Raw genomic sequence first — 125,000 nt, forward strand, 5'->3', positions numbered from 1 at the left:
TACGTTTTTTTTTTTTATGACCAAAAATAAAAATTTCTTCAAATTTCTCCAAACTCGGATATATCATCTGGGGGTCCGAGGGGAGTCCAACGCAGAAGGTTTGGTTGAAATCGGGCCGGTGGTTTTGGAGAAAATGACCAAAAACCAAACAGGCGATTTTAAAAAGACGACAGGCGCGCGGCTTACGTTTTTTTTTTTTTGACCAAAAATTTAAATTTCTCTTAACTCGGATATATCATCTGGGGGTCCGAGGGGAGTCCAACGCAGAAGGTTTGGTTGAAATCGGGCCGGTGGTTTTGGAGAAAATGACCAAAAACCAAACAGGCGATTTTAAAAAGACGACAGGCGCGCGGCTTACGTTTTTTTTTTTTTTGACCAAAAATTAAAATTTCTCCAAACTCGGATATATCATCTGGGGGTCCGGGGGAGTCCAACGCAGAAGGTTTGGTTGAAATCGGGCCGGTGGTTTTGGAGAAAATGACCAAAAACCAAACAGGCGATTTTAAAAAGACGACAGGCGCGCGGCTTACGTTTTTTTTTTTTTGACCAAAAATTAAAATTTCTTCAAATTTCTCCAAACTCGGATATATCATCTGGGGGTCCGAGGGGAGTCCAACGCAGAAGGTTTGGTTGAAATCGGGCCGGTGGTTTTGGAGAAAATGACCAAAAACCAAACAGGCGATTTTAAAAAGACGACAGGCGCGCGGCTTACGTTTTTTTTTTTGACCAAAAATTAAAATTTCTTCAAATTTCTCCAAACTCGGATATATCATCTGGGGGTCCGAGGGGAGTCCAACGCAGAAGGTTTGGTTGAAATCGGGCCGGTGGTTTTGGAGAAAATTACCAAAAACCAAACAGGCGATTTTAAAAAGACGACAGGCCGCGGCTTACGTTTTTTTTTTTTTTGACCAAAAATTAAAATTTCTTCAAATTTCTCCAAACTCGGAGGGTCCGAGTTGGAGTCCAACGCAGAAGGTTTGGTTGAAATCGGGCCGGTGGTTTTGGAGAAAATGACCAAAAACCAAACAGGCGATTTTAAAAAGACGACAGGCGCGCGGCTTACGTTTTTTTTTTTTTGACCAAAAATTAAAATTTCTTCAAATTTCTCCAAACTCGGATATATCATCTGGGGGTCCGAGGGGAGTCCAACGCAGAAGGTTTGGTTGAAATCGGGCCGGTGGTTTTGGAGAAAATGACCAAAAACCAAACAGGCGATTTTAAAAAGACGACAGGCGCGCGGCTTACGTTTTTTTTTTTTTGACCAAAAATTAAAATTTCTCCAAACTCGGATATATCATCTGGGGGTCCGAGGGGAGTCCAACGCAGAAGGTTTGGTTGAAATCGGGCCGGTGGTTTTGGAGAAAATGACCAAAAACCAAACAGGCGATTTTAAAAAGACGACAGGCGCGCGGCTTACGTTTTTTTTTTTTTTTGACCAAAAATTAAAATTTCTCCAAACTCGGATATATCATCTGGGGGTCCGAGGGGAGTCCAACGCAGAAGGTTTGGTTGAAATCGGGCCGGTGGTTTTGGAGAAAATGACCAAAATCAAACAGGCGATTTTAAAAAGACGACAGGCGCGCGGCTTACGTTTTTTTTTTTTGACCAAAAATTAAAATTTCTTCAAATTTCTCCAAACTCGGATATATCATCTGGGGGTCCAAGGGGAGTCCAACACAGAAGGTTTGGTTGAAATCGGGCCGGTGGTTTTGGAGAAAATGACCAAAAACCAAACAGGCGATTTTAAAAAGAGGATAGGCGCGCGGCTTACGTTTTTTTTTTTTTGACCAAAAATTAAAATTTCTCCAAACTCGGATATATCATCTGGGGGTGCGAGGGGAGTCCAACGCAGAAGGTTTGGTTGAAATCGGGCCGGTGGTTAGGGTTAGTTAGAACACGGCTCTCTTGAATACTCGATTCTGATTGGGCAATCACCAATATTCTGCGGTGTTTATTTCTCGATAGACCACCGCTGAGCGGACCGTTGCTAAGGACTCCTTAGCAACGGCCGACTCTGCATGTCCAGTCACGGCCGCTGTTTTGCTGAGCCTCCTCCCGTTCGTGCATTTGAAGCCTTTGATAATCAATCAGTGGATCGATGGATTACCATACACGTTACGATGTATTTTGTGTAGTCCTATCTGTCATAAACAAGAGATTATGGGGTGCGTTTGTGTCGCGGAGCTACAGAGAGGAGAGGAGCTGTGACACGGTCAGAGGTTCTGATGCAAGTTTACTTTTCAGCCACGATGTGGAAATAACTTAGGAGCCTCCACTCTCCCTGTAACAGGTTACAAGTCGTTTATCTAACATCACTAATAGTCCGAAGCTATTTAATGACGGTAAAAATGAAACATAAAGTAAATATCCTGCATACTTTCTCTTTTCTGTGCTGCGCTGGTCAGAGCGGCGTCCCGAGCAACGGTCTAATTTTACATGAATAAAATCTCTTTTTATCATTATTTTGTGTTACATTATTGAATGATTTAGTTGTAGGCCGTGTTCTAAGCGGGATAATGTATAGTTGGTCGGTTGTTATGGAGAAATAAACCCCTTCATGTTGTTTCATACAACATGAAGGGGTTTATTTCTCCATAACAACCTCCGAACTATACATTATCCCTTACTTAGACTGTTATTACGTCTTCAATGTTTTCATGTTTATTTAACTCAAGTTTTTTTCATTTTTAAATGTCTATTATGATAAAAAAAAAAAAGCCCTTTGTGTTGGTTTTATAAGTGCTGGACAGATTCAGTTTATATAATTACTACATACATGTGTTTATATGTAACTAACTGGTGATAGCAGTAGTACAAGTACAAACTGATAACACTGTGTGGCCGATGTGTGTGTGTTTTATCTGATAAAACCAAAGAATGTGATGCATCTGGTGTCACCTGCTGCCGCCACAGAAAAATGCTAGAAATGTTGGACGGGAGGGGAAAGCAAACGAGCAAAAACGTCACAGCAACTTCTAGATTTTATTTTTTTGCTCAAAAAAAAAGAAAAAAAAGAAAAGAAAAAACAAAACAAAACCAAAACAAAACAAAAAAGAAAAATAAATCACCTGCAATCACCTTCACATTCGTTTCCTGCAACACCATGAGACCCGTTATTCATTTATTTATTCATTCATCTATTTCTAACATCTGTTTTGCAAATAGAACCAGAACCAAAGACTCACATAAGAAGAAGAACCACCTGAAGTCACCGGGCCCTGCTCCGTCACTGACCTGGGATCAGCACTGAGACGTGTGCGGCTCAGATTTCATGTTTGTTTGTTTGTTAATAAAACTGCAGGTAAAGGGATAGTTCACCCAAAATTCAAATTTCACTCATTATCTACTCACCCTCATGTCGGAGGACACTGAAACTTCTCCCAGCCCTTAGTCGACATGAGGGTGAGTAGATAATGAGTGAAATTTGAATTTTGGGTGAACTATCCCTTTAAACAGCCTGAAATTAGAGAAGTTATGTCATTACATGGAACAGACTTTATACAGCGAGGAGCCGGACACAGTGCTGCTGCTGCGTGCATGTAAACTCATCCATCTGTTATTCCTGTGAGTGCATCTACTGTATTTTTTCCTCTTTATTATTATTATTATTAATATTATTATTGTTGTTAAGACTTCCTGTGAGATTCCCTCCAACACAAGTTGCTAAAAATATTCACAACAGCTTCTGAATTTCACTTGGTTTTTCAGGAATCTGAGGCGGTCGTCTTGAGCTGCTGATCAACAACCTTCATCGTCATCATCATCGTCTCTGCAGCGGTTCAACCTCGTCAGAAACCACTCGTTTATTTATTTCTCCTCTCTTTTATTAACGTCAGTCCGTTTGTTTCCTCCTGCTGCGACTTCTGTCAGTGGCGTGAACTGAGGGGAAGGAGGTGGACGACGAGCGTTAAAACAGACGAGGAGACGATGCATCTTGTTGACGGAGAGACAGAGAAAAAAAAAAGAAAAAAAAAAAAAGAGAGACACAGGGTCAAGCAAGAGAGACGTTCACAGAAGCCCTTTTCTGGTGTCCACTTTTGGTATTTATTACCTCATCTTTTTGAGCCTTTTTCCTCTTTAAAATATTTTTGATCATTTTCTTTTATCTCTAAAACTTAAGGATGACAGATTTATTTGAATTTGCAAAAAGCATTTTCCAACATTTAGGAATAAAATAAAACCGTAGGTTCTAGTCTGAGTGTGTCTGGTTGTGAGTGTGTGTGTGTGTTAGGGCATCATCATCTGCAGTTATGTTTGATATTATTTACAGGTATCGTACGGTTGGTTGGTTGGTTGGTATGACAACAGTGAGTGTTTGGTATAAAGTAATCTGTGCAAACTGTTCTTGTGTGTATGCGTGTTTGGTACAATCAAGACAGCTCAGATGGAATACAGTTGTTTCGCGATGGTAACTACAATGGCTTAAGGTCCATGTGATCGAGGGAGGAGGAGGAGGAGGAGGAGGAGGAGGACGGAGAGCCGGAGACCCCCCCTCCTCGCCCCCCCCGCCCCGCTGCCTCCCTGCCTGGCAGCGGTAGTGCAGGTCAAAGTTCAAAAGGTCAAAAAAGTAAAAATGGGCGGTGGGTTGTTGTTGTTGTTTTTGTTTTTTGTTTTTTCTCCTTTCCTGAAGCAGGAAGTCACATCAGTCCGTCCGTCAGGTGGTCGGTCGGTCGGTCGGTCGGTCGCTGCCGTGCTGCGGCGGCGGCGGCGTTCCCCCAGCCTGTGGGCGACTCCCTGTGGCGTAAAGTGACATCACTGCAGCACCAGCCCGACCTGAGGAGGAGGAGGAGGAGGAGGAGGAGGAGACGTGAGGAAGAGCTCAGGGTCAAACTGGAGAATCATTACTGAGATTCTTGCCTATCCACAAGTTTCCGAACGTCATCTATGGTCAAACCCGGAAGCCGGTTTTGCATTTCCGGTGGAATTGTACGTTTACGTTTCCAAGGTTTTCAGTCGTTGTCATAGTTGCGGTAAACGCATGGATCTATTAACGCTGGCTTTTAACACCGATGTCAATTTGTGTGATATCCACTGTTAAAAGCTGGTGTGATGATTCATGCGTTTTACAGATTTTCATTGGGGAAAAAAAAAAAAAAAAATCCATGCATTTACCGCGACTACCAAAACCATGGAGACGTAAACATAAAATTCCACCGGATGAGCAAAACCGGCTTACGTTTTTAACGTTCGGAAAAAGGTGGATAAAACTCGCCTGGTCACTAGAGGGGGCGGGGCTTTCGCTTCCCGGGCCCCTCGGCTGTGGAACGCCTGGAGATCTCAGGCAGGCAAACTCTGTGTCCTGTTTTAAATCACTTCTTAAAACTCATTTTTATCGTCTGGCCTTCTTAAACTGATTCTTTTTAGTTTTTTTATTCTGTATTCAGTATTTTAAATGTTATACTGTCATGGGTTTTATATTGCACAAACCATTTTATTGTTAAGCACCTTGTAACTTTGTTTTGAAAGGTGCTCTATAAATAATAATTATTATATTTTAAATTTATTTCATGGGAAAAGTGGAATGGAGACAAAGTGGCCCTGAAATATAAACCTTTTTTTTAGAGATAGATCAATTATTTAATCTTTTTACTTGTCTCAAGTTAAAATCAACATTTAACTTACAGGCCAGACCTATGATCTGTATGCTTGTGCAATTTAACTACCGTAGTACTAGCACTTTGTGAATTGCACACTATATATTGCAGGTTGCTCACTTTCAAAGAACTTTAAAACCAAATGAAATTGGGCAGAATGCAATAACACCAAGCACTGAGCACTTCAACCAGCACTAGTAGCACTTTAACATTTTACCAACTCAACATGGAAGACATCTAGCCTGTTTTCAATAATTTTTATTCCCTGTGTGTTTTTTATCTCCTTATTTAAAGGGAAACTATGCAAGTCTGGTCGCGTTTCCTCTGTGTTGCTAACCCTCCTCCTGGCCATGTGCATTTGTTTACAACGAAGCCGGCAATGGATAACGTTCTGTAATATACGATGTTCATATGTTATACAATTACTACAGAGCTTTTTAATTAAGGTAAAAACAAATGTAATGTAGCCACGAAAAAAATCTTGCTTAGTTCCTCTTTCATAACATTTATCTTATTGTTGCTTTTTCTCCATTAACAATGTTTAATAATATGCATGTCCCTTTTCTAAAATAAATATATTACATTTACATTCGTCTGTTTAAACCTGTAATTAAATCCTGGGTATTAATTCCCCCGTCAGAAGGAGAACTCACCTTTTCCGACCCCATGCTGGGACACTTCCAATTGTACAGGTAATACTGTAGATTCCCGTCACCGATGCCGAACTTGAGCTTCTCCAGGAAATTCTTGTTTTCCATTAGATCCAGTGCATTGAAGACGTCGAACCCTTTCTGCACGGAGAGACAAAACTTTATTAGTTCCGTGTGGACGAACATTAAACAGAATCCTACTGAATTATTTCAGGTTTTATTCACTTTAGATTATTTGATTCTAGCTTTGATCTAAGTTTATTTAGTAGCAGTATCATTCGGTGTTGTATCATCTATATATTTATTGAGTCTTATTAATTTACAAATCGATTTGTACATGAACAGACAGACTTATTACACATACATGCACGCATCTGAACCCTCAGAGCGTAGATCAGAAGTCCACTAGAACTTCCCCCTTTTGTTGTTAATGTGTCTAGTTGTTTAATCTTTCTGACACATTTGATATAGTATGTTCTCTTGTATTTTCTATGCTTCTTCTATTAAGAATATGATTGAAGGATGTGCGTAACAGAGCCACTCCCCATTTTTAAAGACCTTATCCTCTCTATCTATTTTTAAATTCTAGAAGTATTAGTCAACGTATCCATTTATATTTATCTCTCTGACACATTTGATATGTTAATTATGTATTTTCAATAGGATATGTGTTATTTTGTATAATGATTTTGATTGGAAGTTGGTGCGGCATGCAGCCACTCCCTATTTAGAGATGGCTTCTTGCCTGAAGAAGGTCTGTTGACCGAAACGTCGCAAATATTCTTGAGCAAGTTACACAGTGTGTGGGATTCCTCTTCTCTTCATGTTACCTACTTAAGTCAATTTTATTTGCTTTTACTGTTTTAATATCCTGTGTTTCCTCAGTACTTTATTTGTCTGTGTGTGTTTTTGTTCTTTTTTTTTTCCATCTTTGATTGTAAAGCAATTTTTCTGCAACAGGTTTCTGTATAAAAACTGCAACACAAATAAACAGGGTTCCCACTCTTTGCTTGAAATCATTTTCCAAGACTTTTCTGGGACATTTTCAGCTGCTACAGTCTGACAGACTTGTTACTAGGCCTTGCACATCACCCCGTCCCATTCATGCTTTGGAGAAGTTGTAATTCAACAGTTGTACTTTATTTTGTACATTCAACCAGTGTGTTTCTATATTTATTATTTTCTTTCACCCCAAGAAATTTGATTTAAAGATGTGCAATCTATGGCTCTAACTTATCTATGAAATAATCTCTTATATGCTTAAAAATTAAGACAAATTTATCATAGAACAACGCAAAAACATGTTGTTTTTGTTTTTAAACTGCACCAAAAACAGCTCTTTTCTCGCTGGGCACATCTTTGGAAAAGAAATCCTAGGTGGGGTCTGATAAAGTTTGATTCAATTTAAAGACGAGTGTGTGTGTGTGTGCAGACTGAAGTGGGACGCACCGATTTGGCCAGGATGAGGGCGTCGGACATGAGGTCGAGCAGCGGGGTGGTGGTGTGCACGTTGTAGAAGGAGTACGCCGCCTTCAGGCTGCGGTGCACCGGGTGGTTCATGATGGTGGACGGCAGCGTGTAGAAGCTCAGGAAGTCCGTCACTTTGCCGTCGTTCTGTCAGACACACACAGATAAACACACACACACACGTCTCAATGCTGCTTATTACTATTATCTGTGATCTGTGGTATGTCTGTCTGTTTTTTAATGTGAGGACAACGCTGCCCTGCTAAGCCAGACCGCAGTAACTACGTGAAAATTCCAAATTGAGTTTTTTGTGAAATTGAACTTGTCAATAAATGTTTTATCTTGTGTAAAATTTTCAGCGGTCAATTTTGCTCAGTTTTAGAGATATGAGGTATGAAAAATTGCAGTAACTACAAAATTACTCTTGAAACTGAGCCAAACCGCAGTAACTACAGTTACTGCACTCTGTATCTGTTTCCCTGTACAAAATCACACTCAAAACTGAGCCAAACCGCAGTAACTGTGCAGTTACTGCACTCTGCCTCTTTTTCCCTGTACTTCAGCTGCAGTTACTGCGCTCTATTACACACTGCTAGCCAGTTACGGTAGCTAGCTAACATTAGCTTCGGCAGGTTAGCACAAGCACATAAAACTTTAGCTAAACACTGGACATTAAATGTTAGCTCACTAAAGTTTGTACTGTCAAATTATTAATCATTTTTGAGGTGGCCAAAGTTAGTAATTAAGTAATGAAAGCTGGAAGAAAACAACAACATTGTAGTCAGCATTACTATCTGTTTAAGGAAACCTGGCACCAGAGCGCAGTATCTGCTTTTTAGGGGTAAAATGTAAAATCTGTGGTCATATATTTAATTGCATGAATATTACTTCATAAAAACCTGTCAAATCTGTGTATTTTCACTAATCTACCTACAACAAATTTGGAAGGCAAATCAAAAAACTTTAAAGCCATTTTTCGCAGTTTCACTGTTGGCGTAGTTACTGCGGTCTGGCTTAGTAGGGCAGTATAACGGACGGAAACTAGCTCCGGCGCACTTACAAGACGCCACGACAAAACCAATGTGCACTGTCCTCGACAAATAAACAATAAATGAAATGAAACAACAGAAAGACACGGGATGGTCTGGTTGCCGTGGTGACGGTGGGCTCCTCCTACCTCCACCAGGAAGGTGTCGATGATGTTCTCCCGCGGCAGCAGCCAATGAGAAACCTCCTCCTGGTTCATGGCCGGAACCAGATTGAACTGGCTCAGGTACTCGCGCAGCAGACGGTGAACGACCGGAACGTCCTTCTTCGTCATCGGCCGCAGACCGGACGTCTTGGGAGCCTAAAGGGAGGAAGAGGAGGAGGATGAAACTCTGGAGGAAGAGGAGGAGGAAACTCTGGAGGAGGAGGAGGATGAAACTCTGAGGGAGAGGGAGGAGGAGGAGGAGGAGGAAGAAACTCTGAGGGAGGAGGAGGAGGAGGAGGAGGAGGAGGAAGAAACTCTGGAGGAAGAGGAGGAAGAAAGAGGAGGATGAAACTCTGGAGGAGGAGGAGGAGGAGGAGGAGGAGGAGGAGGAGGAAACTCTGGAGGAGGAGGAAGAAAGAGGAGGATGAAACTCTGGAGGAGGAGGAAGAAAGAGGAGGAGGAAACTCTGGAGGAGGAGGAAGAAAGAGGAGGATGAAGAAAGACTGGAGGATGAAGAAAGACTGGAGGAGGAGGAGGAGGAAGAAAGAGGAGGATGAAGAAAGACTGGAGGAGGAGGAGGAGGAAACTCTGGAGGAGGAGGAGGAGGAGGATGAAACTCTGAGGGAGGAAGAGGATGAAACTCTGGAGGAAGAGGAGGAGGAAGAAAGAGGAGGAGGAAGAAAGAGGAGGAGGAAGAATCTCTGAAGGAGGAGGAGGAAGAAAGACTGGAAGAGGAGGAGGAGGAGGAAGAAAGAATAGGAGGAGGAAGAAGAAAGAGGAGGATGAAGAAAGAAGATGAAGAAAGACTGGAGGAGGAGGAAGAAAGAGGGGGATGAAGAAAGACTGGAGGAGGAGGAGGATGAAACTCTGGAGGAGGAGGAGGAAGAAAGAGGAGGATGAAGAGAGACTGAAGGAGGAGGAGTGTGTATGTGCTCTGACCTCGGGCAGGCGGTACAGCTTCATGGTTCGCTGCATCGTCATGTTCCTGCTCAGGTGGGAAAACTTCACCTCGATCAGTTTGCGTGGGTTCAGGGAGCGATGCCAGTACCTGCACACAGACAGACCATCCATCAATCAGTCAGTCAGTCAGTCAGTCAGTCAGTCAGTCAATCATCAAACACCAGGGTGCCTTCAGACCGACACAGTTCTGGTTCTGGTTCCGTTCTGGAGTCTCTGACCCTTGGTACCACCACTAGGACTCTGAATCTGGGAGTTAAGGTGGAAATCCTGCAGAGTTCCTCTTTAAGTGGAACCAAAGTGGGAGGTCGTTACTCTACATTACGGACGCCCATTGGACAACATTTTAAAAGCAAACACCAGAAATACACAAATATTTGTTCTGAGACTGAAGAACGTTACTTTTTTTAGTGAATGTACATTCAAATTAGGGCCAATGGTGCGAACTTTTGGAAATATTGTAGAGAAATTTCTGTGAAAACATAAACTTTTAAACATTTCTAGAAAAAAAAATGGCAAAAATTCTAGAAAAAAGTGGTAAGATTATTTTCTTCAAAAAAAAAAAAAAAAAAATTACAATTTTTCTACAAAAAAAAAAGTGGTAAAATTTCTCAAAAAATGTTTTTTAAAAAAAATTCTAGAACAAATTTCTAGAACAATTTTTTTTTTTTAATTTTCTAGAATAAATTTTCTAGAAAAAAAGGTAAAATTTCTTTATAAAAAAAATTTTCTAGAAGAAAAAAGTGGAAAATTTTCTAAAATTAAAAACAAAACAAAAAAACTAGAAAAAAAAGTGGTAAAATTTATTTATTTAAAACAAACAAAAAAAAAAGTTAAAATTTTTCTACAAAAAAGTGTTAAATTTCTAGAAAAAAAAAGGGGTAAAATTTATTTATTTAAAACAAAAAAAAAAGTTAAAATTTTTCTACAAAAAAGTGTTAAATTTCTAGAAAAAAAAGGGGTAAAATTTCAAGAAAAAGTTGGGGACCCCCTTGAATAAGACACGCCCACTGATCATGTCACGGTTCGCAGGGAAGAGCCAAGTATTTTTTGGTTCCCTTGAAAACCGACTCTTCGGGTTTTGAACCTGTTGTTTCTTTGGTTTTGTGAACCAGAACCAGCGCAGAGCCCTGCTGTGTGAACGCCCTGAGCGAGGCCGTGGCGGTGACCCACCTGCACGTGCCGACGGGTTTGGGCAGCACCACGCCGGCCGTGTACACGGCCTGGAAGATGCCCTGCAGGTTGACCCGTCTGGTGATCTCTCTGATCAGGACCGGGGCCACGCGCTTGGCCCGCAGCTTCTTGTGGACGCACAGGAAGTTTATCTCCACCATCTTCTTTTCTCTAAAACACAAAACAAACATGGAAGATGAACAACCAGCCGTTTAAACCTACAACAGACTCAGAGCGATGTCACTGGATAATAAATACTGCACTGCACTGAATACAGCTGATTTATTAATGATCACACTTTATAATTAACTCCACATTTTTGGCTTCTCTCCTGAATGAAGATATAGACTCACATATAGAATATTAAAAGATAAATAAAAACACTATACAGTAGAATAAAAAGGATAAAAGTTTTTATACAGAAAATGCTTCACAATGTTTCAAGTGCAGTGTGACCATGTGTCTTTGACCCTAACTTATTCATATGCATCACAGTGTTCAGGTTTTAATGTTGAGTATATTAACATGCCTACGTTTGATGAGGAACATTTGAATTGATTTACTTCATGGATGATGTCTTTAAGTATATTTCATTTAGTACTATAATACTAATTGTACTTTTATTTGCATGTATCAGGGATCAATCAAGAACCATGGCACTCGGTGGCATCTCCTCATAGCATAGCAACAAAATAAACAATCGCTAATTAATTGCAACAACTACCGGAGCTGGAATCTTAAGTGTAGTAATTAAGATTCTTTATTTTCAGAGAGTGAAATTAAATAAAAAGAGACAGAAATCATGTAGAAAACTATGAACTGGTGTCGCTGCATGAGACGGAGCTGCTTCACTCGGCGTCACTCACACTTCGTAGATGCGGATCGTAGCAGGAATGGCGCTGATGAAGCCGACCAGCTTCTGGTTGGAGTTCACCCTGACGCCACAGTGCCACTGGGGGAGCCAGCCGGGGGGGCGCAGGGCCCTGCACACACACACAGTCAGACTCAACACCTCAAATATACTGTATATATACACACACACCTTCTCATTCAATGAGATTTTGGCAACAAGAGAGCAACATCTTGATGCAAATAAACAATCTTTGGCCGCTCATGTGACCGCTCACAGCTTTCCCATTGGATTTTAGCCTGTCATGTGACTTGACTGCTCGGCTTCTGGTTCAGCTACAAACACACCGATGGGATCAATGTAAAGGCTGAAGTGTCCCGCTGTCATTAAAAAAAGAATTACTACGCTCTCATTTTCCGTTCCGGAAATAGACGTGAAAGAGTACGGCTATACACTGGTATAGCAGGCGATGACGGCATGAATATGAGTATGAATCTACAATGTAGAAAGTGATAAAAGTAAAGAAAGACCACTGAGTGGGAAGGTGTCTCCAGACTTTTGACTGGTTGTGTGATATGTACAAATAATGTTTTAAAAAAAGTTGTGTGAGGCGTGAACGTTACCAGAGCAGGAACTCGGGGGAGTAGTCGAATCTGAACATGTTGTCGTCGTCTTCCACGTAGTTCTCGTTGAGCAGAGTGTATAGCTCCTTCAGCTGGAGACAGAGATGAAACATCAGAGAACTGGGATGGTTATATATTATTTAATTATTGACCATAAACAGAAAGAATAAGAAGGTTCAGTTCTTTAAACGATGCCAGAAGTGAAGGAAGAAACTGACTTGATTCAAACTTTCCTGCATCAGCTCTGAAAGACATTTATTCCAAAGTTACAGGAATTCAAACTTTAAAAATGTTTAAATGTTGACGTCTCTGATCGTTGTGTTCATCTTCACATCAACGACATCGCTATGACATCACTGTGACCAGAGCTGCAGCCGACTGTGATAACACAGGCAGATAAATGTGTGGGGCCATGTTTTATAATCCTTTACATTTTCATTTTAAAGAAAACAAAACCGACGTCGAGAATGTGATTGGTTGTCCAGGGCGTCTCCATAGCAACACAACCCTTTTTATTTCTTTCTTTGCAGCTGCAGCACTCGACCATTTTAGATTTTCATTACACTGTGATTAACGGTCCAGCTCTGGACGCCACAGAGAGAAACGTCCAGGAAATATTTACATCCTATAGAAGGTTAATTCCCGTCAAGTGTGTTCATGTGTGTGTTCATGTGTGTGTGTGTGTGTGTGTGCAGCCTGCCGTACCACGCCGGGGTCGCCCAGGTCCAGCGTGTCCCAGCTGAAGCCCTGAGGGAGGCTGTACGGCTCCTCTCTGATCTGGTCTTTGTCGGGTTCGATGGAGCCGTGCGACGTCACCGTCTCCCCTGAAGGAAAAAAACACAGAAACACACATGAAGCTCAGAAACCTGGAGAAAAGACACGCACGCTCTGGGTTCTGTGAGAAAATAAATAAAATATATACACTGTCCATCCCAAAAAAAAAAACACCTGGATTTAACTAAGCTAATAGGTCAGAGCCTCCCATTGGATGATAACAACAACTTATTTAAAGGTCCATTGTGTAAAATGGTGTGGCATCCAGCATTCAGATTCTAGTTTTATATAAACATATAGCTGCTATAGATGCTGAGAAGCTAAAACATCTTTTTCAGTTGAATATATATTAGCATTTCCTTTATTTCTTGAAAAGGCCGGGGCAATAGGCCTATTTCACAAGTTTCTGAAGTGACGTCATACAGGGTAAATCTACATCCGGTCCGGTCAGCTGCGGCTAGAGCGATTGACAGAGTGGCGACACTTTTCATTCAAACAAACTAATACGACCGCCACAAAAGATTTCATCAATGAGACTAACATTAATCTCCTAAAAAGAGTTTAACCAGTCAGCGGTAAACCTCTAAAAACCTGTGGATAAAGTTACCTGGATGTAGCCTACGAGCATCTGCCTACTAGCCCCCGGTCGCTGCTCCCTTTGCATTTCTCCCAAAACAAGCACATTTCCTAACAGGCAATATCTGGATAAACTGACAACAGCCTGGGGATTTAACGGCGATGTTCTCGCATTAAAGAATATTAAAACTTTTAGCAGCTTTACTGCTATCACTGTCAGTTGCTGCTGAACGGCGATAGCGATGCTAATTTGTTAGCCCCTCTATGAGGTTACGTTAGCATTAAGCTAGTGGACTTTATGCTTAGTTAGCATTAGTTGTGACATGGCAGAAGCTTATCGCAACGATGCCACAGTGAATGCATGTCGTAATCAAAACTAAAGGTGTGTAACTTTGTTTTTCTGGACGGGCAGCGTATTTATATTTATATTTATATCTATTTTCATACCAAGCTTGGGCACAGGCTGCGTGTCCCAGAACTGGTAGCTCCTCCGAGTGGCCTCCTCCATGGTTTTGGCCGGGCCTTGGCCCACAGAGAACAGCTCGATGGCCTTCTGGATCTCCTGTAGCTTATCAGCTGGCAACGAATTCACCTGTTTGGAGAACGAAGGGTTAAATCAACACAAAACAAAACACAACAAAACAAAACAAAAGAGAAGAGAAGCAAACAGTCAATTCAGCAAAAATCAATCCTTATGCTCTATACAAGCTGTTTGGATGAGCTGAACAGCTGTATGAGAGAAGAACAACTGTATGAGAGATGAACAGCTGTATGAGAGAAGAGCAGCTGATTGGTCGAGACCTTGGCGAGCGTGTCCTGAGCTGGTTCTGGTGCACCAGATTTCTTCTTCTTCTTCTGCTTCTTTTTCTTCTTCTTGGCCCCGGTGTCGTCGGCCAGTCCCCGGTCACTGAAACACACAACCAGCCAGGTTATTACAAACCTATACAATAATATACATACACTTAATCTTTTCAGCCTTATTATGAATATTAAAACAAGGATGAAATATTAAATATGGCAAAAGGCGCTCATGTATTTCTGTTTGTGTGCCTATATGTGTTTTTCTGTAGTATTATTTCAGGGATGTATGATGTAATATGTAAATAAAGTATGTAATATTTTACATTAATGTCTCGCCCATGGACTGCAGTTGAAAAACAGCTTCTTAGTCAATACTGGCAAATTTACAGAAACGTCAAACAATGTGCACTAGCTGTTCCTGTGAAAATAAACAATAAAAGTAAAGTAAAGCAAATCAAAGCAGCATAAATGAAGAGCTACGACTTCAGATCACGTTGTTTCCAGTTAATTTGCTAATTATCTTTCAATTTAATCACCTGTTTCCCCTCTAAAGACTTAATAAGTTATAATAAAACTAAAGCTGTAACTGGAGCTGCCTGCGAACAAACAAACACGCTGCGTTGGAATCTCAGTTATTCTCATGTTCAGTTCATGTTTTCAGTTTAGTTTCAGTTTAATTTATTTGACAAGGACATAAAATATTGTAAAAAAAACAAATGTAAATGCACCCAAATTAGCTAAAAAAAGCTAGTTTTCATCGCCAGTCCCTCTGCCTGATGATAAAGGGCAACGTTAAAAAAAGACCAACAATGAGGTAAAATACCAAAGACACATTCGGTACACATTAATAAATATACATTTGTAAGACAATAACACATATTTGCGATGGCATGTTTCAATCGGCGGTGAAACGAAGGTTCAAGTTTGAGAAACGTTTCTCAACGCAGACGTTTGTCGACAAATAAATTAATAAAAAAGTGCAACAACGATGAGTCAGATATGCAATTAAATGAAATGTGTCTCTGTGTGTGTCACCTGTACCACACACAGCTCGACCTGCACTGCACTGCACTGCAACCCCCCACCCCGTCGCCTCATGACCCGGCCACAGCCCCCCCACCCCCCCACAGCTCCTCCATCTCCTCCCTGAGAAAGACGACTACATACTTACAGAGGATAATCTCATTAGAGTCCCACAGAGGAGAGAGAAGAGAAGCAGAGTGGCCGTGTAGCTGCAACTCCACCGCACAGATGGTCAATCACATGACCTCTGGAGGAAGAAGAGCATGTGTGTGTGTCTGTGTGTGTGTGTGTGTGGGGGGGGGCATCTAAGCGTGTGTGTGTATACATAACGCATGTATGTACAAGAGGTCAGTGAGGGACCGGGACAATGGACAACAAAACATTCAATAGTTTGTTCCACAGGCTTCCATGTGGACGGAGAGGAGCAGCTTTGTCTCTGTGTGCAGGACGACAACAACACGCCTGACTGCAAAACAGCAGCAGCCGCGGCCAAACGCAACATTTACTTCACTTCTATTAATAATAATAATAATAATAATAATAATAAAAAAGAAAAAAAAAAGAGGTCATTTATCTCCCTGTACAGCTGCGGTGCATGTGAATCATGCAGGACAATATTCTTTCTAATGATGAATGAACAGTTTCAGCTCTTTGTGGCCTCTAATACTTTAAAATATTGACACAACTGATACCAGGTTTAGTTTTCTGAGTATCAATATAATATAAAGACATAAAACTAAATAATAAGATCAGTCACATGTTGAATGCTGCAACATCTGCCTCTTTACACTGTGTGTACTTTTGTCTGGAACATCCACCGCTCATATTTTATTATTGTTCATTTTTTAAAAACTATTTTAGTTTGGTTTCTTTGCTCTGGGCTCTATGTGTCTATTTATGTACAAGTACAGAGTCCCATTTGTTGTATTTAAGCAGGTGCATGATCAATAAAGTAAAGTAGATTGTGATTGTGTTTTAACAGTGCATATATAATTAACAGACTAGTAAACCATTATCTCAATTACCAAGCCTACAACACAATATCAGAATCAGATTCAGATTCAGATTTATCGGCCCTGTATGCTGCACAAGGAATTTGACTCCGGTTAAATAAATAAAGTAAAGTGGCCAGATTGAACTGTGCAGTCAGATGTAGTGCAAACAGACAATGAGGTTGTGCCATGAAAATAAATGATAAACGCTGAACAGATATTTGTATGAGTTATGAATGATATGGTTTACATGTCTATATATGTGTCATGCAAAAGTTTTTCCCCCCCTGGTCCAAATGTGAACAGTTCATCAAGTGGAAGATGAAATAATCTCCAAAAAAGACAAAGTTAAACATGAAACACTCTTTTTTTTCAATATTTTCATCAATCTCAGTGTATTATTTTAGTTTTCTACAGGTTCAGAGTGAAAAGGGGAAACAAAGCAGCAGCCTGCAAAGGAATGGGAAACCCAGGAGACTTGAGCTCTCAGATAACTTTGACCAAGGTATCAGACAATCTATTTACTATTTACACACTGGGATAGTAGCTAGTAGCCCCCCCTTTTGGAAACTAACTATGCAGGGGCCCAGACCTTTGCTGAGGGCCCTTTTCCTTTTCTGACAGTTTGAACAGGGAAAAGATGAAAATAAAGAAATACATACATATAGTTTAAAATGTAAAGTGAATGTATCTTCTGTAACGTTATGCCTTTTTGAGATCATTTCATCTTCCACTTGAACTGTTCACATTAACAGACATTTGGACCAGGGGTGCACAAACGTTTGCATGACCCTGTATGAATCATTAAATGAATTAATATGCACGCAGCTGCAACTAAAAAGAACATCGATCATCATTGATAGGTATAGATGTCGATATATTGATATGATCCTGGCCTGTGCATACGACGCTAATCATCAGCACTTTTCCCTTCACACATTTTCTCCCAATAAAAAAAAAAGAGAAAAAAAAACCAGCACAACGAGGACACGCCTTGATTGATATTAGCAGACTCCGTCCTGTTTCATCATATGTCATCGGTCAGTAAACAGAAAGAGAAACAGGATTTCCACGATAAAAGCATCGTTTTTCTCAGAACCAAAAATTAATTATTATTATTGATAATAGTAATAATATGCTGCAGGGTCTCTGTCATATCTCAGAGATTAAATAGAGGGGGATTTAAATAAAAGTAAACCAGACTGGTGAGTGAGCTCCACCCAGGTGCACAGGCAACAACGTGCAGATTTTAATTTTAATCTATTTTATTTATTTATTTATATACATACATGTTTCACTTTTGACTCGTCTCGCGGCTGCACGGTGCAGACAATAGGAGGTTTGACAGCTATGTTAGCTGTTAGCATGCGAGCTAACTCCCTGGTAGCTAAATGTCAGCCATGGATCACGACGACGACGTGTAGGGGGCGGTAATATCAATATCACAAACTGTCAACTTCATAAATAGATTGTACTTTGTAAAAACGAAAGGAGGTGTGTGTTTTAAGGACGTCGTTTGGCTCTTTCAGCGGCTGTTTGTTTGGTTTTTCTTACGCCGCCTTGCTGCTTGCTACTGCTGCTGCTATCTATCAGAGCTAAAGAAGCATAGCGCCGCTAAAGCCCGCCCACTTTGGGAGGAAACAGAACGCAGAACGCACTCTCAGCCAATCAGGACACAGAACGAGTGACTGACCGCCGCTCTTAGCCAATCGCGTGGAAGCAAGTGGGCGGGACATCTCCCTTCCACCGCTACGGCTGGCTGTCTATCTGTTCCCCTATCGCTGCTGCTGCTGTTGCCCCGGCCGCCGAGGGCTTTACTTTCTCTGCCCCCCCCCTTGCCTCGCTGCTTGTTAATATTATGTGGAGCGGCTTCTTCTTACCCGTCGTCGAAGTGGTGCTCTTCATTTTCACAGTCGCTGCAGTGTCCGTGGTCCTCTACATCTTCTTTCTCCGGCATCGGTGCTGTCTCATTCTCATCCGCCATCTTTATCACGGAAGTGAGATGAGAGAAGGAGGAGGAGGAGGAGGAGGAGGAGAAGCCACCAGCGCCGCGTGCTGCCGACGCCTTTAAACCCGCCTCTCTGTGATTGGCTCCCCGACTGTCTCCGACTGTCTCCGACTGTTACCGAGCTCCTCCGACAGTATAAACACATGCTCACGACGAAGCAACGGGGATTAAAGTGTCACTGTCAGCCATAAAAACTTATTTATAATTGATTGATTGATTATTCTTTATTTCAAACTAACCCTATAAAAAAAAGAGAATATATATATATATATATAAAGTAAATAAGAAGTGTTAAGCCACTGCCGATTTACCACTGTGCATTGTACATATCTATATTGTTTAAGTTCCAATTGTGTTTTATACTGTTTCTGTGATTGAATGTCTTTTTTTTAATGTGAAGCACTCTGTGTACACGTACTATGAAGGGTGCTATATAAATAAAGTTTTACTTACTTACTTACTATAGTGTCCCCAAAACAAGACCAATATTCATATCAATAAACATGCACAACACAATGCAGTTTTATAATCACCTAATAATACTCTAATACTATTTTTTTTTTTTTAAGTTTTATGTTGTTCTATTTTTGAGCTCCTTCTTCAGACTATAAGAACTACAGTAATCTCAGCCCCCTCCCCCTCCCTCTCTTACACACAGGACTTGAGTCATGTGATCTGCATTTGGCCTAAAGGTAAATTAAACTGCTTGACAGGAAGCACATGATGGGTGGATTATATGCGTAGAGAACGACTTCATTACACCATATCTAGTATTAATGCAGCTGAAATAAATTATCTTCAGTAATGATTGAGTTCAGTTTTTTTTATATCAGTCATTGAGCATGAATAAGAATAAAACAAAACTGGGTTACCAAAGGTTAAATTGATAGCGGGACAGATCAATGTTAATGATTAATTTTTTACACAAAGGAGCAATTCACCTCCTCTATGAATTTATTATAACCTACTCTAAGACATTACGTTTCCAAACGACATAAACCAGGACGTTACATCAACCGTTAACGTTGTGAAAAGAAAAGATTATGATAAAGATTTTTATTCTGTGGGTAATGGGGGCGGGACTAGATAAGCTTTTGCTTCTCCCGCTTTCCCTTTCGGCCATGTGTATTGTATTATTTGAACTAAGATGAAGTGTGTTGATGATGATTTAAATTGACATGCCCAAAATAAACAAATTGATTAATTGATTGATTGATTGATTGATTGATTGATTGATTGATTGATTGATTGATTGATTGGGACAGAAAAAATGAACTTTAACTCAGAGTCTATGGAGGAAACTGGTGCATTAGTGAGACCTTTTGTTATTTCATCTCCTGCCTGTCAGAGCCGTGTTGTCCAGGAAACTACAATCACCTGTTCCTTCACTGCTGTGGTTTATTTTAAGTCGAGGCTACACACACTGTTCTGCTGCTAAACGCTCATTACCAACAAATACACATGTACTAATGTAAAGTTTACAAAAAAATGACAATAAATACATTTAAATTCATTTCCTAGTTGTTTTTTTTAATCATATACAGTATTTGTGACTGACCCACTGAGTAGGCTATTACCAGTATTAAATGATGGTTTCTGGCATCTACACCTGCAGAGAACAGTGTGAGAAACACAGGAATATGAAACAATGGATTACCAATGTTTATTATAACAACATTGTTGTTAAATAAAAATAATTTTTAACCACCTGGAAACCCAAATAGGTTCTTATAATAATACAAAATAACTTATAAGCTATTGTTAAAAGCATCTGTTAAAGCGTTTAGGCCACTGTATAATTATAAATGCGGTATACCTGCATTATTATGACACACACACACACACACACACACACTGTCTCGTTCTTCATGGCACCTGCAAAAACAACACACACTCATGTGTAATTAGTGTTTTTATGAAAACAGTACTTTGTCTTGTTTACATATCACCAACAGCGTTCCACATGAGATCGACCAGAAGCTTTAACACTGCAAAGTCATACTTAACACTACAGTTAGTGCATATATATATCTATATATATATAGATTGTATATCTATATATCTATATATATATAGATATATATATACTGTATATTTATACATACTCTCTATATAGTGTTATTACAATAACCCATGTGCAGCACTGTTCACTACTGCACCACTTCACTGTCCTTGTCTTCAGTGGTTCCTGTGCTGGTTGGAGTTAGTGTTTAACCACCGTTTACTACATCTGACAATAAAAACCAGAATTGGCAACAACAACAAAACAAAATGCAAATGCATGTTCTCAATAAAAAAAGATTCACATAACTAACATGCAAATATCTTCATGAGTCTGATTTAACACCTTATGTTAACACGATGTGAGAAAATAACAACAGTTAAAGTTTTAAGAGCGTAAAAGTAAACGTTAAGTAAAATCTGTAAGTTAATAATACTTTTTTTAATGTTTCAAGTTCATTCGTTAAAGGGATAGTTCAACATTTTTGGCAAATTGCACAATTGCCATAATCCCTATAGTCATAGCAGTGGGTTTGTTACCTTTTATTTGCCAAAATGTTGAACTATCCCTTTAAGTTGTGGAAATACTGTGTGTGTTTCTCCAGAGAGAGAAGTTTAAAAGTGCAGAGTATCTCTAGCATCAAGTAAGACTAACTATCACGACACGACCAGTGATCATCACATCCACCGGCATCACAGTTAGAGCTGAAATACGTTCATTTGTTATAAAACAATATTTATCATTTGTTTAATATGATGAAAACTAAACTCGTCTTGTTACCATTCTTTCTGAGTGAAGCTACTGAAGCCCGGTGATGGAATAACAGCATTAGAAATGATCGACACTAATCAAAAAAGTTACTGTTTCCCACGTTACAACGCCTTTACCGTTACGTTTACTGACAATAAAATGCACCGTTACTTGACTCAAGACGTCCCATCACAAAATAATAATACACCTGTGTAAGTGGACATATTGTTTTTTTCAGTCCATCAACTGGTCGAAAAAAGGGTGAGGGGAGATGAGTCCAAGTAATTTGACATATTTGAGCATTTTATATAAAAAAAAGTAATGCAATAGTTACTTTCCTTGCTAATTAGTTACTTTTATAATGTAGTAACTCAGTTAATTTTGGGGGAAGGGAAGTAACAAGTAACTATAACTAATTAGTTTTAAAAGTAACGTCTCCAACAACTGGTGAAGCCAAAATAAAACGTTAAAATGATTCTCTAAGTAAAAAATACTTGATCATGATGAAATGCAAATATTCTCATGGATTCATTCCCGATCCCGCTCCGGTTCTTCCCGTGTGGCTCAGTCTAAGTTGGACCGGAAGAGTCCTCACAGTCACAGCTGCTTCTTCATCTTTGTTGGTGGAATCTGCAGCTTCCTCTTCCTCTTCCTCCTCCTCCTCCTCTCATCGTCACGCCGTTCCCTTGGCGACGGCCATGCGCTCCGATACCGTCTTGATGGGAACTCCTCTGCGAGTGACTTTGACGTGGACGAAGAGCGTGGCGGGCGACAGGCTGGAGCCGTCGGCCTTCAGCAGGTGGACGTGTCGATAACCTGAGAGGACACACACACACAGACACACACACACACAGACACACACACACACACACACACACACACACACACACACACACACACACACACACACACACACACACACAGACACAGCATATCGGTGTGAGTGATTAATGCTGCATCTCAATAAATGAGAATATACTGTATATGAGAAAAGTTTATTTATGTCAGTAATTCAATTCAAAAAGTGAAACTAACACATTATGTAGATCCATTACACACAGAATGAAACATTTCATGCCTTTATTTATTTTATTTATTTTAATTGTAACGAGGATTATGGCTTCACAAGACCTCAAATTCAGTGTCTCAAAAAACTTGAATATTACAAGAGACCAATTTTAAAAAGCTCAAGACTTGATTGGGGCTGTTTGAGTTGAACTACTGGAAATAGACTTTAAGTTTTACACTTTAATTATCATGATTATTTTAGGTATTAGGATTCCAAGAATTAAAACAGAGGAATTCTGTTGTTGTTTTTGTTTTTCACTCTTTAAGCAGAAACATTGCCGGCAAAAAAACATAGTCGTGCATTTAGCAATTTTGAGATTTTGGACTGTCCTTTTTTAGACTAGTGGAAAGAGATGGTGGAAATGACACATTATGGTTTTTAATTGACTTCATTTTGTCTCTGTCGACTGTAGATTTCTCCTAAATTCACCAAAAGTTAGTCTGACCCATGTCATGTCAGGTGTCGTTGTAAAGCTCTCTCTCTCTCCTGCACAATGTTACTGTCTCCAAAAAGTGATCATTTCCTCTGTATCAGCAACAAATTGTAAAAGTATGATTTACATTAACAATCTATGCAATTTTACAGTAAGTCTTTAGAGGCCGTTTTCTCAAAATGAGTTTTTCAGACTCAGACTCTGAGCTAGAAATCTCCACTTCAGCAGCACTTACAGACACCAAACCTTCCAGTTTGATCCCTTTCTATATTCTGAAGGTTTTTACTGAGGGGTTTGTTGATATATCATTCACAGCCTCATTTATACAACATTTTATTCCTAAAAACATGGTGAAATTTGATGTTTTAAGGCTGGTGACAGTATTTTCTCATTTACAGAGTGATAAAAAGAGATATCCACAATCCCCTCTTTGAAATATTTGACTCTAATGTGTCAACAAAAGAAAACAAGAATCTTGAAAGTAGCTTCATCCATTGTTCAAATTTCTGTTCTGGAAATGTATGCAAATTAGTCCATATTTAATTAGATATGGCCTCATTTGCATATTAAAATGTAAAATATGATAAAACGTGTAATACAAAAAATATTTGTCTTAATGTCAGTGATAAACTTGGGAAGTTTCATGGTGATATCTGTTATTTTAATTTTTTTACCCTATTCACCTGTAGTGTTTTTCTTTGTTTCCCTGTAGAAATGTTTGATCATGTTTTTCTCCTCATTTCATCTTTTTCTTTTACATGTTCAAAATAAAACCTAACTAACCAACAGCAGGAGTAGTAGTGGAAGTGTGTGAAGGTGTGTGTGACAGGGTGTGTGTGTGTGTGTGTGTGACAGGCTGTGTGTGTGTGTATGTGTGAGCAGCAGCACCTGTGCGCAGGCTGCTGAACGGCAACGTGAACTGTCCTACGAAGTCGTTCTTGGCCGTGTGGTCGTGATCCTCCACCACGAAGCGGACCAGGGCCAGGTCAGGAACCTGCAGCTGGAAGCTCAGCGTGCAGTCCCAGCGCGGGTTGAAGCCTGCAGAGGGCGCACAAGAGCTGTCAGTGCACGAGGATGATGATGACGATGATGATGCACCAGGATTCACAGACAGAGCTGGAAAAAAAGATCTGAGCTGCACAGAATCGAAGTGCAGGATGTTTTGTCACCTGCTGTTTTCAAGGCAAATCTATTAGAATAAAGGTTTACAGTGTCTCTTCTATTCATCCCTCTTGAACTTTTCCACATTCTGTCACGTTACAACCACAACTTAAAGGGATAGTTCAACATTTTGGCAAACTGGCCCATTGCCATAATCCCTATAGTCATAGCAGTAGGTTTGTTACCTTTAATTGTCGGTGCAAGCTATTTTTAGAACGGCAGAGCAGAGCCGTGAGCTGCTCAGAGCTACGCTAGGGAGGCTAATAATGGGATTTCTTGGTTTCCCTCATCAAACTCATCAAATACACAATCCAACAACTCCAAAACGCTCTGGTGGACAAGTTGTGACCTGCACATTCACTACGCTATGAGATAATAACAGAACAGAGACTGCTTGCTGAAAAACTGTCCCTGCTTGCTGAAAAACTGTCCCTGAAGGCAACGCGCATCAGCGGTTTTGCATGAATTTACCTGTAAAACAACTCTGTCTGGTAACGTTGTGTTATTATCTCATAGCGTTAAAACAATTAAAGGTAACAAACCTACTGCTAAGACTATAGGGATTATGGCAATGGGCCAATTTGCCAAAATGTTGAACTATCCCTTTAAATGTATTTTATTGTGATTTTATGCGACAGACCAACACAAAGTAGAGCGTAATTGTGAAGTGGAAGGAAAATGATTCATGGTGTTCAAGATTTTTTACAAATAAAAATAATATATATATATATATAATATATATAATTAAAACTATGAAGTCTTGTCTAGTTACTGTATTTATGTTGAGTTGCACGTTGAGCTGCTGCGTCAAACCAAACTGAACTAAACTAAGATGTAGACGTCACCGTTGTTGTCGATGCGCTGCGTCTTGTCTCGTGCGTTGTCGATGGCAACACCGTGGATCTCCACCCACACCTGTGGATCCACGATGGAGCTGGCCTTGTCCGTGTTGATCTTGGGAAGCTGCTGCGCCGAGATGATCTGTCAGAGGAGAAGAGAAACACGCTGAGTTGGTTTCTGTGGTCGGATCAAACTCACAGTCGAGTCCAGACACGTCTGTGTTTCATCTGTGCAGCTTCAATGAGAGAAGAGACGAGGGCGATGGGGGAGAAACTGGGATTATTATTGTGCAACTTTCATTGAAAATGAAAATTGTTGAGTCTTATTCCAAATAGATAAGTTCACAACCTTATTTATGGTCTGTTGTTGTGACATGTTTCATCATTCCTGTGATTTAAATATTTAAACAAGTGAACAAATAAAGTGTGTGTGAAGATTTGGATCCACAGAATGAAACGTTAAAAAAAAAAAAAAAAACCCTCTTAATAACAAACTCCCACGTGTTCTATCAAAATAAAAGCACCAATAAAAATGGATCTGACTGAACTGAAACGCTCGTTAAATTAAAATTCAGCCTTTATTTATTCTCTTATTTTTTTTATGGTGACTTGTTTATAGCTGGGTGGGGGGAGACATTAAAGGAATAGTTCACCAAAAAATGCGTTGTGCAAAAACGTCCATAAAACTACACAAAATCCATTTAATATTCCTCCACACTGCTCGTCCACTGCAATCCAAGTGTCCTGAAGGGAGATAGTCCAGAGTTTACTGGAAACGGGGCACGCACCCCAGGCAAATTCAATCCAGGACTGTTTAGGCTGTAAAAATGTCCTAAATGAGGTTGTTTCCAGTAAACTCTGGACTATCTCCCTTCAGGACACTTGGATTGCAGTGGATGAGCAGTGTGGAGGAATATTAAATGGTTTTTGTGTAGTTTTATGGATGTTTTTGTGTCAGGCCCTATTAGTCTCATATAAAGTTTTGGTTGGACTATGAACCGGCCTCCCGGGTCTCCAGATGCACTTTGAGGAATAAAAAACTACTCCGGAGTATTCATCAGCATGAGGGGGAGTCACTAATGACTGAATTTCATTTTTTGGTGGACTATTCCTTTAATGTTTTGCAGGGTTTTTGCCCTGTATGTAGTTTGTACAGATGTGTAAACAGATGTGGAGTGTGAATTAAAGATACAGTTGTCTCGTCTCCTAGGTGACGGAGCACTCACCCTGACGGTGAGCTGGGTGGGGACGTGTCCCGGACCGCCGCCCGTGTTCTCCGGGTTGAAGTTGCTGCCGGCGCTGCACAGGAAGTCCGGCTTGAGGACGTAACCACAGCGACCGTTGGGCAGGAAGCGACCCTGGTTCAGGTCCATCTGCTCCCCGGGAGTCTGGAAGTTCAGAGCCACTGGGGGAAGAGAGGGGGGAGGGAGGGGGGAGGGAGGAGAGGAGGAGGAGGGAGAGACAACGTTACTAGGGCTGGGACGATGTGCTTTTCTCCTGATTCGATTCTTCTACGATTTTTTGGATGCCGATTCGATTTAAATTGCAATTCTACGATATTGCCGATTTTCTCGATCTTTAATCTGCATTTTTAACACCAGTGAAACAGTTGAATGATTATGATTGTCTACAGACTATTCCAAGAACCATATTTCCCCCAAAAAATACACATCACATGTAAGTCAGTTTTTAAAGGGACAACGAGGAGTTTCTATTTGGTTATAAAAAAGTCTCACGTTAATGTGGATGAATCTACGTTACCCACACTTGTTAATGGCTCCATTTTCGATAAATATATCGTTTTGTCTCTATCGTTATTTTGTTATTATTAGTGGTGGTGGAAACGCTGGTCGAGCCGACCAGCGTTTCTTTACTTTCGGTTTCGTGGCGAGTCATGAGGATAACGCCGCCGAATCGCCGTTTATGGTCGGAACTACGACGGTATCTGATCGTCTTTGAACCTCTGACTTTAATTATTGATGAATGAAAACATGAGTCCGTCTTGCGCCGGTCAAAGAATTTCACAGTGCGCGGAGGCTCATAAATGTAGTGTGAAAACACTTTGCTTTTCCAAAACTCCTTGTTGTCCCTTTAACAAAACTTTATTAAGAATTGTGCAAAACAATACAATTCAACACAGCAATAAAGATTACCGCCAGGGGGTTACATACATAAAGGCTTTTTTTTTTTTACAGATTACATTATGAAAAGACATTGCAGAGAGCAGATTATTATTTCCCCCTGAGGTTTCTCCAATTTTTCCCTGTTAAAAGGGTTTTCTATGGAGTTTTTCCTCAGTCGATGTGAGGGTCTAAGGGCAGAGGATGTTGTTATGATGCCATGTAAAGCCCTTTGAGACAAACTGTTGGTAAAAACGGGCTATACAAATAAAATTGCCTTGCCTTGCCTTATTTTTTAACTCTGTTTCTTAATTTTTCAGGTTGTATTTTGAAGTTCAATTCAATTCAGTTTTATTTGTCACTTTCATGAGGAACCATTTGTTTAACATGGGAGCGAGAAGGCGTTCTCCCTGTCATGTTGTATGCAAAGATAAGGAAAGATAAAAGAGATTTTAAAAAAAGAGGCATGTTTAAAACAAGACAATAATTCTAAAATTCTAGAAAGACAGCAACGTTTTGTTGAATAAGTTACACTACTTTGTGATTTTATAAGCTAAGAAAACCTGAAGGACAATGTTACTTTTGCTGTTTGCACTATTATCCCACTGTTTGTGCCTTAGAGTTTGAATAAATGTTGAATCTGCTCTCACATTTCAAACTTAGGTTTTGCAGTACAGGTGAATTGGTATTTTTTTATCGTCATTTTTATCATTACCGGGATAAATGCCAGAAATTATCGTGATCATTTTTTTAGTCCATATCGCTCATCCCGAGTGGGAGCACTGACCCATCTGGCAGCCACCGTTCCACATCTCCTGAGGGTCGTAGTTGGAGGACTGGAGGCGCTGACCAGACGGGTAGATCCGGCTCAGCTGCCGGCTGTTGTGTCGAACGAACAACTTCCCTGGACACGGAGAAACGGAAGAAGAAAGTTAAAAAAAACAAAAAAACACACAGACATACCATGATACACAGGAGTGTGATTATATTTTCTGTAACATCAGCTGCAGCAAAGCAAAGTCATCAGATCTGCTCCTCCTCTTCATCATCATGCTACCAGAGCAGGATGTAACATAAAAAAAAACATCCTGTGTGTTTTTAGTCAGAATAAATCCATAAATTCATTAATTAAGATGTGCTGCGACCATTGCAAGTTTTTTTGCAAACTTTCGATAGATTATCTCCTGTTCATCTTCAGTAAAGAAAGATGCAATTTTGCAGATCATAAGTAATAACAACCCATAGTTGTTGTTTTCACAGCACTATATTTCAGATTCATGAATTAAATAAATACCATGTATCCGACTGTAGGCTACAGCTCAACCTAACACATCCCATCACAGGCTGCGTTGTGATAGAGAGTGGTGTCCTCAACACAATTCACAACTCGTCTTGATTGAATTTTCCCTCTCGTCTGTGATCAAAACACAGACGGCAGCGAAAGTTGAATGAAGGCGGATAACGAGGAACAACTCTGACATTAGAAACACAATCAACCAGTAGATCTGTAAACTGTGTTCGTTTCACTGTTTGGCCTTCATGATGACAGTTATATAGTGAAGTTGGTTTATTCCATCGCTATTTTACTCGCCAAGACATATTTGTTTCTACAGGCTTGTGACGAGTGTCCGTACCAGAGTCTTTGATGAGCTTCAGGGCTTCGTTCTCGGAGAAGGACGACATCTCGTTGGGCGGTTTCTCTGACAGGTTCTCAAAGCCGCGGAAGGGGACGCTGCGGCAGTACACAACCAGCGCCGACAGCTCCGGACTCAGCTTGGACGACACCTGAGGAGACAGACAGAGACAGAGAGGAGATGAGCATCATTGAACCCGGTCCGTTACCCCGGTAACATCCTGCGGAGCCGGAGCCTGAGCCGACCTTGTCCGGGTCCTTCCTGGGCGTGTTCTTGTTGCTGCCGGCGAGCTCGTCCTCGGAGCTGGAGGAGAAGCTGGCGCTGCTGCCCGTCTTCCCCAGCTGGGCCACATGAGGAAGCTGCTTCTTCCCCTTCACCAGGATCCGGCCCCTCAAGTCCTGCAGCAAAACGCACAACACCATCAGAAAACCAGCAGCAAGCTAAACGTGTCATTTCCCTTAATTGGAAAAACGTTGATGCACCAAGAATTGGAAGATGGATTAAAGAGATTTGATTTGATTTGATTTGATTTAATTTATTTATTTAGCACAAGTTAAAACAGTGCAAGGAGGGAACGAAGCCTGGAAGGCTTGTACAAAGTTCCACTCCCATCATCGAAGAATTACATGAACTCAAGATAAACAATGAGAAATACAGCAAATAAAATTAATAATAAACAATAAAATGTACAGTGCAACATAGAAAGACTATGAAACACAAACAACAACAGAAAGGAAGAAGGATGCATAATTAACATTAACAGAAAAATAACACTGAGGGCCCTAGTTTGGTGGCGCAGCGCAGGTGGCGCAAGGTAGCGCAGCCGGTGTAATGCAAGTTTCGACCAGCGCAGCCTAGCGCAAAGTCAGATTCGCAGATTCGTAGATCGCGCTGCGCTGAGATAGGCGTGGCCACGCAGCAGGGGGAGGCGTCACAGATCCAGCTTGGTGCAGTGGAAGTTTCGTGTGAAAATGTCCCGCTGAGGGTGCGCTGAAAGCTCGCCACCTCAAACCAGGTCTAATCTCAGCGCAGGGCGAAGCACAGTGGAAGTTTGACTGACTGACCTGCAGTGCACACACGTCACCAAGACCTCACAGGCAGATCTCCACAGTTCCAGACACATTTCAACGCAATAAATATCCACAATAACTACTATTTAATGCAACTAATGGAATCAACATGTGAATTTATATCTATATTGATTGTCCCGTCACATCTGACGGTCAGATCAAAGGCTGTCGGCACGCGTAATGGAAACTCCGCCTGAATTAACACAGCAGGGACGAACTGGCACTGAAAAGCAGCTGTGGATGTCCCAAGAGCAGGACTGAGGGTGGGTGACTGCATTTTGCTGCCGTGTTGAGATAGGCACTGTGCCCTTGTGATGATCCGCTTTATTTATTTATTTACTTATTAATTCATTAGTGGGCGAGCGACCGCGTCGTCATGCAGCCGTAATGAAAAACAAAACACAAATCATCATCTCTCTTAGCCCACCACAACAGCCTCGGTATCAGATAGTCAGTATATAGCCTATACTCAGCATCTCTCATCACAGAAAAAAAAGAGAGACGGACAGACAGAGAGAGAGAGAGAGCGTCCTTTACGCTGATTTCATCCCACATGGTGTTTGTTTATGTTGTGATTAGTGTACACCTCTCATCTTTCTCACACAGGGTTTGAATAAATGTGAGTTTCTTCATTAGTTTATTAGTTGTTGTTTTTTACTCTCAATCCCACTTCTCCTCCTCCTGTCTCCCTCCCGCCCTGTCTCCTCCCCCTTTGCTGTTTGCGCCGGTAGGAGGGACGAGGGGAGGGCTTGCGCTGGCCTAAGTCGGACTGCACTGCCCACCAAACTTGCAAAATGGACCTGGACACGCCTTGTTGGCATGGCGAAGCTGCGCTGCACTTAGACTTCGCTCGGTCTAGGAAACTAGGGCCCTCAGGAAGGTTATGACATAAGATGTTTTTTCAGTAACTTTCTAAAGGATGTGTAAGATGTTGTTGACCTCAGAACCACATCTAAACCATTCCAGAGTTTTGGACCTCTAAATGTGATATTAGATCGATGCCCAGATGTTCGACAGAAGGGTAAATGAAAATTGCCACTATGCCTAGTTGAATATGAATGAAGGTCAGAGGAAAAAGTAAAGAAATGTTGAAAAGTTTCAGGAAGATTTTGTTTAGCGTTGATAAACTTATGCACAAACAAGCATGAATGGAAGACATTAAGTTTATGAATGGGCAATATTGAATATTTCATAAAAAGGGGTGCAGATGGTTCTAGTCTACTGGACCAAGAGATGGCATCAAACATGACATTGGAAAAGATAACGTACATTATTAAACGGAAACATCATGTTTTTGATGACATCTGGAGAACTTTTATAAGTTTTTTAACACATGATGTTAATGTTGGTAATTTACTTCAGCAGGAGGAGGCTCTGAGGGAGTAGAATGTGTAATATAATGTCCTGAGAAACACCCTTGAAATTCATCATATAACTGTTATCAGTATGTGTCTACTTTTATTTATTTATTTATTATTATTATTAATCTTCCTTCCTTTTTGCTTTATTTTCATCTTATCTTTATAGTTTTAATATTGTACTTATTTAGCGAGGGGAAGGGAGGGAGAATAGGGAGAAAAAGTTTGCTCTGTTTCTTGCTTGTAAGAATGTCTTGTCTGATTTGCTGTAAATTGCAAATAAAAACTAATAAACACATGCTTAAAAAAAAGAAAAAGAAAACCAGAAGCATCCAGCTCTGAGCGTGTGTGTGTGTGTGTGTGTGTGTGTGTGTGTTACCTCCGGAGAAGGCAGCTCCTTCAGCCGGTCGTCTCTGAGCGGCTTGGTGAGCAGTCTGCTGCCCAGGATGCAGCGCAGGTGTCGGGCCATGACGGCCTGCTGCTCCACGGAGCAGTGGTTCTCCAGGGACAGGATCAGAGGGTAGGGGGAGGCCTGAAGGAGGGGGGGACAACTCTCAGTGACCAGACATTAAAGACACCCTCCGATGAAAATTGTGTTTTTCATGTTGTTCACATATTCCTGTGGCATTTTTCTGATAACATATCAGCAGAAAAGTAAGTGCACGGTCAAATACGAGGGAAGGCTTGCTTTCTGTTTTCAAACTAATAGCACAAATTCTGTCCTTATGGTTTTCTGTATGACAAAGGGCAACGGGTGTTTTATTTTGTGAAAGTAACCGGAAGTGCGGGACCACAAAGAAAAAGAAATACAGTCTGAGTGAAGCGCTGAAGCCGCGGAGCGATTCCCCACCGTCACCGACAACTAAAGCCTCAACTGGTAACAAGTATGAAGACCGTTGTCGTGAGCTAGCTCAATGCTAACTTTGGCTAGCGGTAGCGGTTAGCATCTTCCCAGCTCACCACAACGGCATAACAACATAACACCGGAGGCTCCCGGTGTTGGTGACGTTCGGCTATCGGCCCACGGCTCCAGAGCTTCACTCTGACTGTATTTCCTTTCCTTTGTTGTCATGACAACCGCTGCTGTCTGGGGCAGGAGGCTACACAGCTTAGCCTGAGAGGAGGGGCCCAGTTTCAATGTTTTGTTTACAAACTGCAACGAACAAAACTCCAGACTCTACATTTAATGTTAGTATGGAAGCATTCGAATTGAAACACAACATAAGCTTTTCTAAATCTGCAAAAACTGTGAAAAATCATGTAGTGTTTCCCCGGCAGCTTCAGTCAGACAAACTAGAGCTGGAACCAGGTTGGTGGATGATGAGGGGTGTGATGAGTGGAGGTGAGAGGTGAGAGGTCAGAGGTGAGAGAGCAGCTGCCGTCACCTTGAAGGCGTACTGGGCGATGGTCTCGATCACCTCCTTGAAGGGAACCTTGGAGGTCAGCGTGTGTCCGTGGTAGATGACCGGTTCTCCTTTGTCTCCGTCCCAACAGTCCAGCTCCACGCAGCGGCAGCCCTGGTTCAGAGCCCTGAGAGAAACACAACGACATGAAAACCAGGACAGGAGTGTGTGTGTGTTGTAGTAGCCCTGACACACACACACAAAGCAGGGTTCCCACTCTTTCTTGTAATCATTTTCCAGGACTTTTTCAGCTGCTACTGTACAGTCTGACAGACATGCTATTAGGCCTTTACACATCGCCCCGTCCCATTCATGCTTTGGAGAAGTTGTAGTTCGACAGTTGTACTTTATTTTGTACATTCAACCAGTTTGTATCCATATTTATTTAATTTCTCTCACCCCCAGAAATTTGATTTAAAGATGTGCAACCTATGGCTCTAACTTATTTGTGAAATAACATCTTACGTGCTCAGAAATGAAGACAAATTTATCATTAAACAACGCAAAAACATGTTGTTTTTGTTTTTTAAACCACGCCTAAAGCAGCTGCCTTTTCTCACTGGGCACATCTTTTGTGTGCTGTTTGTGTCTTTTTAAATGGACCTAGAGTCGAATTAAAAAAATTTAATTAAAAAAATATCTATCTATCTATCTATCTATCTATCTATCTATCTATCTATCTATCTATCTATCTATCTATCTATCTATCTATCTATCTATCTATCTATCTATCTATCTATCTATCTATCTATCTATCTAAAAACGTGAGAGATGTAACTGTGTAGTGGAAAAGGGCCGCTGGTCTTTTTGGCAATGAAATCCTCACTGGTCTTAGAAAAATGCCGACATGCTTGTTTAAAAAAAAAGAAAAGATTTTTACGTTTCCAAATAATCGCAATTACAATTTTAAATCGATTAATCAAACAGCCCTATCACCATGTGATGAATAATTTTCCAGGACAACTCAAGCTTTTCCAGGACATTTTACCCTTTTTCTCAATTTCCATGTGTTTTCCATGACTGGATAATTGGTCAACCATTTTCCAGGTTTTCCAAGTTTTCCAGGACACGTGGGAACCCTGACAAAGACATGAAAACCAGGACAGGACTGTTTGTGTGTGTGTGTTGTAGTAGTATTAGTACCGGATGTATGGCTCGGTGCTGCTGGCGCCGGTCACCTGGTCCCGGGTCAGGTAGGTGTTGTGTGAGGAGGAGATGAAGTAGTGGGACAGAGGACGACTCATGTCCTGCTGGACGCGGGAGTGGTCCGGGTTGAAGACGTCGTTCTCCAGAGACAACATGTACATGGTGAAACCGTTCTGGGTCATGAACAGGTTCCTCTGAGCTGCAGGGAGGAAGTCAGTCGGATATTTAAACTGGATCCGATCCGACAGTCGGATTTCTACCAAACCAAAACCTCAACATCTAAGGCTGCCGCTCAGCAGAGAGGAAGTCTGGAGTAAAAATCTGATTATACAAAATAAGTAGATATATTTGGTTAGTATTTCCCGTCTGAAAAGATACAGATCGTTAGCTCTTGTACACACAACTGTGTTTATGTATATATAAATATATCTGAGGGTCACAGGTTGTGTGTGTGTGTCTGTGTTGCCAGAACAAAAAGAGAAAGGAAGCGACAACAATAACAGGCTGGACCGGGTGTGGCTCCGTCTGAGCACCAACATCTGACCTCCAAGCCGAACAGGAAGCAGCGGTTCATTACAGATAGATAGATAGATAGATAGATAGATAGATAGATAGATAGATAGATAGATAGATAGATAGATAGATAGATAGATAGATAGATAGATAGATAGATAGATAGATAGATAGATAGATAGATAGATAGATAGATGAGCCTTTGATTTTATATTGGAGTCAATGGGCCGCTTGAGGGTTCTAACATCACTCAGAGGCTCGCAGTTCAAATTCTGACAGTCTCTCCACCTTTTCGAGCACTATGTATGAAAGGTGACAGGTTTGTCTACAACTGTGTAAAAAATCTTGTGTGTAGAGTGTAACATGTGGCCAGGAGGACGAGTTGAAGAGAAAAAGTTTCAGACGACTTTTAGACCCTCTCCCGCTCTAGCTGATGATGTCATCCACTCTAGCCCGTAACATTCCGCCCAATACACACCCATTATAATCTAGCAGAAATGTGGCCGCTTTTTAAACTGTCATAAATCAATAACTGTTAGACATATCAATAAGCTGAATGTAAGCTGAACAGTTGAAAGTCTTGTGAACAGTTTAAAGGTTGAATGAAGTCTGTAGCTGAAAGTATGCTGAAGTAGCTGAAGGTCAAAGAGATGAGTGTCTCCATTCATTTGAATGGGGAAAAAGTAGCATTAGCATTTAGCTGTATCCCATTATCATAACTTAGTCCCATATCATCCTATTTTAACATTGTGTATATATAGATATTTTTTATTTATCATCTTCATATAATTGAATTTCTGACTGATTGTTTTTTTTTTAGTTTTGTTGTGTAAATTTGCCTATAAAGTATAATAAAACTTTATCTATTTTCTTTTCTTTTACTTTTATTTGCTCTTGCTTTTAACTCTGTTTTTAGTGTTTTGTTTGTTTTTATTCTGTTTTATGGTTCTTTTTTCAATGTTTTGTCTTTAAGTAAAGCACATTGAGTTGCCTTGGTATGAAATGCGCTATATAAATAAAGATGCCTTGCCTTGCCTTGCCTATAATATTAATAATATTTATGTTTTTGTGTTTGTGTGTGTACCGACCCCAGTCGTTGAGCTCGTAGGTGTGTATGAGGCTCTGTGCATGATGCAGCGACGCGTCCTCTCCCTGGTCTCCCAGGAAGTCTCGGAGCTCGGCCGTGGACAGGACGCAGCCGTTACTGGAGTAGTGTCTGAAGACGGCGTCCAGCTCCGGCCGCCGCAGCAGCTCCCGGCAGAACTCCTCGATCTCGATGTGATCCAGACGCCCGTCACCGGACCGGTCGCACCTCTGGAGAAACACACACAAACTGTATGTTATGGTCTGTAATATTAAGATTTTATGGTTTATACCATATCTTTTCTTCCTACTACTCATACATATAAGTACTTTCATTATTACCCTATTGTTTATTGATTGTAATCTTTTTTTTTATTACTTCAGCTATTTATAGATCATGTTACATGCTATTGGTGTATTACTTTCTAAGTCTGGATCGCACCCACATGGTTTAACTTTTAAACCAGATTTAATCCTGGTTTAAATTGAAATTCTGTTGCACCGAACTAGTTTTCTTCTATTCAAACTGAGTTTAGGTTTTGTTTTACACCAACATCTTAAACTCTGATCTCTGGTTAACTTTAAACTTGACTTTTAAACTCAAAATGGGTTTGACCAAAAATCCAGTTTAACCCTTTGACATGAACCCTGCTGATGAAACTAAGCTTAAACTTGGTATTTAAATAAATAAACCTGACTTTACTAAGCTCATAAACTAAACTAAACTAAATTAAACTGAGCTTGTCTTAAAGGGATAGTTCAACATTTTGGCAAATTGGCCCATTCATTGCATGAATGTCCCTCTAAAACAACTCTGTCTGGTAACGTTGTGTTATCATCTCATAGCGTGGTGAATGTGCAGGTCACAACTTGTCCACCAGAGCGTTGTGGAGTTGTTGGATTGTGTATTTGATGAGTTTGATGAGAGAAACCAAGAAATCCCATGAGCCTCCGTAGCGTAGCTCTGAGCAGCTCACGGCTCTGCTCCGCCGTTCTAAAAATAGCTTGCACAGACAATTAAAGGTAACGAACCTACTGCTATGACTATAGGGATTATGGCAATGGGCCAATTTGCCAAAATGTTGAACTATCCCTTGGTTTTAAATTCTCAGTCAAGTTTATACATAAAATTCAATTGATTGATTGATTGATTGATTGGTTGATTGATTGCCGGCCCTGACCTTGAACAGACAGCGTGCGTACTGCTCGCTCAGGTCGATGTTGATCATCTGCAGCAGCCGCTTCACTTCGTCGTAGCTCATCTTCCCGTCCTGGTTCTGGTCCGCTCGCCGCAGGTAGCCTCGGATCCAGGTGCAACACAGTTAAGGAACAAAACAACCAAACTCACACTTTTTTTTTTTTTTGGCCTCATGCATCTTTCTGTGGGCGTTGTCGTCACGGCGACGCCTCTCCCATTCTCTGCTGTTGTTTTGCCGTGAGGCTGTAAAACCTTTGAACTCGTGACTAACGGTCGGACGCAGCAATAAACTTTTACAGACCATAATGTCTAAGAGTTGGTACAAAGAGGAGAGACAGTTAAAGGTTGTTATTGTGTGTCGTGAGATATGATTTTTTATTTTTTTTTTAGTTGCATTGTGGGTAATGTAGGCATTATCTCTGATTCTGTTTCCTCAGTTTAAAAAGCCCGGACAGATCTGTTTTTCTCCTGAGGACATTTATTTTCTAATATCATATGATTATATTTATCTTGCTTACTCTTTTTTGTATAGATTTATATTTATAGACTTTATATTCTCTATCTGTTGCTGGGGGAGCAGCTGTAACTCAACTTAGGGAAAACAACAAGGATCATTAAACTAGATAAATGAGAGAGAAACAGGAAAGGCTACTAAACAGTCATATAAAAACTAAATACTAAGTACTAGGATATACAATCCTTATCTATCTCTATACAGTATCTCTAGTAGAAAGTAAAAGAAAACGACCACACAGCACCGAAAAACGACAAATATCAATCTGAGAAATTTACAAAATGTAAAAACTGACATATAAATTGAGATTGGAGAAAAAAAACTGGAGAAAAAAGGAAACGGGCGACACGTTTTGGATTTAAAATCTAAAGAGGAGAAACTGTGAGAACTGAACCACCGAGGAATCTCTTTCAGAAACATTTAGTTTTATGTTTTTGTGTTTTTGTTCTGTTTCATATGAATCTTATGTGAATAAAGTTCAGGATCAATAAAGTTTCTGGTTCTAATTCTGCAGACGTTCACCTGTGAGTGACATCCACCTCTTTCTTTCTGTTTCTATGCAACATGGACAGAGACCAGGTCCATGTGATGTGATGTTGTTACTAAGGAAAACAGGTCGATAGCAACAAGAGACTAATTTTACTTCGCTGTCACCTGCACTTCACACTTCTACAGGTAAATACACGTCACCACGGTTACAACAGGAGGAGGAGGATCATCTTCATCTCCTCTGCCTATGAAGGATTGTTAATAACAGTGATAGTCCTTCTATATTTAGCTGCCTTCGCTATGCCGTGGCCGTGGGTCCGACATGTGACAGTGGCTCCACATAGCAGCGCTGCCTCCGCCACGCTATTTATATGTTCACCACTTTTATTCTGACTGATTGGAAACGGCAACGGCAGCGGCGGTGGCGGGATATCGGTCCAGTTTCTCCTTCTGGGTCACGTCGACCACTCACTTTTTCTCTTGCAAACTTTGTGAAGAAAGAAACTTCATAAATAAACTTGTATTATCATTATTTAAATCAATCTTTGACCTGATTTGTGAAATGAACACAGACAAAAAACATTTGGGTGAAAAAACCTAAAGAAAACCAGATATTTTACTCTTTTTTTTTTTTTTACATCGCTCCACTCCAGCTAGTCTTAAGGAGGACCAGAGAGAGAGAGCACACATTACACCGATTTAAGGTCTCTGCACTGGCTACCTGTCTGCTTCAGGATTGATTTTAAGATCCGTATAATGTTTTTTAAAGCTCGTAACGGTCTCGGTCCTAGTTACCTATCTGATCTGCTTATTATTCTATTCTTTATTCTATTTTAATTCATTCATTCTTATTCCATTTTATCCTATTACACCTATCTATTTTACTTCATTTTATCTGGTGTTTTTTTTTCTTCTTCTCATTTTATCTATTTTACTTTACACTTTATGGTGTTTTCCTCATTGCAAATGATTGAGTATAAGATAGCGTTTCCTCGATGTCTCTAAAATCCAATGTTCTAAAATTATTGTGTGAATGTGAATGTATGTGTGTCTCCCAATATGTGTCCCCTATGTTCCTTAATTGTTTTTATCATGTGAAGCACTTTGAGCTGCTGTGGGCATGAAAAGTGCTACACAAATAAAGCCTGATTGATTGATTGATTTTTATATTGATCTGTGTCGGTCGTCTTCAGGCTGAAACTCAGTTTTTTAAAAGAGTTTCAGTTTTTCTTTGGTTTTGTTGTCAGTAATTTACTTTTTATTTTGAAACTTTGTGAAGAAAGAAACCTGTATTATTGTTATTTAAATCAATTTTTGACCTGATTTGTGACATAGACAAATAACTTCTGGATGAAAACACCTGAAGAAAACCAGATATTTTACTTTTTTTATATTGGTCTGTGTCGGTCGTCTTCAGGCTGAAACTCACTGTTTTTTAAAAGAGTTTCACTTTTTCTTAGGTTTTGTTGTTATTTAGTTTTTGTTTTGAAACTTTGTGAATAAGGAAACTTTATAAATAAACCTATATTATCGCTATTTAAATCAATATTTGACCTGATTTGTGGGATGAACACAGACAAAGAACTTTTGGACGAAAACACCTGAAGAAAACCAGGTGTTTTACTTCTTATATTGATCTGTGTCGGTCTTCTTCAGGCTGAAACTCACTGTTTTTAGAAGAGTTTCACTTTTTCTTTGGTTTTCTTGTTGTCTACTTTTCATTTTGAAACTTTGTGAAGAAAGAAACTTTATAAATAAACTTGTATTATCGTTATTTAAATAAATTTTTGACCTGATTTGTGACATAGACAAAGAACTTCTGGATGGAAACACCAGAAGAAAAGGATATTGGTCGAGTTTCTCCTTCTGGGTCATGTTGGCCACGCGCTCCTTCAGCATGCGGAGGCCTCGGACCCAGCGCTGGGCCTCCACCTCGCAGGGACACAGCAGGTCCAGACTCTTCCTGGCTCCTCTGAACACCACCGTGAAGCAGCGGCTGTCGGGCACCGAGCCGGAGAGCCGCCGCAGCGCCTCGGACTGGCAGCCCTCACGCACACACTCCACCTCGGTCACCGCGACTGGAGGGAGGGAGGAGGAGAAAGAGTGAAGACTTTAGTGTTAGAACAGTAGAGCTGCCTCTGCCTTTTAAGGTCGTCATTATCTCTCCATCACCGTCTCCTTCTCCTTTGTTTTTCTCTGTTTCTTCCTGTTTCCTCTTCCTGCTGTTGGTTTCCTTCCTCCTCCTCCTCCACTCACACTTTTATTTATTTATTTATTTTAATAAAAAGCAGCTTCACTCCTCCGTCCTGCCTCTGTGTTTGTGTTTCAGCTTAAAGGGATAGTTCAACATTTTTGTCAAATTAGCCCCATTGCCATAATCCCTATAGTAATAGCAGTAGGTTTGTTACCTTTAATTGTCGGTGCAAGCTATTTTTAGAACGGTGGAGCAGAGCCGCGAGCTCCTCAGAGCTACGCTACGGAGGCTCATGGGATTTCTTGGTTTCCCTCATCAAACTCATCAAATACACAATCCAACAACTCCACAACGCTCTGGTGGACAAGTTGTGACCTGCACATTCACCACGGTATGAGATAATAACACAACGTTACCAGACAGAGTTGTTTTAGAGGTAAATTCATGCAAAACCACTGATGCGCGTTGCCTTCAGGGACAGTTTTTCATCAAGCAGTCTCTGTATTTCCCTCTAAAACAACTCTGTCTGGTAACGTTGTGTTATTATCTCAGCGTGGTGAATGTGCAGCTCACAACTTGTCCACCAGAGCGTTGTGGAGTTGTTGGATTGTGTATTTGATGAGTTTGATGAGGGAAACCAAGAAATCCCATTAGCCTGAGCAGCTCGCCGCTCTGCTCCGCCGTTCTAAAAATAGCTTGCACCGACAATTAAAGGTAACAAACCTACTGCTATGTCTATAGCGATTATGGCAATGGGCCAATTTCCCCAAAAATGTTGAACTATCCCTTTAAGACACCTGGGAACTATTTTAATTTGTGTAAAAGTGGGCAGAATATGTCTCCTTTAAAGATTTCACTTTCTTCTCTTATCTAATTTTTAATAAAAATCATTATAATAAAGTTAAATTATATTATATATATCATATTATATTATATATATTAAACAGATGAAGTTTTACACTTTGAACAGTTTTCAACCTTCGTCCGTCCGTCGGCCGCGCTGCTAATCGGAGCACGGACGGTCGTGACCTCGCTCTGCAAACACCAGAGGTTTGATTCAGTCTGAGAGTGTGTGAGGTCTGTTTATCTCATATTTGCAGAGCTGTGAGTCTGGGCAACACACACACACACACACACACACACACACACACACACACACACACACACACACACACACACACACACACACACACACACACACACACACACACACACACACACACACACACACACAGGCTCCTAACTGGCTATGACTAGGGTTGCAAAATTCCAGGAATTTTCAAAGTTGGAAATTTTCCATGGGAATTAACGGGAATATATGGGAATAAACAGGAATAAATCCAAAATTAACAAAATTGAAGGGTGGCGCTGAATAAGTAATTAATAATATTTTACTCAACATTCATGTTTTTGTTGTTCAGTAAAAGAACTGATTGTTCATACATAATTAAAACTTGATAAAGTTCTACTCACAAATAAATCTGTCGAAATGTCATGTTTTTTAATGGTATTATTTTGCATGGATGTCTGCTTATGACAAACGAAATTTACATTTATGTTTGGATATGATACAGTTTGTTTAAATTACCCCCAATTTCCAGTTAATTCCCAATAATTCCTATACATTCCCATAATTCCCATGGAAAGTTTCTAATTTGGAATATTTCAATACTCCCCATCTTAACTTCCCATGGAAATTTACCGGAAATTTACTGGAAATTTTCCGCCCCTTTGCAACCCTAGCTGTGACACAACGGCCTTGTTGTTGTGGCCGTCGCTCCGTGGGGCAACAACCAGCGTTTTTCTGTGGCAGCGGGTCGTAAAACGCCTCCTCACACTCACTCCACATTCCTGCTTCTTGTCTCGTTTTGTCTCTAATCACGGAGCCGCGACAGAACTACAGAGATGGACAGAGTACTCGACCCCAGTACCTGAGTAAGAGTACAAATACTACTGGTCAAAATTCACTCTGTTACAAGTAAAAGTAGCTCAGTCGACATGTTACTCGAGTAAGAGTAAAAAAAAAAAAGAGCAGACCTGAAAGTAACAAGTACTTTTCAGCCTTCCTAGAAATTAACTCGAGTAAAAGTAAAAAATATTTGTCTTTGGAAATGTATTCAAGTAAGAGTAATAAGTACCAAAGAAATCTAATACTCAAGTAAAATACAAATCCTCTGGATATGTACTTAAGTACAGTACTCAAGTAAATGTACTCCGTTACTGTCCACCACTGCAGAACTAACAGGTATGTGAGCGCATGGGTCGACTCAGAGAAGAAGGAGAAGAAGAGCAGCAGCGGTGAAGTGTGTGTGTGTGTGTGTGTGTGTGTGTGTGTGTGTGTGTGTGTGTGTGTGTGTGTGTGTGTGTGTGTGTGTGTGTGTGTGTGTGTGTGAGGCGCTGACGTGCAGGTGTCAGATCACACCGGAGCTGGAGAGGAGCGCTGGAAACAGGAGGAAGCAGCCAAGACTCCATCAGGGAATCACATGCACACACACACACACACACACACACACACACGCTCAGGCCATGTGGCGTTATCAGTCTCTGTCTGCAGAGAGCGAGGCGGCGTCTCTGCTCCTCGTCGTTGTTGTAACGTAGTGACACGCTGCAACTCGAACACTCGCTCTATTTCTGGAGTCATCATGACGACCTCCTCTTCCTCTTCCTCCTCCTCCTCCTCTTCCTCCTACTCCTCCTCCTCCTCCTCCTCCTCCTACTCTGACCCACAAACCAGCAGCAGGTCGCAGAGAGCAAACAGAGCAGAGGTGGAGCAGCTGGAGGCGGAGCTCCGGCTCGTCAGCTGACTCGTCTTTAACCTTTAACCTCCTTCAGTAAATCTCTAGAAACCTCAGAGGGAGAACCTTTGTTTGTTTCCTCGGCCTTTTGCACGTCACCGTCGTCTGAAGATGAATCAGACCCAAAACTAAGTGACTAACTAACTAAGTTCCTCCGTCATCACCGGAACAAAATGTGCATTTATGTGCAAAAAGAAACTTTATAAATAAACTTGTATTATCGTTATTTAAATCAATCTTTGACCTGATTTGTACAACGGAGTTTGTTTTGTTGCCTGTTTTGAATGTTTGTTAGAACACTTCTTTGTACCTCTGATCTTATTGTACTGTCTGTTTTACTTCATCTGTCAATATTGTGTCTGATTCTATGTCTGTCTCATTTACCTGTGTCTTGTCTCATTGTAATGAAATCTTTTCTGTGTAAACTGCCAGAGGACAGCGGGTTAGCTACTTGCTAACTACGGTACATTTACGTTGGCCTTTTTCCTTTCTCTTTTCCTTAAAAAGAGAAAAGAGTTGATGTTATTACTGTACATTAGGGATGGGCATGATTTGATGATGAGGCAGATGGGAAAATTTTTATCGATTTATTATAAGGGATCATGTAGAGGGCAGAAGTTGTCATGGAGAAATAAACCCCGGTTTTATTTTTTCATAACAACCAATAAACTCTATATAATTATTATTATACAGGCCTATTATTATTATTACATGGTTTAAGAGTGAAATAATTAAATAAATACGACGGGGCGCTTGTGTCGCGGACATGAGCTGTGACCCCGCGGCTCCGCCCGCTCTGATCAGCAGGTTTGGTTTTCAGCAGCAGTGTGGAAGGAGCCTCCACTCTCTCTGTAAGTTACAAGCTACAAGTCATTTATCTAACATCACAATTAGTCCGAAGCTGTTTAACGACGGTTAAAATGAAACTTAAGGTAAATATCTGTGCTCCCGTGATCAGAGCGCCGCTCCGCCGTGTTGGCTACAGAAATAACAATAAAACACACGCTTTCACATTTTGAAAGTGCTTGCGATTTTCTTTTTGTACAAGTGCAGCCAAACACGAGGCTGAAGAGAGAGGGACAGCAGAGCTGCTCTGACGGCTCAGCTGCAGGTGAGCCAGGCGGCGCAACAATGCTTTTTTTTTTTTTTTTTTAAATGCCGGTGTCGGCACTGTCCCTACAGGTGAAGCACAAGCACACAGACGTCCGTGTACGTTGTTGTCTGACCTTCTTCCTTCACGGGGACTGCCCTGGATTACTGGCACACACCATAGCCGCACGCATTTTGTTTTTAATTATGAATATGAATATGAATATTAACGATTAATCGATAATTGATCGTTAATTTTCCCGATGATCGATCAAAAAGATTTCTTCAAATGCCCACCCCTACTGTACATTGTCCTTTTTAAATAAATAAATTTAATTACAGTGTTTCCCCCAGAAAATTTGTTAGTTAAGGTGGTGTCTGACCTGTCGACGGGGGGGGGGTAGCGGAGATCTGTTGACGGGGGGGGGGGGGGGATCGATCGACGGGGAGGGACGCGCCGTGCCGTATTAAAGTTTCGCTTTCAACACGCGCTGCTGTTATGCGTGCGCGCTTCTCTGTGGTGTGTATGTGTGTGAGAGGATGCGGCCATCGTCCGACGGGGGGGGGGGGGGGGGGGGGGGGGGGGGGGGGGGCGGCGGTGGTGGCGAATATCGCTACATTTTTTTTTTTTTAAGATGTTAGTTTAGGCGGCAGCTCTTTGTTGTTAAGGCGGCCGCCTTAACAGGAAAGCGCTGCGGGAAACCCTGAATTAAATTAAATTAAACCTGTTAGGAAAGTTGTTAAATTGAGGCTGTGAACTGGAGCGTTTGGTGAAGTTGTACTTAAGTTTAGGTTTCACAAACAAGGAGATTCTTAAAGCCTCACTAGTTTCTAAACTCATCTGTCACAATAAAATCAAACCAGTCATTCACTTCCTGGTCACTGGTGTCGTGGTGTCGTACTGCACCTTAACCTGTACCTGAGTCAGAATATTGTGTTATTATTATCGCTTTGTTGTGAACTGGGACTTGAATGCAACACAGCGCTCAGCCAAGGAGATGGAAGTGTGTGTGTGTGTGTGTGTGTGTGTGAGGTGGAGCCAAGATGGAGCAGATCAACAGCTCTGAACAAAAAGCACTGACTCACATCAGCCAGACCGGACCGGACCGGAGCCTGAGTCCTGCTGCTCTGTAGAAAAGTGTCTGATGTTTTAAAGGACAATGCCGGGCAATTTCAACTCGGGGCTGTATTTTCCTAACATTTTAGGTCTAAAAGAAGGAATCTGAAGATTTTCAGTTTAATTGCTCCTGTTTTGCGGTATTTGTGTCTGTCACCGCATCGCCACAGCAGCAATGAATGGGAGTGGATTGAAGTTCTGCTGCTTAGGCTGTTTACATCCCTCAAAGCCACAGACAGCGTCAGATGGCGACTCAAACATGCACCCAGAAGTTTTTTTTTACTTGAAGCAAGTCGAGAGTTGATATTCCTGTGTTTATGACACAAACGGGAGCTTCCGACTGCACGTGAACACACCGAGCGTCAACTTGGGTCTCGCACGAGATTTTGAATTAGTTCTAGTTTTACAAACATGTCGGCTTGTTTGAAGTAAATAAACTTCTGGGTGCATGTTTGAGTCGCCATCTGAAGCTGTCTGTGGCTTTGAGGGATGTAAACAGCCTAAGCAGCGGAACTTCAATCCGCTCCCATTCATCGCTGCCGTGGCGATGCGGGGACAGACACAACTACCGCAAAACAGGAGCAATTAAACTGAAAATTTTCAGATTCCTTCTTTTAGACCTAAAATGTTAGGAAAATACAGCCCCGAGTTGAATTTGCCCGGAATTGTCCTTTAACTTTCCCTCTTTTCATCATATTTACAGAAGCAGCTCCTCCTTTCTCCTCCTGCTGCTGTTTTTTTTAATCCTCCCTCCTGAGTCAACTGAACCCAGCCCACACACACACACACACACACACACACACACACACACACACACACACACACACACACAGACACACACACACACACACACACACACACACACACACAGAGAGAGACACACTCACAGGTCTGCTGGGCCTTGGCCTTGCGGGAGCTCTTGGTGGACTCGCACCACACAGTGAGTCCGTCCTCCAGCAGCCGCAGGCTCCTGCTCTTCTGCCAGCGCGGGGATCGAACCTTCACCATGCTGCAGCCCTGCATCATCACACGGATGTCCTCGTTGTCCTGCAGCCCTGCTCACACACACAAACAAGCACACACACACACATTGACATTAGGCAAGGCATCTTTATTTATACAGCGCATTTCATACCAAGGCAACTCAATGTGCTTTACATAAAGACAAAACATTAAAAAAATAAGCATAAAACAGAATAAAAACAAACAAAACACACATTAACAAAAAGGAGAAGTTGTTGTGAGTCAGCATGAAACGAGGTTGATCACAGGTTCAAACTCCCTCCTCTGACCTCGGCCCCTTGCTGCTTCATTTCAACACTTCACTAAACCTGATGCTGGTTGTTCAGCTCCGTGGGCGAGAGCTTCAACAGTGACTAACTCTCATTCTGTGAAACCAACTCCAGTGACGGGAACAACGGCCTTAAATAAAATAACAGTATTACTAAATAACACTGTTACTAACGTTGTTTACTGACCGTTTCCCCCGTTATAACGCCGCTTCTGTTACTGACAATAAAATACGCCGTAACTTGACTGAAGAAGTCCCGTCAAAAAATAATATAATAATACACCTGTTTAAGTTACGTTATATGGACGGACAACGTACAAATCTGACTGCAGAGACGCTCTGAATGAAGTTAAATACATTGTATTACCACAACAGAAGTGTACATTATACACTTTTTTTCAGTCCATCAACTAGTTGGGGAAAAGTTGTTTTCTGTAACTAACCAACTCACTCCGTATCCCTCCGCACAGATAAACGGGGGATTAGGGGGGCGAGTCCAAGTAATTTGACATATTTAACGCAATAGTTACTTTTCCTGGTAATTTGTTACTTTTATAATGTAGTAATTAAGATACCAACTCAGTTACCTTTGGGAAAAGTAACTCGTAACTGTCACTAATTACTTTTTAAAAGTAACATACCCGACATTGATCATCCCTCAGTCAACACCGTTACTGCTAAAGCTGTAGCCGATACATCGATTGTTAGATTCATAAATGTTGTTATTTATTATAACTAAACGAAAACAAGAGAGATGATGGAGAGAGAAACAATGAGAGAGAGAGGAGCATGACCAGGTCAGTTAACATCAGTTAAACTGTGAAATGTAACTTTAACGGTAACTAACTTTAGAGAACATAACGGCCTGTTTTTATGACTATTATCATTCAACTCTGACAATATAATATCATTAAAAAATAATAACCTGAGCTGAATCTAATCAGCTAAAACAGGTTGGTTAGATTGATTTTAACAGTTTTCCTTCTTTTCTTCTCGGAGAATTGCATCGTTAAAGCAGAAGTAAGTGATATATTTGTGTTAATATAAGTCTTAAATAGTTATATCTTCCGACAGCAATCACTTACATAGAGTGTTTGGACCGAAACACGGGTCTGTCAGTCACTCTGCTCTGCTCTGAGCCGAAGAGAAAACATTTCTCGTATCCTACAGTTTTTATCCAATGAGGAGAGAGAACGGCATGCAGGGCTGTGTGTGCAGCCAAGGGACGCCGTGAATGTGGTGACGTAGGGACGAGGACTGTTATGGTGCGTTCAAGGAAACTCGTATTTTTCCGACCGTGAAGTGGTACCAGTTCGATCTGGTACGAGTTCACGGGTCGGAAGTTACGAGTGGCCGTTATAGTGACTTTCACCGGTAAAACAGGTCGGAAAAACACGAGTGGGTTGCCTGAAACGCTACAAAGTCGTAAGTTGTGACTTGAAGCTGTAATTTACGATTTCAAAAGCCTGCCTGGAACGCAGCATTAGCGAAAACGACTGGACCACTTACTTCTGCTTTAATATCGTTGTAGGAGCCAAAATATATTCTGTCTGTTTCTTTCCATAGGTTTATGTCATTGTGTTGACACGTTGAGGGAGTGTGGTTATTTTCTTTTACTTGTTGTGTATGGTGGCAGGAGTTTTGAACACAAAGAGAAGTAGAAGCTCTAATATTTTTTGTTGACCATCATCATCTCACTGTTATCATCATTATTATTATTTATTAAAAGTCACCGAGTATTATTTTTCTCTTTTGATATAACTGCTTGTTGGCTCTTTTTGGATTTTTGTTACAATAAACACTTTAAACCGATCATGGACGCTTTGTGTCTTTGGACCGTTGTTTTTTCAAAGACACGTATGGCAAGGCATCTTTATTTATATAGCACATTTCATACCAAGGCAATTCAATGTGCTTTACATAAAGACAAAACATTTAAAAAGAACAGCATAAAACAGCATTGAAAAAAATGTAAACAGAGTTAAAAGCAGGAGCAAAGACGAATAAAAAAGTAGAATAAAAGAAAATAGATAAAGTTTTAAGTTCTTAAAATGAGCTCAGCTATGAGCGCATGAAAAAGGCGCAACAATCCTGATAATCGAATCCGATCATGAGGAAACTTTCCTGCTGCAGAGTTTAATAAACAACCGAGCGTCTTGAACGCGTCAGCCGGGGGCTCAAAGTCAAAAATGTCCGTCTTTCATTCCTTCATGTCCGTCCAGTCTGGACCGACATGTGTTTATCACGGCTGAAACGTAACTCAGTAATGATAATTTGTGGATTTACGCGCCTCCCGGGGCGGCGGCGGGCCAACGGGACGGAGCTGCAGGCGGCGAATGGAAAGAGTTGGGGGTTTTTTGTTTTTTTTTGGTTTGTTTCTGGCTCCGACACTCATACCAGTTCTCCCAGGCTGCTCTCATCAGTGGAAACTGAGTCCAGAAGAACGACTTTGACACAACCACAAGTTTCTCAGGGAAAAAAACGCAGCAGAGCGATGCGGAGGCCTGATGAGTGTTACCGTGGTGAGAGGACGGAGGGATGAATGGATGGATGGAGGAGAGGTGAAGGACGAGTGGACACGAGTTGTGCAGATGAAAAGTGTTCGGTGCATGATGAGTTATATTCTATAAAAAAAATAAATAAATAAATAAAATAAAAGGTTTAATGATTTATCACCGCTGCCACGTTTGCACAAGAAATTCCTCTGGTTTCACAACACGAAGCCACAAACACATGAAGCTGATCAGACTGTTGACTGAGAGAGAGTTTAAAGGTCCTTTTATATCAACACTACTCGTCTTATTGACCAGAGTTAATCCATTATGGGGTGAAAGTCATCGACAGATACTGAACGGAACTACACAAACACAGTGGTACAATCCAATACTGTGGAGTCAGTGTGTGTGTGTGTGTGTGTCTGTGTGTTCCTGCAGGTGAAGACACACTACTGCAAAAAACAACAACATTCAGACTCAAAGCTGCTTTGAATCTTCCCATCCTCATTCTACACGATGCTAAATTACATTTACTGCTACGATTACTGGTTTTAAACTAAGAACCATCTGTACTGAAGCAACAACTGCTGTGACAGCTTAAAGGGATAGTTCAACATTTTGGCAAATTGTTCCCATTGCCATAATCCCTATAGTCATAGCAGTAGTAGGTTCGTTACCTTTAATTGTCGGTGCAAACTATTTTTAGAACGGCGGAGCAGAGCCGTGAGCTGCTCAGAGCTACGCTACGGAGGCTAATAGTGGGATTTCTTGGTTTCCCTCATCAAACTCATCAAATACACAATCCAACAACTCCACAACGCTCTGGTGGACAAGTTGTGACTTGCACATTCACCACGCTATGAGATAATAACAGAACGTTACCAGACAGAGTTGTTTTAGAGGGAAATTCATGCAAAACCGCTGATGCGCGTTGCCTTCAAGGACAGTTTTTCAGCAAGCAGTCTCTGAATTTACCTCTAAAACAACTCTGTCTGGTAACGTTCTGTTATTATCTGTTCCTTTTACTTGTGTATTTAACTGTGCAAAATCAATTTTAATCTAAAAAAATTATATAGGCTCTGTGCAGTAACAGGTGTTTGTATAATCAGCTGATGGAGCTGGAAACAGGAAAGAGACAGTTTCCTCTGCAGGAATCAAACGCGCAGCAGCTGAAGAAATGATGACAACAGCTCATATTATCAGAGCCAAGTGGGTGACAGTTCCTTAAGGGGGGCCCCATAGCTACAGTAACACCCCCACCTCCCTGTTCCCATCCCCACTGGGGTCACACACACACACACAAAGAAATCCCCGTCTCAGCCCATAACAACCATGTTTTCCCGAGCTGTTACTCCATGTGAGGCATTCCCACACGCAGAGCACAAGGACCTGATTAACTGCAGGTCAGCGGCCACGATAACCGCCTCAACTGCCCCGACTCCCCCCACTGCTGCACTTTGTTGTTGACTCTCTCTGACGGTCCACTGTCCCTCATCAAACTCATCAAATACACAATCCAACAACTCATTACCAGACAGAGTTGTTTTAGAGGCAAATGCAGCCGGAACTACATTCCAGACACGGCTGCTGGGCGGAGGGATTTCAAAAGAGAAAGTAGTCCAGAGTATTTGCTTCATGTGTCAATGTTACATTATTATAGGCTACATGATTATTTCATAGCGTGGTGAATGTGCAGGTCACAACTTGTCCACCAGAGCGTTGTGGAGTTGTTGGATTGTGTATTTGATGACGAGTTTGATGAGGGACAGGGGACCTGTACCGTTCACCTCCATTGTGTTCACTGAGCAGCTCACGTCTCTGCCCCGCCCATCTCAAAACAACATGCACCGAACCTACTGCTATGACTATAGGGATTATGGCAATGGGAAAATTTGCCAAAATGTTGAACTATCCCTTTAAACACATTCCTACCCCCCTTGCCTGCCTACCTACAGTACAAGTAGCCTACATGACAGTTGAAAAAAACGAATCATGGCCTTAATCCAACAACTGAAGTGGATGTAAACACGTTAGTCCGACTAATACCGGACTTCTCCAAATTCGACTAAGATATATTATTTGATTTTCCCTGTTGCATTTAACTGAGACAAGGACAGATGTCTGACGAGACGCTCAAATGGAGCTGTGAGCAGAGCTCCACTTAGCTGTGCTGCATGTAAACGTACTGAGTGTAATCTACCCAGGAGCAGAGCAGGCCTGCATGCATGGACAGATCCAGTTTACCAGAGTTCATGTAAACAGAGGCACATTCAGCCTGTGAGTGTGTGAGAGCCTCTCCTCTTCAAGAGGCTGTAAATAAAAAGGATGGGCATTGGGCATGATTCTTCAAGCTCCAGAGCTGCACCCTGTTTTCTTTTCATTGTCTTGGCAGAAAATCTGGTTGACATCCACTTGGTCACGTGGTCGCTCAGGCCTGCATGCCAACCAGCTAGCAACCGGGACGCTGTATTCATGCTAATGCAAAAACAGTGGCACAGTCACAGAGAGGGGAAGAAAGCAAAGCAGCAGAGGTAGCAGCGTGAGATGAGAAAGTTTGATGAGGAGTCTGTAAATGTGCTTGTAGATGCTAACGTCAACATGCTAAGGCAGAAAATGCTCACAAACATGATGTTGACGTTTGGCAGCTAAAATGTTTATATATTTTAGGCTACAGTTAGGGTATAGTTTACCATCTAATCTTAGGGAGTAGTTTTCATGATATCTGGTCAAAAAAAACAAAACAAAAGGTGTTTTGAACTAACCGCTAATATTTGATGTTAGCAGCTAGTTCAAAACATCTTTTGTTTGTTAACTAACTAACAATGCTCACATTGTTTAGCAGCTAAAATGTTCATATTATTGCAGTTTTTACCATCTAAGCTTAGCTATAACAATTTGTTTTCATGATATCTGGTCAAAAAACTAAATGTGTTATAAATAAAATGCTATATAGTCAGCACGCTAATGAAATGTTTGCCATACTTCGATCTACGTAAGCTTAGCAAATAGCATGCTTACATAAGTGGAACTAAACACCAAGAACAGTTATAGCCTACTTTTAAAATGTTTGGTTAAAAAACTGCAATCAACAAATCAAACATTCAATCTAATGATGAAGGCTAGCTAAATGCTAATGTTAACATGCTGACACTGCTCAAATATCAATGTTGTTTAGCATTAACAACTCCGTTCCCACTGAAACTGAATGTTATTTGAATATAGCCTAGTTTCCTTTTATTTTTTGAGGTAGGGTAATGGCTTTTACATGTAATTTAGGCCTATATTAGTTCACAAAAACTCATTGTGGCCCGTGAGAACAAAAAGTTTGGTCTGGACTATAGTTGTGGTCGACCAACATGCTGATAATACTATCATTCCCAAAGCAACGATGCTTGGATCATTGCTGAGGAACTGTAAACTGTTGAGCACCAAACGGCTCCATGTGTGAACAACCGACTAAAAAAGATAAAAGAGAAAGAAAAAGAAAAAAAGGGGGCCGGTGCTGGATCGGCACTGAGAAACCAATAAACAGTGAAATGAACTCCATACGGCAGATTTCTCCGGAGCGGCCGGGTATTATGGGTATTATCAACACATGTGAGCAGCGGTGCAGCAGGAGCCTCCAAGATGAAACCAAACCATAATAATCAGCTGGTCAGTTAACAGATTGTGTCTCTGCATGAGTCCACTTCACTCAGCCTCACACATACCAGCTCCTCCCGGGGCCACGGTTCACATTTCTATCAACATAACAACTGTCACGAGAGCCAGATTATACACTTGCATAAAGATAGACGAGCGAGGAGAGGGTGTCGCTGATTTGAAACGGGAGACGAGCCAATTAAAGTTTTGTTAAATTCTGTCCCACAGCTGTCCCCGAAGTAGGACGGTCCGGTCCTCCAGTCTAGTGCATCTCCTCAGACAGAACAAGGCCCTGTGTTGTTGTTCAAAGGTGATTTGAGGAAAGCTTTTAAAAAAAAAATATATATAAAAAAGTTGTGACTCTGATGTGGCGACATCAGCTGACCTCAGAGCAGATTCTCCTCCAGATTTAGCAGCAGGCTCTTATTTTGAAATGCAGAATTACAGCCAGAACATGAAGGCCCTGCAGCCGGTCACACTCGTTCTCCTCCTCCTTCATAACAAACGACGACGATGCATCATTAATTACGACTTTATCATCTTGTTTGTGGTATTAATCGCTGTAATAAACACAATAGTTCAGACATTTAAACATTTAACTTCTGGAATTTCATTTTAATAAATCACAGATTAAACAAATAGACGACCATGAATCTTAAGTTGTGGCTGATTTATCTTGTTTTGAAGCCTGAACACTGAGCTGCTGCTGCTGCTCAGATTCCTCCTGCAGCTCCGGCCGTTGCCAGGTTGAGAAACATTCAGCGAGGGAAGCCAGACTGCATGAGCTGTTGTTTGGTTTGGTAGAAGTGCAAACAGAGATTTAAATATTCTGCTGTACAGATGTGCAAGAACTTGAATGACTGTTTGATTTTTTTTTTTTTTACGCTTTTCAGCATCGCTGTAGTAGCAAGAAAGTGGAGAGAAAGTAGGGCACGAGCAGCTTTCTGCAGAGCTGGAATGACAAATCTAATTTTCCTTTTTAATAGTTTTTCCTAACAAACGCAGAAGTGCTGGGAAACAAACTGGGTGGCAAACGCAGGAAGAAACATCATTATTTATGATTAAAAGTCGAATAAAAGTGAAATATTCACCAGAGAAATAAAATGCACACGATGTAGAAGTCTAAATTAGGCTCCAGAGAGCTGATGAACACATGGTAACACAACTCCAACAAGTCACTTAGATGCATTCATTTGGGATTTAAGGGGGTTAGAGCTGCATGAAGGGATCTGTTCCCGACCACAGGCTTGGAGCGTTTAGGACCCATTATATGTTAATGAGACAATGTTAATGTGTTGGTTGTGTTGTGCTCTTTGTGTTCTTGAATGTGCACATGCAGGATGTGGAGTCGTTGCACACACACACACACACACACACACACACACACAGACCACAAACTGTAGGTATTCTCTCACATAACAGCAGCTGATGTCGACACTTCAACCTGCAGGTCAGATCTGTGACCACGCGCAAAACCGCACAGCAACAAGCCGTGTTTGCTCAAGTGTGTATTCACAACCGACCGCTGTGACAGAGCTGCAGTGCTCACACACAACACACAACACACACACACACTCTTCAGACTCTCCCTGAAATCAAATCCACTCCGACCCTCCTCCTCCTCCTCCCTGGGGAAGTCTGTGGCGACGAATATAATTATCAGTGTTGCACTTGTCTGACTCCAACATGGATTATCTGCAAACTAACACATCTCAGTCTCTCACGCCACATTTACATGTAAAAGACAAAAAGATTGTCGGTGCAAGCTATTTTTAGAACGGCAGAGCAGAGCCGTGAGCTGCTCAGAGCTACGCTACGGAGGCTCATGGGATTTCTTGGTTTCCCTCATCAAACTCATCAAATACACAATCCAACAACTCCACAACGCTCTGGTGGACAAGTTGTGACCCGCACATTCACCATGTTACTCAACAGAGTTGTTTTCGAGGCAATGCAGAGTCTGCTTGCTGAAAAACTGCTCCCAACAGAAACGCGCATCAGCGGTTTTGCATGAATTTCCCTCTAAAACAACTCTGTCTGGTAACGTTGTGTTATTATCTCATAGCGTGGTGAATTTGCAGGTCACAACTTGTCCACCAGAGCGTTGTGGAGTTGTTGGATTGTGTATTTGATGAGTTTGATGAGGGAAACCAAGAAATCCCATGAGCCTCCGTAGCGTAGCTCTGAGCAGCTCGCGGCTCTGCTCCGCCGTTCTAAAAATAGCTTGCACCGTGAATTAAAGGTAAAGAACCGACTGCTATGACTATAGGGGTTATGGCAATGGGCCAATTTGCCAAATGTTGAACTATCCCTTTAAAGTGAGTTTTAACTCTGTGGACCAACAGAGAGAGGCCGGTACTGTGACATCAAATGACCTGAACCTCTCAGTCTCATTACAGCACAACTGTGGAAAAGTGGCTGTTTATAAAAAGCTGCTACGACGACACAAGGCCGGGCTGAAGGCCGCGCTGCTGATTTATAACGACACATGGCAGCAGAGGGTCGGGGGGTGTGGGCTGGGCGACGGGGTGGGGTGGGGTGGGGTAGGTTACGGGGGCGTCGTGGGGGTCGGTGACCTCACTGGCTTCATTATTCAGCATTAGCAGGATGCTCAAATATAGCGTTGACAGTTGCACAGTACATTTTCAGGCAGAGAGATACGGTTTCATAACCACAGCAACAGTAAGAGCCTCAACAAGAGTCTGCATGGTGTCAGAGTGTCAGACACACACACACACACACACACACACACACACACACACACACACACTGCTGTAAAAGCATTAGAGGGGGGGTCCAGCTCTGGTTGTGGGCTGGATGTTTGCAGCAGGATTTCTGGTGTCACCTCGATACCAGACTAAGAGCTGGGAATCTGCTCCACAGGCGACAACAGACGTGTTCATCTGTCTGATTCAGTAAAGTCATGATTTAATGGACTTATTTAACCCTTTGTGGTGAAAACACTGCACTTTATAGAATAAAAAGTCTTCTTAAAGCCTGTTTTAGAGGTAAATTCATGCAAAACAGCTGATGCGCGTTACCTTCAGGGATAGTTTTTCATCAAGCAGTCTCTGCATTTCCCTCTAAAACAACTCTGTCTGGTAACGTTGTGTTATTATCTCATAGCGTGGTGAATGTGCAGGTCACAACTTGTCCACCAGAGCGTTGTGGAGTTGTTGGATTGTGTATTTGATGAGTTTGATGAGGGAAACCAAAAAATCCCATGAGCCTCCGTAGCGTAGCTCTGAGCAGCTCGCCGCTCTGCTCCGCTGTTCTAAAAATAGCTTGCACTGACAATTAAAGGTAATGAACTATGATTATAGGGATTATGGGCCAATTTGCCAAAATGTTGAACTATCCCTTTAAAGGGACAATTCCAGGCAAATTCAACCTGGGGCTGTAGTTTCCTAATATTTTAGTTCTAAAAGAACAAATCTGAAGATTTTCTTCAAGTCTCACGTGAGAGTCAAGTTGACGGCTCAGTGTGTTTACAGGTCTAAAGCTCCTGTTTGTTTTATCAACAAAGCAATATAAACTCAGAGCCACAACGTCTTAGTAGCAGTGAGAGTAAAGGTCTTTGCACACTGAGTCTGTTTTACCATGCGTTTTTATTTTCTGTTCCAAACTTCGGACAGGGAAACAAAAGTCGTCACGCATTGAGGATGACTTTGTGGTCCGCTCACTTGTCGAGAAATGAAAAGAGAAAAAGAAAATATTGCGTCCGTCCAATCCAGAAACACTGATGCGATTGGTCCAAAAACATTTTCACGGATGCGAAAAACGCAGAAAATCGAACCTCGAAACAATCATCAACACAACACGAGGTCGACAAAACGGACTCAGTGGGCAAAGGCCTTCAATCTGGCTGTTGTTTATTCAGACCATGAAGACGTAACGCCAGCTCTGTTTACAAACATGACGTCTTTCTTGAAGTGAACAAAGCCCTGTAAAAATAAATCAAGGTATTATGGGATGTAAACAACGATCCATCCACTCCCATTCTAAGCTGCAGGGACAGACAGAACTACTGCAGGACGTTCGTTCTAGAGCCCCAGGTTGAATTTACGTGGAATCGTCCTAAATGAAACGACTGAATGTGTTTGAGCTGTTTTTTCAACATGTGGGTCAGAACCGGGCTCAGCATCAACACACCAGGTCCAGACGTCTTCTCCTCAGTCTGACAGGTGCTGCTGTGTCTCTGCTCAGCAGGTGGCTATTTTGGGGTGAGGTGTGACCACTGCTTTAGGGGGGGAGAGGGGGGAGGAGGGAGGGGGGTGGTGGGGAGGTGGGGGAGGCAGCCGGCCAGTGTCTTACTGACAGGGTGTAGAGGCTGGACGGGACGGGGACGGCAACGAGCCTGAATCACAGCGGTGGAGCAGAGAGCAGCTACACACACACACACACATCACATGACCACTTCATACACACACACACACACACACACACACACACTCAGAGCTGTGATTAGTGTGTGAGTGTGTGAACTGTCATTTTTCTCATTGAGTTCAGCAAAGTGTTTGACTCGTTCTCTAGAAATACATCCCATGACTTCATCTTTGAAGTTGGTGGGGGGGCAAATGAGGCAACTTGGTCACAAGCACTAGCTCCAAGACACACACACACACACACACACACACACACACACACACACACACACACACACACAAAGAGAGAGAGGAAGCCTAACCCTAACAAATCAGACAAATGTGTTTCCAGCTTTTCAACTATTATGAGAGAAGAAGTGGAGCCACACACCAACTGGAGCAACACACACACACACACACACACACACACACACACACACACACACACACACACACACACGAGAGAGAGAGAAAACCCGTCACAGTCTCAGCTCAACACAAGTTTAAATGCAACTAAAAACACTTTAGGAATGTAGAGCTCATTAAATCAGAGTAGAAACTCTAAACACGGCGCTAAACACACAAACACCAACTTTCTCCGTGTTGATATGAATGACGCCGGTGCAGGTTGGTTAACTTTTCTTTCTTTCTTTCTTTTTCTCTCTCATGAGACGTTCACGGGTCTCCTCACCGAGCTTCCTGACGGGGTCCGTGGTCCTGTCGGCCGCCTTGCCCCGGTGCTCCCGGTGCTCGCGGGGCCCGGTGGCCGCCGCCGGTGACTTCCCGCTGCCCAACATCGTCTCCAACTCGGTGGAAGCTCCAGCGGAGACCGCACAGGGTCTGGGTCTGGGGTCTGGGGTCTGAGAGCGGAGGGGGTCTAGCGCTGAGAGACGGAGCCGCAGCAGCAGGTGTCTTCACGCACACTCGGATTTTGCGCTTTCCCGTTCCCTTCCCCAGAGACCGAGAGACCCCGACACTTATTTCTTTTCCACATGTGAAGTCCCTCCCCGCCGCTGCATGCGCTCCATGCTCGCGCGTAATCTGACTCCAAAACCACCAGGCGCACACTTTACGCACGGCCCAGCCCGGCACGGCACGGCCCAGCCCACCTCCCACTGCACTGAAACACGACCGAGCGACTTCAACAACTGCTGGGTTATAACTCGTAGATCGAGTATTGATCAGTGATCAGCAACGAGGTAGAACGATAGATAGATAGAACATGAATATGAATTGCAATGTTGTGGTGCATCAGTATTGTGTAAAATGCTTTGGCAAAAACAAATCTGTGTTCATGCCAATAAAGCAAATTGAATTGAATTGATAGAACGACAGACAGACAGACAGACAGACAGACAGACAGACAGACAGACAGCTAGATAGCTAGATAGATAGAAATAAAGAATGAAAAGAAAGACAGAACGATAGACAGACAGACAGACAGACAGACAGACAGACAGACAGACAGAAAGATAGAAAGAATGAAAAGAAAGATAGAAAGACAGACAGACAGAAAGACAGACAGACAGATAGACAGACAGACAGAAAGAAAGATAGAAAGAAAGAATGAAAAGAAAGATAGAAAGACAGACAGACAGACAGACAGACAGACAGACAGACAGACAGACAGACAGACAGACAGATAGATAGATAGATAGATAGATAGATAGATAGATAGATAGATAGATAGATAGATAGATAGATAGATAGATAGATATAACCTTACAAGTGTGTGGATGGTCGTCTGTCTATCTGTGTCCACTGCTGGGGGGTCACAGGTTCCCAGAGCTTCATGGTGGAGGGGGGGTGGGGGGGGTCTAACACCTGAAGTCCTCTCATCCAGGTGACACATGGATACCTGAGGGAGAAACCAAAAAACAACTGGTAACAGATTTAAGGCAGAAGAAAAACTAATAAATCCACATGTGTTTGTGTTGTGTTGTTGTATGAGTTGTGGTGCAGCGCCGCCTGTTGGCTGCTTGAAGCTACTGCAGGAACCTCAACAACAACAATCAATTCTGTCCTAACGTCAAATGCATCTGGCTGTGCGCTGCTGTCTGCTCTGCTGCACCATCATGTCCACATGCACCTGGATGATGACAGAAGCTGGACTCAGATCTCTGTGTGTGTTTTATTATTTTTTATTATCATTATTATTAGTTCCATGCAGGCTACTGAGTGGATGTAGAGCAGCTCCACAGCTCCGGCTGGAAACTCAATTAAGTCTTTGTAATGGAGTTATAACAGAGCAGAGAGGGACAGAGCTCAGCTGGGCTCAGCTCCTGTCAGGGAGAGAATAAAAATGTGATCATGACTGATCCACAGACATCCACACACACATTCACACAGTTAAATAAACAGGTTTGGTGGGGTGGGTGGAGTGTGCTTAAAGTCATGTTTCTTTCACTCAGTCATTGAATGAAGCGTTTCTTTCTCTCTGGTCCGGACCATGATGATTGATGATGATGATGATGATGATGATGTCTTCATGAAAAATCTGAACAGCTCAGCTCATTTTTTTTAAACATTTAAATGGAAATCAGCCAGTGTTTGAATGAATTTACACTTTAAGGCCCACGCTGGTGTTTTAGGCCTGTAAACAATTACTATATCTTTCATCTCCTCCTCCTCTCAATTGCAGCAACAACCATGTTAGACAGGGTGAGAGATTAAGTCATGCCTGCTAATCCTCACAAGCTGTGATCTATGCAGGAGCAGCTCTGGTTCTGTAGCTGCAGCACCGTTCCTTCCTTCATGTGAGAGAATATGGGAACCCCTCGGTATGATTTCTCAACCTCCACGGTCATTAGGTTTCATATTAACTGGAACGTAGCACCTCTCTTCCTCAAAGGACTTCCCGGCTCAGCTTTCTTATTTGCCAGAGCAGAAACTCTGTCTGCTTCTATTAGTAGAAACAGTAGGCCTGTGTTGTTTGAAGCCTCTGGATTCAGTCTTTACAAGCTGCGTTAGGAAGAGACACTAGGTCACACACATACACACACACATGAATAACACATTTCCTCCATTAACTGATCCACAGAGCTCAGTGAAAACACAGCAGTGAGGAAAGTGTGTGGTGTTTACATGAGAGGCTACAGGATATAAAGTTGAAGATGAAGTCAGTGTATTGATTAACTCCTTAATAGTGAGCACACACTGACTGCAAAGACACATTCACTGTGCATGTATGTAGGGTATGTTACAAAAAATAAGTGCAATTGAACAGAGCAATACAAAAGCAATACTATAATCCATAACAAGGTTTTCATATTACAAACAATAATTGAATCCAGTCGTTTATTGTTATGATAATCATAATAAATATTAATATTTTACACAAATCGACAGTAGTTATAGTGAAAATGCCGGTAGATAGTGTTTGAGTGGATAGTTAGTTTAACTAGCAGTAAACTAAAGTGCTGAGCCTCAGTGCTGCCTTGCAAGATGAGGAACCGTCTACTTCCTGGAAACTGAAATACTTATCGCATTTTACCAATCTCATTATTATGTGTTTGTTACACTGTGTTGTCGCTGTTAACCTGAAATACATAATATCCGTAATACAAATGATGAAATTAATCGCAATTATGTAACAACAATAATACAAAAACTCTCCAGGGAAACTCTCCAGCAATTACGCCTCCCCCACAGTTGGCCTAGTTAGCTAGAGGCTAACGATAGCAATTTCAGTTGCTTTCTTTTTACAACGTTTATAGTTTGTCGCCTGCCCGCTTTAATTATAACTATATCGAGAAATAGAAGAAGGAACATTTTGTTTTGAACTACATTATATTGGAGTAATCGTTATATGTTTATTAACTTTTTTCCCCACACAACACCGTGGCGTAGGCTAGTTAGCAACTAGCTTAGCATAGCTTAGCTTGGTCTTGCTAAATGGCGTTCGTCTTTTTTCCATCTATTTGCATTGAAATACATATTATCATGCTCACATTTATTTTGAATATTATTATTTGTGCGTAATCCGCACTTTCTGGGTGTTTTTTTTATGACAAATTGTTCAGTTATCATCATCGTCGTACTCATGTTGCTTGCTAGCCAACGTTCACATTTTAGGCTAACGTAAGCGTATCCTTAGCTTCCTACACACACACACACGCGATACGACAGTGCATTTAAAAACGTTAACACTGCATATCGGAGAAAAAAAAACTTAATCAAAACTTGAACTACAACACTCCGTCCACTGCAGAATCAGGATTTAAGCTCAAATGTGAGATCTTCGCCTGACCCACCCTCCTTTTACAACAAAGGGGCTCGGAGCTGAGTGTGTCTGTGCTGCGAGGCAGCGGCGGCAGCTTCACAATAAACTAACGTTCGTTGTTTACGCTGATTCCACCAGAGTTCTCCTCACCCCCCTCACACCCCCCAACGACACGAAGTATCACTCCGCGCAACACACAGAATATTCATACGGAAAACATTTAACGGTTCAACTAACACCGGCGTTTCTCGTTTTTACACCAGTAAACAGAGGGAAATGATTACAATGTGAAACTGAGCTGTATTCGCTGATTTTACGAGACGAAAATTCACGGCGGACTAGTTTCCGTTGGAGGCGTTCTCCATTTTGCTTAAAATACAGGAAGAGGGTTCGCTGTCGTATCAAGCAGACGCTACCCTCTGTGGTAAAGTTATGGTGATAAACTGTACGAGTGTGTGTATAAAATTGTATACAATTGTTTTACGTACAATGTAATGTGATTCGAGAGTATTTAAATGTACTTGCATTTCGTAACTTTTACACGTGCCCCCTTTATTTCGACATAGTAGCTTCCATAAAAATGCCCCGGACTTCTTTCTTCGTGTGTGTTGCGTACTTTTGATTGACTCCCGGACCGTCCAATCAGAAAAAACTTTAAGCTTAGCAACAGCAAAGATGTCTCCTCGTCCAATCAGCGAAGAGAGGTGTGGGCGCCATCGAGCTCGACATTCTCCCGCCTGATTGGTCGACGTTTCTGTCAGTTACGCCGGACTTGTGGGCTTTGTAGTTCGTCGCGGCGCTCTGTGGGAGTGCGGCCACGGGAATGGGAACAGCAAGTCCCACAATGCAACTGGAGTCACAACCAGCAGCATGCGCGCGGCCAGAGGCGGAGCTGCTATATAAACAGGAGCTCCCTCTTCTTGAGCAGCACACTGGACACTGTTGTGAAGGCGGATCGCGGTCTCCGGGTGAACGGCGGCTCTGACAGCATCGAAACAGTTAATGGTAGTTAGCGACAGTTGCCCTGACAAATCCTTGAAGGAGTAACAAGTGTTTTACTCTCCGGAACTTTACTTTTACTTTACGGGAGTTGTTTTTTTTTTTCTTCTTTTTTTTCTCTCTCTCTTAAAAAAAACAACAACAAAACAAACAAAAAAAGACGCCGACACTTAAACTAACTTTCTTTGGCGACTTCGGCTCCTTCTGGAATAAGTGATATAATTCGTTCAAATTAACTTTTTATAACACGTTTATGCGAACTTCGTAGCTTCTGTAGCAGGAAGAGTAAATAATAATTATAAAAAATGCGCTAGAATAATTTAAAAAAAATTGTAAATTTGGAAAGAAAAAAAATTGTAAATTAAAAAAACAACAACAACAACAACAAAAAAAACACCATGATGACGGAGCCACCACCGGAGCAGCAGCAGCAGAGCCATCACCTGAAAAGTTCAGGTGGGAGCAGCGGGTTGGAGCATCTCCCAGCAGCCAGCGACCGTGGAGGAGGAGGAGGAGGAGGAGGAGGAGGAGGAGGAGGAGGAGGACCACCAGTGAACGGCGACAGGGGGAGACAGAGAGAGCTGAAGCGGCGGCAGCAGCAGCAGCAGAACTGTGGGGATATTATCAACAACACAGACAACAAGTTATGGCAAATGAAAGGCGGCCGGAGGAGGGAGGTGTGCCCTGCTTCTGCAGCCGGAAACGAGCTCAACTCAAACTCAAAGTGCCGGATTAAAATCAAAACCGAGACTACTCCAGACCAGAACCAGAACCCCCGGATGCATGCATCAGGAGGAGGAGAAAGAGGAGGAGGAGAAAGAGGAGGAGGTGGAGGTCTCATCTCCCCGGTGAAATCCGAGCAGGACGGGACTCAGGTAGGGATACTGTCAAGATTACAAATTTTCTTGGTAGCCTACGATTATTGTCAGAGAAATAATCACGGTACTACGATTTTCATGATTATTATGCATTAGTAATTAATTTCACAACACTATGAATGTGTAAAATCAACTATAGTCCAAATATAATTACATTACTCATTGTTTACACAAAATATTTCAAGTATCTATTAATATATGACCAATTATTAATCCCCCAGTGGAAGTGTTTGAAATATTAAGGTCATAAATTGTCATCAACACCAAATTTTTACTTTCATTTAATAGTTTTTTGTTTGTTTTTTAAATACAAATGACACGCAATTCCTACCAATTCAATGTTACGTTAAATAAATGGACCACTATCTGTGCGTTAACCTTTATTTTAACGCACATCTGCCAATACAATTCCAACATAATATTTTTTGGGAAGTGACGGTTATTTAGGAATCTTTACGATTAATTAATTGTGGCGTTTAAAGGGATAGTTCACCCAAAATTCAAATTTCACTCATTATCTACTCACTCTCATGTGGACTAAGGGCTGGGAGAAGTTTCAGAGTCCTCCGGGGGGGGGGGCGGGGGGGGCTCCGTGCAGCACTGACTGCATGTCCATATGATGGTTGAGAACGGACCTCACTTTTCTTCGTAACAAAAAGACACACCAAAAAACATCCAAATACCTCCATACTGCTCGTCTGTAATGTCCCTCTTGTATTGAAGCCCCGACATGAGAAATTGTTCCGGAAAAATTAAATAAGTCTATATTTCAAGCTTGTTTGTAGCGGAAGCTCCCAGTGTCTCAGTGTCTCTTCCTTTGCACTGACCGGCTGAACAATTTCTCATGTCGGGGCTTCAGTGAAATTTGAATTTTGGGTGAACTATCCCTTTAAACGCCACAATTAATTAATGGTAAAGATTCCTAAATAACCGTCACTTCCCAAAAAATATTATGTTGGAATTGTATTGGCAGATGTGCGTTAAAATAAAGGTTAACGCACAGATAGTGGTCCATTTATTTAACGTAACATTGAATTGGTAGGAATTTAAATGTTAGCGTGTCATTTGTATTAAAAAAACAAACAAACAAACAAAACAAAAAAATATTAAATGAAAGTAAAAATTTGAATTTTGGGTGAACTATCCCTTTAACCTTTATTTTAACGCACATCTGCCAATACAATTCCAACATAATCTTTTTTGGGAAGTGACGGTTATTTAGGAATCTTAACGATTAATTAATTGTGGCATTTAAAGGGATAGTTCACCCAAAATTCAAATTTCACTCATTATCTACTCACCCTCATGTCGACTTGTGGCGTTTAATACCACGATTAATTGTGAAAACAAGTCCTAATTGTGACATCCCTGGGCTCAGGTGCAGCAGCAGCAGCAGCAGGAGGAGGGTCTGCACGTGGACTCGGACACCGGTCTGGACGCGCGTCTGGGGAAGAAGCGGCACCGGCGCCGGACGTCCAAGAAGAAGCGCAGCTGGAAGCCGTACTACAAGCTGTCGTGGGAGGAGCGGAAGGCGCTGGAGGAGCGGGAGACGGCCCGGGCGTCGCGGCTGCGGGAGGAGATGTTCGCCAAGGGGCTGCCGGTGGCTCCCTACAACACCACGCAGTTCCTGATGGAGGAGCACGACCGCGAGGAGCCGGACCTCAACACCGAGGCCTGCATAGGGGGTAGGGGCTGGGACCACATGCTTTTCTCCCCCGATTCGATTCTTCTACGATTTAAATTACGATTCTACGATATTGCCGATTCTCTCTATTTTTAGTCTGCATTTTTAACATTTATCTGCACGCAAATACTGTAGGAGCCTATAAATGAACACAGGGGTTCTCAACTAGTCTCACTCTGGGACCCATGGTCATTAAGTCGCGACCCACTTTTATAGAATTCAAACCAAGAATTTTTTAAAAGCCTTTTAATTTAGCTCTTTATTGAGCAAAGTGCTTTTCAGGGCACACTGAGGAGGACCATGACAACTGCATGTACGGCAGTGAATAAAAAAATATCAAACTGCACAAAATGGAGACCAACAAAATGAGATATTTGACTTCTAATGCATCTCTGCGTTCAGAGCATATTCACAAAAGTGAATAAATATCAAATTGCACAAAATTAAGACCCACAAAACAAAACAAGATTCACTGCATTCAGGCCACATTAATAAGAAACTGAGGAGGACCATTACAACTGCATGTGTTCACGTGTTTCGTGTGCCTTTCAAAATAAGTTATTTTTCAAAATAAAAGACATGTCCAACATCAGATGTGCATTAGATATTATTTACTTTTTTGACCAGCTGTCCGCGACCCACTTTTGGGTCCCGACCCACCAGTTGAGAACCACTGAATTAACATACTCCATTATAAAGTGAACTCAAACCCTTTTCAAAACCTGGACTCTCTGTATGTAAAAAAGGCGAACAAATGCACATTGCACAACATTAAAAAAAAAAAATCGTCAAAAAAGATATTGCGATATTTATGTGAATCGATTTTTTTCTCCCATCCCTAATAGGGGGGTCACGGCGGACGTCCGGCGTCGGCGTCCGCATGATGGAGGACACGGGCAGCGAGGAGGACCTGTTCGACAACCAGCATCACCTCGGCTACGGCTACAACTACGAGCCGGAGGAGGAGGAGGAGGAGGGGGACGGCAGCGGCGGGGGAGGGGGCAGCGACGGCATCGGGAGGCCCGGGAACGCCGGAGGAGAGTTCCTGCAGAGAGACTTCTCCGAGACCTACGAGATGTATCACGTGGAGTCGCTGCAGAACATGACCAAGCAGGAGCTGGTGCAGGAGTATCTGGAGCTGGAGAAGTGCATGTCGCGTCTGGAGGAGGAGAACAACCGGCTGAGGCGCGCCGTGGAGCCGACAGGAGGAGGAGGAGGAGGAGCAGGAGGAGCAGGAGGAGCAGGAGCAGGAGCAGGAGCAGGAGGAGCGACGGTGGAGAGCTCCTTGCTCCGGCTGCAGGAGCTGGAGCGGGAGCTGGAGAGACTGAGAGCCCAGAACACGGAGCTGCTCCTGCAGAACCAGAACCAAGTCGGCTCCACCTAGACTAGAGGACTCTGAGCTCAGCCACCGCCGAGGTAAATAAACAAAACAAAACACGGGACTACTGCATTTTTAAAGGGATAGTTCAACATTTTGGCAAATTGGCCCATTGCCATAATCCCTATAGTCATAGCAGTAGGTTCGTTACCTTTAATTGTCGGTGCAAGCTATTTTTAGAACAGCGGAGCAGAGCCGTGAGCTGCTCAGAGCTACACTACGGAGGCTAATAATGGGATTTCTTGGTTTTCCTCATCAAACTCATCAAATACACAATCCCAAAACTCCGAAACGCTTTCGTGGACAAGTTGTGACCTGCACATTCACCACGCTATGAGATAATAACAGAACGTTACGAAACGAAGCCGTTTTCGAGGCAAATGCAGAGACTGCTTGATGAAAAACTGTCCCTGAAGGCAACGCGCATCAGCGGTTTTGCATGAATTTCCCTCTAAAACAACTCTGTCTGGTAACGCTGTGTTATTATCTCATAGCGTGGTGAATGTGCAGGTCACAACTTGTCCACCAGAGCGTTGTGGAGTTGTTGGATTGTGTATTTGATGAGTTTGATGAGGGAAACCAAGAAATCCCATGAGCCTCCGTAGCGTAGCTCTGAGCAGCTCACGGCTCTGTTCTGCTGTTCTAAAAATAGCTTGCACCAACAATTAAAGGTAACGAACCTACTGCTATGACTATAGGGATTATGGCAATGGGCCAATTTGCCAAAATGTTGAACTATCCCTTTAAATAAAGTGTCATCAGTTTTGTGTCACCAGTCTGTCATGTGGACTCTGAGTTCCTCGCATTGCGATGCAATACTTGACGTTTCTTTTTCTATCTGGACTGTGAGGTGTCCTGTTCCTGTTCCTGTTCCTGTTTCTTTTTCTTTTTCTTTTTCTTTTTTTTCCAAGAAGAAATGTAAATATTTCAAAAATAATATTCTTTTTATAAAGAGAATGTATTTGACAACACAAGAAGAATATTTTCTTTCCCTGGTCGACTTCGTATATGTGTGTCCATTTAAATGATACCGTTTTTTTTGTTTTGTTTTTTCTATTAATTGAAAGTTGTTGACCCTGCAGCCCCGCCCCCTTCAAAACAAACAGTAACAAATCAGCTTCAACTGAGACTGTATTTTTTTTTTTTTTTTTTTTTGGTTTTTCAGAACTCAATTCCAGAGTGACATTTTAACAGTTGTGTGTTAACAGATAAGTTCAAATAAAAATTAAAATAAAATAAAATAAAATAAAAAAACCCATTGAATTGAGTTGCAGTGTGTTTGGTTGTGAAGCCTCAGCTCAGACAGGAAGCTCTGCAGCAGCAGCAGCAGCAGCAGCGACTGTAGCAGCAGCAGCAGCGACTGTTGTAGCAGCAGCAGCGACTGTAGCAGCGAGGAGCGACTGTAGCAGCAACAGCAGTAGAAACAGACTGAACATCATCACAAAGCTGTTCTTGTGAGGATCTGAACCGCAGACACCAGTGGACTGTAGAGGGGGGGTTATGGGGGTTAGGGGGGTTATGGGGGGGGGTTGAAGAAGCACTGGAAGTCAACTCTATTCTGCATTTTACACAAGACAAATGATGCTGCATGAGTTTTATTCTTTTAAGAAGGTCATCATGTAGAGAAGCTGCTGTAGATGTTTTTATTTTGTTTTTAGCTCCAGATCTGATCAGATTCTGCAGCTTCATGACGTCACAGCTGTTCACTTCCTCCTTCCTTCCTTCCCTTCATCCTTACTTCTTCCTTCTTTTTTGACCCAATCTGTTCCATCCCTTCATCTATCTTTCCTTCCTTTTTCCCTTCCTTCTTTCCTCCCATCGTTCCCTTCATCTTTCCTGCCTTCCTTCTTTCTTTCCCTTTGTCCTTCCTTCCTTCTATCACTTTATCCTTCCTTTCTCCCTTCCTTCTTTCCTTTTTCCCTAGCTTCTTTCATCCCATCGTTCCTTTTGTCCTTCTTTCCCTTCATCCTTCCTGCCTTATTTCTTTCCCTTTGTCCTTCCTTCCTTCTATCCCTTTATCCTTCCTTCCTTCTTAGCTTCCTTTCTCTCTTTTGACCCAATCTGTTCCCTCCCTCCCTCCATCATCTTTCCTTCCTTCTTTCCTCCCATCGTTCCCTTCGTCCTCCCTTCTTTCTTTTCCTTTGTCCTTCCTTCTTTCCGTTCGTCCTTCCTTCTTTCTTTCCCTTCGTCCTTCCTTCTTTCTCTCAATTGAAAATTCCTTTGAGATACTATGACCTGGTCAAATGAGAATATGCACAGGCTTCTTCCTTCTTTCCCTTCGTCCTTCCTTCCCTCCCTTCGTCCTTACTTCTTCCTTCTTTCCCTTCGTCCTTCCTTCCTTGACCCAGGAGGGTTTTAAGGAGGTTATCATGTAGAGAAGTTGCTGTAGATGTTTTTATTTCATTTTTTATCTCCAGATGTGTTTAGTCACATGCAGTGAGTTCTGTAGAGTTACAGTCTGCACTGCAGCCTCTAGGGGGCGTCGTCATCCTCATCCAGCTGCTGTTGAAAGTTACTGCAAAATGTGAACCCCCCCCCCTCCAATCCCTCCCCCCAAAAAAACAATAACAAATGCAAAGATGTGTGATTTTTTTAAACATAATTCTGTTTATTTACATCATATAACCTTGCTTTAAAGCACACAGCCATGAGGGGGTGGTTGGTTTCAGAGAGGGGAGGGGGGAGGGGGTGGGGGGGGACAAGTCATTGAAGTCCAGTCATTTTCTTCTTCTCATCATTATTATTATTAGTTATACTCAAAAAGCAAATTCCAAAATGTACACAATACAGTATGTTACATATTAAAGATGGTATGTACAAAAGAAGACTTTTTTAAAATACAACAAGGAGACATCATCAGGTGTCGGGGCGAGGAAAGGGGGAGGAGGAGGAGGAGGTGGGGGTGTTATTAGGTGTACCATATTCACTCTGTGGATCACTAGGCCTCAGTTTGTTAAAGGAAAAGCAGCTGAGTCGTCGTCGTCGTCGACAACGACAACGATGACGGGTCCTTGGCTTCACGTGTGCTTCTTCTTTAGGATTTCATTAGTTTTCATTGTAAGCTACACATCTTTGGGTCAGTGCCTTAGTTACAGACCAGCAACCACAGGAAGAGGAGGAAGAGGAGGAGGAGGGAGGAAGAGGAGGAAGAGGGAGGGAGGAGACCCAGAGACGAGAAGAACCGAGCTTGGCACCGCAGAACAAAAACACATTCCACAAATCAGGCACTTGTAGAAAAACTCTTGAGGTAAGAAGACGAGACTATAATTTATTTATCATTTATTATTATCATCATCATCATTATTTTATTTCTGCTGCTTCCTGTTTGTTTTTATAGTTAATAATAATAATAATAAAAACAACAACAGGATAAGTTTATTGTTCATTAACTTTTTCCTCTAATGTACCGTTTCCTGTCTGAACGACTGACGGACAGGTGGAGGAGGAGGAGGAGGAGGAGGAAGAGATGGACAGAGTACTCAACCCCAGTACTTGAGTAGGAGTACAAATACTACAGGTCAAAATTTACTCCAGTAGCTCAGTCGACATGTTACTCGAGTAAGAGTAAAAAAGTACTTGCTTTTAAAGGTACTTAAGTATCCAAAAGTACATGCTTTTAAATTTACTTAAAAGTAAGAGTACATTTCTTATTTTTCACATCAATGAATTACTATAATTTTTTCTAAATGAATGATAATGATGTGCTGCTTTTAGGGGTCAGGGTTTCCTTCTTTGACAAACACAGCTTGTGTCCAACAGTATTTTAGAAAAAAAAAAGAGCAGACCTGAAAGTAACGAGTACTTTTCAGCCTTCCTAGAAATTAACTCGAGTAAAAGTAAAAATATTTGTCTTGGAAATGTATTCAAGTAAGAGTAATAAGTACCAAAGAAATCTAATACTCAAGTTAAGTACAAATCCTCTGGATATATACTTAAGTACAGTACTCAAGTACGTTTTGTACTCCTCCTCCTCCTCCTGCATCATCATCATCACCAACATACTTTTATATTTATTTTTGTCTTGAGCTCAGTTTAGAAAAACAGAGAAATGAGGTCGAGCTGCCTGGAAACCTTCCAATAAACTGTCATAATAATAATAATAATAATAATAATAATAATAATAATAATAATAAAAACCAGATTCCATCTTTAGTTGAACTCCTGCTACATGTGGAGTTATTTACGTAATAATAAAGGTTTAGTTTCTGCACAGTGCTGAGAATCAGAGAGAAAAGGCCATCGGAGGAATAAGGAGCAGTCGATCTCGTCTCCTCTGAACAGGTACACCCAGAGCTCAAACCACAATAAAGGTACTTTTTTTTTTAACTTTAATACAAAATATATATATAATATAATATATATAATATATATATCGAGAAAGAGAATATAAAACAAAAAAAAAAGAATATATTAATTAAGGGAAACATTTCAAGTAACGTCTTGAAGGAAATGACTGTGCACCTGTTAACGCACTTTTTTTTGTAAACCATAAAAAAAGAACTAAAAAAAAAAGAAAAAAAGTAAAGTAAAAACAAATATGATAACATAATATTTATATTTACAAGGTTAACTTAACAAGGCTTTGTACAAATGTTACAAAATAGTTCAACAACGACACACCTGCTGCCGTGTTGTTGTTGTTGCGCCAAAAAAATAAAAAATAATAAAACACATGAACATTATTAACAAAGAGAGAGACGAGAGAGACAGCGACAGGAAGACGATGAGGTCGCTCATCAAACTGTTTCATCTTCGTCTTCGTCTCTTCTTCTTCTTCTTCTTCTTCCTCCATCTTGGATTTTTTTCATTTTTATTAATAATAATAATATTAATAATAATAATAATTCCACTTTGTAAAGAAAGAAGCACCATACTGTCCAGGACCAGAGGGGGGAGGGGCTTCTGGTTCTGACTGGGTTTAACCCTTTGGCTTGGTGGGGGGGGGGGGCTCTATTCTTGGCTGTAACTGACTGATGGTGTGTGTGTGTGTGTGTGTGTTTCTGTATCGTCTCTACAAAAACACACAAAACAGGAAAAAAAAGGAAGAAAATTAAATTAAAAAAATAAAAGCTTTGGCAACGCTGGAGTGACCCCCCCTCCCCCTTCTCACCTGTCATTATGCAAATGAGCTCATTAATAAAAATTAAAATAAAAAGGGGGGGAGGGGCTGTGTGTCGGTACCTGTGCTGCACCTGTCAGCTGACGGAGGAAACGGTTCGTCAATACATCGATTCAATGATCAACACTGAGGCCTTATTTTGAAATTCCGTGTTGTAGCTAATTAAAGATAATTAGTTACAATTAGACGTTCTTATTGGTCAACAACCTGCTTTAAACAGGAAGTAGTTATTGTTTCAATCACTTGATATTGATCAATAAAGATCAATTAATCACTGAACAGGAGCTGATTTTATTTTATTTTTAAAATATTTAAAACTTAAACGGATAGTATCATTTTTTTTAAAGTGGGGTTGTATGACCTACAAATAGCCCCTAAGTACTTTAATTGCAGTAGAAGACTCTCTGCACTCCTCCCGTTAGCAACGAGTATATAATTCCCAGAGATTTACAACATACAGTGTTGTGAACAGACCCAAAGAAACGGCCTATTTTACCTGAAAAAAAATACACAGTTCCATTGTTCGCTATGATATAATTTTATCCAGCCCTTCAAAGTGCAAAGTGTATTTTTTTTCAGGTAAAACCTCTTTTAGGCCGCGAAAATAGGCCGTTTCTTTGGGTCTGTTCACAACACTGTATGTTGTAAATCTCTGGGCAGGGCTATGGGCTGGCGTTGCTAACGGGAGGAGTGCAGAGAGTCTTCTACTGCAATTAAAGTACTTTGGGGCTATTTGTAGATCATACAACCCCACTTAAAAAAAATGCTACTATCCCTTTAAGAAATAAAAAGTCACATGATGCTTTAGTTGTTTTAGTTTCCAATCAGCTGATCGATCACTGGATCAATATATAACTCTGAGGGGGGGGTCGGAGGGAGTCGGGGGGGGTTGAGCTGCCAGGTGTCACAGATACTGGTGGAACCTGGAGGCCTGACGAGCGGCCGGTCCCTGTTCGATTCCGTCCGCGGCGTCCCGTGCCGACGCGGCTGCGGCCGGTTGTTTCTGGTTGGCGGCGGTGGGTTGTGGGGAGGTGAGGGGGGACAGGGGGAAGTCTGTGACGGCGAGGGGGAGGGGGGGGGGCCTCTTGTTGTCGGACATCGTCTCCGTGGGCGACGCCACCACCGTGTGCCGGCGCCACGCCCGCCGCTTCCGCCGCGTCTCCGGCGACAGCGGCGCCCGCAGCCCGACGCCGCGCAGGTCGTCGGCCGAGCCGCGCAGCCGCGACTTCAGCCCCGCCGCCGGCGTGAAGGACGCCGCCTCGCTGGCCGGCGGCGGGGGCGTTGGCGGCGTTGGCTTGGCGACGATCCTCGGGGAGCGCGGCTCGCCATCGGCCATCGACGTCATCACCGCGGCGACCGGCAGCTCCAGCAGGTCGAGGGAACGCGCCTTGGACTTCTCGGCCTTCAGCTTCTTGCGTGCGAGCGTGTCGCACTGGATGAGCCGGTGCGAGTTGAAGGACGGGCGCGGGTGCAGCCGGTGGCCGGCGGCGGCGGCGGCGTTGGACGAGGACGTGGACGACGGCGTGGTGGAGCGCGCACCGCCGCCGTCGCTCCTCTCCGCGGCGTCCGGCGGCGTGGGCGGAGCCAGCAGATGTGTCGTCGTCGTCGTCACGCCTTTGTAGTGTGAGTAGAGGAAGCTGCGCGGCTGCTGTTGCTGTGGCGATGGCGATGGCGTCGTTGTCGTGTCGGTCGTCGTCGTTGCCGTGGCCGCCCCCGTCTGTTTGCTTTTGCTGGGCCGCTCCTGCGTGAGCGAGCGCGAGGCGAAGCCGCTCTCGTTGTCCGTCTCGCTCACCAGCTCGCTGTGCTCGTCGTCGGCGTCGTCGGCGCCGCCCAGGCTGCGCCCCAGCGTCGACAGCGTCGAGTAGCCGGACACGATGGAGCGCGAATCCTCCGGCGCTCGCCACCGCGGCCCCTTCGCCACCGTCACCGCCGCCGCCCGCGCCTCCTCCTCCTCCTCCTCCTGCCTTCCTCCCGCCTCCTCTTCCTCTCGGCTGGGAACGCTCGCCGTCGTCTCTTCGACCTCTTTCGCTGCGCTTTCTACAACTTCCGCGTCTTCCTCCTCCTCTTCGTCTTCTTCTCCTTCTTCCTCTTCTTCGTCATCCTCCTCTCCCTCCGCCCGAGGAGCGGCGGCGGTGGCGTTGGCGTCCCCGACGGGCGACAACTCCGCCTCCTCCTCCTCCTCCTCCTCCTCTTCCTCTTCCTCCGCCCCCGGGTGTCCGCCGGCTTTGATTGGCTCGTGCTCCGAGTCGTCGTCGGTGCTGCTGCCCACGCGGCGCCCGTTGTGGCGCTTCCTGCGCTTGCGGCCGGTGACGGCGGACATGATGGACAGAGTCAGGAAGTCTTTGGCTCTCAGGTCCTTCTTCGAGCCCCACGAGCCCTGAGGAGGAGGAGGATCAATAATCATTATTATTATTATTAAAGGGATAGTTCAACATTTTGGCAAATTGGCCCATTGCCATAATCCCTACAGTCATAGCAGTAGGTTCGTTACCTTTAATTGTTGGTGCAAGCTGTTTTTAGAACGGCGGAGCAGAGCCGCGAGCTGCTCAGAGCTACGCCACGGAGGCTCATTATGGGATTTCTTGGTTTCCCAACTCATCAAACTCATCAAATACACAATCCAACAACTCCACAACGCTCTGGTGGACAAGTTGTGACCTGCACATTCACCACGTTATGAGATAATAACACAACGTTACCAGACAGAGTTGTTTTAGAGGTTAATTCATGCAAAACCGCTGATGCGCGTTGCCTTCAGGGACAGTTTTTCATCAAGCAGTCTCTGAATTTCCCTCTAAAACAACCCTGTCTGGTAACGTTGCGTTATTATCTCATAGCGTGGTGAATGTGCGGGTCACAACTTGTCCACCAGAGCGTTGTGGAGTTGTTGGATTGTGTATTTGATGAGTTTGATGAGGGAAACCAAGAAATCCCATGAGCCTCTGTAGCGTAGCTCTGAGCAGCTCACGGCTCTGCTCCGCCGTTCTAAAAATAGCTTTCACCGACAATTAAAGGTAACGAACCCACTGCTATGACTATAGGGATTATGGCAATGGGCCAATTTGCCAAAATGTTGAACCATCCCTTTAAGAAGACTTTTTTATTCTAGAAAGTGCAGTGTTTTCTTGAGGAGAAACAACAGGATGTGTATTGAGGAGGAGGAACAACTGACGTTTACCTCATCAAGAGAAAACAACTAATAAAAACAAACATTTTCTATTGATAAAGATCAAATCCATGTTTCTATTTTTGATATTATTCTTAAAGCAGCGTGTGACGAGACGTTACCTTTGATTTGGCCGAGTCACTGTTGGTTGAGTCTGAGGAGGAAGAAAATAAAAATAAATAAGAAACACAGGAGTGAGTCGGACACAGAGACACGATGACAGGAGGTCAGAGGTCACACAGGGAGTCAGAGTGGGATGTCACTTTGTCTTTAAAGGACCAGTTCACAGTGAATCTCTGCTTTTGGTTCCAGGTGATAAACTACAGAAATCAAAGGCAAGGACCAACACAAAAGGTAAATGCACCTATCTGTAATTGGAGTAAACTTATGGAATAACCTTGATAAAGAATCAACAACGTGTGCATCAGTCACTAAATTTAAAATGTTGTTTAAAACGAAAGTATTCAATGAATATAAAACATAAAAACCAAAATATGATACACAAGTTTAAATGCATTGATTACTAATGAGTAACGAATGTACTTGGTACTGCGATGGATAGTCCAGTCCATCGCTATGTACTGTATGTATGTATATATGTGGATATCAACACACATGTGTATGTATGTACATGAGGTATAAACTTGATAAATTGTAAGCTCTTGGTTAGATAATGTTATTTATTCTTCTGAGTTTAGTTTAAAAAATAAATGTTTAAATTGTGTTATCTCATTATCTTGTTCTGTTATGCAACTTTCTTGCTTTTAAATAGTGTAGAAGGCAAAAGAAGCTGCAGCTTCAGCCGATGCCTCTTCAGCCCAAGTTATTTTGTTCTGTTGAATGCACCGGAAAAAAAAAAAAAAAAAACCTACAAAACTACAGGAAGTCGTCGTCCTCTGTGACCTCTGACCCTGATAACCCCTCCCACACACACACACACACACCCACACCCACAGCAGCAGCAGCAGTGTGTTGATGCAGAGCCAGAGGCGGCAGGTCGAGGACGGAGACAGACACTGAACTCTGTCTCCGTCCTCCAGGTGGCGCTGCAGCTGCAGCTGCTGCAGCCGGAGACTCTGCAGGAACAAACTGCTGCTACAGCACCGGTTTACAGAGGAGGAGGAGGAACAATGATGAGGAGGGGGGGGGGGGTATGTTTGGTTTATGAGCATTAGGAAATCACAGCACACACTGATGACATCATGGAAACACTGATGACATCAGTCAGTCATGAAGGAGGAAGCAGTGGGAGGAGTGAAAGCAGAAATAACCCACAGAATGAGAAGAAACACACACACACACACACACACGCACACACACACGTTTATGAAGGAGGAGGGGTGGGGGGGTGGAGTCGTTGTCTCTCATGTACAAAAACTCCCAACTCAACAGGAAGTGTTTCTGTTTCTGGAGGACACAATACAGTGAGGGACCAGGCTGAAGGCTAATGCTAAGCTAACATGATATCAACGTTCTAATAAACCAAACAGACTCAGCTTGTTGTCAGACTCACTAACAGGAAGCTGTCTGCACGACTTCTAAAGTCTATGGCGCTGTCCCATTCCTCCACACTTGGCTCAGTGCGCTTGGTTACACACACACTGATGTTTTGCCGGCGGAACGTATATTTGCATATAGTGTTCAAGCATGGACTAAGTGGCCAAGCGTGTGGAGGGATATTTAAAAGCAATCGGGACAAACTTGACAAGTGCAGCCTGTGCCATAAGCACAGTAGCACAACTACGACACATACACACACACACACACACACACACACACACAGCACAGCAACAGTTTTAATAAACAGTGCTGCTGGATCACAGTCTCATCTACTCCTAAAGTGTCTCTATGCGCAAAATTCAGATCATAAATGTGTAAGCCCAACTCTGTAAGTAAATACAACAAACAAGAAAAACGAAAAAACATAAAATAAAAACATGAACAGAGCATGATGAATATAAAATATGACATTAAAAAGTCCTAATTATGAGATAGAAAGTTAATTTCATTTTATTGAGATTAATTCAATCGCATTTCCTGGTTTCCCGGTGACGGCGGACTTCACCGTGGTGCATTGTGGGATTTATACTTGGCCAAATACCGCTCGGATGCGGTCTTACCTTAAGTGTGGGTAAAGTGAAAATCAAGCGCGCCCCGGAGAAATGAGACACACTGAGCACTGACACTAAGAACATGAATGCACACGCCAAGTGGCCAAGTGTGTAAGTATGATCAAGTGTGCATATTGGGACAGGCCCAGGAAGAAGAACAACTAAAGGCCCCGGACCGGTTCCTCGCTTTATCGTGTCCCCAGAAACACTTCCTGCTGTGTATCTTTACATGTGTTTTCTGAAGCTGCAGTGGTTTGAGCCTTCAGGGCCACCGTATGATGAAACACCACAGACACATAAACCGTCACCACCACTGACTGTCTCTGACAAACACACATACACAATGTCACTTTTACAGCACGATGCATGATGCACGCACACACACACACACACACACACACACACACACACACAGGGTCCCGTCCTACCGCAGCGGCTGCTCCACAGGCTCAGCTAGGAGAAGGAAACGCAGAAAACGCAGAGAAAGTAAAAAGATGAGCAACATGGAGGGACAAGAAGAAGAAGAAAAAGAAGTCAGCAGAGGGGAGAAAAGTGTCGCACACTATCACACACACACACACACACACACACACATACACACACTAACCAACGCATCATCAAACACTTTGTCTCTTATGCTGCGTTCCAGTTTCTGCTGGAGAGTAGGAAATTCTGCCGTCCGACGATGAATCTCAAAAAGCTCCGAGACTAGTTTGTGTTGTTACTGAGGATGAACTTGGAGTCTCAGCTGTTTACGTCTTGTATACGTATTTATATAGTTCTTGACTCCGTCCCATACTCTTAAAGGGTTAGTTCAACATTTTGGCAAATTGGCCCATTGCCATAACCCTCTAGTTTTAGCAGTAGGTTTGTTACCTTTAATTGTCGGTGCAAGCTATTTTTAGAACGGCGGAGCAGAGCCGTGAGCTGCTCAGAGCTACGCTACGGAGGCTCATGGGATTTCTTGGTTTCCCTCATCAAACTCATCAAATACACAATCCAACAACTCCACAACGCTCTGGTGGACAAGTTGTGACCTGCACATTCACCACGCAATGAGATAATAACACAACGTTACCAGACAGAGTTGTTTTAGAGGTAAATTCATGCAAAACTGCTGATGCACGTTGCCTTCAGGGACAGTTTTTCATCAAGCAGTCTCTGTATTTCCCTCTAAAACAACTCTGTCTGGTAACAGATGTTGTGGAGTTGTTGGATTGTGTATTTGATGAGTTTGATGAGGGAAACCAAGAAATCCCATAATGAGCCTCCGTAGTGTAGCTCTGAGCAGCTCATGGCTCTGCTCCGCCGTTCTAAAAATAGCTTGCACCGACAATTAAAGGTAACGAACCTACTGCTATGACTGTAGGGGATTATGGCAATGGGCCAATTTGCCAAAATGTTGAACTATCTCTTTAATGTTTTCTTGACAGTTTGTGTCGACTATCTGATGTGTGAACGAATGAGCGCTGGGATAAATGAGGTTGTCTGAACTGAACTGAATTGAACTGTTTAAACTGTGACGCTCTAAAGGGGGATTTCCTACGTCCACTCAACAGAAGCAGCTTTCACTTCTACTTTCACTTCCAGTCACAGCTCGGTCAGCGATGGCGGCCACGGCAACGGCAGCGGCGCCCTCACCTGAGGCCTCTCCCAGCAGCGCCGTCCGGCCGATGTTGGACAGCAGGTGGTCGATGTTGGGGGCGGGCTGGACGTCCTCCGTGTCCACCGGCGTCTGGACGAGACACAAAGGGGTTTTTACTGCTTATTGTTTTATTATTGTAAGGTTCAGGACACGTTATCAGTCATTAATGAACCTATAATATCATTATTATTGTCATTTCTTGTTTTTTTTCTCTGATACAATTGTTTTTAATTCTGAAAGAGACTTTCTAAATAATAAGTTAAAGTTAAAGATACTTTATTAATCCTTTGTTAATCCTTTGTAGGAAATTACATTGTTACAGACAGAAGACCGCACAAGACCACACACACGCATCATACACAATAACAATAACAACATTGCGCAACCCATTAAAGTGAGTAAAAGTAGCAAGGTCTAAAATAGGATTTAAAAAAAGGAAGGAGAGACACTATCACATGATTATAGAAGTTAAGAGAAGCCAATGGCTCATGATTAAAAAAGTCTACTGGCATAATCAATTATTATTAATGATAATAATAAAAAATAAAAACCTTGTTCATAAATAAATTATTTGTGAGTTTGTGAAAACGTTTGACATCATTTTTCTTTGTTTTGTCTTTGTACAGCTCTGATCTGAGGTTTTTATGACTTTAATTTAATTCATATTTCTTTAAAATATGTTAAAAGACACTTTAAACTGTCGTCCTGTTGCTCCTCCTGCAGATCTGTATCTTTAAATCTCTGCCTCTGTTGTTCAGTTTTGTAACCTTAACATCCTCCATATCTTTCAGATCAACGGTTCTTCAAACAACACTTCTCACCTTTTTTTACCCACAATTTTCTTTCCCACAAACAATTACAGTACAACGTCACAGCAACTGTTTCATGTCGAGGTTTCACTTCCTCCACATTTTATTTAACTTTCTCATGTCATTTCAAACACTCTGTGAAAGCTACATTGCTCAATCAATAATACGTTTTAAGTTTGTCAGGTTTTTAACTGCTGGATGTTAAATTATATATATATATATATATATATATATATATATATATATATATTTTTTTTTTTTTTATGGAATATTAACACAATGTGGACATTTAGATAAAGTTTTACGGGACACTGACCTTCTCGTCCTTGTCCAGCTCCTCAGTGAAAAACCAGTTGCACTACGGAAACACAGAGAGAGAGAGACATGAGTGACTGTACCAGTGTGTGTGTGTGTGTGTGTGTGTGAGTGTGTGTGTGTTCTCTCACATGCTGGATGAGCGTCTCTACTATCTTGTAGCGGTCGGGCATGTGTGTGACCATGTCCTTCATGTTGTCCTCCGACGTCCGCACCAGCGTCGGCCCGAACACCAGAGCCAGGTTACGAGGCTCCATCTGCACCGAGAGAGAGATGACATCATCATCATCATCATCATCATCATCATCATCATCATCATCATCATCATCATCATCATCATCATCATCATCATCATCATCATCATCATCATCATCATCATCATCATCATCATCATCATCATCATCATCATCATCATCTTCATCATCTTCATCAGCAGCAGCAGCTCTGTCTCACCTTGTTCTTGTCCGAGCTGTCGGCCACAGTCTTCAGGTGACAAACCAGGAACTTGAGTGTGTGGTAGTAGTGATCTGGGAGATCTCGGATCTATGGCACAGAAACACATGATATAAGATAAGATAAGATAACATAATACAATATAATATAATATAATATAACATAAAACAATATAATATAATATAACATAATTTAATCTAATATAATATATACGACGAGTATTAGAGTATTAGGGCCACATTGAGAAAAACAAAACAAAACACAGACTTCGAGAATAAAGTCATAAATTTACGAGAATAAAGATGAAAATTTATGAGAATAAAGTTGTAAATTTACGAGAATAACATTGTGCATTCCCTACGAGAAAAAAGTCATAACATTACGATAATAAAGTCGTAAATTTATGACTTTATTCTCAAAGATTTTTTTATTTGTCAATGTGGCCCTAATACTCCGTTGTAAATATAACATAATTTAATATAATATTACATAATATAACATAACATGTGGATCCAAAAAGGTTCTGGAGCAAATGTCATGTTCTATTCATTAAAGATCTATTTTTACTGAACAATAGAAACCTTGTGGACTTCCTGTCTAAGTTTTATCTGTTTCCCTTTTCTGGACCTGCACTGTGCACGTTTCTTTTTTTAATTTATTCATTTATGTAACTTTTTATGTTGTTTTCTTTACCAATATTTGAATGTGTATAAAGACAATGTGCAAAGGGAAACAAATGTTATTGTATGATAATGTGTATAATAATGTGTGTATACATTATATTGTTGTTGATAAAAAACAAAATAAAAATTCAGTTAAAAAACTAAAACTTTCTGTTATTTTTAGTCAGTTTGCTCCTGATGCAAGAAAAGAGTTATTATAGCCAGAACCATCAAACACACATTCATACAGCAAGTCTGTCTACATATATTGTACTACTGTCCTTTATAAATAAAGTTATTATCATTGTCATGGTCATTACAGATTATATTATAAACAAAACAAAGACGAACCAGCTTCTTCATGGTTTTCAATCTGTCTGATGCGTTTTCCATCCGATTGGCGTCGATGAAGTCGTTGTATTTGTCTGAGAAGAAACAGGAACGTTAAATTCAATTCAATTAAACTAAACACATCTGACGTGATGGTGTGTGTGTGTGTGTGTGTGTGTGTGTGTGTGTGTGTGTGTGTGTGCGCTCACCGTTAGTGAAGAGCGGCTCGGGGAGTTTCCTGAAGAAGGATTTGAGTAAACTGCTGACGACGTTGAGATCCTGCCACTTCTGAGGACGACAGGAGGAGACAAGAGGTCAAAGGTCAGTGGACGTCCCCCTGTGTGTGTGTGTGTGTGTGTATAAATGTGTGTATAAATGTGTGTGTGTGTGTGTGTGTGACCTCCTCTGCGGGGTTGATGTCGACGCCCTTGTTGAGCTGCTCCTGCAGCAGCGACACCATGGCGTTGTTGCCGGGGACGCGGTAGATGCCGGTGTACTCCAGCCCCATGTCCTCCACCAGGCCGCAGCAGATCTCCACGATCAGAGGGACGAACTGGACAACAACACACACACACACACACACACGGGTCAGAACCAACACACACACACACACACACACACACGGGTCAGAACCAACACACACACACACACACATACAGGTCTGCACTGCAAAAACTCAAAATCTTTCCAAGAATATTTGTCTTATTTCTTGACAAAATGTCTTGTTTCTAGCCAAAACTAAACTCTTTCATTCATTCATTCATTTTGATTTATTCCATTCATGGTATACATTCTAGATGGTTGCACATACATTTACATAACGTACACATTGTCACCATGAATGAAAAGGAGCAGGATGAAGAACAACTTATAGTACCTGCCCCTCTCTGTTGTTATAATTACATTGGCTTACTATCAACACCAGTATTATACTCTATTTCAAAATATTAAATATGATGAAACATAGTAGTGACAAGAAAATAAGACTCATCACCTAAAAATGAACTTGTTTTTAGATCATGTTCATCATGATCATCTTGTTTCAAACTAATTTTCACTTGAAATAAGTAGAAAAATCTGCCAGTGAAAGGAAGTTTGTTGTGCTTGTAATAAGGAAGAAAAACTTGCTCCACTATCAGATTTTTCTACTTATTTCGAGTGAAAATTTGCTTGAAAGAAGTAAAAAAGTGTCTAAAAACAAGCTACTTTTTAATGTGATGAGTCTTATTTTAAGTATAATAAGATTTGTTTTGACTAGAAATGACATTTTGACTAGAAATAAGACAAATCTTCTTGGTAAAGATATTAGAGTTTTTGCAGTGGATGTGCTGAGCTCTGACCTTGTTGTTGGCGCCCGGCTGACACTCCTCCAGCCGCACGCCGAAGGCCTTAGGCCCCGCCTTCTTCGTCTTCTTCATGATGTTGATGCCCCACGGAGACTTGGGCGGGCTGCTCTCGTCTGGACACACACACACACACACACACGTTTATCAATCAGTCTGATTAATACTAATGTCATCATGCACCTGTTTTATATTTTACTTTTGCCTTTGTCAGGCTTTTATTCTGAAAATTCTGGTTTGAAATATCTATCTATCTATCTATCTATCTATCTATCTATCTATCTATCTATCTATCTATCTATCTATCTATCTATCTATCTATCTATCTATCTATCTATCTATCCATCCATCTCCTCCTCTCTCTGACCTTTGCCCTCTGGTTTTGGCGAGCGCGGCGCTCCGGCGGCGTTGTCCGTCTTGGCGAGCAGGAAGGGAGGCTTCATACGAGGCAGCCGGGGGGAGGAGTCAGGTTTACTTCCTGTGGGACTGTAGGGGAGAGACAGAGACAGTGGTCACACAGGGTCTCTGCTGGTTTCACCAGCTCACATTTAAGACCTTTTTAAGACCATTATGGATGAAATTTAAGACCTATCATGACAAATAAAAACGTACAAAAGAAATGCGGAGTCACAAACTTAGAAATTGATTGCAATATATAAGTTGTTTGTAGTTGAAAATACATTCAATAAAGCACAATGAAGTGTCGGGAGCATTTTATTGAGCATTTGCGGTAGCGAGGGCTCTACCATAACATTTTTCCCAAGGAGCGCGCCTAAAGTAACCTATTTGGGGGCACAAAAAGAAATTGGGGAGCGAAATTAAAAATGTTTATGTAACACAACCCATTTTTACATTGGAGAACATTTTTATCTTAAATGTTTATCTTTATAAATTTATATTGCTTATCCTTACAAATGTATGTTGAACATTTATCTTGAATTTTCACACAATACTGATTTTCTCTCTTTTTAATTGTTTTATGTTATTTTTTTAATTCTGTAAATTAAATTTATGTTGAATGTTTATCTTTAGGAGGACCACTTGACAAGCCCTCAGGGTTTTTTTGAGTTTCTCCGGCACATTTGCTTTATCTACTGTATACTTTGTATGTTTTTTTTGTTGTTGTTGTTCTACTTTTTAATATGCAGTTTTATATACAGTATCTTTTATGTGCTAATAAAATACAATACAATACAATACAATACAATACAATACAATCTGTTCTGTATTATGACCAACACAATATGTGACACATGAAGTAAATAAATTGGCCTTTGACTGACCTTTGCTTCCTGTAGTCGTTGAGCTTCTTGTTGATGAGCGCCTGTCTGGAGAAGCCGAGCTCCTGCAGCACATGAACATTAAAACTTTATTAACACACACATCCTGTTCAACACAAACAGACAGACCGTGAGGATGCGACAGGTGCGACGGCCGGCTGCGCTCTGACCTCGCTGTCCGTCTTGCTGTTCTCCCTGATGACCTTGATCCAGTCCAGCATGTCCTCGCGGTCCTCGGCCTGCAGCAGGTACTCGCAGAAGTCCTGCGTGGTGAGACGCAGCGCGTGTTTCCTCTTGGTCTCGCTGTAGGCGATGTCCACCAGGCAGCCGCGGATGCTGATTGGCTGCTCGTCCTCCTCCGCGCCGCCGCCGATCGTGGCGCCGCGAAGCACCGCCTCCCTCTTGTCCTTGTAGAGGAACAGCGAATGGGAGCGCAGGACCGAGAAGACCCGTTTCCATGGACGCATGCCGCTGCCGACCTTCTGCGGAGGGACGGGCGGAGAGAGACGTGATGCGTTCAGGGGTCAGAGGACAAATCTGTCTTTATCAAACACTGAATATTGTGAACGATAAGTTATTGATCAGGACCTTCTCTTCTCTTCTGACGAGTTTTTATCAGAATAAAACAAACACAGATAAATCACAGGATAAGGATCAATATCCACAATTAATTTCTCCTTTAATTCCAATACGATCTTTGTTCCAATGTAATTTTATTATCTCATCTCACACTGGAAAACATCTTTGCTGATGTGAAGTGGAGGAGGCGTGGCTTCTTCCATCAAATGAAGATATCAACTTTGCCTTTACAGTTTTCTCAGATCAGAATTAAAGGGATAGTTCAACATTTTGGCAAACTGACCCATTGCCCTATAATCCCTATAGTCATAGCAGTAGGTTCGTTACCTTTAATTGTCGGTGCAAGCTATTTTTAGAACAGCGGAGCAGAGCCGTGAGCTGCTCAGAGCTACGCTACGGAGGCTAATAGTGGGATTTCTTGGTTTCCCTGCATCAAACTCATCAAATACGCAATCCAACAACTCCACAACGCTCTGGTGGACAAGTTGTGACCTGCACATTCACCACGCTATGAGATAATAACACAACGTTACCAGACAGAGTTGTTTTAGAGGGAAATACAGAGACTGCTTGATGAAAAACTGTCCCTGAAGGCAAAGCGCATCAGCGGTTTTGCATGAATTTAGGTTACAGGTTATCCACTATGTTTTGCAGTTTTGCAGTTTGTACTAATTGTTTTGAGAAATGCACTAACTGTTGTGCAAATGTTAATAGTGATGTGAGAAATGCACCAAAGCAACTGAGAAAAACTGTAAATGTGTTAAAAATAATAATTCAGAAAGAATCTGTGACTCAGCGGGACTTTAATTGTGAAAATCCTGATGAAGGTTTTGTCTTATTTTGAAGGAGCGAATCATTTAGTCACTGAAAAACGTATATGAATCATCTTCAAATAGGATATCTCTATCCATATTTATCAATGACACATGTTTCTTTTTTATTTGCTGTTTATTCCTTTAATTGATGATACACTGCAAACTTAACTTATTGATATCTTTGATTAATTGTTCTGTTGTTTCATTGATAACTCCCTCACTGTCGGAGCGTCTTTACATTTACATAAAGTGGAAGTGTGATGATGGTGGATCTTGTCGTGCAACAGTAACGCTTTGATAATATAGATAATAAAGTGATAGATTGATGATGGGACTCACCTTCCCCTTCTCTGTGAGGATCTGTTTGAAGTGCAGCCAGCCCTCCCTCCTCACGTCGCTGTAGCTGATGTTCCCCAGCTCCGAGGTCGAGTGGCGTTTGGACCGAACCTCCTCGGCCGTCCCCAGGTTGTCCAGAGACTGAGACACACACACACACACACACACACACACACCTGTTAAAACCTCTCCGGCTCCTCTGCTGCAGGCGGCGGCCGCTCGTCTCAGGTGAAACGAGTCGACTCGACGGTTTGAGGAGCAGAGTTAAAGCAGAACTGTGAAAAGTCTCAGTTTCCAAAGGCAAAGAAAAAAAACGAAGGGAAACTGAGAGTTTACAGAGAAACTGCTCGTTACAACGACAACCTGTGATCGGCCTCATGACACATGAGAATAAACACAACAATAAGAATAAGAATAGGAATGACTTTATTAATCCAAAAAGGGAAATTAATTTATATTACATATTTATATTCACAAATACAGTTATGATCATATTAGGACACCCTATTACAGCGAACATATCGTCTGTTCTAGTGTCCAAATAATTCAGTTTCAGACTCATGTGTCCAGAGAACTTTATTCTAGACGTCCTGCTCTGTGTCTACGTCCTCTCTGGTGAACGTCAGCCAATTGGTTTGGGACTTTTTAGCCATTTTTAGATTTATTCTTCACCAAAAATTGCTTCTTGTTTTTTTGTTGTTGTTTTTTTGAATTTTTGAAGTATTTTCTTTAGTTTTAACTGTTTAGTTATATTACTTTATTATTTATTTATTTATTATTTATATTAAATATCCGTATGTCCAAGTAAAAAACAAACGTGTCCTAATTCTTTCTCATGACTGTAGGTCTGACATCATTAATGTGTCGAACAAAAACTTTACGTTTTCATCAGATTTGTTGGATAAAGTCGAACATGATTGATCTCATTACTGTAAAAAAATAAAAATAAAAATAACATATATACAGTATATATTGATTATCAGATGATGAACTCACCCCGTCAGTGAAGAAACTCTTCACTCTCTTTGGAAGCCTCCTGAAGGAGAAGAACATCTGTCTTAACATCTGGATTCACACTGATTAGATAGATAGATAGATAGATAGATAGATAGATAGATAGATAGATAGATAGATAGATAGATAGATAGATAGATAGATAGATAGATAGATAGATAGATAGATAGATAGATAGATGATACTCACGAGAAGACTCGTCCTTCTTCTCTGAACGTGTTCAGTCCTTCGTCACATGACTTGGAGCGCTCGGTGGTGATGGCTAGAAGATAGGAGGAACGGCGACTGGATTTAATACTGCCTGCTCGATGAGGGGATGAATGAGAGAGAGAGATGGAGAGATGGAGAGAGAGAGAGAGAGAGAGAGAAAGAGGAAGAACGGAGACAGAGAGAAAGACAGGATGTTGATGTAATGCCAATCACCAGAGTGGACGGTGTTGGATTAGGAGAGGGAGGGAGGAAGAAGCAGGTGGAGGTGAGTGGGTGAGTGGGTGAGTGGGTGAGTGGGGGGGGGGGCGGTGGGGGAGATGAGCTGTAGTGGAGAGTGGGTGAGGGGGGAGTGGGGGGGGGGGCTGTCGTGCAGTGAACACTCACATGCATCAGTGACAGGACGGCGTGCGTCTGGACGAGCAGAGTGAAACTGATCTAAAAGTTTTATAGATTCACTGCTTCATGCGGAAGAAACAAAAACTAGTAATTTTCATGCAAACTACAAAACGCAGCGTCATGCAAACTACAAAACGCAGCGTCATGCAAACTACAAAACGCAGCGTCATGCAAACACTTCAGAGTTTGACACAAGAATCATATCCAAGTGTTTGAACCATGCAGACTCTCATTTACATTTCATTAAAGGGATACTCCGGTGTGAGTTTAACCCACACGCCTCCAGAGAGCAGGTTTGTCTACCACAGACAGGGGGTCCCCAACTTTTTCCTAGAATTTTTTAACTTTATTATTTTTTGACTTTTCTTTTTTTTTTTTTGAAAATTTTACCACTTTTCCTATTTTTCTTTTGAGAAATTTTACCAGTTTCTTCTCAATTTCTCTTTTTTACTTGTTATAATTTTATCAAGAAATTGTACCACATTTTTCAACATTTTTTTTTGCGAAATCTTACCACTTTTTCGCTTTTTCTAGAATTCGTCTGGGAAATTTTACCAGTTTTTTCTCAATTTTTGAAAAAACGTTTTACTTTTTTTATTTTTTTTTTTAGAAATGTTTCAACTTTTTTTGAGAAATTGTACCACTTTTTTCCAGAAATTTCTCTATAATCTTTCAAAAATGTACGCCTAACTTAAACGTATACATTGTTTGTGTATTTCTGGTGTTTGCTTCAAAATTTTGTCCAATGGGGGTCCGTGGTCTAATTTGTGTCAAATCTGGGGTCTTTGATGTAAAAAAGTTTGAGAGCCACCAGTGATACAAGTATGAACAGTTTATACCCACCTATAAAGCAGAATACCCACTACAAAAAATTAGACTACAAAAGAGAAAAACTGTAAATGTGTCTTAAAAACTGTAAATGTGTCTTAAAAACTGTAAATGTGTCTTAAAAAATAATTCAGAAAGAATCTGAGACTCATCGATACTTTAACTAATCTTGAAAGAGCAACTCATTTAGTCACTGAAAAACGTATATGAATCATCTTCAAATGGGATATTGTATAAAATCAATCACTTCCCTATCCATATCATCAACACTCATTAATGACACATAGCCTATTTCTTTTTTATTGATTTGCTGTTTATTCCTTTAATTGATGTATCACTGCAAACTTCACTTATATCTTATATCTTTGATTAATTGGTGCATTAGAACTTACACCGGAGTATCCCTTTAAGTTTTTGTAAACCGTGCACATTCTCATTTCGATTTCATCAAAAGCGGCAAAAACAAAAACAACGACAACGACGACAGAGACGAGAGGAAGTGAAGATCTGACGCTTCACTGCTGCTGCATGCACGGAGGGGGAGGGAGGGGGGGGGGCACTCACTGCAGTCGTGTGAGAAGAGCCGAGTGTTGGGGGGGAAGTGGAAGGTGGGGGAGGCGGGGCTGGCGACAACGGGGGGCGCCGAACTCATGCCGCTGGAAACCACGGAGGACGCCGGCACGTGGCGCGCACGCAAGTCAGCGCCGGGGCTGGTCGGCTCATCTGTGGGAGGGGGGGAGGAGAGGAGGAGGAGGAGAGGAGGAGAAAAAAGAGAGGGATAGGTTAGGTGTTAGAGAGGAGGAGGAGGAGGAGGAGGAGGAGGAGGAGGAGGAGGAAGAGCAGCGGTTAGATAAGGAAGGAGGAGACGAGTTTAAGGAGGAGGAGGAGGAGGAAGAGAAGGAGGAGAAAAAAGAGAGGGATAGGTTAGGTGTTCGAGAGGAGGAGGAGGAGGAAGCTGCAGGTCAGAGACACAAACTTCAACACAGCGTCCTCGGTCCCCGGCGGGAATCAAACCTGGTGACACGTCCGTCGCCGTCTGAGAAAAAACCTGAGTACCTGCTGAGTGTCCTGCTGTTGCCATGACAACGGGTCAGTGAGTCAATCAGTAGATACACAACACACACACACACACACTGGAGGTTTCACTTCTGCATGAAAACTACAAAATGAGGAGAAACTGTCACAACCAGAGAGAGAAAGGGGGAGAGAGAGAGAGAAAAGGAGGAGACAGAGTGGGAGAGAGAGGGTGAGAAAGGAGAGAGAGGGGGGGGGGGAGAGAAAGGGGAGATAGAGTGGGAGAGAGAGGGAGAGAAAGGGGGGAGAGAGGGAGAGAAAGTGGGGAGAAAGGGGAGAGAGAGTGGGGGAGAGAAAGGGAGAGAGAGGGGGAGAAAGGGGGAGAGAGATGGGAGAGAGAAGGAGCAGAGAAAGGGGGAGAGAGAGATGGAGAGAAAAAGGGAGGCGAGAGAAAGGGAGGAGAGAGAGGGGGAGAGAAAGGGGGAGAGAGAGAAAGGGAAAAGGGGGAAAGAAAGAAAGAAAGAAGGAGCAGGGATGGAGGGATGCTGGAGAACGAGTGCAGAGAGGCGTTCAGGAACTTCACTAATCCACAGGAAAAAAGACTTTTTAGGTTGAAAAACAGTTTGAACTTTTACAAAAGGATGTGAAACACACACACACACACACACACTGACACACACACACTTCCTTCACTGAAGCCGCCTCCACATTTGTCACATGTAAATCTAACGTGCGAGTTTGTGAGTTCGGTATCAACCATGAACCCTGATCATATGTTTATGGATCAATACACAATAGTATCAATAATAATATCTATTGATCGATAAGATGTCAGAAATGCTGTCCTCTCATTGGTCGATTCCACCAGACTAGAGAAACATACAACAACATGTTCGTGTCGTGTTCATGATCCACACAACACTGTAGGAAAACAGGACTTTCACCTGTTTATGCTGATTTACATTGATTTGTTTGTTTGTTTTTCCAGTAGTTTACTGCAGAGCTGCACCGAGGACATCGTCAATAAGCGGTGTTTCGTACCCGTGCAGGGAAGTTACATAGTGCAGTTTCAGCCGACGCGACCCGGCTCAGGCTGCAGCGGCAGCACCATTCATCCTATTAACCATTTTTCTACCATGGCAATGAGGCTGGAAACATTATTTTAAGGCCGAACCTAAACATATTTTAATATTCCTTTATATATGTTATGAATTTATAGAGGATGTTTATATTATGTGACATCATTCTGAAAGACATCACTTTACTTGAATAGGTATTCATAAGATTGACATAACACTGTCATAACCATGACATAACAGCTGTCATAAACATCAGTGAATACTTATGACAGCTGTCGTTTAGTGTCATTCGGTAAGTTATGTCACTTTTGATGCAAAGTTGACATTATTTGAGATGTCCTTGTTATGAGAAATTGACATAATTTTTAAAGTTTGGCAATTAGGTCTGCTATGACAGTTTAAATTGTCTTTATGTCAAGTTGTCAGAACAAAAACATCTCAAACAATGTCAACTTTGCATTAAAAGTGAAATAACTTACCGAATGACACTTAACGACAGCTGTCAAAAGTTTTCATTGGTGTTTATGACAGCTGTTATGTCATGGTTATGACAGTTTTATGTCAATCTTATGAATACCTATTCAAGTAAAGTGTTACCCATCACGGACACTACTGTATATGGTCATGTGTTATATTAGTGAATGATGTCATAATGTCCAGTGTCCAGCAGGAGGCAGCAGCTCCTCACTCTGCTCCAGGATCAGGATCGGGTCTGTCTCATAGACTGTAAAAAGGTCTGTCTCACTGTTTCCTTTTCCTCTCAGTCTTTTACTTTTTTTTCTTTCTCTTCTCTTCTTCTTTTCTCTCTCTCTCTCTCTCTCTCTCTCCGTCTCTCCCTCCATCTCTCCCTCTCTCTCATGACACAGAAACATTCCCGGTCTGAGAGAAAGAATCTGTTTACAGCCGCACAGAAATAGACGAGCTGCGGTTTAACAAAGGCCGTCATTAAGGAGGCAGCCGGAGCCGGAGAGACCAGAGACCAGCAGAGAGACCAGAGACCAGAAGTCAGATAGACCAGAACCAACAGAGACCAGCAGAAAGACCAGAACCAACAGAGACCAGCAGAAAGACCAGAACCAACAGAGACCAGCACAGGGACCAAAGACCAGAACCAACAGAGATCTAGAGACTAAAGACTAAAGACTAGAGACCAGGGGCCTTATTTATCAAGCTTCTTAGAATGACTCCTAAAAACGACTTAGAGTTTTTAGGAGTCGAGTTATATGAGTAAAAAAAACTCTTGGCTGAAAACTGCAGTTAAAACTTAGTTATCAAGCATCTTACTCAGACTTTTAGTGAAGTGTAGGACTGATCTGAGCTGAGTTACCACCGTACTATGGGCTGTAAACTGAATTTTAGATGAGGTCACCTCCAAACTTATAACGCTGAATGAAATCCTTATACCACACCATAGCAACTTTATTTATAAAGCACTTTAAAAACCCAGTGGACCAAAGTGCTGATGATTATCTAAGGATATAGAAATGTTTCAGTGAATAGTTAAATGGCCAATGGGAGTGTGTATTCAACCATCATAAATCTACAAAATAATACTAAATATATACATCAGGAATGAATCAAAGATAAATGTTTCCTAATATTTCGAGTTCATTAATTCAGAGTTAACATTATTGGTAAGATGATGACTCAGTGACAGGGATGAAACCTGCTCTGTCTGCTCAGTCTCATCTCCTCCACTGAGGAACCTCTGGAGTCTCTGAAACATCTGGAGGAGGAGCAGCAGTGAGTCTTAGACTGGAGGAAGTTCATAAATAGATTTTATTCTTAAGTTTGAGAGTCGGACTAAATTCCACAAATTCTCAGCACTTGAGACTAAAATGTCGCTCTACGATGAAGGAAGAAGAGACATCTGGAACGACTTAATGAACAAGTGTCATGATTGATTAATAAACTATCAGGGCAGTGCCTGTGAGACGAGCTGCAGGGACAAGAAGCCCAATGGCCTCAGGAGACAGAGACAAGAAGAGAAGGTCCTGGTCCTGGTGTGATGCGTTCAGGGTCCAGACAGTAAAGACACACACACACACACACACACACACACACACTGAAGCCTCACACACACACAGACACACACACGCACACACACCCCTTGATCCAGTACAATGGCAGCATTGAAGACGAGGGGGGGTTGACTGACTGAATGAGCTGAAACTCCAAACACTGATGTATCTGCACTCAGGACGATAAGAGCAAGAGAAAGAGAGAGAAAGGGAGGGATGAATGAAGGGATGAAGAGAAGAAGATAAAGAAGAAATAGAAGAAGATAAAGAGGAAGAAGGAGAAGAGGAGGAGGAGAAACTAGCCTAGTTTCAGTTTATGGTCATTAAACGTGTCGGGACCTGCAGCTCCGACTGAGAGGTTTCGTTTAATTCAGGTGAAGAGACGAGGAATGTGAGAGAGAGAGGGAGAGGGAGAGAAAGGGGGAGGGAGGAAAGGGGGGAGGACAGGCTGGGACATGACCCAGCTCAGCTCCCTCCCATCGACACCTCTGTACACAGTCATGAACACAGAGAGAGGAAAGACTGAAGCTACGGAAACTCATCGATCACTGATCAATCCAACCCTGCTAATTAAAATACTGTTGTTGTTTTTATCTGATTGGTCGATTAAAAAAAAGAAGAGACGGGAGTTATTTCAAAGTTAAAGTTAAAGCTCCATATTTTTCTTGATCCTTCTCAGTGTAGTTTTCCATCTCCTCTCTCTCTTTCAGCTTCTCTCTGGAGCTCTAGGTCGGTGTCGGCCAATCAGAAGAAAGGAGGCCTCTCTGAGCCTCCTCTCTCCTGATTGGCTAATCCGATAAAAAATATAGAGCAGATTTCAGAATAAAACACTCAGAGAAACCATAACCAAAATCCTGCAAGTTTCTGGTTGGATGGTGGGTCCAGGTGGTGAGGGGGCGGGGCTTTGTTGTGACATCACAAAGTGACAGGAAGTCCTGACGGCTGGTTTCAAGGCTCAGTTTCTGAATACAGGCTGTGTGCATTTCTCTGTGGACTGAGGCTTTGATACTTTCACAGTATTAATATAGAACCTAGAGCTGCTTTATAATCACACTACACATGGACATCTACCTCCTACTGTATGGAGCTTTAACACAAACATCTACCTTTATACCGTATGGAGCTTTAATACAAACATCTACCTTTATACTGTATGGACCTTTAACTCTAACATCTACCTTTATACTGTATGGAGCTTTAACACAAACATCTACCTTTATACTGTATGGAGCTTTAACTCAAACATCTACCTTTATACTGTATGGAGCTTTAATACAAACATCTACCTTTATACTGTATGGAGCTTTAATCATCTACTTTATACTATCTCATCTACCTTTATACTGTATGGAGCTTTAATACAAACATCTACCTTTATACTGTATGGAGCTTTAATACAAACATCTACCTTTATACTGTATGGAGCTTTAACACAAACATCTACCTTTATACTGTATGGACCTTTAATACAAACATCTACCATACTGTATGGACCTTTAATACAAACATCTACCTTTGCCTCTGCCTACTACAGTTATAAATGGACTGGAAAAATAAAACCTGGACCTGACCTGGTCCGTCTAATTGGCCATAATTCTCAGCCTAAACCCGGCTGAAACTACGGCGGCAACTACGTTTTGACAGCGATGTGTTTTGATATTAGCGTTAGCTGTTGTTAGCCACGCAGCTCAGCTAGGCTACTTAGCTTCAACTGTGTTTATATTGATTACATAGCAGATAAACAAATGTAATACGGTATCGATAACGTCTCTGTATGTCTTCACGCTGGTCCTGTTGCTCCGGTGCTAATCAGACACGGGCTCAGAACCAGAACCAGAACCAGAACCAGAACCAGAACCAGCACTGGAACCAGCTCGGTAGCTTGTAGCTAGTTAGCTAGTAGGAAATGTTTATGTGTTGCCTGGCAACAGCCTTGTCTCCCTTCCAGTTGCAGAACTATTTGTGTTGGCGGAGCCAAATAAATGATTAAATAAACAAACAAATCATAATCTCTTGTAGCTTATCACTGTTATCTAATAAAATGCCTCGTAGCTCTGTTGTATAAAAGCAACATCACAGGAGAGGGAGTGCTGTTGTATCAGCACGGTGAGATTATCTAGAACCCAATCACACCGAGCTGATACAGTACAACATCTCTGTGATGTTGCTTAATTAACACAAACATCTACCTTTATACTGTATGGAGCTTTAATAGATGAGATAAATACTGAGGTGAAAACTGTACATTTATCATATGAAACCTCCATCACCGACCTACACACACACACACACAGGATGTCAGACTCATGTGACCGTCACCGTGACCTCAGCAAAGTCTCATCAGACACGATTCAATCAAAACGAATAACATTGACTGTAAGAGGGAGGGAAGTGCCAGTATTACACCACACACACACACACACACACACACTCACTCACACTGACACTGACACACACACACATACACAGTGACAGAATGGAAACTGCTGCCTGACAAGTGGGAAATTAAAGCAACACACACACACTCCACTTCAGCCCTGTGTGTGTGTGTGTGTGTGTGTGTGTGTGTGTGTGTGTGTGTGTGACTCACCGATGAAGGGGATGGAGGCCAGCGAGTCGTCTTCCACGGGGAGGAGGGGGGCCAGGCTGCCGTTCGGTCTGCGTGGGGGGGCCGTTGCTGTTGCAGCGGCGATGTCCAAGTCCTGAGGGTCGGAGGAGGAGGAGGAGGAGAAGATCGCGGGTTCGAGCCCGTCCATGGCGAGGGCGTAGTGGGGGTGTCTCAGGCCGTGTGCGTTTCTCCGGCCGGTGGGGGGCTTCTGCCTCAGCTTCACCTCCTGGGTCGGCTGCCCCCCCCCTCCACCGCCGCTCTCCGCCTCCACCTGCTGCTGCTGCGGCGGCGGTGGCGGCGGCGCCCGTTCCCTCTCGTGATTGGTCGGCCGGTACGCTCGGTCCTGGGGGTCGGGGGTCACAGCGGCGGCGGCGGCAGCGGTGGGGGGGGGGTCGGTCTGGTTCCAGTTCATGTGGGGGCCGGAGTAGGACGGGTCCCTGAAGGAGTGCGCCTGCTGCATGATGCGCCCCGTCTTGCGGTAGAACGACGGGCTGTAGCTACGGTAACCGACCGGCTGCTCGTCGTCAGGGGGGAGCCGTCGGGCCTGGGGGGGGTTGCTGCTGCTGGGTTGCTGCTGCTGCTGTGTGTGTGTGTGTTTGGAGTGTGACTGTGTGTGTCTGGCGGCTGCGTAGTGCCCGTAGGCGGCGGCGGTGGCGGCGTCCGTCCTGGGGGGCGGTTTGGGCGCCGCCGCCGCCGGCTGCTGCTGCTGCTGGAGCCACGACGGGCGCTCGAACCGCGGCGATACCAGCCCCGACGCCCGGTCCAGCATCTCCAGCGAGCGGCCGTGGCGGTCGCCGTACTGGGCCAGAAGGTTCTCAGAGCGAGTCCGCGTGTAGCCACTAGCAACGGCGGCAGCGGCGTGGCTCCTCCCCCCGACGACGGCGTCCCAGTCTCCTCCTCCTCCGCCGCCGTAGGACCAGCAGGGCTCGCCGTGGGGGCCGGGGCCAGACTGCTGCAGCAACAGCAGAGTGTCCTGAGAGTAGAGAACAGGATGTCATGATGATTAGTTGGTTTCACAATTAATCACGGTATTAAAGGGTTAGTTCACCCAAAATTGAAATTTCACTCATTATCGGGAAGGTTGTAAAAGATATGACTTAAGAGGAGAACTCCAATTGCAACAGCAAAGTGTAAGATCGACTCTTAAAATGATGTGTATTTCTGTCGGAGGGGTTATTCTATGGAATAGTTTGGATGTAGAGATTAAACTCATGCAGAGAGGAGGAGAGATAAATGATGTAAACTAATGTGATGACTGTGGGGGGGAGGGGTTTTGGAGAGTGACCTTGTGTTTTGGTTGTGTTGTATGTGTGTTGTCTGGGGCTGGAAACTGATCAGCTCTGCTTCTTCCATCCCCATTTCAAACAGTGTTAGTTGTTGTTAGTGTCTGTTGTTGTTGTTATTGTTGTTGTTGTTTGTCCTGTTCAATATTTGGTTATATGGTGTCCCGTGGATGTTTTTGTTGTTGTATGTGAGATATAATTTTTGTTTGGTTTGACATAAATATGATCAATCAATCAATCAATCAATCTACTCCCCCTCATGTGGACTAAGGGCTGGGAGAAGTTTCAGAGTCCTCCGTGGCTTCTCTGAGTTACAGGGGGTCTCGGCATAGCACTGCATGTCCATATGACGGTTGCAAATGGATACCAACTGTCTTCGTAACAAAAACACACACCAAAAAACATCCAAATACCTCCATGCTGCTCGTATGTAATGTCCGTCTTGTATTGAAGCCCCGAAATGCGAAATTGTCCCGAAAAAAATTAAATAAGTCTATATTTCAAGCTTGTTTTGTAGCGGAAACTTCTCGAAGCTCCTCTTCCTGGTTCGTCAAATTTGGACGAACAGGGAAGAGGACAGACCCTGGTTCATCCAAATTTGACGAACCGGGGGAGCTTCCGCTACAAACAAGCTTGAAATATAAACTTCGGGACAATTTCGCATTTCAGGGCTTCAATACAAGAAGGACATTACATACGAGCAGCATGGAGGTATTTGGATGTTTTTTGGTGTGTCTTTTTGTTACGAAGACAGTTGGTATCCATTTGCAACCGTTATATGGACATGCAGTGCTATGCCGAGACCCCCTGTAACTCAGAGAAGCCACGGAGGACTCTGAAACTTCTCCCAGCCCTTAGTTGATATGAGTGGGAGTAGATAATGAGTGAAATTTCAATTTTGGGTGAACTAAATAAAGCCCAACAGGAAGTATGGAAAGCCTCCGCGATAACAACCTCTGAACTATACATTATCCCTTACATAATAGGCCTATTTCACAAGATTCTGAAGTGACGTCACACAGGGTAAATCTACATCCGGTCCGGTCAGCTGTGGCTAGAGCGATTGACAGAGTGGCGACACTTTTCATACAAACAAACTAATACGACCGCCACAGAAGATTTCATCAGTGAGACTAACATTAATCTCCTAAAAAGAGTTTAACCAGTCAGCGGTAAACCTCTAAAAACCTGTGGATAAAGTTACCTGGATGTAGCCTACGAGCATCTGCCTACTAGCCCCCGGTCGCTGCTCCCTTTGCATTTCTCCCAAAACAAGCACATTTCCTAACAGGCTATCTGGATAAACTGACAACAGGCTGCGGATTTAACGGCGATGTTCTCGCATTAAAGAATGTTAAAACTTTTAGCAGCTTTACTGCTATCACTGTCAGTTGCTGCTGAACGGCGATAGCGATGCTAATTTGTTAGCCCGTAGTAGCCAAAACCCACTTCTTTCTCAGGTCTTTCTTTCGGAAACTCATGGAAATGCAAGTATGGCTGTTTTTGTCTAGAATTTGTACACTGAGGTACGCAGCAGAATCTTTTATTTTTGGATTCAGCCATTGCACTTCCACAACCAGAAGTACTTTTACCCTGTAACGGAAACCGGAAGTACCTAAACCCGGAAGTCGTGAAATAGGCCTATCCCTTACATAATCGTACCAAGAAAATGTGTAATCGTGACATCCGTACCTGGGAGGCGCTGTGGGGCCAGCCCCCGCCACCGGTGGCCGCGGCCGCCGCTCGGCGCCGCTCGCTGAGCCGGTCCTGAGAGTAGCTGCGGTGTCGGTGCTGCATGCGGCGGCCGGACGGTGGCGGCGGCGGCTCCGGCTGCTGCTGGCTGTAGTACCAGTCGGACAGCGCCTGCTGGCAGCGCTCGCCCCGCCCCGGCCCGGGGGGGCTGGTCCAGGCGGAGCTGGACTTGCGTGGCGGCGGCGGCGGTTGGTGGTAGTGTTGGTGAGCGGCTGCGGCGGCGGCGGGGTAGTGCACCTGCAGCGGGCTGGACAAGGCGCCGGACGAGGAGGAGGAGGAGTAGGAGCGGCCGCGGGTCTGGCCCTGCGGCTGCTGCCCGGTCATCCCGTACTGGATCTCCTCTGTGCGGTGGGCGGGGCTACTGTGGCCGACCCCCCCGGGCTCGCCGCCGCCACTACCGCCGCCGCGCCCCTCCTGCCAGCTGGCGGGGCTTCCCACGGCCGAGGAGCGGTTGTCCAGGGGCGACGACGGGCCGGACGACCAGCGGCTCCAGTTGTCCAGCTGGTTCTGGCCCATGGGGGGGGGGGCCAGCGGGTGGCGTGAGGGGCGGGGCTCCAGCGGGGGAGGGGGGCGTGGCCTTGCTGCTGCTGGTGGCGGCGGTCGTCGGGGGGCGCTGGTAACAGAGGGGCGGGGGCGGCGGGAGGTTCTCAGCCCCCCCGTGGTACGGCTCGTTGCCCGTCAGGTAGGCATCATGGGAGTACGCCTGGGGGGGGAACACAGTGTTTACTAGGGCTGCAACTAATTATTATTTTCGATTATGACGATTAATCAATTAGTTGTTTGGTCAATAAAATGTAGAAAAACATCAGTGTTTCTCAAACCACTAGACGACGTCCTCAAATGTCTTGTTTTGTCCACAAACCAAAAAGAGACTCAGTTTATTGTCATAAAGGAACAAAGAAACTAGAAATATTCACATTTAAGAAGCTGGAATCAGAGAATTCTGACTTTTTGTCTTAAAAAACTACTCAAACTGATTATTAGATTATCAAAATAGTTGATGATTAAAGGTAGAGTCTGGAGTTTTGTTCGTTGCAGTTTGTAAACAAAACATTGAAACTGGGCCCCTCCTCTCGGGCTAAACTGTGTAGCCTCCTGCCCCAGACAGCAGCGGTTGTCATGACAACAAAGGAAAAGCAAATACAGTCCGAGTGAAGCGCTGAAGCCGTGGGCCGATAGCCGACCGCCACCAACACCGGGAGCCTCCAGTGTTATGTTGTTATGCCGTTGTGGTGAGCTGGGAAGACGGTGTTACGGGGGATGCTAACCGCTACCGCTAACCGAAGTTAGCCTCGAGCTAGCTCACTACAACGGTCCTAATACTTGTTACCAGTTGAGGCTTTAGTTGTCGGTGACGGTCGGGAATCGGTCTGCGGCTCCAGCGCTTCACTCAGACTGTATTTCTTTTTCTTTGCGGTCCTGACTGCTGCTGCTGAGAGAGAGAGACGTGCTAGCACTCGTTAGCATCAGAGACAGCTAGTGCAGCTATAGCAGCCCTGAGCTCCTACTCTGCTGCACGTAGCTTCACCTGAGCTCCGTCATTGGCTGGAGAAAAAACACCGACTCTCTCACTCTCTACCCAGAAACGTCCACGTGCACAACAAAACAAAGCAAAAGACCAAAATGTTTTTAGCCTTGTTGTAGCAGTAGATCCCAGTGGCTATTTGCTGCCAGATGTTCATTCGTTGTTGTGAACCATTGGATGTTTGATGGAAACACGGAAGAACATCTCGCAGCAAATCTCGCTTTTTCATGTCTCAGCTTCAGGACACTTGGGTCAGTACGGACGAGCAGTATGGAGGTATCTGGATGTTTCATAGTGTGTGTTTTGGACCATTCAAAAGTGAACTCTATCCACCGCCATTAGGCCTATATGAAAACCCGATGCCAGCCGGACCCCCCCTGGAACTCCTAAAGAGTTTTGATGACTCTGAAAGTTCTCCAAACCCTTCCTTGGCATGACGGTGAGTAGATGATGATTGGTGAATTATCGATTTTGGGTGAAGTATCCCTTTTAAGAACAAATATTTGTGTATTTTTAGTGTTTTTGTCCAATGGGGGGCGGGTCCATGGTTTAATTCGTGTCAGTTTAGGGTCCTTGATGTAAGAAAAGTTTAAGTAGCCTACCACTGATATAACGGACAGATAGAGTTTTCCCATACAGATCATCTGGGTCTGTCCAGTGGTTACGGTCACATACGGTTCTGGACAGGAAACATTTATCAACTGACAATAAGTTCTGAGTTTTGGTTCAAACCAGATGTCATTAGCATCATTTTTTATTTAAATACTCAGGAAATAACTCAACGCTTCACAAAACTGACATGACCACATCACAAATCAAAACGCTGCTCTGACCTCCAGGTCTCAGTCACCGAGGCCTCAACACACAGAAGCTACACAACCAGAAAGATCATGCATCAACAACGGCCTGGAGCTAAACACACACACATTTACACACATTTACACACACACACTCACTCACCCTGACGCTGCTGCTGCTGCTGCTACAACCTGTTGAATCCTCTGCTTCCTGTTTTCTCCTCCTTTTAACTTTTAACTTATTCAACTTTTTCCTCTGTTTTTCTATCTGTCGCTCTCTCCTTGTTTTCTCCTCCGTCTGATCCTGACACACACACACTCACACACTCCCTCTCTCTCTCTCTCTTTCTCTCATTCTCTGCCTCACTCCACCCTGTGGGAGTGTGTGGAAGGAGGCGCAGCTCTGGTGACGTCATGCCAGGAATGCGGCAGATACAGTCGAAGCAGAAAGAGGAGGAGGAAGAGGAGGAGGAGTGAGGGGATCCCAGAGTCGGCAGCTGCACTGGGATTTCTTTGCATATAGGCCTATGTGTATGTGTGTGTGTGCATGTGTGTATGTGTATGTGTGTGTATAGGAGGAGGGGGCGGAGCCACCTGGAGCTGGTGTGTTGTTGACATGTCGCTCCAGGTGAGTGGGCGGAGCTCAGGTGATGATGATGATGAAGATGATGATGATGCGTGTCTGATCATGTGAACGAGCGGCTGTGGAGCGCCAGAAATGTGTTGGAGGGAACAACCAGCACAGAGGAGGAGGAGGTGTTTTTTTTATTTTTTATTATACAACAGTTAGTTCTGACCAGTCAGAAGTCAGTTATTTGATTGGACAAGAGACAATCCATAAGTGCTGATATTCAGTATAACAGCACTTATCACTCCGCTGTTCAGCTGCTGATACAGTTATAAACGGACCTGAACATTAAAACCTGGACCTGACCTGGTCCGTCTAATTGGAGATAATTCTAGCTCAGCTAGGCTACTTAGCTTCAGCTGTGTTTATATTGATTACATAGCAGATAAACAAATGTAATACGGTATTGATAACGTCTCTGTATGTCTTCACGCTGGTCCTGTTGCTCCGGTGCTAATCAGACACGGGCTCAGAACCAGAACCAGAAGCAGCTCGGTGGAAAAGCTTGTAGCTAGTAGCAAGCTAGTATGAAATGTTTATGCGTTGCCTGGCAACAGCCTTGTCTCCCTTCCAGTTGCAGAACTATTTGTGTTGGCGGAGCCAAATAAATGATTAAATAAACAAACAAATCATAATCTCTTGTAGCTTATCACTGTTAACTAATAAAATGCCTCGTAGCTCTGTTGTATAAGGAGAGGGAGTGCTGTTGTATCAGCACAGTGAGATTATCTACAACCCAATCACACCGTGCTGATAAACAGTAACAGCACTCCCTCTCCTGTGATGTTGCTTCAATATTTCTGCTTCTTCTTCTTAACGTGCGCTGCAGCAGCTGCTCATGAGTGTGTGTGTGTGTGTGTGTGTGTTGTTATGATGTAAACACAAGAGTCTCTGAGTCAAAACTCCACATTCCTGGACGGTGATGACGGAGGTGAACTCCGGTCCAGTGTCCGAAAATAACACACACACACTCACAGACTCACAGGCCAGTGTGTGTGTGTGTGTGTGTGTGTGTGTGTGTGCGCAGGATAAAGTGCATGGAAGAAGAAGAGGAGAAGAAGAAGAAGAAAAGAAGGAGATATAATCCCATACTCACACTTACCAACTGAAGCACGTCTTCGTCTTTTGGCATGATGGAGAGCTCCAACACACTCTCACTGCACACACAACGATAGGGAACAAATAAGGACATGGTCAATAATCAATAATCAAAGTTATTGGTTTATTAAAAATGTTCTGTCTCAAGTGTTTGAACCATATTGTTAAAAATGTGTGTTAATGTAAAACATGAGAACAATCAGCTCCCTGATATCAATAGCTATCAACCCCATAAAGTCACAGATCAATCACCATCGACCGATTGATTGATTGATTGATTGATTGATTGATTGATTGATTGATTGATTGATTGATTGATTGATTGATTGATTGATTGATTGATGGATGATCGATTGATCGATTGACTTGTGTGGGACTACATCACATTATTTATAAATAGGAAACAAGTTATCAAGTCTTTGTTTTATTCTTTTTAGTTTTATTTATATCAATCAGTTTTTTTTCAGTTTCAGCACCACAGTGTATGTGTGTGTGTGTGTGTGTGTGTGTGTGTCGGTTCAGCGCTGACAGACGCCGTCCTACCTGTTCTGGATGAGGGCGATCACCTGTGAGTACGTCTTCCCCAGAACGCTCTCTCCGTTCACCTTCACTAGCCGGTCCCCTGCACACACAATCAAAAACATGTGAATCATGTGATATTGACGTTTAATGAACCAAACAAACTCAGCTTATTGTCAAACCCACTAACAGGAAGCTGTCGCACAACTTCTATAGTCAAGAAGAAGAAGAACTAAAGGCCCCAGACCGGTCCCTCGCTTTATTGTGACCGGTCCTTCACTTAAACGTCCCTCGGTCCCTCGCTTTATTGTGTCCCCTGACTGGTCCCTCACTTTAATGTGACCGGTCCCTCGCTTTATTGTGTCCCCTGACTGGTCCCTCGCTTTATTGTGACCGGTCCCTCGCTTTATTGTGTCCCCTGACTGGTCCCTCACTTTAATGTGACCGGTCCCTCGCTTTATTGTGTCCCCTGACTGGTCCCTCACTTTAATGTGACCGGTCCCTCGCTTTATTGTGACCGGTCCCTCGCTTTATTGTGTCCCCTGACTGGTCCCTCACTTTAATGTGACCGGTCCCTCGCTTTATTGTGACTGGTCCCTCGCTTTATTGTGACCGGTCCGTCACTTTATAGTGACTGGTCCTTCACTTAAGCGTGACGGGTCCCTCGGTCCCTCGCTTTATTGTGACCCCTGACTGGTCCCTCACTTTATTGTGACCGGTCCCTCGCTTTATTGTGTCCCTTGACTGGTCCCTCGCTTTATTGTGACCGGTCCCTCGCTTTATTGTGTGACTGGTCCCTCACTTTAATGTGACGGTCCCTCGCCGGTCCCTCGCTTTATTGTGTCCCCTGACTGGTCCCTCACTTTAATGTGACCGGTCCCTCGCTTTATTGTGACTTGTCCCTCGCTTTATTGTGACCGGTCCGTCACTTTATAGTGACTGGTCCTTCACTTAAGCGTGACGGGTCCCTCGGTCCCTCGCTTTATTGTGTCCCCTGACTGGTCCCTCACTTTAATGTGACCGGTCCCTCGCTTTATTGTGTCCCCTGACTGGTCCCTCGCTTTATTGTGACCGGTCCCTCGCTTTATTGTGTCCCTTGACTGGTCCCTCGCTTTATTGTGACCGGTCCCTCGCTTTATTGTGACCGGTCCCTCGCTTTATTGTGTCCCCTGACTGGTCCCTCACTTTAATGTGACCGGTCCCTCGCTTTATTGTGTCCCCTGACTGGTCCCTCGCTTTATAGTAACTGGTCCCTCGCTTTATTGTGACTGGTCCCTCGCTTTATAGTGACTGGTCCCTCGCTTTAATGTGACCGGTCCCTCGCTTTATTGTGTCCCCTGACTGGTCCCTCGCTTTATAGTGACTGGTCCCTCGCTTTATTGTGTCCCCTGACTGGTCCCTCGCTTTATAGTGACTGGTCCCTCGCTTTATTGTGTCCCCTGACTGGTCCCTCGCTTTATTGTGACTGGTCCCTCGCTTTATAGTGACTGGTCCCTCGCTTTATTGTGTCCCCTGACTGGTCCCTCGCTTTATTGTGACCGGTCCTTTGCTTTAGGTGTGACAGCAGAGACTCGGGAACATGACGCTTCTCATCTGCTTCAGTCTTGGGTGTGGTGAACACAACACAACGCCTCAGTAAACAAACACAAAACTAATTTAATTACCGTTGGTTTTCTCATAACCGAGCGCCAGCGTCTCCAAATGATCTGGTTTTAACTGATTGTGTTTATTTCTACCTTTGCTTTTGCTTTTGTTTGACTCACTGATGAGAAACAATCTTTCCTTTCTGTCTGAGACTCTGGAGAAAGTTTTGAATCTTGATTATTGGATTTGAATATTCTTAGACGACGTAATAAAACATGAGCATAGCCCCAGGAAAAAAAAGGGATTAGATAAGTATGTGCTGAGTGACTTCATACAAGCTGAAACACATACAGAAGCCCTGAGACAGTGTGTGTGTGTGTGTGTGTGTGTGTGTGTGTGTGTGTGTGTGTGTGTGTGTGTGTGTGTGTGTGTGTGTGTGTGTGTGTTCATGCTGGTATGTGACTTAGTGGATGTGACATTTAACCGCACTCAGACTCAAGAGTTACAGGTTTGGTTTGTCTACTCTGAGCCTCTGGGAGTGGACTCAAAACAGCCTCTCTGACTGTCGCATTCAAATACAGCTCGTGAATTTGAGTTGTGCATTAAAGGGATGGTTCACCTAAAATTGAAATTTCACTCATTATCTCCTCCCCCTCATGTGGACTAAGAGCTGGGAGAAGTTTCAGAGTCCTCCGTGGCTTCTCTGAGTTACAGGGGGTCTCGGCATAGCAATGCATGTTCATATAACGGTTGCAAATGGATACCAGCTATTGAAGCCCCGAAATGCGAAATTGCCCCGAAAAAAATTAAATAAGTCTATATTTCAAGCTTGTTTTGTAGCAGAAGCTCCTCTTCCTGGTTCGTCCAAATTTGACAAACCGGGAAGAGGAGCTTCGAGAAGCTTCCGCTACAAAACAAGCTTGAAATATAGACTAATTTAATTTTTTCCGGGACAATTTCGCATTTCGGGGCTTCAATACAAGACGGACATTACATACGAGCAGCATGGAGGTATTTGGATGTTTTTTGGTGTGTCTTTTTGTTACGAAGACAGTTGGTATCCATTTGCAACCGTTATATGGACATGCACTGCTACGCCGAGACCCCCTGTAACTCAGAGAAGCCACAGAGGACTCTGAAACTTCTCCCAGCTCTTAGTCCACATGAGGGTGAGGAGATAATGAGTTGAAATTTCAATTTTGGGTGAACTATCCCTTTAAATCACAGACAGAGACAGAGAGCGAGAGATCACATGACCCCAAAACAGATTTACAATGCAAATTTTAAGGAGGTAAAAAATGCTGAGACTTTACCTGTGCACAGCCCTGCCTGGTGGGCCGGACCTTTCTCTCTCACATTCTTCACAAATATGGTGTCCATCGGCTCCAAGCGACTTTTCTGGAAACCTGAACCACAGAGAGAAAAGAAAAACAACAATCAGATTTAACAAAAACAACAACAAAAAAACAATTATTCAGCAATATTTTTAACATTTATTGTGTGTTATTGGTGTCACATCATGGTGGTGTGGTTGTTGTCGCTGCAGTGCTGCGTGTCGTCCTGTAGGGGGCGTGACGAAGCTGCGGCGTCGACGGCAGCAGGAGGAGGAGGAGGAACAGGAAACACCAGTTCATTACATCACAGAGAGAGAGAGAGAGAGACACACACTCACCTTTCCCATTCCCGTTCTCCTCGTCCTGCAGAGACACAAACACACACATCCACATTTTTATATAGTTATTCATTTAGATTTATTATAAAACAACCAGAACAGAAATGAAACTGAGGCAGAAAATGTTAAAAATCAAGGTGGTGGCAGACACATAAACAGTCAAATTTCACAACATCCACAAAACAGACATAGATAAGAGAGAATTATTCACAATGTGCATGTGTTGTTGTTTTTTTTGCATTTATTCCTCATTTTCTGTCAGAGAGAGATTTATAATGACCTAAAACAGGTGATAGATGAATGTATGGGCGGATGAAACAATGAACTAATGATCAATTAATAATTCATTTCACTTTCACTGGAGTTTTCCAACAACTAAATACACAGTGAAACATATAAATGAATATTTAAGGCAGGAAACTGATTAAAGGCTTTTAGATTTTTTGTTAGTTTTTATGTTTTCACTTTTGTTTTATTGTTTTATTGCATGTTTTACTATACATTACCTGTATCCCATTTAGTTTTATTGTTACTAGTTTTGCTTGTGTTTTTGTTTTACTGTACAGCACTTTGGACAGCTTGGGTTGTATTTTTAAATGTGCTATATAAATAAATATGTATTGTATTGTATTGTATTGTATTGTATTAAGTGAACTGGCGCATGGTGCACACACACACATACATTAATTGATTAATGTATTATTGTGTGTAAAGGACGACATGTGGAGATAACTGAGACTTCTCTTCCTCATATTTCTGAGGTTTTATTTGACACCTGGTCCTAAAACACTCACAGCTGCAGATGAATGATCACAGAACTGTCGAGTTTCTTATAAAAAACAACAACAACTAAATCTAATTTAAATGCAAGATGAGTTGAACTTTTGAGCCAGAGTTCAGTCTGACCGCGTGATCGACACATCAGGTCGTTTATATAAAATCGTTTCTGTTGATGGCGACGCCTCGACTGTGTAACAACGACATCACAGCTGTCAGTCGCTTTGTGTCGTAAATGTCAGAGACTCGTCCGACGACCTCTGGAGACAATTATATATATATTTATTTTTTACGAGGCTGCGAGTCGACGCTCAGGTGAAACCGTCTGCAGGTGCGTCAGGTGAGGGAGGAGGAGGAGGAGGAGGAAGAGGAGGAGGAGGAGGATGGAGGTGGTGAGATTTTAGAGATGCAGCTGACACACACACACACACACACACACACACACACACACACGGGCGTAGTGAGCTGAGTGGACAGTTTGGGGCTTGGGGTGCTCGGGGGGCTCGGGGAGGGCTGACGGCCGCCTGGCTTTACGCTGCGCTGAGTTCAGCTCATTCCAGGCTCTGCAGACAATGGGGGGGGGTTTAGAGGCAGAGAAAGGAGAGCAGCCGACCCCAGAGAGGAGCTCCGACCTGCTCCACAGCCGGCCCACCGAGACCACCAGAGTCAGACCACATCTGGGACGGAGGAGGAGGAGGAGGAGGAGGAGGAGGAGACGGCTGCAGTTCCTCTATCGACCACTAGAGTGAGTCTCCGTAGACTCCAAGCAGAAATAAACATGTTTACACTGCAAAAACTCAAAATCTTTCCAAGAATATGTCTTATTTCTTGTCAAAATGTCTCAATTCTGGTCAAAATGAATCTCTTTCCACTCAAAATAAGACTCATCACCTAAAAATCAACTTGTTTTTAGATCATTTTCACTTGTTTCAAACAAATTTTCACTTGAAATAAGTAGAAAAATCTGCCAGTGAAAGCAGGTTTTTTGTGCTTGTAATAAGAAGGAAAAACTTGCTCCACTATCAGATTATTTCAAGTGAAAATATGCTTGAAAGAAGGAAAAAGTGTCTAAAAACAAGCTACTTTTTAATGTGATGAGTCTTATTTTTAAGTACAATGAGATTTGTTTTGACTAGAAATGACATTTTTGACTAGAAATAAGACAAATATTTTTGGTAAGATTTTTTTGAGATGTTTTTGCAGTGTACATCCTGGTGTGTTTACGTTTTATTAAAGACTGTCTGAGTGACAGCCAGCTAAGCCCCTCCTCTTGAATCAGCCATGTTGGGATCAGCTGGGCCCAGATGTTCAAAAGGTGAAATCTGGATCAAACTTAATCAGATTTTGAAATCCTATTGTTTTTTTTCCATCCAGGATCACGTGATCCATCTTTACTTTTATCCGAGTTGTTCAAAGCAAAGTTGAATTGGATCCAGATGACCCAGATATAAACTTTTCTAGATGACCAGATCCAGATGATGAGTGGATTGATCTGAAAATGGGATGTTTGTGTTGTTTTCTGTGATATTTTTTGTTTCTTCAATAACAGCCAGACCTGCTCTGACTCTGTCTCTGGCTGTAAATCTAGTAAATCTACAGTACATTAAGTCAAATTCAAACTTCAAATTTCATCAAATTATCCAGTAGTTGGGGAGAAAGTTCTTCATTTGTGGAATAATCAGTCAATCAAATACTTGTCTCTGGCTTTAACTCTTAAAGAGAGTTTTATCAGCTGCAGGATGACAAACACTCAAACACACCGACATCCAACTTCCTGCAGGTTTCTGGTTTCTGCAGACATGTGCATCGTCTCTCTTCTTCTTCCTTCTTCCTTATCTAGGGCTCTATAAAATCCCTTTTATTTTTTCCCCAAATTCTATTTTTGCTGTTTTAACTTTTGGGAATTCATTTTTTTTTACCCTTTACTCTTATTTTACAACCAAAAACAGTGTGTTTTTAATGTTAATGACTAAAATGTACAGAAATCAAATAGAAATTACTATAAATTGATCTTATCACGGTGGGAGGAGGGGGGTTAGAAGGGTTTCTGTTTCTGTTTTTGAGTGTTATTTTGTTATGTTTATGAAGGTATGTTCATTAAAATGGAAAATCAACAAACAAATTGTGAAAAAAAAAGTTATTACTTGAAATGTATTGAGGTAACAGTTTGTGCCACCCAGACATACAGTACGTTGCTCTTCCACACGAAAACAGTGCTTCACTCAGATAATGTCAAATTCTGCAATATTCCACGTTACAAATAGATTTTTAGTTTAGTTTCCGTCACGGGGCCCTGCTCCTCCCTCCATCATCCACCAGGTCCAGGAGAAGCCCACAGAGATCTGACCTTTGACCTCTGAACCCTCAGGATGTACAGTCAGTGCATTGGGGGGAAATAATAAACGCTTCATAAATTCATTTATCTATAACCGGTGGAGACGCAGATCTTCCAGCTGTTTTGTGACCGAGAAGAGTTTGGATCTTTGTTTTCGTTCTGGACCTGCAGACACCGTGTAATTAGTTCCCAACTGGGTCACGCACCCACTGGGCCTCTGATAATTGGACACTATGAGGGTAATTTCATGTAAGAACGAGCTGCTCTGTGGCAGCAATTGTCCAAACGCACCATGTGACCCCCCACCCCACCCCCCGCCCCAAAGGAAGAGGAGCCGAGGACAGAGCCGAGGACAGAGCCGGGGCCAGAGGCCGAGCAGTGGGCCTATTGTCCCGTCGGCCTGGTACAGCGGTACCGGCCCAGACAACGGAGCTGCTGTCTGCAGCTGCTGCTGCTCGGTGCCGCGCTCCACTGATAATAGAGGCCTTGTTCCAGCTGGCTCCGCCCCCCCAGCCTCCAGTCCACATCTGGAGCCGTTTGCCCCCCCCCGGCCTCCACCCCCCACACCCTCGCACCTCCAAGAGCTAAACAACCAGAGAGGCTGAAGATCCAGAACCAGCCTGAACTTCACCTCTATGATCTGTAGTGACAACTATTTTTTGTCAATTGTCAATTTTTTTTGTTTTTATTTTTACAAAAAAGTGATCAAAATTCTCAAAAAATAAAAAAGTTTTTAAAAGAAATTATAGAAAAAAGTGTTAAAATTACTTAAAAAAAAAATAAATAAATAAAATATGTCCCCCAAAAAAGTGGTAACATTTTTCAAAAACAATTCTAAAAAAAGTGGTAAAATTTCTCAAAAGTTAAAAAAAAAAAAGCTATAGAAGAAACTGGTAAAATTTCTCAAAAAAAAGTTTAAAGAAAAATTTAGAAAAAGTGGTTAAATTTCTTTAAAAAAAAAAAAAAGTAAAAATAATAATTATAGTGGTAAAAAAAAATCAGCAAAAAAATAAAATAAATAAAATTCTAGAAAAAAAAAAGGTAATATTTCAAGAAAAAGTTGGGGACTCCCTTGAACCTCTCTACTTTGAGAACCACTTAAACCAATGACTTGTAACTAGTTCCAGGGAGAATGGAGCGTCTCTTGGCTGAAAACCAACCTTGTAAGACCAGAGCCTCCGACCCGGTGTCCCAGCTCTCGTCTCCATGGCGACACCGCCACACAAACCTAACGCGCTAACCCGTAACCCGTAACCTCTTGTTGATGACAGATAAGACTACACAGATATACACATGGTAACATGGTAGATGATAAATAACCTTATCCACCGCTCCATGGATTGATTTCTCACCCTAACCCCAAAATAAACCAACAATAACTCCACAATCATCAGGTCAATCTGCATCGTCTCGGTCTCAGCAGAAAGTCCAGACCTCAGAGAGTAAAACTCCAGTTTCAGTTTATCTTATTTACAGGTGCATCTCAATAAATTAGAATACCATAGAAAAGTTTATTAATGTCAGTAATTCAATTCAAAAAGTGAAACTAACACATTATATAGATCCATTATTACACACAGAATGAAACATTTAATGTCTGTATTCATTTAATGTCTTTTAATTCTAATGATTATGGCTTCACATTTAATAAAGACTTAAACTTTACCATCTAAAAAAAATGTGACCAATATTAAAAAAGCATTTTTAATACTGTAATGTTGTCCTTCTGAAAAGCTTGTCCATCTATGGACTCTATACTTGGTTGAGGCTGTTTGACCTGAATGGACTTTTCCATGATATTCTAATTTAATGAGATGCAGCTGTAGATATTTCTCTTATTTTTACTTCTATGGCCAGTCGAGGAGAAACACTTCACCACTGCATGTTCCTCTGTGACTTGTGTATGTGACAAATAAAGAAATGCTGAATCTTGAAAGAAGCTCCTCCACTACGACTGCACCGAAGTAGATGAGAATATCACAGAGCAGACGGATGTTGTAAAGGTTTTAGTGAGGAGTTTAATGGTTGGACAAAATGCACTTGGAACTTTTGTTTCAGTGGCGTTCAGGCGTCGTATTTTAGGAACCGTAGAAATAAAAACCACCCCCACAGCAGCGTTTTATTCCTGTCGACTCTGTGACTCTGTGACTCTGTGACTCTCACCTTGAGGTTGGTGTGCAGCGCCGACTCTGGGGGGTAGACGATGAAGTGGCGCAGCGTGAAGCCGAAGCCCTGGGAGTTCTTGCGGAGCAGCAGCGTGCGCGGGCCCTTCCAGCCGCCGCCGCCGCCCCCCTCCCGGCCCGGCCGCGTCGCCATCGGCGGCCGAGGGTTGTCACCGGCCGAGGAGAGACCATCCCTCCGCCCCTTAGCCTGCAGAGACAGAGAGAGAGAGACAGAGAGACAGAGAGAGACAGAGAGAGACGTTAGAGCAGGGGTTCTCAACTAGTCTCACTCTGGGATCCACATTTTCCCATGGTCATTAAGTCGCGACCCACTTTTATAGAATTCAAACCAAGAATTTTTTTTAAAGCCTTTAAAAACTCATTTTGCTCTTTATTGAGCAAAGTGCATTTCAGGGCACATGAATGAAACTGAGGAGATGATGTTAAAGGTCACTGTGTGTGTGTTTCCAGGTGTGAAATATGTGAAACTGTACATCCAGATGTGCAGGTTTGTGTTTTTAACTCTGCAGTAATTCATAATCCAGGAATTTTCATCATCATTCAGTTAAAAAGTTAAGGACACAGTTAAAGGGACAACTAGGAGTTTTGGAAAGCAAAGTGTTTTCTCACTACATTTCCCATGAGCCTTTGCGCACACGGTGAAATTCTTGGACCGGTGCAAGACGGATGAAAGCGAAAACATTTACCAAGAATGTTTTCATTAAACCGTCGTAGTTCCGACCACAAACGATGCCAACTAGCGATCCGGCAGCGTTATTCCCATGACCCGCCGGGCAGCATCCGGGAAAATGAAACTAGGAAATGCTGGATGAGCCGACCACTAAATAATGACAACAAAATAATTATAAAGACAAAACGATATATTTATCTAAAATGGACCCATTAACAAGTGGTAACGTAGATTCATTCAAATACAAATAAAAACACAATTAAACAAATAAAATAAATAAATAGGGAGGAAAAATATATACATGACCCGAGATTCCATCTGCATTTTATTTTTACTTCATCCTTTACTATTGTGTGTATATACTTTGTATTGTATAGTGGTCTAAGCACTTTAAACTATTTCTGTACATTCAGTGAGCGATTAGTTTTGCTTTTCTTTTTCTTTTCTGTCTGTCTGAGGTTTTTCTCCAACAGTGTTTCATTGTAATTAACTCAAAATTTAAAATTTAAAAACAACCTTAGTTGCCCAAAGTGCTGCACAACATACATAGAGTCAAGTGCTAGCAGCAATATAGATAAAAACAGCTTAAATCATCAACATCGGGTAACAATAAGATAAGGTAAAACAAATAAAAGCTATACTAAAAGATAAAAATAAATGCACAATGACAAATAAATCTTAATTTAATCATTTCAAATTCTCCTGCACACTTTCTTACTTGCAGTATTTTACTTTCCTTTTAACGACAACAAATATTGCAAGTAAGAAGAAGTCGTTCTCTCTGTCAACTGCTGTGCAAAACTGTTTCCACTGTAAATGCTCAAACTCTAAATCTATTATTTTCCCATATTCAGCTGCAGAGTCGTTCAGGTTGTGACACTAGAGGGGTTAGAGGGGGGGTAGAGGGGGGGTTCGGTCTCCAGCCGCTCTGTAAACATCTCATTCCTGCTGCTGAGTCAACAACAGACGCTGCGAGCTCAGCTGACACACACACGAGAGAACTGTCACCCTCCTGCTGCCACGGCAACACACATCTGTCAGTCAAACGGCACCGTCACCTGACCAAACAGGAGGAGGGGGGGGGGGGTCATAAATCTACAAGACGTCTCCGCTCTTTAATCGTCTAATCAATCAATCAATCACTCAGCATCCAGCTCCCATGATGCATTGCAGCGAGTTTCAGTTTCACACACCACACAAACAGATTATATAACGCCACGCTGAACGCTGCTGTCCCACAATGCATTGCACGGCTGCAGGAAAACACTCACTCTTCATGTTGTAACGGCTCTTAAACCTACAGAGCTTTTACATTTCTGTGATTAATTTTTCCTTTTTAACTTTGACTTGGCACTTTAATACTTTTAGAAGTATCTGTTTCTGTCTCTCTCGTGCTGTACTTTTATTTATTCATTCACTTATTTATTAACTTTATTAACTAATTGCCTTCTTTTAACCAATTATCTAACAAAATGACCATCTTCTCTCTTTCTCTTCTCTCTCTCCTTGTAACCGCTGCTGCTTTGGACGCCTGAATCTCCCCACGGTGATAAATGAAGGTTTAAATAAACAGGGGTGCAAACTCATCAGGGGTAAAAAAGGTGACAAGATACCGACCCCCTAGGGGGGTCCGGGGGCATGCTCCCCCGGGGAAATAAAAAAAAAAAACCAACTTTAAAGGTGAATTTACAGTCAATTTTAGCATGAGACTAGGGTCCAGATTTACTCAGGTTTGCACAGCTTTTGCTCCTGTTAAACCTGCACAATCTGTCTCTCTGTGTTTGGTTTTGAAATATGTGAAGGGGGTCTTCAGCCTATGCAGGTTTAGCATGAGCAAAAGCTGTGCAAAACTTGGAGAATCTGTCCCTTGATGTCCATCAGATGAACCTTGCAAACCTTGCCTTCAAACTAAATAAAATTTAATACAGACTGATAGGTTCATTGTGAAACATTTATTTATTGATGTAAATGTGTTTTCTGTACGTAGGCTATGCTCCGAGGCAGCGCTGCTCTTTCTGTCCAATAACACACATGAAGCTTAAAAATGCCATAGGTTACATAAAACATATTAAGCGGCAATATATATTTAAAAGATGTTCAAGCAAATGGTTCGGTTCACGGTTTTGTGGTCATGGTTTTCGGTTCGGTTTCGTATACTTTGATCGTTGGGAAAATCAATCATTTCTTGTATATTCAGGTTAAAACTTAAAGAATGAGGCAGTCTGACATCTGATTCATCATTGTGACAGTCTGAGGTTAAAAGTAGTGAGATTCTGGCGGCAAGGGAGGAGACATTCATAGTTCCAACATGTTTTAATTTATTGGGCAAATAAAGTTATCTAACAAATGCTAAGAACAATTAGATATTCACTGAAATACTATATTTATTAATTGTGGTTCTTACAAAAAATATATCTTATAAAATATAAAAGCTAAAATGTCTCTTAAAGCTCTGCCCCTTTAATTAGTGCATACAAAATAATTTAGCCTACTACTTTTACAACCACATTATTTACCAGCAACATAAAGTGAAACAGAGGCAGGTGTCCTGCCACTGTAAGTCAACCTCATCCTCCTGCTGCTGCTGCTGCTGCTCAGGTCGCTGCAGCGCTAATAAAAGCTAAACGCGCTAATCGCTAATTGGCCGCGATCGCGATCATCACACACACGCGGTCCCATACAGCACCTATACAACGCTGCTGGCGCATCTTCTAGCTCCGACTCGCCATGCTCAAAAAGTCGCGTGTGAAGCTTCAGGTGTGTATTGCTGGACAGAAGAGGAGCGCTGCCACCACTCGTTGTCATCCAGATAAGGTGCATGCGCCCTTAAAGAGACAGGTGCATTGGCTCGGCTCGGCTGGGCTTGCCTCGCCTCGCCGGACCCCCCCCCCCCCTCTCAAATTTTTTTTTATTGCGGATTTACACGAATCACACAAATGACCAATTTGGGATCCAAAACGGCGAATTTCGCCGAAAGGTGACAAGTTTGCACCCCTGATAAAGGTTTCAATCCATCTGTTGATTCTACTCAACAGGTTCCACATTCACACGTTTAAAATTAATTTCCTCCCTGACAAAATCAAATCAAAATCTGTTCAAACTTATTGTTGCACTCTCACTTCTGTCACGTCTTTATTATTTAGATTTTATACTCAGTGACACTTGTTTGACTTTATTCTCTGTTTTCTGATGACAACGAAAACAAAACTACAAAGCAGTGGAGGAGGATTTCAGTTCCAAAGATTATTGATAGGGGTGTATCAATACTCAATAATCACACACATGACTCTCTCTCTCACACACACACACACACACACACACACACACACATTTGACCGTGCAGGCCTGTGCGTGGCCACACACACAAGAGGAAGTGGCGAACCAGAGACAGGAAGTGGGTCAGCGTGGTGGTGAGGCTCCTCCTCCTCCTCCTCCTCCTCTCTGCAGTGGAAATCCCTTTTTTCCCTCCTTTTCTACTTTTATCTTTTTCCATCCAAGTAAAAACACAACCAAAAATAACTTTGGACATTTAAAAAAAACTTTTTTTTTGGTGTTTTTTGGTCTAGAGTTCATAGTCTGAGGTTCATATAAATGTATAAGATATGAAGTTTATATTTCACAGATCCATCATCAATCTACATGATGGAGCCCTGTGATGAAGAGGAGGAAGGAGGTGAAGGAAGGAGAGGAGTGTTTGGGGGGTGTTGTTGGATTTAAATGATAAAGGAGAAAGAAAAAGAGCAAAAGCAAGAAGAGAAAGAGAGAGAGAAAGAGAAAGAGAGAAGAGGAAATGAAAGAGCAGGAGGGTGAACGGAGGAAGAGACGGGGTGAATTCCTGAGAGGGAGCGGTTTGGCTGCGACAAGTTGAAACACACACTGTAACTGGCAGAGGAGGAGGAGGGAGAAAGGGGAGGAGGAGGAGGGAGGAAGAGGAGGAGGAGGAGGAGGAGGAGGAGGAGAAGGAGAAGGAGGGAGGAAGAGGAGGAGGAGGAGGAGGAGGAGGAGGGGGGAGAAGGGGGAAGGAGGAGAGAGAGAGAGACAGGCTCCAGCACGCCGGTTTCGACCACATGGTTCCTCCCAGCGCCGGGAAAAAAAACCCAAACCCTGTGATTACCCCAAACACACACACACACACACACACACACACACACACACACTCAGACCGGTTCAGTTCGGCTCAGGTTGTGAGTCCAGATTCGACCCCCCCACTCTGGTACGTGTCACTTTGCTGCTGCTTCACCGTCTAAAAACTACAAACTACAAACTACAAACTACAAAGATCAAAGCTGCTGACGAGACCGAGACGAGAGTCGGACCTTCACTGTAACAACCAGGAAAAATCCTCCTGTGGTTTTGGGTCTAAACTCGACACAGCAGTGGGGGGGGGCGGCGACAGGGGTGAGGGGTGAGGATGCACTGCAAAAAATCAAAATCTTTCCAAGAATATTTGTCTTATTTCTTGTCAAAATGTCTCATTTCTAGTCAGAACGCATCTCTTTCCACTTAAAATAAGATAAATTAACTTGTTTTTAGATCATTTTCACTTGTTTCAAACAAATTTTCACTTGAAAGAAGTAGAAAAATCTTCTTCAACTTGCTCCACTATCAGATTTTTCTACTTCTTTCAAGTGAAAATATGCTTGAAAGAAGTGAAAAGTGTCTTAAAAACAAGCTACTTTTTATGTGATGAGTCTTATTTTAAGTAGAATGAGATTTGTTTTGACTAGAAATGACATTTTGACTAAAAAATAAGACGAATATTCTTGGTAAGATTTAGAGTTTTTGCAGTGTGAGGGGTGGTGTGGATGTGGGGGGGGGGGATCGCTCTTGTCTTTTTCAGGCGAGGGCAAAAGAAGATGAAGAAGAGATTTGGTATTTCCTGTTTCTTCAGAGTCTTGGTGCATAAAATGTGGAGCAGCAGTTTGTCTGTTGGAGCTGATGACAACAACAAACACTGATAACACACACACACACACACACACACACACACACACACACACACACAGACACACACACACACACTCGGCCCTGTGGTTGTGTGTCATGACCAGTTAGATTTCCACAGAAGCCGATTTACACGTCAACTACAAACAAACAAACAGAGAGGAGATTAAACAACTGACTGAAGCCGTGGTGAAGAGCCGTAGAAACTGTAAACGCTGAGGTTGTCATGACAACAGATACATACAGTACCAACACACAAAAAACACATCGATATCTATTCTTTTTTTTGGTATACAACTTATTGCCCTCGCTGGGCTGCGTCGGATCGGTCAGTCGTCATGGAAACACGACACTCTAGCTGATAAATTAAACATTAGCTGTGTTTGAAATCATCCACTCCTTCACTCACTCCCTATCGCCTACATCCTACACGATGTAGGGAACGACGGGAGGAGAATTCGGACACCACACGGTAATTTTCTGAACGTGGTTGCGTCAGCAGATGCACCAGGTGTTGCTGTGACGTAAACAAACCGGACACATGAAAATAAAATAAGAAAACCCGGACACTTGCGGGAACATTTGATGATGTGATTCTCCCTGGTTGTGTTTCTCGGACAATAAACTGTTGAAATATCGGAAGTTTGGTTTGGTCAACTACTGTTGTGTGTCCCGACCGTCAGCCGTAACGGCTCGTGTGTGAACTGTGGCTATTAGCTTAGCTCGTAAGCTAGGCTACTGACTAGTAACGGTTTCTTTATTAGATTGATTTAATGCTGCCTGTTGTTGTTCTGATGCTGCTCGCCCAACTCCTGCTCCTCAGGCGAGGCAAACGGAGCAAAGGCAAATACATCTGAGGAGTTTAAAGAGCTATTTGTTGATTTGCAATGTCAACTGGTGAATAACCTAAAGAAATCGTAGCTAACATGCTAATTATCTTGCTCTTCTTCTCTGGCAAAACACGACCACATTGCATTGTGGGATACGGGAGTAGAAAGTAGTGTACATCGCTTGTTCACTCAATTTTTGCAGTGCATTGTGGGTATTGTTGCCCACTGCATATATGACCAATGTTGTTCTGGCCTGCCCTGAGTGGGTTTCGAACCGGGTCTCGACGATGCTAACCGTTTTGCCAAGAGGCCAATGACCACTTGGCAAGTGGGTTAGCACGTCTTTTATGGGCGAGTGAGTTTAACTTCTTTTTAACTTTTTTTTTTAATAACGTGGCGAATTTATCTGTTGTTGGATGTTCATCGTGGCGTTGACAACTGAAACTCTGGTGACGAGTTAATAGTAAAAACAAACAAACAGTGTCGGTGTCGATCGGTCACCAAATCCAGTGAAAATGGATTTTCTCAGTGTAAGAGGATTTTCCTGGGACATGATGATATTGTCCTGCAGCAGCAACACACACACACACACACACACACACACACACACACTCCTGTCCTGTGCATCCAGCAGCAGCAGCAGCAGCAGCAGCAGCAGGAGGGAGGAATGCAGCGGCGGTTGGGGGGGGGGTGAGGAGGGGTGAGGGGGGGTTGGAGCTGCTAAAACCCCAGCAGCAGCCCAGAACAATAATGCTCTTTTAAACAGCTGAGAGCTGCAACCTGTTTGAAAAGTGGAGCTTTAACGGCCGTTACAAACGCTGACGAGCCCTTAATCCTGACCGCCGCCGCCGCCACCGCCACGCTCTGTCTGTCTGCAGCCGCCGCCACCGCCACCGGCCGGGCTGAGCTGAGCTGAGCTGAGCTGAGCTGCCAACAGTCCAACCATGACCCAACACACACACACACACACACACACCTCCACCCTGATAACTCACCGGCCTCTGCAGCTCTAAATGCATCCTGACTCTCCAGTTGCTGCCTCCACACTAACATCTTCACATTACAACATATGAGCCACGCATGTACTGTAGGTCTGTGTGTGTCTGTGTGTGTGTGTGTGTGTTTGCACACGCCTCTCTGTCAATATCAATATAGGAAAGTGTGCGTGTGTGTGTGTGTGTGTGAGTATCAGTGTGCGTGTGTGTGCTCAAAAACCAGTCCGACCCCATTACTGTCTGTTAAACCAGGTCGATGTGTGACGATGACGCAGCGTCGGTTAAACTGGGTTTTCTACTCGAGCTGTAAAACGTGTTGTTGTTGTCGTCCAACTGCCAGAGACGAGTCTGACTGACGGCCGCCATGTTGGATCCTGACGAGGAGGAGGAGGAAGAAGAGGAGGAGGAGGAGGAGGAGGAGCTGGATGTTCAGAATAACTTTTACAGGATGACTCCTCAGACATGTCGTCTGTTTACGTGACGAGGGTTCAATCTGTTTATTTAATGCTGCGACTCGGAGACGACTCAGAACTCAGATTTCCCACTTGTAAACTCTTGAACGCGCCACGACCAGAATAACCAAAAAACATGGCCGACCGGGACAAACTCTGCATTCACAGTGCTTCACCTACCAGGGCTCCACACTAACTTATATTTTACTCGGAGCACAGTGAACTTAAAATTTAAGGGGCACAAGCAGAAAGTTTAGAGGCACACACAATAAATTGACTTGCAAAGCAAATATTCATATTTCCTTTTCATTAGACACCTGTGATGACAGATTCTTTGAGGTATCCCTTCCACATTTCAACAGTGTAAAAAAAACAACTAAATAAATCAATAAAACCCTGCAAAGTTACTGGTTGCATGTGCCCAAGTAGATGCAAATTTAGGTGCAGAATGGCTCCATTTAGGGGCAGTCTGGAGCTTGTCTACGTAGCTAAGGCATTAAAATATTACAAAGGGCACAAAAACAACTAAAAAAAGAAAGAAGCATTTTAAAATAATGAAACAGATCATTTAAAATCGAAGAGAATCAACATTAATTTACTGTGTTCCACAGCATCAGTAGGTAAATCTGTAACTGTACGTAAATATTGTATATTTCATAAGGTTTTCATGTATTTTTTTAATAGATTTTTACTTTAAGTTCAGAAATACTTGATCCTAAAAGTATTTTATTAGTCGTGTTTTGTTTTATTCCACATTAACTGAAGAGATTCTGTCCCTGAACACACCGTGATGTTCATCAACACCTCGACGCGTTTCCATAAAATCGACGGCAAATTTCTGTAGTCGTTATGAAAATTAAAACCGTAATAAATTTTGTATATTTCATATAACATTTTTACGTATTTCGGCTCTAAAAAATGCATTTTAATGGATGTTTTATCCTTTTTATGGTGTGGTTCTTGTTCTTGACGTCAGATTAACTCATTCTCAGAGAAGTCGGGGTAGATTTTTTCTTTTCTCCAACATGAGGTGGCGTTCAAGTGAACTTTCCGAGTTCCGAGACGTCTCGAACGCAGCATGACCCTCAGTCAGGTGGAGGTTGCCCTGACGATGACATCGCATGGTCGTCTCACATGAATGAACTTGATCCTCTCTCTATCTGTCTGATCTTATCACATGGACTTATCATAAACACCTGAAGCGCCTGAACGCATCACGACGACGACATCATAACAAACACAGACCATGAGACCGATGATGTCACAGATAGAGGAGGAGGTCACGTGACGCAGAGAGAAATAACAGAACAGGACGAACCAATTAATCCGTGTGTGTGTGTGTGTGTCCCAGCTGTGTACACACACACACACACAGATGCCCTCAGTATTCAGGGCATCAGTTCAATAATGTTTCCAACCACCACCCCCCCTCTCCTCCCGTCCTCATGTCTAACTGACAGTTGACACAGACTGTGTGCGTGTGTGTGTGTGCGTGCGTGTGTGTGTGTGTGTGTGTGTATGCATGTGCGTGTGTGTATGTGAAGAACAAACAACAACACACAACTCCAACACAACACCTCAACACCAAAAGTGTCACTGAGCCGCCTCCACCTTCATCTGTCCTCAACCGCTAATTAGAAAAACCCAGAGAGGACACACACACACACACGCACACACACACACACACACACGTGCACACACACACACACACACACACAGCATCACAATATGACACAACACTATGTATCTGAACAGAGAGATTTAAAAGAAAAGCAGCCAAAACAGCGAAACAAGCAGAAACCCCCAGCCTCCCCTGAACGCACCATCGGTTTACAGAGAAGCTACAGAAATTAAAAACTGAACTTTCCTACAAAGTGAGAAACAGTGAAGGCAGCACGACGACCAGCAGCAGCAGCAGCAGCAGCTTGGACTCAACCGGTGGAGGAGAACTGATCAATAGATTATTGTAGGGCTGTGCCAAACAATCCATTCACATAAGAATCGCAATTCTCAATGTCCAAAAATCTATTTAAAAAAATAAAACAATGAAACAAATTCTAAGGAAAATCCATTTCCTTAGAATTTAAAAGGCAGCTGTTTAACTGCACTATTTCTAAAAAATAAAGAGGCACTTGTAATTTTGTTACTTAAGCAATATGTGATATTTCTTTTATGCAACAGTTTCAACAATTCCATCTAACATGGATAAATGTTTAAAACTCTAATAATAAATGTGAAAAAGACACTTTAGTCATTCTGTCTTGCAAAGCAGACTGGAGCAGATCATGAGGATCCTTTGCACACCGATGGACTGAAGCAGAAATCATTAGGAATCAAATCGTTGATCGTTGTTTTGTTGTTTTGAATTGAATTGTAGCTCCAAAACTCAGAATTGGATCGAATCGTGAGATAGTAAAAGATTCCCACATCCCACATCGGGCAGCCCTTTCCTGCATGTCATTCCATTCCCCCTCTCTCTGCCTCCCCCTTTCCTGTCTATCTCTACTGTGGACTATCGAATAAAGCCCCCAAAAAATATATATATACTCTACTGTAAAAGATTCCCACCCCTAGATTCTTGACTATTGATCAACTGAACATAAAGAATCCATGGAACGTTTTCCCTTAAAATTCTGGAAATAAATAATAAATGATGAACATCTACGGAGCCGATCCGTCGTGTACCTGCAGCAGGTGATGCTCAGACAGGCGGCGCCTCCTTACCCGCGGCTGATGATGGGAGTGCATGGTGCCGGGAGGAGGAAGAGGAGGAGGAGGAAGAGGAGGTGATGATGAAGATGAATGAGGAGGAGGATGAGGAGGCGGTGGCGTGGAGCTCGTGGTCGTGGTCGTTCCGCGGAGCACGGCCACCCAGATGCAGCGCGGCTCCGGGGAGCTGCAGTCCACGCCGACCGGGTTCTGGAAGCTCCAGTCTGACCCGGCCGGTCCCGATCCCGATCCCGATCCCGATCCCGATCCCGATCCAGGTCCAGGTCCGGGACACGGGAGCATGGCGGCGGGCATCGGAGCGCCGGGTTTCCTCAGATCTCTCGCATCCCTCAGCGCCCACATGGGCCGCTCGGCAACCACAGCTCTTCTCTCTTCTCTTCTCTTCTCTTCTCTGCTTCTGGTTCTTGTGGAGTCTCAGGATCCTGTCTCCATCTCCATCATCATCATCATCGCCATGGTTGCCGTCGCCGTCGCCGTTGCCAACGCCAACGGAGGAGGAGGAAAGTTTTAATTTAATTTAATTTAATCCCACAATAGTTCCACATCCCGGGCCGTTGCAGCTCCTCGCTCCGCACACACACACTCACACACACTCCTGCAGCAGACAGAGTGAGTGAGCGAGCGAGTGTGTGTGTGTGTGTGTGTTGTGTGTGTAATGTGTGTGTAACAAGAGGTAGGTCCGGTTTCACTACACACACACACACACACACACAGAGAGAGAGAGAGAGAGAGAGAGAGAGAGAAAAAAACGACTGACAGCTCAGCTCCCTCCGCTGCTGCTGCTGCTGCTGCTGCTTACACACAGACTGAGTCCAGCCCCTGACACACACACACAGACACACACACAGACACACACAACACACACACTCCTCCTCTCCTCCCTCCCCCTCTCGCTCTCTCTCCTCCCTCTCTCTCTCTTTCTCTTTTCCTTCCACCTCTAGCGCCAAACGGATCCCTTCATCTTCTCATCTCTCTCTCGTCGCTCAAAACTCCCGACGCTCTTTATCTCAACGGGCATCAAACGTCTCACTCCTCTTCCTCTTCTTCCTCCTCTTCTTCTTTTTCTTTTTCCTCGTTATCCTTCCACTCTTCCTTCACTCCTTCCCTCCTTCTTCTCCTTCCTTCTCTCCAGTCCAGATGGAGACGTCTCTTGTCGCGCTGCAGCCGAGTGAAGCTGCTGCTGCTGGTGGCCGCCGCCGCACGTGTGCTGCATGTGTGTGTGTGTGTGTGTGTGTGTGTGTGTGTGTGTGTGTGTGAGCAGCACAAACACACACACAGTGACACAAAGCTGTGATCCAGGCGTTAAACTCCACAAAAGCCCTCCTCCCTCCCTCCCTCCCTCGCTCCCCTCTCCTCCCCCCTCCAGTGAGAGGGAGGGAGGCAAACAACAGAGAGAAAACAGAAAAGAGAGAAAGAGAGAAACAAAGAGAAAAGAAAACATTTGCTGCTGCTGCGTCGTTCACTAGTTCACTAGTTCACTCCCTGTTTTTAACTCTCCTGTTGTCCTGCTGGGGCAAGGAAGGAAGGAAAGAAGGGATAGAAGGAAGGAAGGAAGGAAGGAAGGAAGGAAGGAAGGAAGGAAGGAAGGAAGGAAGGAAGGAAGAAAGGAAGGAAGGAAGGAAGGAAGGAAGGAAGGAAGGAAGGAAGGAAGGAAGGAAGGAAGGAAGGAAGGAAGGACGAAGGGATAAAGGACGGAAGGAAGGAAGGAAGGAAGGAAGGAAGGAAGGAAGGAAGGAAGGAAGGAAGGAAGGGATAAAGGAAGGAAGGAAGGAAGGAAGGACGGAAGGATGAAGGGTTAAAGGAAGGGAGGAAGGAAGTAAGGAAGGACAAAGGGAAAGATGGGAGGAAAGAAGGAAGGGAAAAGGAAGGAAAGATGGATTGAGGGAGGTAACAGATTGGGTCAAAAAGGAAGGAAGAAGTAAGGGGAAGAAGAGGGAAAGAAGAAGGGAAAAGGAAGGAAAGAAAAATGGAGGGAGGGAACAGACCAGGTCAATTAGATCAAAAGAGGAAGGAAGAAGAAGGAAGGACGAAGGGAGGGAGGGAAGGAGGGAAGGAAAGAAGGAATGGAGAAAGGAAGGATGAAGGAAAGGAACAGATTGGGTCAATTTGACCCAGAAGGATGACAGGAGGGTTAAATCTTCCTCCTCCTCTTCCTCCTCCTCTCTCCTCCTCCTCTTCTTCCTCTCTCCTCCTCCTCCTCCTCCTCCTCTTCTTCCTCTCCTCCTCCTCCTCCTCCTCCTCTCTCCTCCCCCCGGTCCGACCGGTTCCAGCAGGACGAGTCTGGACAGGAGCGTCTCAGTCTCAGACGACGTTCCCTCTGGATACGACAGCAGCAGGAAAACTACAGCTGATTGTGTCGTTTCCTGTTGGATTGTGTTCACAGTTGTTGCGTCTCGTTGTGGTTTAATTCCACCTGAGGCTGAATTAATAAGTGTGTGTAACGTGTAGTGTGGTTTTGAAGTTTGATTTGTGTATTAAAACACTAATCAAAGAAAAAGCAAAGAGTGAGTGGATTTTATTCTTTTTTTTTACTGTCATTTCTTATTTTATTTCACTTTTTTGCTGTTTAATTCATGAATTTAAACTTTTAAACAAACTTTTTATAAGTTTTACAAACTCGTTTATTATTGTTTTCATTATTAATATGATAATTATATCTGAATTTAAGTATCTATAAAGTATTTATCTTGTTATAGGACACACACACACACGGGCATATGAGCTGCAAAACCCTGAATCCTACATTTCCCATCATGCAACTGTTTAACACCTACACCTTTAAAACTCCATGAATAAATGCATATAAATAAAATGTATATAAATAATGATTAAATAAATAAAAAGTTCAAAACAAAACAAAAAACACTTCATGGATGCAGGTTTTTCCATAAAAACACGTCGGCCATCTTGGACAGCTGAGGTACGGCAACACCCACAGGGACAAACAACACGATCAGCTCTTTTATAAATATAGGCCTATATTGTCTGTGTCAATAAAGCTTCTTTTGAATTACTGCATGTAGTTTATCCATGTTTGTTTAATAAAGTTCAATATTTTGTCTCTAGTTGTTTTCGTCGCTCACAAACTTCAGACTTTAACAAACTCAGTTCAGGTGAATCTGAACTTTATCCCTGGATTAGAGTCTGCAACACACACTTTCACTAACACACACACACACAGACACACACACACAGACACACACACACAGACACACACACAGACACACACACACACACACACACACACACACACACACACACACGCCACATGTGCCACTGAGTCACAGCAGAGTATAAATACACCAGGATGTGTAATTAGGGTTCTTCATAAAGTCAGACTGAGGCAGACGGAGGAGGAGGGGGGGGGGGGGGACCAGAACCGCCCTGCAGGGAGGAGGAGGAGGAGGAGGAGGAGGAGGAGGAGGAGGAGGAGGAGGAGAAAAGAGGAAGAGGAGGAGGAGGAGGAGGAGGAGGAGGAGAAAAGAGGACGAGGAGGAGGAGGAGGAGAAAAGAGGAGGAGGAGGAGGAGGAGGAAGAGGAGGAGGAGGAGGAGGAGAAAAGAGGACGAGGAAGAGGAGGAGGAGGAGGAGAAAAGAGGAAGAGGAGGAGATGAGGGAGTGAAGACCACACCCGGTCGCCGGTTGTGATTGGATCCAGACGAAAGTTTAACACGAGCTGAACATTTACACTGTAACAGACAGAGGAGGAGGAGGAGGAGGAGGAGGAGGAAGAAGAGGAGAGAGGAGAAGAGAGAGGGATGAGGAGGAAGAAGAAGAAGAAGAGGAGGAGAGAGGAGGAGGAGGAGGAGGAAATGGAAGAAGAGGAGGAGGAGAGAAGAGGAGGAGGAAAAAGAAGAAGAGGAAGAGGAGGAGAGGAGGAAGAAGAAGAGAAAGGAGGATGAGGAGGAAGAATAAGAAGAAGAGGAGGAGGAGAGAAGAGGAGGAGGAGGAGGAGGAGGAAGAAGAAGAAGAGGAAGAGGAGGAAGAAGAAGAGAAAGGAGGAAGAGGAGAGAGAGGGAGGATGAGGAGGAAGAAGAAGAAGAAGAGGAGGAGGAGAGAAGAGGGAGGAGGAAGAAGAGGAGGAGGAGGAGGAGGAGGTGTAACAGACAGATCTGATGCCGACACAGTGAACCTGTTGAATCCTCCGGTGGAGACTCCGACCCGTCTACAAACCCAGCGACAGCGACGAGACAAAACGTCACGTCCTCTGTTATTATTATTGATCTTTTTTTATTCTGATCAGAATCAATCAGATCAGCTTTTACTGTCGTCATGGAAACAGTCTGACCTTACTGAGTCTGTGGTGCAAGAAACAAGAAGGAGAAACGTAAGGAAAGATGAAACGATAGTAAAAACTTACATACATACATACAGACAGACAGAAGTATCAATATCAACGACTTGGTGGAGGAAAATTCTGGCCTTTCCAAAAAAATTCAAAGTATGAAAAGCATGTGTAATATTTTGCCTTTATGAAAAACATG

At 42.8% G+C, this 125,000-nt stretch overlaps 4 protein-coding genes across 4 annotated transcripts; 1 reads left to right on the plus strand and 3 right to left on the minus strand.

Annotated features, from left to right (window-relative positions):
* Window positions 1-4,030: 4,030 nt before the first annotated feature.
* On the minus strand, window positions 4,031-18,671 carry LOC146983008 (glycylpeptide N-tetradecanoyltransferase 1-like). Its single transcript, XM_085784338.1, has 12 exons — window positions 18,553-18,671; window positions 14,658-14,763; window positions 14,304-14,448; window positions 13,212-13,330; window positions 12,507-12,598; window positions 11,900-12,016; window positions 11,034-11,204; window positions 9,843-9,951; window positions 8,889-9,059; window positions 7,694-7,858; window positions 6,248-6,385; window positions 4,031-4,773 (listed from the first exon to the last, which is right to left on the minus strand). Exons 1-12 carry the CDS (start codon window positions 18,654-18,656, stop codon window positions 4,753-4,755), a joined length of 1,458 nt encoding a protein of 485 aa, XP_085640464.1. The 5' UTR covers window positions 18,657-18,671; the 3' UTR covers window positions 4,031-4,752.
* A 2,084-nt stretch (window positions 18,672-20,755) lies between these two features.
* Window positions 20,756-57,541, minus strand: LOC146983009 (1-phosphatidylinositol 4,5-bisphosphate phosphodiesterase delta-3-A-like). The gene is made up of 15 exons (XM_085784340.1): window positions 57,141-57,541; window positions 45,545-45,712; window positions 39,312-39,540; window positions 36,443-36,572; window positions 35,267-35,492; window positions 33,663-33,864; window positions 32,502-32,646; window positions 31,496-31,648; window positions 28,934-29,086; window positions 28,689-28,839; window positions 27,842-27,958; window positions 26,161-26,339; window positions 24,941-25,076; window positions 23,823-23,972; window positions 20,756-22,248 (listed from the first exon to the last, which is right to left on the minus strand). Exons 1-15 carry the CDS (start codon window positions 57,244-57,246, stop codon window positions 22,106-22,108), a joined length of 2,388 nt encoding a protein of 795 aa, XP_085640466.1. The 5' UTR covers window positions 57,247-57,541; the 3' UTR covers window positions 20,756-22,105.
* Window positions 57,542-61,087: 3,546 nt separating this feature from the next.
* On the plus strand, window positions 61,088-66,754 carry LOC146983010 (uncharacterized). Its single transcript, XM_085784341.1, has 4 exons — window positions 61,088-62,545; window positions 63,927-64,233; window positions 65,078-65,696; window positions 66,364-66,754. Exons 1-3 carry the CDS (start codon window positions 62,069-62,071, stop codon window positions 65,614-65,616), a joined length of 1,323 nt encoding a protein of 440 aa, XP_085640467.1. The 5' UTR covers window positions 61,088-62,068; the 3' UTR covers window positions 65,617-65,696; window positions 66,364-66,754.
* Window positions 66,755-71,633: 4,879 nt separating this feature from the next.
* Window positions 71,634-120,865, minus strand: LOC146983011 (rho GTPase-activating protein 23-like). Its single transcript, XM_085784344.1, is given in 26 exon segments — window positions 71,634-73,106; window positions 74,018-74,049; window positions 77,648-77,741; window positions 78,777-78,818; window positions 78,907-79,032; window positions 79,229-79,318; window positions 80,242-80,315; window positions 80,430-80,508; window positions 80,621-80,773; window positions 81,561-81,679; window positions 81,931-82,049; window positions 82,847-82,908; window positions 83,014-83,325; window positions 84,577-84,714; window positions 85,570-85,609; window positions 85,777-85,888; window positions 87,586-87,744; window positions 93,726-94,716; window positions 96,719-97,303; window positions 97,305-97,481; window positions 100,825-100,885; window positions 101,370-101,448; window positions 104,243-104,335; window positions 104,602-104,626; window positions 109,877-110,083; window positions 120,473-120,865. Coding segments are annotated over 26 exon segments (5,829 nt in total). The 5' UTR covers window positions 120,860-120,865.
* Between the last annotated feature and the right edge of the window lie 4,135 nt (window positions 120,866-125,000).

The sequence above is a fragment of the Trachurus japonicus genome, chromosome 8 (assembly GCF_045865225.1).
Source record: "Trachurus japonicus isolate A0001 chromosome 8, Traja_1.0".
Taxonomy (NCBI): Eukaryota; Metazoa; Chordata; class Actinopteri; order Carangiformes; family Carangidae; genus Trachurus; species Trachurus japonicus.

What these genes read in the sequence shown, in the direction of transcription:
- LOC146983008 (XM_085784338.1), bottom strand. Translation starts at nt 18,656, where the DNA reads ATGGCGGATGAGAATGAGACAGCACCGATGCCGGAGAAAGAAGATGTA. An exon ending in GAGCACCACTTCGACGACGG is followed by an intron (nt 14,764 to 18,552) that starts GTAAGAAGAAGC and finishes TGTGTGTTTCAG; the next exon opens with TGACCGGGGACTGGCCGACG. An exon ending in AAACCCGTCGGCACGTGCAG is followed by an intron (nt 9,952 to 11,033) that starts GTGGGTCACCGC and finishes GTCTGTGTGCAG; the next exon opens with GTACTGGCATCGCTCCCTGA.
- LOC146983009 (XM_085784340.1), bottom strand. Translation starts at nt 57,246, where the DNA reads ATGTTGGGCAGCGGGAAGTCACCGGCGGCGGCCACCGGGCCCCGCGAG. An exon ending in AGGAGCTGCCTTCTCCGGAG is followed by an intron (nt 29,087 to 31,495) that starts GTAACACACACA and finishes GTTTTGCTGCAG; the next exon opens with GACTTGAGGGGCCGGATCCT. An exon ending in GCAGCGCATCGACAACAACG is followed by an intron (nt 23,973 to 24,940) that starts GTGACGTCTACA and finishes CGCCCTCTGCAG; the next exon opens with GCTTCAACCCGCGCTGGGAC.
- LOC146983010 (XM_085784341.1), top strand. Translation starts at nt 62,069, where the DNA reads ATGATGACGGAGCCACCACCGGAGCAGCAGCAGCAGAGCCATCACCTG. An exon ending in CCGAGCAGGACGGGACTCAG is followed by an intron (nt 62,546 to 63,926) that starts GTAGGGATACTG and finishes CCCTGGGCTCAG; the next exon opens with GTGCAGCAGCAGCAGCAGCA. An exon ending in CACCGAGGCCTGCATAGGGG is followed by an intron (nt 64,234 to 65,077) that starts GTAGGGGCTGGG and finishes CATCCCTAATAG; the next exon opens with GGGGGTCACGGCGGACGTCC.